The sequence below is a fragment of the Phocoena sinus genome, chromosome 2 (assembly GCF_008692025.1).
Source record: "Phocoena sinus isolate mPhoSin1 chromosome 2, mPhoSin1.pri, whole genome shotgun sequence".
NCBI lineage: Eukaryota > Metazoa > Chordata > Mammalia > Artiodactyla > Phocoenidae > Phocoena > Phocoena sinus.
The window spans coordinates 3,598,162-3,702,410 of NC_045764.1; the positions used below are offsets into that span (position 1 = coordinate 3,598,162).

A 104,249-nucleotide genomic window follows, 5' to 3' on the forward strand; every position below is an offset into this window, starting at 1 on the left:
TGATTATGAAGGCTTAATTTCTTTCTTTCTTTTGCAACATGCAAACTCTTAGTTGCGGCACGCACGTGGGATCTAGTTCCCCAACCAGGGACCAAACCTGGGCCCCCTGCCTTGGGGGCAGAGTCTTAACCACTGCACTACCATGAAGTCCCTGAAGACTTAATTTAAGATAAACAAACCTTTCAGATGTGATCTACATATATATATATTTTTGAACTCAGAGGACATTTAATTAAAAGTAGGCAACAGCTCCAGGAATTTGTGTGTTATCCTTGTGCAGGGGCAATGTTACTTAATCTTTGTTGTTTTGTTCTAATTTTTAGCATGTGTACTGCTGAAGCGAGCACCAGATGTTATAACTCTAGACCAGATTACTTGGCATCTCAGAATTACAGAACAAAAGACCTAAGAGTCACCTCGAGGTTTTCAAGTGTTTTTCTGCAAATGGGCAAGTTGAATTATAGGTTGGGTCAAGAACCGGGGACATGCTTCTGAAGCCATCCTCGGAGAGCCACCCTACCACAGGACACAAACTGAGCCCTGAAAAGTCAAACACGCTCTAGAAAACTTGTTTCAAAAACAGTGGTTCCTTCTACCCCAAACAAAACAGCGGTCCCCTGCCCCACTTCACCTCTTTCCCACTCTCCAGAAGCAGCCACTGTCATTTCATCTCCAAATCTCTGCTACTTATTGATTAGTCACGGTTAAGCGGTGCCAGTTGTCTTATTCTGTGGAAGATGAGGATTGAACCCTCTTTCACCACCATCAACACATAGACACAACCCCTCCTCCTCTCAATAAGGTCATGTTGTAAGTTTAGCTACCAATCCATGTTTCCATTACTACTACGATGAAATGTGCCAATCACAGCTGAGTCATGTAAGATACTATGGTGACTTTTCCTCTCTTGCTTATCTTAGGATTCTTTTTTTTTTGGCACTTATTTTAAAAAAAATTGTAATACAATTTTTAAATGTTACTTCTCATTTACAGTTATTACAAAATATTGGCTATATTCCCCATGTTGTACAACACATCCTTGAATCTATCTCATACCCAATGGTTTGTGCCTCCCACCCCCACAATGGTAACCACTAGTTTGTTCTCTGTATCTGTGAGTCTACTTTTTTGGGTTATATTTAGGAGTCTTTTTTTTTTCTGCTTTATCATTTAAATTTTATTTAGTTTTTTATACAGCAGGTTCTTATTAGTTATGTTTTTTGTTTGTTTGTTTTTTTACGGTACACGGGCCTCTCACTGTTGTGGCCTCTCCCGTTGCAGAGCACAGGCTCCAGATGCACAGGCTCAGCGGCCATGGCTCACGGACCCAGCCGCTCCGCGGCATGTGGGATCTTCCCGGACTGGGGCACGAACCTGTGTCCCCTGCATCGGCAGGCAGACTCTCAACCACTGCGCCACCAGGGAAGCCCTAGTTATCTGTTTTATACATATTAGTGTATATGTGTCAATCCCAATCTCCCAATTCATCACAGCACCACCACCCCCGGATTCTTTTTTGAATAAGTAATTCTTTTTTAAAAGAAAAAGATCAATTTATTTATTTATTTATGGCTGCATTGGGTCTTCGTTGCTGCGCACAGGCTTTCTCTAGTTGCAGCGAGTGGAGACTGCTCTTTGTTGTGGTGTGCGGGCTTCTCATGGCAGTGGCTTCTCCTGTTGCAGAGCACGGGCTCTAGGCGCGCGGGCTTCAGTAGTTGTGGCACGCGGGCTCAGTAGTTGTGGCGTACGGGCTTAGTTGCTCCGCGGCATGTGGGATCTTCCCGGACCGGGGCTCGAACCCGTGTCCCCTGCATTGGCAGGCGGATTCTTAACCACTGCGCCACCAGGGAAGTCCCTCAGTAATTCTTTTTTCCCTTAGTGTTTAATGTACCATCTAGTCAACCCTAAACTCATCTTCAGTTATATAAATTTTTTTCTCAAAATCTTCAAACACATCAATCACTGATTTGTCTTGGAAACGTATCTCTGGCAGTCTTCTGACTGATGGACTCCCATCTGGACAGGTTGCTTTTGATGCTGTCACCCTGGTGCTTCCCTTCTTTTGTTGGTCTCTTCTTTTGTATGTCCCACATCTTCCTCTTTCTTAGTTTAATTTCTCACTTGGTTGAGCAAGAGCTTCCCAATAAATGATACATAAGTACATTTTTTGAGAACGTGTGTGTTTGAAAACTTTATTTTACCTACCTTTATACCAATTGAGGTTTGAGATCACTTTCCCTCAGAATTTTGAGGGTACTGATCCATTTTCTTCTAATTCCCAGTGTTGTTTGATACATTCAGATTCTCAGACCTTTGTACGAAATTTTTTTTTTGTTTTTTTATGGTTTTCTTTGTACTGTGCCTTAGTGTGGTTCTATTTTTATCCACTGTTCTGGGCATTGGCAACAGATGGCCTTCAGTTACATTTTCTTATTTAACTTATTCAGACCTGAAGCCTTGTGTTGTGGTCTTCTAATTCCTTTCCTATTTTCCAAGTTTTTTTTAAAATGACCATTTATTATTTTTTAAATTAATTATTTTTGGCTGCATTTGGTCTTTCTCTAGTTGTGACGAGTGGGGGCTACTCTTCGTTGCGGTGCGCAGGCTTCTCATTGCGGTGGCTTCTCTTGTTGCGGAGCACAGGCTCTCAGTGCATGGGCTTCAGTAGTTGTGGCTCGTGGGCTCAGTAGTTGTGGCTCATGGGCTCTAGAGTGCAGGCTCAGTAGTTGTGGCTTGTGGGCTCTAGAGCACAGGCTCAGTAGTTGTGGTGCATGGGCTTAGCTGCTCCACAGCATGTGGGATCTTCCTGGACCAGGGCTCAAACCCGTATCCCCTGCATTGGCAGGCGGATTCTTAACCACTGGACCACCAGGGAAGCCCTCTGACTTTTTTTGTGTGTATGACTTTGTCGGCAACTTTCTCAACTTCATCTTCTAACCTTCCTATTGTTTCTATTTTCAAGACTTTTTTGGTTTCTCAGTATTTCTTTCTTCTGACCCCTTGGTTTTTTGTTTTGTTTAGTGGAGACAAACTCTTTTTTCACTATGTCAAAATCTTGAGGCTCTTACTATTAGGTTTTTTTTTTTTCCCCAAGTTCTAGAATTTATATACCAGTGCTATTCTCAATAGACACAAACTAAAAATCACTCATATTGCAATACACATTGGGACAAATTGTTAAATGTTTACACTATGGAATCCTATGCAACAGTGGCAATGCATGATTGTAACAGGCAAGCATCCAGGTATATTCACAGACAACATAAGGAATAAAAAAGCCCAATCCAAAAGTGGTTATACTGTGTCATAACATTTATATAAAATACAGGTAAAGTGATCTTTTTGTTAGATACCAGAACAATATTAAACCTTAAGGGGAGTCACTAGAATGGGCCCACGGGGCCTCTGAGTATCTGGTAATTTTGTGTCTTTATCTAGAAGCTATGTATAGAGTGTATTCAGATTCTGAATTTTCTGAAATTTGTCATTTCCTCACAAACCGTGCATGTTTTTAGTTGTTTTTTATACATAACAAAAAGTAAAAAAGATATACTAGGGAAGGTAATTATATTAGCACTTTAATATCCATGCTCTTCAAGGTGGAAGTGAAAGGTACTAAATTTAGTATGTTTTTAAAAATGTTTTCTTCCCCTTTCATAGTCCACTTTCCTCCATATTATTATTATTTTGTTTTGATCCTGTCACCGTAAAGGCTTTCTTCACATGCTTCGTGACCCTTGGCTGTCTGCACCTATGTAAGGTGGGGACACGATGAAGCTGACAGGAAGTAATTGGTTCACAGGAGTAGGACTGTTGACTGTGGCATTTCTGAAACTGTGCTTCTCGGGGTACTCCTTGGATCAGTTGTCAGACTTTTCACCGAAGTCCTCTCATCTCCTGGCTGGAAAGCATAAGCCTGGTTGCCAGCATTCAGGTGACCAAGCAATGGAAGAAGGCTGGGCTTCTAAGTATTCTGATTGCAAACGTTCATATTACCCTCTGTATCAGGCCAGGTCTGAGGGGATGAACTAGAAATGGGTACAGAGAACTTTCAAGAGTAGTCTAGGGCTAAGGGAGAGTACCCAGGGAAGGAACAGACTTGGAAGGGGCTCCTTCCCCATGTCTGGGGTTCAGATCTCATTGCAAAGGCATGGCTGCAGCCCAACGGATGGTGGAGAAGCTTGCTAGGTTTCCCAGGCTAGAGCTGGTCCAATCACTAGGTGAGCGGGAAGCATCCCTCTGGGGTGCGGGCAGGCCAGGTCGAGACCCTGGCTGGGACCGGTGGTGGGGAGGAAACACCTCACTGGATCCTAGTGGGCCAAGGCTGCCCTTCCCCTACCCACCCCCATAGATCAGGTGGGCAGGAAGCTCCTCTCTGAGGCTAAAGGGCAGGCTCCCAGAGGGAGGCCACCTGCTGCTGGAGAGGTGGCCATGTGGCCCGGGCTCTTCGCTCACTAAGGGACCGTGTACGCCTGGTGCCCCTCACCGGCCCCCTTCACACCACTGACAACTGGATGGTATTAACAAGACGCAAACCGAAGGAAAGAAAGGAGGAATGCTTAGAGGGCCCAGCTCGCTGCCAGTGTCGGCAATCACATTGGTCTGCTCGGGCTGATGAAAGCAAGCACCACAGACTAGGCGAGGTAGTAGAAATGGATGGTCTCACAATTCTGGAGGCTACAAGCCCCAAACCAGGGTGTTGGCAGGGTTGGCTCCGTCAGAGGGCTATGAAGGGAGGACTGTTTGTCTCTCCATGGCTTGTAGATGGCCATCTTCTCCCTGTGTCTCCCTCCATGCACCTGTCAAATTTCTCTTTTATGTCACAAGTCACACTGGCAAGAGCCACCCTGATGACCTTTAACTTGATTACGCCCGAAAAGGCCCTACCTCCAAGGAAGGTCACATTCTTGAGGACTGAGACTTTAACACAGGAAGTTTGAGGGTACACAATTCAACCCCTAGCAGCGCCAAAGGGGAGCTGTGGCAATGAGGGGAGACACTGCTAACGGGCGCACTCCTGTTTCCAGCACGTCACCCCACCCTCGACTGCCACCAGCACTTGCACCTGGAGACCCTCTGCTTCACCTTCCGAGAATACACAGGCTCACCCTGGGACGTGAGAGGGGCAGTGGGCAAGCCGTGCAGCGTTGAAGAAGGGATCTGCGGGTCAAATGGAAAGGTCTAGATAGACTTTCGACTAGTCCTATTTCAGCCTCCTTCCACTCCTACTTCCAGAGGTACGGAGGTCACATTCATGACCATTTAGGGGTGCTCTGGGGGGGATACTGAGCTGCTCCCTGGCGTTCCCCACTGCTGGCTGAGTCAGGTGTCTGCTGAGTTTTGCTTTCCTGCTTGTGGTCTCCTCTGTTGTTCTTTGTGGCTTGCTGCCTTATAAATTAGTAAATAAACCTTTTATTTCAGAATGATTTTAACTTACAGAAAAGTAGCAACGGTAATACAGGGAGTCACGCTCAGACTCTCCCTCCTAATGTACCATCTCGCATCGCCACCGCACCTCTGTCAGAACTAGGAAATGAACCGGCACACTACCGCTAAGGTTTCACCAGTTTTCCCCGATGTCCTTCTACTGTTTCAGGGTCCAACCCAGGACACCGCCCTGCGTCACTGCGTCCGGCTGCCAAGTCTCCCAAGTCTCCTCAGACTTATCTTCCTGGTTTTCCACGACCTTTACACTGCGGAAGAGTACTGGTCAGGCATTTGGTAGAACGTCCCCCCATTTGGTTAGTTTGATGTTTTTCTCATGATCAGACTGGCGTTAATAGTTTTGGGGGAAGAATAACACGGCGAAGTGTCCTCATCACGTATCAGGATACACTAATGTAAAATAACACAAGGGAGACTGATGGTTCATCTCTAGCTCTTAATTCTTCAGCCTACGATGTCCAAAGCCTATGCAATACATTAGGAGACAAAGTACACATGAATATAATGACATATTAGTCACTGTTCTGTCAAGAAAGAAGGCCACTTGGTCATGTAAAATCAACCTAATACGTCACTGAATTGAGTTTTAAGAAAGTCATGACATTTCAAAAAATTTTTTCCTCTTTATTTGAACATGGAAGACATTTACAGCATGCAGGTTAGCTATAATTATATGGCGCCTTCCCAAACCAATTATCTTTGACTGTATCTTCAAGCACTGAAAAGAAACCAACACACTCCACAGGTGGACTCAGACTCTTTTCTATCACCTCCTGTCAAACTGAGTTATGCACAGTAGTTTTCTTAAATTAGGCAAATAATTTAATGGATCACCATGAATAAATATTTTTATTTCACTGAGTTTCTCTTCTGAACCATTTATCAATACCACTCAGAAGAACATTAATATAGTCAGTCAAAAATAAAAGACACTGCAAATTGAAGTAAGTGTCAATGTTCCAGATGATCAGAGATTTTCATTTGTAAGAGTAAACGCTGTGTTTAATGACCTACCATAGCAAAAGCAGTTCAGTGAAAACAAATTTAGGAAATTCTCTGTACACTTTGTGAAAGTCTGAAATTATAAACAGAAAAGAACCATTAGGATATTTAACCCAGCACTGTATACTCTGAACCACATGCTGAACCACTGTATACTCTGAACCACATGCCAGTTACACAGAACCAACACCGTGATGTATCTTATAAGAACGAAACTACCATGTTCAGACAAAAGAGAGAAAAACAATTCTGCTTCATCTAAGAATATTGCCCAAAAAGCAAGCTTTCGTTTGAAAACAAAATACAAATGTGTATGTGAATGCAGCCAAACCTTTCTCCATTTAGAAAACTATCATCACAAATAGGTGGTAGCACTCTTTCTAAGTGAACTGCACTGCTTCAATCTCGCTGCTCTACAAGGTTTCATCTCAAGTTTTGGAGTGTCTCTTTTGATCATTCCTAAAAACAATACAATCGTTTGTAAGGTTGCAGATCGTAACAGCAAGGATTTTTGACTGTTAAAAAAATAAATTTATCTTTTAAATGAAAACTATTATAAAAGTGGAAATTGCAACAGTTAAGGAAATAGAAAAATACGCCAATTATGATCTGAGTCTTCTGACTACGGCTCCAAATTTAATACAAATATCTGTACATAAAACTTTTTTGAAAAGTTAATTCTGCCACCCAGATCCTAACAGAACTTTCCAACTTTCTCTTCTGAGTAACCTTAAATCCCCATTCTCTGCAAATTTCTGCTAACACAGCTGCAGTTACCCACCCCCAACTGATGAAGCACACATTGAAATCTCTTCCCGTTACTTTTTTTTTTTTTTTTTTTTTGCGGTACGCGGGCCTCTCACTGCCGTGGCCTCTCCCGCTGCGGGGCACAGGCTCCGGATGCGCAGGCTCAGCGGCCATGGCTCACGGGCCCAGCCGCTCCGCGGCATGTGGGATCCTCCCGGACCGGGGCACGAACCCGTGTCCCCTGCATCGGCAGGCGGACTCTCAACCACTGCGCCACCAGGGAAGCCCCTCCCCTGTTACTTTTACAGCTTCTAAAACAAACTGCTGACTCAGTTTAATCATCTGAGGAAGAAGAAGAGGTACAGTTAACGACAAAACTACCAGCTACTGCCAACAAAATAATTTATTTGAGGATTGTTAGTGACCTGCAAAAAATTTACTACTTCTAGACTAAACAAGAAATAAATTATAGTGTTATGACTTAGTGTACCAGGTAAAAAACCTCAGGGATTTCAGACCAAAATTTAACCTATATATTTATAAATTTACCATATATTTGTCTTGTCCTTCCACATTTTTTTCTCAATTTCCATAGGCTATAAATTTAGATCAAACAATACGGTACTAACAATATAAAATTATGTTTAATCCTACAATATCTTAGTTCACTTCACTATAGTAAGATGACAAATCATTATCCGTCCAATTCTTCTATTAATTAGTGGGCTCACCAAAACAAAGCAGGGTGTTTTCATTCCATAAACCTATGTGGATTAAAGCACTGGGAAGAACAGAAATAAATTCCTTTTCCAAACTCTCCTTCTTAAACAAAAGCAAAAGATTTGCTTTTGATATTGTAAAGTATTTCTATTCAAGATAATTCAACAACAGTCATTTCATGAGATAATTAAGTAGCCTTGCTCAGTCTCAAATGTCTAGTTAGGCAGTTTTAAAGGTTTCAGTGCTCAAAGAGTAGTTTTCAGAAGCAAACTTCGGAGATGATACAGATAATTTTTTTTTTTTTTTTTTTTTTTTTTTTGTTTTAAATTTATTTATTCATTTATTTATTTTTGGCTGTGTTGGGTCTTCGTTTCTGTGCGAGGGCTTTCTCTAGTTGTGGCAAGCGGGGGCCACTCTTCATCGCGGTGCGCGGGCCTCTCACTGTCGCGGCCTCTCTTGCTGCAGAGCACAGGCTCCATACGCGCAGAGCTCAGTATTTGTAGCTCACGGGCCCAGCTGCTCCGTGGCACGTGGGATCTTCCCAGACCAGGGCTTGAACCCATGTCCCCTGCATTGGCAGGCAGACTCTCAACCACTGCGCCACCAGGGAAGCCCGATACAGATAATTTTTAACTCCGAAGTCGTTTCAAGGGATTTTAATGTACAGTACTGACCTGATATAATTTGTGGGCATGTAGTGTTATAAGTGGTAAAATTTAAGACATTTAATCTAAAGGTTCCATTTCCCCTAAAATATTGTTTTAATAAGAAAAGAAGAAAAACAAGCAGTAGCAGCTAGGTAACTTAAACTGAGATTAAAAAATAAACACAAAAAAACAAGTACAAAAAGCACAGTCCTGTATGACACAGTTAGGTTGGCACAATGAAGACTAAATTTAAGACATGAAAGACAAACTGTGATAAATAGGGCCACAGTCGTAAACTGTCGTTTTTCCCTTCTAAGACACCAAAATTGCACTCTAGTTGTGTTGGGAAGCAGCAGAGTTTACGAGAAGAGAGGGCAGGAAACAGCTGTACAGGCCAGGTACAATTTATACACTAAAAAAAAGTTATAATTCTAAAGTTCCCAAGGGATACAGGCTATAGTCATTGATATAATATCCTCTTCATACTTCAGTTACTTTTAACACCTGAAGAGGAAGAAAGCACAGAGAAAAATATTTTTATTTATACAAAACTTGTGTTTGAGATAATCATGAAAAGAATTAAATAAAATATACGAATGCGTTTAAGAACATTTAGCCAACAGCTTTGACCATTTCCCCCAAAACTGAAAAGATGGCAACATTAAATGACTGAATTTTTCCTTTTATATGCCTCCTAAGCAGAGCCATTTAGGGACAGTACAATATTGAAAGGAGGTCACCCTGCATGTTTTTACTCCCCGCAAGAGCTATGAGTGAGCGGATGTGTAAGTTAGATTTTTTTTAAAAAGATGATTAATAAAATGGCAGCCAGTAGACAGTGGCAGTGACATTAAGCCAAGGACCGCGAACTAACTAGCGACGTTACATACATGGCAGCCGTAAGAAACAAAAAGGGGCCGGGTGGGGATAAGCAAGAGGTACGTGCGGTGGGGAAAGGGACAGTGAAATAAACAACCCCAGGGACTTCCCCGGCACTCCAGTGGTTAGGGCTTGGTGCTTTCACTGCTGTGCCCCGGGCTCAATCCCTGGTCTGGGAACTAAGCAGCTGCAAGGCGAGCGGGTGTGGCCAATAAAATAAAATAAAATAAACAACCCCAGCAGCAGGTGTCACCTAGAGGCATCCTGTGTTCAGCTGCCTATTTGCGGCCGTGTTTATCAGAAAACCTCCACCTGTCCAAAGCATTACGCAGTTAGAAGAACCAGCCATGTAAAACTGGGTACTGAAAGTATCAGTATCATTCATACATTGCCATCTTTTCCCAAAATAAACCCAGTGTTTTGAAATGTTTTTCTTAATAATTAAAAAATAATTTAAAAATCTCTACAAAGTATCTAATTTTTTCAACAATTTATCACTCATGTAGATCATATACTCCTCCATCATGGGTTAAGAATCATCGATGCAAGGCTTTAAATAATAGCCATTATCCTTCGGACCAGCAGTGAAACAAACCTGTAAGTGGTTATACTTTCATAGTTACTTCAAGTCTTGAAAACCTGGGTTAGCCAGGTTAGCCATCTCCCTCATGTGCTCAAGTGCTGTCATGACACTGCCATCAGCATTCTACTTTCAAGCTAAAACCCAGCTGTATTTAACAAAGGCCATGGACTGTCCTCTCTGCAAATGAGACAGGAGTTCGAAGTGCACATGTGAATTTTAATGTGAGGACAATATCCAAAACGGATAAACTTTTACCCGTATTTATAATTATCTTTTGAAAACTGCCCAGCTCCACTTCCAGAAAAGGCGGCTTGCATCTACTCAGCACCCGTGCTGTACTAGGTAATGACATCTTAACTTGCGTAATTCTCAAGAATGACTTTCATTTTATTAGTAAAGGGGCTCAACAAGTTATTAATCCAAAGGGGGAAAAACAGAGGCCATCTCTTAATTGGCAGGAAAACTCCTGTAATGTCTGCTGATGTGACACAATATTAAACACGTATCACCCACAGTGTAGTCTGTAAACATGTTTAAAAGAATCCAATAAGTGCTTCTAATAAACAGGGAATAGAGGAACAAGGCAACTACACACAGAAACAACCGAACACATCCGAGGAGGCATATGCTCAAGGACACTGGCCTAGTCTATTCAGTAAGTCAGTGTCATTAGAAAAGGGGGGGTGTTACTCTAGATTACAAGAGACTTAAGGCGAATAACCGCATGTAAACATCAGTCCTGGGTTACTCCCTGGTGTAGACAAACCAGCTGTAGAAGACTTAACCACAAATAAATCATTAGAAAAATCTGAATATGGATTGGTATAATACTAAAAATATTTTGTCAAGTGTGATAATGTTATTGTGGTATGTAGAAAAATGTTTTATTTCAGATACATTAAATGGTCAGAAATCCGTAATTTACTTTTACACTTAAGAATTTTTAAAGAATTTTAAAAGGAGTCAAAACGAGACAAATTAACTGTTTAAAAGTAACTTGCTCAAGCTCATAAAAGTAGAAAAATCAGGATGCAAACTTAGATGGGCCTCCAATATCTGTACTCTTTTCACTGTATAATCCTCTACCGTGTGGACAAAAAACTGTATTAAATTTATGGACACGTGATTCCTCCAGAATATTGCATAATTTTCCACTCAAACTGAGAGCCAACGTTATGCAAAAATGACAAAGTAAAAAGCAGGATTAAAATAAACTGACTTTAGTACTGTTAGAAACAAAGCCAGTCCCCATCTCAGAGTTACTACTGCTTTTAGTTTCCACACCACCTACACACTTGGGATTTGCTGAAGAATTTAATCTGAGTTCCTGTCATATGATAAAATATTAGGCAGCTATAGACAGTCATGCTGCCTAAGAATATGTTCAGAATATACTGCCAAGTTAAAAAAGCTGGCTACAAAGTAACATATATAGAATAGCGTAGTATGTTGGCAGTATGTTATATTAGAATGTTTATTAGACACTTCAAACTTTCTAATTTAAAAGTTATAATATGTAAAGAAAGCTCCAGAAGGATATATACAATATATTGGGTAGTGTCTCTGGATGACATTTATCTTCTTGATAATTATCTTTCTGATAATTCTTCATCCCCCTACAGGGAACAGATATTACTTGTATTTAGAAAGAAACAAACAAGAACTCATAAATCAGTTAGAAAAACCACTCACAATAGGTAAATGGGAAAGGACACAGAAATAATTCATAAAAAACATACGTATATAAGTGGGCCAATAAATATACGAAAAAATCCAAATTCATTAATAAATCAATGAGACGCTTATTTTAGCCTATTAAATTAGAAACTTAAAAACTATTAATACTCAATACTGGCAAAGATGCAACAAAATGCAGTGTCCTTGGCTAAATACAATTTGGTGCGGTCTTTCTGAAGAGCAGTATGTTAGTATGTGTCAAGAGCCTTAAAAATGTTCATTTCCTCATAATTCCACTTATGGGAATCTTCTGGAAATAATCTGAAAGTGAGGAGGTATAAAAAGATGTTTCATACTTCAGATTTCATACATGGAAATTTCAATTTTGGAAAATTTCAAGTATGGAAAAACTGACATAATTAAATGTCCAGTAAAATAGTTATAAACCATGGTATATTCATCAGACAATAGCCAGAGCTTTGAAAAATGACCCAATATTACATTAAAAACAGCAAGAGCACAAATTTGAATATACATATAGTATGATCTGAACTATGAAAAAACTAGACGAAGATGAAACTATGCTAAGTTACTTTTATAATCCCCTACATTATGAAGAAATCATAACACTACTGTGAGAATCCAAAACACTGCTTATCCACCAACGGCTGAACATCCCCACGGACAGCGGCGACTCCGAAGTCAGCCAGAGAGCACAGACCCGAGGGCGCCGCGTGAGGCCACGCCTGCTCACCTCCTCCGCCTCGCACGGCCGCCGGCGGGCCGTTCTGCACAGGTGCGCCTCCCCCACGAACTGCACTGGGATGAGCCGGAGAAGCTGCCGGATGTTGCCCAGGACGAATAGGTTTAGCTGGGATGAAAAACAAACACTGACTTCAGGACAAATAACACACAACCCCAATGACTCGTTAAGTCTCTTTTCTTATCTACAACAAATTCCCAAATGTCTTGTTTATCTTTGCCTTCTTGTTTCTCAGTGAATCCCTCTATCTCTCTTTTTCTTTTTCAGTTACATCCTTTTCTCCAGGACCTATACAATCCTTAGCCTCTTAAAAACCTTATTCCTGCATCAATGCCTAGCAATTAAAGCATGAAATACCGTGCAGGACATTTTCTTGCAAGTCTCTTCTTGCTTTCATAACATCGCTCTACACAGCTGTCCTACACCTGACCAGTCTTGCTTGTCTAGTTCTGATTTATCTCCTTGTCCTGTTAATTAAGGTGGCTATTCCTCAGTGCTCTGCATTCCCAACAATGCCACTCTGGTAAATTAGAAAATACAGACAAAAACCACCGTGACATCACATAAACAATCAATCAGATTACGTTCTCAAGTAAATAAAAACATTCAAACCAAAGCAAGGTTTAAAGGTTTTTTGTTTTTTTTTGTTTTTGGTTTAAAGGTTTTATTGTGTCCTACTAACCAATCTGTGCAGAATGCCCTCTTCTGGCCATATTCTTTGACCTGACTGCTTCCTTTATACGATCTACTTCCTGCTGATAGCGTTTGCGATCGCGAGATGCATTTTCTTTGGCCTCTTTCAGTGCCGACTCCAAAGCTTTCACTCTCTCAGCTGTAGCTCTGAGTCGCTTTTCCAGCTTAGGAAGCTCACAGCGAAGATCTGCGTTATCACGTACCAGCTAAAGGTATACAGGAAAAATAAGGATTCTGACTTTAACGATGATTTGAAAAAACAGAAACATTTCATCATTTCTCTTGAAAGAAAAACTACATTTTATACTAAGGTTTTTCTCACTTAGCTAATTTAAATAATTTAGACAGCAACAAAGAATACATATACCCATAAATATCATCCTCACATATGTTTCTCCCCAAAACATAACTTCATTCAATACTGGGGGATTGGGGAGACTGTTCTTTTTCCCTATGACAATATGCTACAACACTGTGTTAGGTCTCTTCATTAAGATACTAATCTGGTGGAAACAAATATCTTTTTAGATACAGCAAGATCCACAATTACACATAAACTTGGCAAGTCCCTTAATAAGCACTGAAAGCAAGAAAGGCTAAAATTCCCTTAACCTCACTCTACTGCAAACATCAGGTTTCTAGTAACGAAGACATACAACAATAAAGTATGCCAAGAAACTTAAAAAGTAAGTAACTGAATCACATATCAAGCCTTAATAAAAAATAAGCAAAAAACCCCACAGTAAGCATTACTTTAAAAAAAATACGAACTCCCTCATTATTGTAGTATTTCAGACTCTGGGGCATGAAGTGTATGAAGATCAAAAAAAGGGGGGGGGGGTTTAACTCAAAGACTTGTCTTCCAGAGATTTAAAAATGACCATGAAGAAATTAAGAAAACTAACAGACCTGAAACCCTACAAAGAAAACAACACGTTTTCACTGACCTCTTGCTAAAGGCTGTTAGGAATATTAACTCCCATAAAAACTGCTAGTTGTTTGTTTCTACAATTGCGTGATAAAATAATGGAATGGCTCAGGGTGTGAAAATCCTTAGGACTCTGAAGACTCAGATACATGCCACTCCTCAGACTTTATTGCAGCGAACACAAAACGTTCTCCTTGTTACCTGTTTGTGGACTTTGGTGAGCTGTTCAAGATTATTCTCGAGAAAGGAGATTTTTTGCTTCTGAGCAGCACTGCCTCCGGTGTCGTCCGAATCAACCTCGGCGCTCTAGAGAAGACGGGCAAGTGCTATGAGACCAAGTAAGGGCAACGCTTACCTCCCCACTCTTATGACAGTGTGAGGCTACTCCACTCAGAATGCAATCAGACACAGTAAACACAGTAACACCGACCCAGTATTATTTTATTACCTTTTTAACCCTGGTGGCCAGGTCCTGAACAAAGAGCTTCCGCAGGTTGTGTAAAGTCTGAAGTTCCTTCGCCTTGAATTAAGAAAGCAGTATTTTTAGAAGTAGGTCTTCAAACTGAGTAACTAGGGGAAGAACCCACTAAATATTCCCCAATCCTATTTATATCCAAGTTTTTCTTACCACCGTCTCTTCCAAACCCTTCAGGTCTTGTCTCGCTTGTTCTCGTCTATCTTGCATAACCCTAAACAGTGGAAGAATATACAAATACATTTTCAACTTTGAGTCCGTAAATTCTATATTTAGCAGAAATATTGAATCAAGTATTTTTATCTGACAGGATCAATGCTTACAAATAAGTAAAAGATTATCATAGAAAAAAAAGATCATCATAGTTTTAAAAAACAGCTTACCAATGTTGTGTCTTTCAAAGAAATTTCTATATGCCTTGTAATTTTCTAAATCTATGGTTTATTAGAAAAAAACTGTCCTAATATAGCAATGGAAGCGATGAAAGAAAACGTGGCAGAATTCAAGGAATAAGGAGTGGTTCTTTTTATATTTTAAGAATATGCATTATCATATAGCATACTGATCTTTATCCAAAATAATTCTGATTAACTGAAAATTACAGAGATTATAAATTATTGCAGACTAAAACATTTTATGCATTTTAAGTTAATGTTACTCTAAACAAAATTATGGCTGAGATTCAGCAGAATTGTTAAAAAATCAACTCTGAGCTGGTCCTGTGGGTGTGCCCATCCTAACCAACTGTTCCTTTATAAATTGTCTCTGATATATTCAACGCATGTGAAAGTTATAATCGTGAGTTTTCTACCTGCTCAGATTATAGAAAACTGTGTGTTGACTATACTTTTAGTCAGTAAATAAAAAAAATAATAAATGGCAAAAACCTCTGTTCAAAAGGCAAAGCTAAAACAATAATGGTCTTTTATTTATGCAAGATCAAATCTGACAAAAATTCCGTTTTTGTGGCAGATCCTGAAATCTTCTAAATTACCAAATGTCATGTTTTAGGTGATTACCAGTGAAATATTAAGACCTGGCTTTCACTGAAGTACAAGAAAGTATTGCAAGTTTTTAGGTATAAATCAAACCAACTCAGAGGGTTTAAGAAAAACACCCTTTAGCCTACACGAAGTGAAAACTTTATCCACTGGATATTTCTGAGAGTAATGCCAGTAACTCTCTCATTTAGCTTTAACTTTTTTTTTTTTTTTTTTTTTTTTTTTTGTGGTACACTGGCCTCTCACTGCTGTGGCCTCTCCCGTTGCGGAGCACAGGCTCCGGACGCGCAGGCTCAGAGGCCATGGCTCACGAGACCAGCAGCTCCACGGCATGTGGGATCTTCCTGGACTGGGGCACGAACCCGTGTCCCCTGCATTGGCAGGCGGACTCTCAATCACTGCGCCACCAGGGAAGCCCTTAGCTTTTACTTTTATACTTGAACTAAGGGTCTACTCACGTAAGTTCACGTAGCTTTCTGCTTTTGTCCTGCTCTGTAGCTTTCAGCTTCTCGTGCTCCGCTCTCAGGCGCCCTTGCTCTAATGCCATCTTCTGGTTCTGGCTGACAAAGTAAAAACCTCGCAGCATCAACATCCCCATCTTCTAGATGTTGCCATTAAAGCTTTCCAACTCTCCAATTCCACAGTCTCACCAAACACGGCAGGCCTCCTCTGTTAGGATGTGACCCCCAGCAGCAAAGAGGACTGGGCTACGTTCAGCCCACAGTACTTTCTATACTTTGGTTTGAAACCATAACTTGATTTTGTATCTTTCATCTCCCTGAATTCTTATCCCTAAAGCCATTAACAATAATCCCCATGTCCCAAAGTTTGCCATCGTTTTTTGTTACTCTCCTCTGGTTCCTACTCAAATCATGATTTGGTCACAGATCTCAAATTTCTATAAATTCTGTGCTATACGCATATGGTTCTGGAAGTAGGAAAATGTGTCCCAGGAAAATGGAGATGATAACTCCTATTAAAACACACACTTCTAAAATCCACAATTTCCAATAAAGTTTTTCTCAGTTAAGAATATTTTTTAAAAGTTAAGGAAATGATTCGGAGGAGACAGTAGTATCTATTTGTAATAATGGCTGAAGTTGGGAATTCTTTACTTTTTACTGAATATTTACATCAAAAGACCTAAGACGTTTTTCCAAAATTTCCTATGGAACTTAGAAGTTCCACTCATAAATGAAAAGACTCTTCATTTTCAAGTCAAAAATCGTTTCAAAGAAAAATGCAGGTTTCTAATAAGGATATACTGTCCACCAGTAGTTTCTGCTATCTCAGAGGAAAGCATACTTACTCTTGAAGGTCAGTGATAAGTTTTTCTTTTGCCTCGACTTCATCTCTCAAACTACTAATCTGTTTTTGATGTGTTTCTCTGTGGCTTTGGATCTGCTGTTCAACGGCTTGCTAAAATCATTGGGGGAAAGATATTACGTCAGATTACTCAAGATTAACAAGGATGAATGAAAACTGTGAGGATCCAATGCTACATCGAACTTGCCTTGACTTCATTTGCAGTCTGAACTTTATTCAAATGCTCCTTTTCCATTTCATGCACCTTCTCTGTTTGGGTGGGGAGAGAAAACAGAAGAGAGGAAATGGGCCTTAGAGTTCTTGATATAAACCAAGGGGCAAATGGGTTTTATGAGGCTATGTTCCTTAACAGTACTTGACTTTAAATTATCCAAATGCCAAACGGTAAATCTTGCTCTCTATGCTCAAGACATACTGACTTGTAACTTTATAGTCTTTGTGTTTCCTTTTACTTTCTTTGGTTTCCTTTACTTTCTTTGCCAAGTCCTGGAACAGATGGGTTAGCACACGGTAGGGAAATGAAACAGCTTTCCCCTATGTCAGGACACACACACACACACACACACACACACACACACACACACACACACACACACACCACTTCATAACTTTGTGGGAAATTCCTAGACTGGCCACTTGAATATTCAAACACGATTTCAAAAATATGTTTCAAAGCCACATTAAAATGTGTTATTTGTTTACTATTCCAAGTTACCTGTATTCCTACTAATCTCTTATCAGTGTGAATGTTGACTACAATTATACTAAAGTAGGTAATAACTTACAATAGAGATATAACTCATAAATAACCGGAAGTGAGTACCTTGTGCTCGAAGCTGGACTAGTTCTTCACTGAGGGAATCCACAGACTCCTCCAGCTGCCTTTTCTTTTGCTCCACATTTTGAAGGTATTCAGTCAATGACCTGATTTTGGCTTCATGCTTTTGGGAAAAATATACTGCTATGAGGTGGAATAAAATCTCTGATACATACTTTGTTGTCCAGAATATTTGAAAGTAAGCAAGTTTTATCGACATTATCTAAACATATAATACATTTACAGAATAAGATATTTAAACCTAAAATGTTCAGGGGCAAGATTTACAACGATAAAGAATTTAATCAATGAAATGGTCATGTGTACAAGTTTTTAACACTTATAAAATAAGGCACTAAAGGCTGACATATGAGATAATATTCTTACTGTTATCTCCAACTAACATTATTACCCTCATCCCTCCTGCTACAATTCCGATCTTGGTGAATGGTCTCACCCATTTAGTTGCCAAAGCCAAAATCAGCCCCGCATTTTATCCACCCCAGAATCCTTCTAGATCCTTCAATAGTCACCTCAGTCACAGCTCTTAGTAAATTCCTATACGTAACGTACACGTTACCAAATATAACCCACTTAAATCATGCATGTTACTTTAGTGCAGCTAGAGTAAGAAAAACTAACTGAATTAACCTCTTAATGTTGTTACTCAAAATAACCTATGGAAGGTCATTTTTAGTAACATGTTTACAATAGATAAACTTTACACACGGCTGTTCAGGAATGAGGACCCTGCTCTGCGGCACATATACCTGGGAGATGCGAAGCTGGCACGCCGCCAACTCCTTCTCATTTTCTTCCACTTTTCTGCTGCTCTCAGTCTGCGTGCTTTCTAGCTGTCTGCAGCGCTTCACCATGGTTTTCACTTCTGACTTCATTTTGCTAATGTAGAGCCTTGCGACAGTGAACTCTTCATCTATCATGCCAGTTCCCTCAGGCTGCTGTGAGAAAAAGGGAAACAGAAATGAAAGACAGAAATGTCTAGTTAGTGTTTACCCAATTAGACTCTAAAATCTTAAAACAAAATTAAATATTTTAATACTACTCAACATTTGTAGGAAGTCTGGAATTTTTTCTTTTATTAAATATTGTTTTTAATAAAGGGTGAGTAAAGCAGAGCTTGATTTTTGCTTTCCTTACTTTCTAAAACTTAAAGTTAATACATGCCTACAAGGAAGATGGATGTAAGCGTAAAAACAAACAAACAACACTAATGAACGCTGCCTCTTTCAATTTTTGGATTTCCTCCTCAAAGGCCCTCTACAGTAAATTCACTGTTAATCGTGTATATGTCCAGTTCAAAACTTAACAAATAATGATGTTTAGGTGGCAGGGAAATGATGACTTTTAAGCTCTCCAAGGAGGAACTGTGGTCAGTGTACATTCCTTAGTAACTTTCATTACAAAATTCCAGTACGATACTCAGTGTCAAAAATAAGGAGCTCAGGGGAATTCCCTGGTGGTCCAGTGGTTAAGACTCAGCACTTTCACTGCTGGGGCATGGGTTCAAGCCCTGTTCAGGGAACTAAGATCCTGCAAGCTGCACAGCATGGCAAAAAAATAAGAGCTTGACCTTCCTGCTACAATCTGGAACAAGACAAGACACTCTCACCAATTCTATTCAACACAGTATTGGAAGTTCTAGCCAGAGCAATCAGACAAGAAAAAGAAGTAAAAGGTATCCAGACTGGAAGGGAAGAGGTAAAACTGTCATTATATGTAGATGACATGATATACACTATATACAGAAAACCCTAAAGACTCCACACAAAAACTACTAGAATTGATAAATGGAATTCAGCAAGGTAGTTGGATACAAGATAAACATATAGAAATTGGTTGCATTTCTTTACACTAACAATAAAACATCAGAAAGGGAATGTAAAAAAACCAGTATCTTTTAAAATTGCACCAAAAAAATAAAAATACTTAGGAATAAACCTGACCAAGCAGGTAAAAGACTTAACTGCCAAAGCAATCCTGAGGAAAAAGAAAAAGGCAGGAGGCATAACCTTCCCAGACTTCAGACAATACAAAGTACAGTAATCAAAACAGCATGATACTGGCACAGAAACAGACATATGGAGCAAGGGAAAAGAACAGAGAGCCCAGAAATAAACCCACACAACTATGGTCAATCACACAGCTTTGACACATGAGGCAAGAATGTACAATGGGAAAAAGACAGTCTCTTCAGCAAGTGGTGCTGGGAAAGTTACACAGCCACATGTAAATCAATGAAGTTAGAATACTCCCTCACATCATACACAAAAATAAACTCAAAATGGCTTAAAGACTTAAACATAAGACATGACACTATAAAACTCCTAGAAGAGAACATAGGCAAAACATTCTCTGACATAAATCGTACCAATGTTTTCTTAGGTCAATCTCCCAAGGCGATAGAAATAAAAGCAAAAATAAACAAATGAGACCTAATCAAACTTAAAAGCTTTTGCACAGCAAAGGAAGCCATAAACAAAATGAAAAGACAACCTACGGACTGGGAGAAAATATTTCCAAGTGATGTGACTGACAAGGGCTTAATTTCCCCGATATACAAAACAGCTCACACAACTCAATATCAAAAAAACAAACAACCCAATCAAAAAATGGGCAGAAGACCTAAACAGACATTTCTCCAAAGAAGACATACAGATGGCCAAAAGACACATGAAAAGATGCTCAACATCATGAATTATCAGAGAAATGCAAATCCAAACTGCAATGAGGTACCACCTCACACCGGTCAGAATGGCCATCATTAAAGTCTACAAATAACAGATGCTGGAGAGGGTGTGGAGAAAAGGAACCCTCCTACACTGCTGGTGGGAATGTAAGCGGCTGCAGCCACTATGGAAAACACTATGGCAGTTTCTCAAAAAATTAAAAACAGAGTTGCCATATGATCCAGCAATCCCACTCTTAGGCATCCCCTTGTGGTTGCCAAGGCGCAGGAGGGGAGAGGAGTGGGAGTTTGGGATTAGCAGATGCAAACTATGATATGTAGAACGGAAAAACAAGATCCTACTGTAGCACAGGGATGTATATTCAATATCCTGTCATAAACCATAATGGAAAAGAATATGAAAAAGTATGTGTGTGTGTGTGTGTGTGTGTGTGTGTAAGTGAATCACTTTGGTGTACAGCAGAAATTAACACAACATTGTAAATCAACTATACTTCAATTAAAAAAAAAGAGAGGAAAAAAATAAGGAGCCTGAGAAGGAAGAAATAAACCTGTCTTTGTCTACAGATGACACAGTTGTTTAAATATAACATAGTATGTGTAAGATCCAGATGACAAAAGAAATCAAAGAAGGACTACATAAATGGGAGACGGTCCATATTCATGGACAGAAGACTCAATATTGAGATGTCAGTCTTTCCCAACTTGACCTATAGATATAATATAATCTTAATCAAAGCCCCTCCAAGTTATTTTGTAGATATTAACAAAGTGATTCTAAAGTTTAAATGGTAAGACCTTGAATAGCCAACATAATATTAAAGAACAGAGCTGGAGGACTGATGCCACCCAACTTCAAGACTTACTATAAAGCTAGTAATCAAGATGATGTGTTATTGAAAAAAGAACAGAAAAATAGGTCATTAGAAGTGAGTGGAAAGCCTAGGAATAGACATACACAAATACAGTCAATTAATCTCTGACAAAGGGAATTCAATTCAATAAACTGTGCTGGAAAAACTAGTCATCCACATGTAAATACAGAAGAATTTAATTTCAGAAAAATTAACTCCAAATGGATCATAAACCTAAATGTAAATACAAAACTAAAAAACTTCTGGAAGATAACACAGGAGAAAATCTAGGTGACCATGGGCTTGGAGATGAGTTTTTAGATATAACACCAAAACCACAATCCATGAAAGAAAAAAATTGGTAAGTTGGACTTTGTTAAAATTAAAAACTTCTGCTCTACAAAAGACACTTAAAAAAAATGAAAAGAGGGCTTCCCTGGTGGCGCGGTGGTTGAGAGTCCGCCTGCCGATGCAGGGGACGTGGGTTCGTGCCCCGGTCCGGGAAGATCCCACATGCCGCGGAGCGGCTGGGCCCGTGAGCCATGGCCGCTGAGTCTGCGCGTCCGGAGCCTGTGCTCCGCGGCGGGAGAGGCCACGGCAGTGAGAGGCCCGCGTACCAAAAAAAAAAAAAAAAAAAAAAAAAAAAATGAAAAGATAAGCCAGACTGGAAGAAATATTTGCAAAACACATACCTGATGAAGGACTATTATCCAAAACATACAAGGAGAACTCTTAAAACTGAAGGTAAGAAAACCAACAACCAAATGCAAATTAAAACAACAATGAGGACTTCCCTGGTGGTGCAGTGGTTAAGAATCCGCCTGCCAGTGCAGGGGACACAGGTTTGAGCCCTGGTCGGGGAAGATCCCACATGCCGCGGAGGAACTAAGCCCGTGCGCCACAACTACTGAGCCTACACTCTAGAGCCTGCGAGCCACAACTACCGAGCCTGAGTGCCACAACTACTGAAGCCCACGTGCCTAGAGCCCGTGCTCTGCAGCAAGAGAAGCCACCCAATGAGAAGCCCGGGAACCGCAATCAAGAGTAGCCCCCACTCGCCGCAACTAGAGAAAAGCCTGCGTGCAGCAACAAAGACACAAGGCAGCCAAAAATAAAAAATAAATTAAAACAAAAAACCCGTACAACGAGATAATATCACACATCTGTTCGAATGGCTCAAACTAAAAAAACTGATGACCTCAAATACTGGTAAGGATGTGAATTAACAGAACTTTTATTCACTGCTGGATGGAACAAAAAATGCTATATAAGCCAGTTTGGAAGAGAGTTTGGGAATTTCTTACAAAGCTAAGAACATATGATCTAGTGAACCATAATGTAAAAAACACAAAACAAGTAGAGCTCAAGCAGCACTTACTGATGTTTATTAACAGGAAAAGAACTACATGCAAAACACAAAAATATCGAGGATCCTGGTTTTTTCTTTAAAGAACCTATTTGCAAGGCTGACTTGTTTTCAAAATACTGTAATGGTTTAGTGAAAAAAGCGGTTTAGGTGTCAGGGTATCTGTACTATTATCACTCTGCCACTAGACATAAGCCAGTCTTACTCTTTATTTTCTCTATCTTTACCACTTTTCACTTAAATTAAGATTATTTGAACATGAAATGGAAGGATTTTTCTAAAAACAAGTCACAAATCTACAAAGCAAATTTTGAACAACACCTTTCTAGTGTTCAGTAATATGAAGGAAATCTACTTTTTCATCCCAGAAGATTCCCACAGAGCTCGATCAATCTCACATTGCTTCACCATAAACAGGACAGGACAGGATGTTCAGACTGATGGGGAAGAAAGAGCAAGCCATGTCATCCAGCATTTAATAACAACACTTTGCTCTGTTTCGATGAGGTGAGCCAGCATTAAAAAATGACATGATTACGAGAACGAAGGCCTGCCTCCATCAACAAACAGTAGCTCTGAATAACATCTAACAGAAGGAATGTGTGCTCCACAGTGAAAACTTTTATTTCATTTCCAACTCTTGTTAAACGGCTGCTTAGTTGGTTCTCACTATAAACCCAAGTTTAAGTTTGTTCTCTTTGTTACTATAACTAGACTTTAATCAAAAAAGGAAGTCTAAACAAATACCTACTACAACATACAAATCTTTCACGTTATGTGTATGTTTTTGCAGTTAAGAGTCTTTGGTTTTTTGGTCTAAGTTTTAAAATCTACCAGGTCACAAATTTTTTTTTTACCACAAGCTAGTGCTAATATAACCAGTATTAGCATCCTGAAAAAGCTTATTAGAAAAGAAAAAATAAGTGTGGCAAAATTTTGATTACTGATTAACTCTGAGGTTCATATTATTCTCTTTACTGTTATATGTTTGAAATTTTTCAAAATAAAGAGAGAGAGCGCATTAATTAGCAGTGCTCACCTTTCATCTTTTTAAACATTTAAAGCAATCAAATTCATTCACAGTTTACTCCTTGAGCTAATTTTCACTGTTGTTTCAATTACATACTTCCTGTGTGGTAATTTATTAACATAACTTCTAAGCACAAAATCTTTACAAAGAGGAAAAACACAAACATGGGGTCCAAATAAATGCTACTTACTGAGCATGTCTCCCCAAGCACCCCTTATTCTCCCCCTTGTTCCTCGGCTATTTAAAATTAAGTTAATACCATCTACTACAAATGGCTGTTGTGAGGAGGAGGTAATGGGTATGGAAAGAACTCTGAAAAATGAAAGTATGAATTCTGTAAAGATTATCATGCTTAATATTTGGTAATTACAGTTACCTTTACGTCGTTGTTTCCTACAGCAATCCCTATTTCTGCCAGGTCTTTCAGTAAAGATGCCATCATCTCCGCTGCTCGCTTTTTCTGGTGGTTGGTCATTTCCTTAAGTTTCTGCAGCTCAGCATCTATACTTGCTAAACTTGCCTAACAGAACCAAAACAAAAGGTACTGTTAAATCTATTAAATGAAAGATCAATTCAAATATTGACAGGTATTTCAAGTTTTCACCTAGTACTCACAAAACCATTATTTTCTGCTTTCATTTTCTTGAATTCTCTACTGAGTTCTGCGAAAGCTCCCAGCTCAAACTTAAAAAATATTTTAGGCCTAAGAGACCATGTAAAGTAGCTATATTGTAATTTCATTAAGGGCAAACAGTTTGTATTATTTCACTCATTTTTGAGATTGGGTAATGTTTTCTACTTAGAAATGGAAAACTTCCAAATTAACTATATTTGCTTTTCATTTATGACCATAGTATGGTATGCTTGTGGAAACTGAGTCTGAGAAAATAAGTGTTAGAATGCAACTCACAGTCTTCTAGATGGCTGGTATGTTTTCTTCATCTGCTTTTTATATACTACTTAGTTTCTGAAAAGAATCCACCTGATAATTACTACTACTTTTGTACTATGATACAAGCAATTATCCAGGAGAGAGTGATAAAGTAGCATTACTATCTGAGTTAAATTACTATAATTATAAATTTAAAACACTAGCTGGCTTACCAGCAACAAAGTCACCACAATTTTGAAAACCCAACCGAATCTGGTTGCTGTAAAACTATTCATTATATCACAGATCAGATACTGCATTTTAAATGTAGGTTACTGACTTTTAGTCAATATCTTTTAGTATCATTTCAGCTGCTCATTTCCTTAAGTATCTGAATAGCGGTATATTGTGTGTTCACTCAGTTTGACCTGCAGTGTAACACCAGGTCTAAACTACCGGACATCTTCTCTAGCAGCGGAACAGCAACATTGTAAGCATATAAAAAGCAGCAGACACTCCAGGGCTTCTAACTCCTCACCAATACACTGCTGATATATACACTGGGACACAAACAGAACTGCCTTAAAGACCGAAATCGGTGACCAAGGACCCACTTACAGTTTACAGAGTTGTAAGAGACTCCTACTGCTCTTCCAAACAGAAATCAGGTTTGCTAATAATGCAACTCAGTTAAGAGTTATAAAGGTGTCTTGATCTCCACGGTATTAAACTGTAACTACAAGCTAACTGTAAGCTGGGAGGTTAAAAAGGGAAAAGGAACTTCTCCAGGGGCAGGAAGCCTTTTAAAAATGCCATCTCATAGTGTTGACTGCTTTCCTGTAGACACTTGACACGGACAGGGGGATAAATAGTGAGCAGTGACCCTGGTCCAACTCTAAATGTGATTCCTAAACAAGAAGTTAGCATTAACGACAAGAAAACTTTTAAGAAAAAGAGCTCATCCATGGTGATACTCAAAATACTGCAGCAGCAATCACAGCTGTATACTATTTCTGGCATCACTGTTGGGGGGCAGCAATTCCTGCCTTACAGCTATGAAAACGAAACCCTCATCCCCTGGGGAATCACAAGGAAGATCCAACTACACTGTCCTAGGAAGGCACTGGTCCGAGTGCTGGAAACGTTAACAGTGAACAAAACATAAGTTACATGAAGTTACATATCCTGCTATTTTATTTTTACGTGCACATTTTCAATTCTAGTTTGAACAATTAGCTAATAACTTTACTGAGCAACTAGAAGCCAACTTTTACTTTTTTAACAGTAGAATAATATTTGGAATAGTCAATATGTTTTAAAATAGCATTTAATTACGTATTAATAGATGTTTAGAAACTAAAAAGATAACCCTCCTCCCTCCACCTTTAAGCCTTCATATATGGGAGGAAATAAAGTTGACACTTGAGTTCCTTAAGAACTGACGCTATCAATCTTGAGCTTATATAGAAATAAGTTACTCAGGTAATTTTTCAATTAAGAATACTTGTTGTATAGTATTAGGAAAGAAAACTATATCCTACCGATTTCTGATTCAGCTCATCACTAAGTAATTCATATTCCTTAGTTTTGTCTTCAACTTCCTGAGACTTCTGATCATAGTTGACAGCAAGTTCCTCTAAGGCTTGTAAAACTTCCTTTACTTCTTCCTTAGACGCATCATTTTCTGCCTGAAGACGATTCAGCTCAGCCTGCATATTATCCTGATCCCTTCTGGTAGATGCCAGAAGCTATACAAAGGAATAAAAATATCTGTTTTACCCAGGTTTTTAAACGTACACAGGTTTTTAAAATGTATACAAACCAAAAATAACCTATTTCCGTTATCATTTGCAAATCACAAAGGGAATGAAATGTGGATGTTATTATGCATGGTAACGTTTATTCATTCAACCGATTTCCTGAATGCCTACTATGTGCAGGCTCTGTGCTAGACACTGTGGGAGATGGAAAGGAAATCAAAGATTCCTTTGAGGAATCTAGTAGAAGAAAGACAGGTACACAAATAAATGCAATACAAAATGAAATGTAAGAGCCATAAAGGAGATAGGACATGACAAAGTGCTTGGTAGTATAGGAAAAGGGGGGGATATTTCTGGACAGGTATTCATGGAGAAGGTGGCTATGACAGGAAGATTTCTGTCATGTACAAACTAACATAACAGAAAGAAAAAGGCATACAAGGCTCACGATAGTGGGCACAGAAAAAGAAAGAAATCAGTAATGTTTTAAAAGTTTAGATTTTCTTTGGGCAACAGAGGGTGGCACCTGAGCCATGCGTCAGGAAAACACGTTATCAGTAAATAAAATTTGAACTGGAAGAAGCCAAGAGACTAGTTAGGAGAATACTGTAATCACCCAGGGTCGGTGGCTTTTAAGTAGGGGCATCTGGAAATGTACAGGAGTATTTCTAATGGGGCAGAATGCCAATGGCACTTCGAAGTGGGAGCCAGGGATGCCCACTGTCCTACTATAACGTGCAGGACAGAACCATATAAATGGAGAATTATGCAATGTTACTAGTGCTCCTTTGAGAAACAATACGAGAGGTCAAACAAGAATAAAGATGATCTGACCAGGATTAATTTCACTGATGCTGGGTATCTCTCACTGAAGCTGTATAGTCTTTGCTCCCATCCCCAGAACAAACCTTAAACAAAGGACCATTTTTCAATTATCCCCCCATTCTGCCAAGTGAGATGAAATGAGGGTCCAAAGTGAAAAACTAGAGAGAAGGAACTTGAAAGAAATAAGATGAAAAGTGAAGATGACAGAAACGAACAACAGGTTAGATGAGGGTAGAAATGGTGAAGGGGTAAAAAATGATCTTATTCACTGACATTCTCATTTCCTCGATAAAAGTCATACCCTAAACTACAAATTACTAAAAACAAAGCCAATACAATTCAGAAATCAGTATTTTCTTTAATAATCCCTTTAGACATATATCTGTGTTTAACTGTTTTCTATACTCCTTCCCTCATCATCTCCATGACGAAATATGCTTCATAAAGGGAGGGGGAATCTAAGGTTCCTCCAGCTCAGTGTAGTCTTTCCCAAGGATCAGTAAGAAATGATTTGGGGGGCTTCTCTGGTGGCGCAGTGGTTTAGAATCCACCTGCCAGTGCAGGGGACACAGGTTCAAGCTCTGGTCCAGGAAGATCCCACATGGTGCGGAGCAACTAAGCCCGTGTGCCACAACTACTGAGCCTGCGCTCTAGAGCCTGCGAGCCACAACTACTGAGCCTGTGTGCCGCAACTACTGAAGCCTGTGTGCCTAGAGCCCATGCTCCGCAACAAGAAGCCCAAGCACCACAACGAAGACCCAACGCAGCCAAAAATAAATAAATAAATAAATAAATTTTTTTAAAAAGAAAAATGTTTTGGGGAAAATAAGACAAAACAGCACTGTACAAGGAAATAAGACAGAGTTAAAAAGAAAAAAGTCATTCTACCCCCTCTAGTCAGAACTCAAACTGAAAAAAAAAAAAAAAACCCAACCCCCAAAAACCTTAAGAGGAAGTCAATCTTTGCTTCAGTCTGTATGATGTACTGGTCTCATAGGATACCCACAGTGAAGCACGAACATATTCAACAATTTTTTAAAATGTACTCGAGTATATTCCGAGCTCCGTAGGTGCCTCCATCTTTTATATTTAAGTGACAATGACAGACTATAAAGCTTTCCTGGAAGCAATATGACAGGTATTCAGTTTACCTCTTCCTGATCCAACATTTGGGTCTTCAGTTTCTCTACCAATTGACTCTGTTGATTAATTTCTTCATCCTAGAATTTTTAGTAACAGGTTAACAAAGTAGCTCACAACCTGGTTCTAACTGATTCCTAACACAAATTGTGATTCCTTCCCACCCCCCAATATTTCAAAGTCATTTTCTCCAAACTCAACACAGCTTATTCCAATCTCTTATCTTAGGACGGCGTTGAAACAGATGGAATTTCAATGATCCATCATAGTAACATACTTATCACACAGTAAGAAAAAAAGGCTTACGTTTATGAAAGCTATTCATTAAAGACTTTAAATGCTAAAAAGTAATAAACATGTTGAAAGCTTTGTATTGAAAATAAAGCCAGGTAGCCACTTCAAACCTACCTACCATCTCTGTTTAAAATACAATAAAAACATCACCTAACAACAAAAACCAAAAACAAAGCCAGAACAATTTTCTTCTGGTCTCTTTACTGTTTTTCTTCCCACACTCTCTACTTGGTTCAAAATTGTGCTATTTTTCACACTACTGATATAATCAAAGCAAAAGATATTATTTCCACTCAATTCTGTTCCCTCTGTCTAATCTCTTTTATTATTAGAGCCCTCAGATCCCTGACTCTAAGAACATTTCATTAAGGCTCTCCAAGGACCCATGCCAAATTTCCTTTTGAAAGTTCTTTTAGCTTAAAGAAAAGGGAAAAAAAGATATGCCTCATATACAGCTTCTACATACAAACAGAGGTTGTGATTTTATATTTTTTGTTAATACAATGATCTTGAAAAAGTTAACAGAAATCTAGGAAGATGTATATAGGTCACAAGGACCCATAATATTGAAATTAGAACATAAAAATACCTATGTCAAAAATGTTCCAAAACAGAACTGAACATGAACAACACCTACCTTGTCATCAAGTTGTTTGTACAACTTAGCAATTTCTTCTTCACACTTCCTTCTTTCAGAATCAGTAAAGTTCCCAGTAACTCCAATAGTGGCTGCTGGTTTATCATTGGTAATAGTAATATCCTTATCCACTGCAAAAGCTTCCAAGTTGGCTTTCTCCTTGTCAAACTGTTCATCAATAGGCACTGTCTCTCCTAAAATAAGACAACAGAATGGTTAATAAAACCCACGTGTCTAAAACTAATTTCAATTTTACTCAATTTCAGCAGCTCTTACCAACTTTATCTCCTCAGTCCCTGAGATATGAAAAGTTGGAATTACCTTTTTTTTTTTTTTTTTTTTTGCAGTACACGGGCCTCTCACTGTTGTGGCCTCTCCCGCTGAGGAGCACAGGCTCCGGATGCACAGGCTCAGTGGCCATGGCTCACGCGCCCAGCCACTCCGCGGCATGTGGGATCTTCCCGGACCGGGGCACGAACCCATGTCCCCTGCATTGGCAGGTGGACCCTCAACCACTGCGCCACCAGGGAAGCCCTGGAATTACCTTTGACTCTCCCCCATCTTCTAAAGCCAGTCACCAAATCTTATCATTTTAATTGATTTCACCCTAAGCTAAGCATCTTGCCATCTTGAAACTTCTATAGCTAGCTAGTTGGCCTTTATGCCTCTATTTATTATTTCAGGTAAAATCAGAATTTAATGTAAAAGATTTTATTCATTTTTATCTGATGATCCCTAATGCCTTTTAAATTTATAAAACAGGTCTAAATCTGGATTCAGCAAACTCAAAACAACAAATTCATAAGTTATTACCATTACGCCATCGGTTGAGTTCATTTTCAAGCCACTGAATGGTGTTCCGCAGGGTCTTATTTTTTTCTTTTTCTCTTTCATACTTCTTTTTCCACTGTTCTGCAGTTAACTCTACATTGACACAAACTGTGTTCTTAATTGTTTTGGCCCTAAGAGAAGTAGTTGGGGAAAGGGGAGGGGGGAAGAATGTGACAATTACTTTCAACTGGTATCTATATTTCTGTAATATATGCGTGTGTGGCTGGTAATTTAACTTAACTATTCTTGTCCAGTTATCTTTGACTAAATCCTAAGAGCTACAATTAGTACGGTGCTTATTTACAATCCATTAAATTTGGGTCAGTCCCAACATCTGTAAATAGATTAAAAAACAACAACAAAACCTGATGAGTATAAAAAAACACGAGCCCATCATTTCTCCAATTCATTTATAAGGCTGAATTAAGAAAAGCAATTATCAATGATGTTCAGAGACAGAGTCATCATTATTGACTTTCCCAGGCTAGCCATCTCATATATGGTTATCTCACTATGTGAACAGGTCACATATGTCAACAGGCTTAACATAGGAGATTATGTGTCAGGTTTTGCTTTATTATCTGATTCAAATGTTTGTTTTCTTTAATGCTGAATTGAAGCTTCTCACATAAATTCGACTCAAGTTAACATTTGACTGTAATGCACTAAAACTTAAGCAGTAAAATTAGTACTTAATAGTACTAACTTTAGTACTAAAAGTTAAGCACTAAAACTTAACTCAAACCCAAGCAGCCTACAAGATGGACCTTGGTTATACTATCTGCCTCTCAATTAAAAAACTGTGTCTAGCACACTAACAGTACACACTGATTTGAATATCTACCTGAAACTTTCCTGGATTTAATAAACAAAAGGCCTATCTACATTTAGACTGCATTTTCTTTTCTTTTTTTGATATCCCATTCAATTTTATTTAATTCAACAAGCATTTTCTACAGAGGGTACGTAAATGTAATACTTGGTTTTCAGGTGATTCTAGTCCAGAAGAGGAGACAAAAACATAAACCAGGAAGTTAAAATATGGGTGATAATATCAATCACATAAAGACTTCTGTTGCACTTATAACAAGATAAGAAGCAATTGGGATTAACATATAGACACTATACATAAAATAAAAAACCAACAAGGACCTACTTTACAGCACAGGGAACTATACTCAATATTATGTAATAACCTATACGGGAAAAGAATCTGAAAAAGAATATATATATAAAACTGAATCACTATGCTGTATACCTTACATGATATTATAAATCAACTATACTTCAATAAAAACATTTTTAAAAAGATAAGCAGCAGAGAAGCAGGCGGTATAGACTGCATTTTCGTAACAACAAACCTCTGACCAAACAGGAGCGTAGATTTTGTTTCAGATTCATTGTATGATGATGGAGAGCAGCAAATTACAATAGTGGTTCTACAGTTCCCACCTAATGAATCTTGAAGGATTCTTGTCATTTTACTATCTCGATATGGAACATATGTCTATGTACAAAAACAAACAAACAAACAAGAAAAAAAAAACAAAGAGGACCAATGGATTTCTACGTAATAAAATTTGTTGTAGAAATATGTTACTTTACAATAAACTACAAAGTGATTTCAGTTGTTTTAAATGCTAGTTATTAAGATGGAAACTAGGATATACATACTAATACTATAAAATAAATCCCTAAAAGACAACTTATTCATACATACTGATTCAGTGAATCCCTCTCTCACTCACACATCCATGCACATGTAGGTATCTATCTGTAATTCTCCACTAACTAACGACAGGGAAATAGAAGACAAGTATACTCACACTACCCTCAGCCAAAGCAGAAATGACATTTCCAAGAGCAGAAAGGGACTTGTTGATGTTCTTAGCTTCATCCAGCACAGCACCTTCAGCTCCAGTTTTACTAACCTATACATAAGATTTTAAAAAAACAAAACAAAATTACGAGTTTAGGTGATTTTCTTTTTTTATAAACAGCTCAGAGGTCATCAGTAACTAGTAAAAAAGAAAAGGGAAAGTTTCATGATTTTATTTGCCAAGCATTTACCGTAAGTTATCATTATTTATTGAGTATGACTCTTCTGAGACCTTGGTCAAGTAACTAGCTGCATGACAAAAATGGGATTAGGAAGATACCAAATTTTATTTTTAGGTGTGCTCCTGAAATTAACCAATTTACACGTACATTTGTAGTTTACTAATTTGTTACCCCCCCCTTTTCTTGGCTGCATTGGATGCTCGCTGCTGCGCGTGGGCTTTCTCTAGTTGCGGCGAGCGGGGGCTACTCTTGGTGGCGGTGCGCGGGCTTCTCATTGCGGTGGCTTCTCTTGCTGTGGAGCACGGGCTCTAGGCACGCAGGCTTCAGTAGTTGTGGCTCACAGGCTCAGCAGTTGTGGCTCACGGGCTCTAGAGCGCAGGCTCAGTAGTTGTACCTCACAGGCTCTAGAGAGCAGGCTCAGTAGTTGTGGCGCACGGGCTTAGCTGCTCCACAGCCTGTGGGATCTTCCCAGACCAGGGCTCGAACCCATGTTCCCTGCATTGGCAGGCGGATTCTTAACCACTGTGCCACCAGGGAGGCCTGTTAACCCCCTTTAAAGAGAAACTTTAAAAAATTTACTGAAGCATAATGTTGATGTTGTAACTGTTAAAGAGAGAGACCAAATTTATATTATATAAGCAAACCTGCTTCTATTAGAAAAATATAAAATATATATTAAAGATAATAGAATAATATGTTAGCAATGATGGCTGAAAAAACAGCCTCTCAGTATTCACAAAATTAGAGACGGGCTTTGAAGTATGTGTATAAGACTTTGCGTAGAAGGGAACAGGTATGTCATTCTAATCAGAAGAAACAACAGATTAGCAGAACAGCAAAAAAGTTTCACATATAGGTCAATATTAAAACATTTGAACTTATTTTGGTTTTGACATAAACTAGAATCAGATTGTATACGACTGGAATAGTTAAATAATCGTCAGAAAGAAAGAAGTACAACAAAATCCGAAAGGACTAATGGATAGTTACCAGTTTTCAGAGAGAGCTCACTGCCAATATGAATAAAATAGATACTAAAAATTAGGAAAAGGATACCTAGTAAAATTCTTAATGACATACACTCAACACATTCTCAATAAAAGTACACACCTTAAGTCAAGGATAACACTTATTGGTTGAACTGGACTGTGGCCCAAATGACAGTAAATTTGTAATGACAAAGCATTGGCATAAATGCTTGTAACTCTCAAAAATGTTACCAAATTCAATTTGATATTCATTTTCAATATGTAACAATAAATAATGCAAAAGCCCAAATCTGAGTTAAAGTTCGTAAAAATGCTTAGATCTATCAGAATATAAAGATTTTACCTTTTCACTACCAGCTAAATCAACCAGATAAAGTTTTCCACTCAGCTTTTGTTCCGTTTGCGTGTTCTCTTGTTTTACATTAATAAGAAATATACTGTGACTCCTAGAGCTATGTTCATTCATATCTGCAAAGAAACCACACAAACAACTATCAGCAAACACGGCTCTCCCTTACTAACAGCTTCTACAGCATTATTTCACCTAAGAGAAACCTTACAGTTAATCAACTTGATAAGATATTTTAAGGCAGTTTGTACGTTAACTAGTGTTAATACATAGGCTACTTACTTGTAACCGCTACGTGTCTGTTGGATTTTCCTTCATCTATGGTGTCCATAACTTCATCTGGACTACATACGAAACGCTCTGTACACCCCTGTAAAACAAATTTTTAAAGTATGTCACTATCCTAAAAAAATGTTATTGTAGGGCTTTTCTAAATATTCTGTATTATACATACCTTTACGTAGGGAACTCGGTTTTTATCCTCATGAACTGAAAGATTGGTCTTTGAAACTGAAAAAGAAAAATAAATAACATTAACAACATTTACCTAAACCCTAACACTGGCTGTGAAATAGTCAATCAACTGTTTCTCTCCCCAAGCAGCCTAATAATAATACATAAACTTCAAAAATATGTAGATATCACTATAAAAGCAAAAGCCTATAGAAACAGTAGGAGATTTATATAGAAACCAATGCAGCAATATAGAATTTTAGGTCCAGGCCAACGTCTGCCACCCACACTTTGGAGTGGTTCAATGGTTTGCCAAGGACAGTGTCTCTGACCGACAGCCGACAGATGATGAGCGCTCAAGACTCAGGCTCCTGGACTCTAGTCCAATGTGCTAATTACTACTTACAAAGCGCCCACGATATATGCTTTCAATAAGTCCAAAGGCATTCAATTAAAACTTTTTCCTGTAATCTAAGTCAATTTCATATAGGTTACTCAGAAATGGTCTCACATTTACTACTAAAAAAAAGCAGTATGTGGTATATTGAAAAACGATCGAAGAGCAAGAATTTAACTTACCATCTAACAGGTCCCTTATCTTATCCAAATAAATTTCAAAATATGAAACCTAAAGGGCAGAGGGAATAAAGGAAAAGAAAAATCAACCATTTAAAATTACAAAGTAATTTATTCACCTATTCATTAAATATTTACTGGGGTCTGACTTCCAGGTACCATCTAGACTACAGGGACAACTCAGCCACAGCTCTTATTCTAATGAGAAGCCCTAAATCCACCAAACCCCTTATGTAACTAAAGTACATTTTCCACTCTGTATCGTCTCCTAAAATTAGACAATTAGGTGTAATTAGTCAGAACTTTTGAGCTTTGTAGCCAAACTCCCTTATCTTACAGAGAAGGCAGCTAAGGCAAGAGAGGCTCAGCTTACTTGTTTACCATGGCAGATGAGGGATCTGACCTTACTAATTCTAATAATCTTTCAGCTACACCTGCCTGTAAGATAATTTTTAAAATATTTAAGAATACTTTTTTAAAAGAAAAAGTACTGAACAGAATTATTCTAGGAATAAAATAAAATACAACCTTTCCCCAATGATTTTACCTTAATATGAAATTCCAAATTTTCATCCATGGAGTAAATATAATTAAAAATATCTTGCACTATTCTTGGAATAATTCCCATGCCTTCTGGATCATGAAGTTTACCCTAAACAGAAAACAAAACCAGTTCTTAAACAAATTGTAATATACAAATTAAAAATCAAAACTTTTAATCTATAATTTACAGTCAACAGAGGATAGGAATTCTAATTGTTGCAATTTTTTGTGAAACAAAATGTGGCTGTATAAAATACCTAAAAAAACCTAATTCAACTGTTACATATTTTCGTAAGTTGCACATAAATAATATATGCCAACCATATGGGTTACCAACTGATCTTAGCCTTTTATTTAATTGTTAGATCAGATTATACAAATTTGTAAATGAACACATTCTAGGAAAATGTTTGTTAGTTGCTCGGCATATAAATCTGCATTGTTGCATCTACTTCAAGTCAAATTCATCCAAATGCTAGGAATGTGCTTGTTCTCTGACGTTATGGAAATGAGTAACATGAGTGACACTAAAATAAGCCAGTCATTTACTTTATATGGAATGCTCAGATAAACGATAAAAGCAGATACTCTGTAGCAGTGGCAGAAAATTACAGGCTGTGTTCTAGAAGCAAAGCTTGAGCAGGTTCACATTTATTATTAACAGCAGCTCTGATAATTTTGGAGACCTTCTTATGAGAGAAGAGGGGCAAGTATTCGGCTGGGGGTGGGGAAACAGGACGGACACATGGACACGACCAAGGAGAGGAGGAAAAAATTAAGTGCTCTGAATAGAACTGAAAGTACACAAACATTAAAGATTTCCCATTATGAGGTAACAGAGAATTCTTACTTAATTCTAAAACATGCATAATTTTGTGGTTATGTGGATAAAACAAAGCTAGATATAATTTCAAATATACGGTTTCACCATTCAAACTCAGGAACTGATTAGATTGCAACAACGATGTTACTCATGTATAATGCCCATGAGACAAAGCAATAGAGTAAATAAAGCTGTTTAAGCATATGGTGAACGATGTCACAAATAACGAATGAGTGCCCTGTGCACAGCAAACTACATCTAAGTACAGACTGTGAGATGTTACCTCCATTGTGTGTGTCTTCCCGGAGGAGGTTTGTCCATATGCAAATATGGTTCCATTGTACCCCTCAAGCACATCTATGAAAAAATCAGAGATTTTATACATTAGGGATTTTTTTCCCCTTAAGCAAGGCATTAAAGGAAACAAGAATATATTAATATAATCCTCTTAGTGATGATTCACCTAAGGAATTCCTTTCTCTCCAGCCCAGATCACTTTCTGTTGTCAGCAAGAAGGAAATTTTAAATTCCACTGCTCATAATCATCTCTCCTGTCAATGTACATCTCAGACGTCATTACACCTGTATTCCAAAGCTTTACGTGACTGAAAAGAAAAACAGTGCTCTGGCAGCTTGCACACATATATGAAATAGCTTTTAGAAGTAGGACTGATTGGTGGTTAACTGGTGGTTAAGCCTCACAAACCCACACAACATACCTCCTTATACAAAGTGTAACAAGGCCAGTCCTACTTCAAAACCGATTATCAGGGAGGTCCCGTGGAATTCAAAAAAACCCAAAAAAACAGTGAAAAACTTTTCTAGCCCTTTGTGTATCCTAAGGCCTACCATTAACATTTAAGCATCTTCCTTTACTAGGCTAAAGGTGGGGTTGGGAGGGATGTGAGTGAACAAGGTGACCTTTTAATTTCCAATTTTCAGGGATTCAGTATGTTTTGTTTTGTTTTTTTTGTTTGGTTTGGTTGTTTTTGTTTGTTTTGGTAAAAAGAAAGGTACTATAAAATTACATTCTAGGATTTCCCTGGTGGCTCAGTGGTTAAGAACCGCCCTGCCAATGCAGGGGACATGGGTTCCAGCCCTGGTCCAGGAAGATCCCACATGCCGTGGAGCAACTAAGCCCATGCACCACAACTACCGAGCCTGCACTCTAGAGCCTGCGAGCCACAACTACTGAAGCCTGCACACCTAGAGCCCGTGCTCCACAACAAGAGAAGCCACCGCAATGAGAAGCCCGCGCACCGCAATGAAGAGTAGCTCCCACTTGCCACAACTAGAGAAAGCCTGTGCGCAGCAACAAAGATCCAACGCAGCCAAAAATAAATAAATAAATTTATATAAAAAATTACATTCTATTTTAGAGGAAGCCAAAGTAAAAAGAGAAACCTCAGTTGGAAACAGCAGATGTTAACAGTGGAAAGTAAACCTGTAGTAAGCAAGTCAATTCTTGTCTTTTTTTAATTGATTATTTTAAAAAGGAAGAAGAAAAAAGAAAAGAAAAGAAAATTTTAAAGGTCCCAACGTTGGGTACAGCTAACTAGATAACAGATTTGCTACAGAAATATTTAATAAGGAAAAGAAGGTATTAGTACTTACTTCCCTGGGAAGATTTTACGAGATTTCAAACATTTGAAACTTTCATTCAAAATCTTTTCAGTTTTATGAAGGGAAGCAAAATAACTTCAAGAATCACATTTAAAACAGATAAGACTGGACTTCTCTGGTGGCACAGTGGTTAAGAATCCACCTGCCAATGCAGGGGACACAGGTTCGAGCCCTAGTCCGGGAAGATCCCACATGCCGTTGAGCAGCTAAGCCCGCAAGCCACAACTGCTGAGCCTGCGCTCTAGAGCCCATACTCCGCAACAAGAGAAGCCACCGCAATGAGAAGCCCGCGCACCACAACGAACAGTAGCCCCCGCAAGCCGCAACTAGAGAAAGCCTGTGCGCAACAATAAAGACCCAACGTAGCCAAAAATAAATAAAAATATGGTACATTTGTTACAATTACCAAAGCAATATAAAAAAATTTTAAAAAGAATAAAATAGATAAGATTACAATATTTCTGTAATTCTGAAGAAGCAATCACCTGGGGAAAAAAAAAGCACCAGACCCTTTCCAATCCACTTCCTTTACATATAATTGTTCTCAGCCTGTCAGTATCATACCCTCTGCTTAAGATCTTTTAATCAATCACATAAAACCTAATTTTGTTAGATCTATACATGAAAGGTTCATTCATGATATGATCCAATTACCTAGCAACTACCACAATAAGTACTTAATACTGGTAGGTGAATGAGTAAGTGACCTTCCCAAGATCATATTAGTAGCATATGTCTATAGGATGTTACGGTAATTTTGTGTCAGGTGAAATACATCATATGAGGGCTCTAGGATAATCAAGGTATGCCACATGTCTGTATTTGGGACTGCAAGGTAGGTATGAGCCTATTGTTAAGAGGCTTCATAACTGAAGATATACAAAAGAGATAAAAATCACTAAAACAGGACTTCCCTGGTGGCGCAGTGGTTGAGAGTCCGTCTGCCGATGTATATAGGAACCCAACGAATATTTGTGCAACTATAACGCTTCATTTTCACCTGTATCACACTTCTGTAACATTCCTAATTAAAATAAATGAATACTCAGATCCTTCATAAAAATCTCTATAAGTTACCCTCTCTGCACCCATGTTTCCTGCACCATCACATCAGCCCTTCAATGATTTTCCACCATCTAATTCTGTTTGCTGTTGCAATGTAAACAGAGATTTTGGAGATTCCCAAGTGGTTTAAAACTGCGGGATTAATGGGCTTCCCTGGTGGCGCGGTGGTTGGGAGTCCGCCTGCCGATGCAGGGGACACGGGATCGTGCCCCGGTCCGGGAAGATCCCACATGCCGCCGAGCGGCTGGGCCCGTGAGCCATGGCCGCTGAGCCTGCGCGTCCGGAGTCTGTGCTCCGCAGCGGGAGAGGCCACACCAGTGAGAGGCCCGCGTACCGCAAAAAAAAAAAAAAAAAAAAATCACTAAAACAGTATGAGAAAGGTAAAAACCCAGGATAAGTGAGTCTTATAAAAACAAAACAAAAAGGCCCTAAAGAGAGCTTTTAAAATATTCAGAAGTGAGTAGACCTGCACTGCCTAGAAAAAGGTGACTATGTCAACAAACGATGTATTACCGTCTTCTACAACACCATGTGCAAAATGAACAACAGAAAAAACACTGCTGAGAGCGGCTTCGGGTCTGAGGTGGGTAGGATGGCCAAAGAATGGCTTTAAATGAGCCCAAGTTTCTAGTTGTAAGAGAATTACATCCCCTGGAAAAAATTTCACAAAAGCCACAGGGAATGGAGGTAAAAGATGACTAACTTGTAAATGCTACACTCGTTCTCAAAAAGCAAAAAGTCAATCGATTCTGGGAACCTCAGACAAATATACCAAAATTTCACTGAGGAAAAGCTATGGCTGAACTAATCTCATTTCCTGTTTGGGTCACTCAACTAGTACTTTGGGGGAACACCAGAGTCATGCACCATGATTTCACAAAAGGATGCAAGCTTTTCATTATATTCTTGTGGATATGTTGGTAAGCTAAGAACTAGACAACTGTACAGGTAAGAGAATCTGAAGTTGGTTAAATATCAAGTATGATTTAATAACTGCCAAAAAACTTACTCCATTTTTAGAAGATTAGGCTAAGAACCATGGCCCATTACGTGCTTTATAAATGATTCATAGCAATACTTTCCAAACTCCACTGTGCTTAAATGAAGACCTTAAAAAAAAGCCTTCAATATCCTTGTCACCATAACAGACTTATTAAAACATGCTGATAGCCAGCTCAGATCCCTTGTAAGACAACTGTAAAAACAAAACTCAAAATAGGATTATGAGCTAAAATGAACAAAATGGAACCTGCACTTTAAAGGCCTGTGCAGATGCCAGATGAAAAAATACGCAATGCTGGTTCTATGCCTGATGGAAAAAGCTCCAATATTGAAGTGTGGATTGGGGTCTAACGTTGGCTGCAGCGGATGTGAAAAAGATTCATACATTTAAACTGCCCATGAACTCATGAATCAACAACTTCATGTTATTAAAAAAGCAATCTTTTGCTATACTGACGACAAAAGTAAGTCAAAATCAAAGAATGTAGTATAATTGCGTTCCATGACAGATCCATTTGGAAAACTATTTGATGCTTACAACAAAAGATGACACTGCCTGTTCCTCTTTCTTGCAGTCGTTTACAGAATCAGCCAATTCTCCCTCCAGTCCACTGTCTCTCACCAATTCCATACCTGTTGTAATTCTTGGTGGTTTCATGTCCACGTAGTGGGTGATCCCACGACTAGACGTCCATGTACTAGATGATACTCTGGCCTCTAGGTCCTTGAACCTAATTTTCTCCATGATCTTATCCTTTTCTCCTTCCAATGCCAAGTCCATGGTCACACTCTAGACCTTTCATTACTAACTGCACTGCCTTCCTAACACCAAGTATCCACTTCCTTTTACTCCTTCTATTACCCTGATTCCAAAAAACCTTTGCCTCCACTGAGCCTATAACACACTAACCTTACCACCTTTTTTCACTGTCCCTTAAATCCTGCCTCCCCCACTCAGGCAGCTTAGATTCCAGGGTTCACCATTAGCAGCACTCTCGACTACATCGCTTGCCCTTCTCTCCCTCTTTTGTACTTGCCTGGCAAAATACAACTGGGTAAATTCAGCTCTCTGGCAGCTAACCACAAGTGGGCTCTTAACGTTGCCTGGCGATGCTGCCACACCTCCCTAATCCATTCACTTCCACACTGCTAGAAGACTCTGTACCTTTTCCTAGAACCTCCTCTCCCATCCTCACTCTCTGTGATGACTTCGCTCCCTACATCAGAGACAAACTGGAATTAATATGAAAAGAACATGTACATTTTCCCGCCATCACACGAATGGACCTACTTCTATCCATAAACTCTACGTTTCCTCCTGTTACTAGATGAAATGTCTGTGCTCCTACTTAATCCTAACCTTCCACTTGATACTGAATCCCAACCCATCTACGCTGGTGAACACTATAGGAAGACAGATGTTGCCTCAATCTCCTAAGTACTCTTTAACAATTAGACCTGTCAAAAAGTGCTATAAAGCATTTCACGAAGTAATGGCTATTTAATCATAAGATCCCTTTGATGTAAGATATTTCTGCGGTAACTGGATGTAAGTCCAGATAATCACTTAACACCCTCTCAGCTCTAAGGTTCTATGGTTTTAGAAAACATAAACCTGAAAAATACCTTAGTATAGGTTAATAGTATTAACTGGAATGTACACACACTATAATTCTCGTAACATTCTTAAAAACACACTGTATATAAATTAGTTCATGGAATATGAGCGATAGATTTATTAACTATATTTGACCTTTTCATTATTTAAACAACCGCTGCAATTAACTAAAGGGAAAGGGAACATAAAATGAAAAATAGAACGTTGGGTAAACAGGAGAGATCACAAACAAAATTTGACTTATTGCTGGAACAACTCAGCAGGTTAAATATATTTACCTTTAACAATCTTCTTTGCACAGTCATTATACACTTGCTCTTGAGATGTGTTTGACTGGAACACCCGGTCAAATGCATAAGGCTTGGACTGAAAAACAGAAACAAGGGTTTCAACTACACAGATTAAAGGTGAACAGACATTTCTAAGCTCCTTTAAAGATGTCATCATATATTTAACCTTCAAAATGGGATACCTACTACGCCTCACTTTATGTCACAGAATCTTTGCAGAAAGGACCTTAGGGCCCAAGAACAAATCCACTAGAATAAACTCCACAAAAACAAGCATGTCTGTTTTAGTCTTTGTTGTATTTCCAGAACCTAGCACAGAAATTAGCACTACTGTGGTGGGCACTCGTATTGCTGAGTGAATTTTTATTTAATGCATATTTTTTCTGGCAGATATTGAGACCCTATTTTCAATACTAACATCATCTTGCAGATAAGGAATTAGAATCGTGAAAGGTCCAAAAGTTGTAAATGACAAAATTAAAATTCAAACCCAAATCTCCTGTCTTTCAGTTCAGGGCTCCTTCCACTATTCCATTCAGCTTTCAGTTTACTGCAACAGCATTTCAACCGTTCATCCACTTAATAAGTATTTATGGAGTGCCGATTATGCCGGACACCACGCTAGAATGATGACCAAGACAGATTCATTCTCTGCTTTAGTGGAACCTAAGTAACAGTGGGGCAGACATCAGACAAAGGGTCAAGGGACTAGAATTCCGACGGGCACAAAGGAGTGCTAATGAAAGTGCTATGAGAGCACTTAGAGGAGAACCTGAGACTGGGGAAGGCAGAAGAATGCCAGAGACACACTCTGGAGAAGGGATGTTAAAGAACTCAAGAGTAAGTAGCACCCAGCTCACTGTCATTCTCTTCAATGTTACTCATGAGGGAGGGTGAGCATGGGGAAGTACTCCAGGCACTGGGAACAGGAGAGGCTGAAGGGAGCTTGTAGCATTCAAGAAACCAAAGGATGTTGTAAGTTTGAAGTGCAAGGATACAAAAATCAAATGCAAATGTCAACACGGTGAAAAAGGCAAGTAACATCTTAGTGTTATTTTGAAAACAGTTTTGATTTTGTGGGCCCCTCAAAGGATCTTGGGGACACATTTAGAGAACTGCTGATGTAGCCTGAGAAGGAGCCAGAGACATGAAATGAATAAAACCAAGAGTATGATGTCCACGCAAGTCAAGGAAGAATTTTCAAGGAGGAAGTGATTGTGTCAAATTCAGCTGTGAGGACAAAGCAAAACTGAAAAGTATCCAACCACCACAAAGATCAGATTGGAAAAGGTTGAAAAAAGAATAGGAGGTAACTGAACAGAAATCTGGCTGTGGCTCAAAGAAAGCTGTCTTTTAAGATAGACAAGACCTGAGCAAGTTTAAATGCTGGCAGGAACAATCTCGAAATCTAAGAGAGAAAGTGAGCGTCTAAAGATGAGAGAGGGAGCAAGGGGATTCTGGTATTGAAAGTAAGCGTATGACGGCTCTCTAGTCTCTTCTAAAGTAAAGGAAGGGAGCTGGGCCCCAAAATAAACAATCACCACCCCAGAAATAATCCTTAACATTATCGAATACTTCCTAGGTCTTAGCTGAAAAAGACCATACTTTTTAGAAACTCTACCCCACAATTCCCCTCCCTAAAGCTTGGAACAACAGTAAAGATGACACAAACAGCCCCTAAAGACCTGTCCAAAGCCATTCCCAATTCCCCGTCCCCTTCTGGCCTCCCACCAGACAAGCTGGAAGCTAACCACCTGCTAGCAGAGTCTCCTTGCAAGTAGTGTCACATGACCCAGCTCTAGATACCATGAAGTGATGGTCTGCTGGGAGGTTTCAGAGAAGGGTTTTGTTTTCCTGATAAAAAGGACCGCCTCAGCTGAAGCTACCCTTTCTCCTTTCTGGAATGAAGGTCTGGAACTGGAACATCCATCTTGCAAACACGACAAATACGACGAGGGAAAGTCAATAACTTAGGATGACAGAGGGTAACAGAGTCAGTAGAACTAAAGGCCCATCTCCAGACTTCCTATGTGAGAAAAATAACCTCTTATTTATTTAAACCACTATTAGTTTGTTTTCCCTCTGCAGCTGAAAGTATTCCTGAAGGATATACTCAGATGACCTCACTTTGGCATCAATTAAATGTAGGCATCTCAATGGCTGATTATTCTTTGGCTATGACATACATAAAAGTGTCCGTTTGCTAAGATTCTGAGACATTAACTAATCTACAGGTGTGGCTAATAAAAGATAATCTATTGTTTCACTGATTGTACAAGATGTATTCATGATAAACAACTGTGAAAACAAACACAAGTACAGTCAAAATAACAGAAATAAACCATACTAATATTTTTTCTATCAAAAAGAAAGTAATTTTCCCTATTCATTTATCCAGCAAACATTTATTTAGCACCTTACAAAGTATCAGATATTGTAAATGAGTAGCAATTTTAGAAATGATACTAATTAGTACAGAGAGTAGGGTTCAAAGAATAATAGAGGATAAGGCCAGATAGATTCTTGAATACTAAGTTAAATAGCTATATACTAGGATCGAATATAAGTGATCAAGTAATGTTAACTAAATCGAAATGGAGACCACTTCTAGGGTTAAAGAACTCATGATTAATTTTTTTTTTTTTTTTGGCGGTACGCGGGCCTCTTACTCTTGTGGCCTCTCCCGTTGCGGAGCACAGGCTCCAGACGTGCAGGCTCAATGGCCATGGCTCATGGGCCCAGCTGCTCCACAGCATGTGGGATCTTCCCGGACTGGGGCACGAACCCGTGTCCCCTGCATTGGCAGGCGGACTCCCAACCACTGCGCCACCAGGGAAGCCCTCATGATTAATTTTACTTGCAAGAAACAAGTTAACAAAAAACAGGTAATAGTGTGACAACTGCATCTCTCCAAAATAAGGCAAATAATATTTTTGGGGGGGGGATTTTGTTTGTTTAATTTTTGGCTGTGTTGGGTCTTCGTTGCTGCGCGTGGACTTTCTCTAGTTGTGGCGAGTGGGGGCTACTCTTCGTTGCGGTGCGCGGGCTTCTCATTGTGTGGCTTCTCTTGTTGCGGAGCACGGGCTCTAGGCGCGCAGGCTTCAATAGCTGTGGCACGTGGGCTCTAGAGCGCAGGCTCAGTAGTTGTGGCTGAGGCACATGCTTATTAGCTGCTCCACGGCACGTGGGATCTTCCCGGACCAGGGCTCGAACCCGTGTCCCCTGCACTGGCAGGCGGATTCTTAACCACTGTGCCACTAGGGAAGCCCTTACGTTAGATTTCTTAAGTGAAGTGGTTCCTATTTGAATCTGCACGACCAGGCTGAACACCAAATTTGGTTACAAAGGACACCCTCTGGCAGGAATATGTCTTTCTCTGGAATTCTGAATAGTGATTTTCAGATAACATGGGATTACACCATATTAGATTTCCCTTAGATTCCTTAGGTAGATTATGGGTGAACATTCCACAACTGTAAAGGTATATTATGATGGCTCCTTCTCTTTTAATTTTTGTATTTAAGGTAATCAGGATCAAACACCAAATCATCATACATTTGAAAGGGGAAATCCGTGTTGTGCTAGAGGTAAGGAACTGGGTCTAACTTCAATGAACTACAACAGCCTGTTTTGGGTTCTGTCCTCTACAGTATACCACATAAGGAATGATGATTAGTAAAGATGCTTAACGATGCAAATATGCACATTCCACTTTCACGATGCATAAATAAATGTGGGAATAACTTTTTCTATTGATTTTTTTATTTGGTGTTTTCAGCAGGCTCCTCTGAACTATATAACCCGGTGTTGCCCTGGTCCCCCAGTTTTTGTGGATAACAAGTTTGCATATCTAAAGCAAATAGTTCAAAGTTGTTCAAAAAATAATGCATTTATTTCATTCAATATGTGATATTTATAGCACCTCACTGAGCACTTAATTACAAAAAAAAAATCTGTACAAAGGCTGTAAAGCACAGAGAAACACTACAAGATTACATTGCCATGGGGTCACATTACATTAAAATCACTGATTATATGAGTAACAGGACAAAAGTTTGGACAAAATATTGGAAACTGAATTTATAGGAAAATCAGAATCCTAAAAAATTATCTTCTACGTGAGCACTGATTACACGTACAATTCAGTTAACACTGTAAACTAAAATACTTATTTTTTTAATTTTGATTTAACCAGAAAGCTGTGTACAAAACGTTGTAAAATTGTTTAAGATAATTTAATTTTAAATGCTGCACTGCAGCAATTCCTTCTTAAACTATTTACTTTGAATCAGGATCAGGATCCAGTAAAATGAACAAAACAAACCATGGGATGACTTTTACCTGGAGATTTTCTAATTCCACTCCTCCTAGCTGCCCTTATAAATGCCCAGACAACTTTTTAAAAAGATAAAATAAAGCACTTTAAAAAATTGGGGGGGAAAAAAAAGACCTCAGAGTAATTAATGACTTACTATATGCAAAACACTGGTTTCAGGAAATAATGAATTAAACATGTTGCCTTACACTTTTTAAAGCTGTATCACACTCAGTTTAATGTATTTTTGCTTATTCTTAAACAAAAACAAACGACTAAAATGCTTACCAGTTTATCTAAAGGCCAACTGTACATTACTGATTCACAACTCCAATCACTCACTCACCCATGATTTCTAATATTATCACTTAAATTTATTTAAATGCTAAGGAAACCTAAGTAAAGAAATTCAAAGGAAACAACCTAAAATAAACGTTATGCTTCCTGTGGTAATTGTTTATATTCTTTTAACTCTTTCCTCGTATCTTATGTCACATTTGGCCTGCGTTAGAAGGCTGCCTTCTAACCTAATCATAAAACATTTTGTGAATCCTAAATTCTATCATTCCAAAACATAAATCTTGATAATACTTATAGATTTGTGTAAATACACACACACAAAAATATCTGAAGTAATAAGACATTCTTACTACAAATCCGAAAGGAAGACAGCTTTGATGTTCAACCACTGTTGAGAGGCTGAATAACCATAAAAACTCTGAGAAACTAGCAGCCTACTAGTGTTTGCCAACTAACAACCCAGGCCTCGCAAGCTTCCTCTGATTCCACGCACGTACAATGTATCACCCTAAAGGAAAAGGATGACTACTTTCGTGCTTAACTTCTTGGCCTCACCACGATGTCATTTATAGCCTGAGTTTTTCTGTGGACTTGTTAACAAAGAACCAGCCTGACAGTCCTCACACAGTAGTAGCTGGCACTTGTTAGGAACCTAACGACTTGTTTGCCAAAACCCTCCTGAGCTACGTGGAGCTATGACGTTCATATTCTAGAGCTGAACTTTGGAAACGTTCACATAAAAACTCTAAAGAACTTGAGTTCTGTCTTACATGTCAATGCTTTTCATCTTCTACGTTCCATCTCCCGTGATCCCTTTGTCTGGTTTCCAAATTAACTATCCAAACATACGCCAAATGTGGAATACCACTAGAGAAAAAGTCAACGTTAACGCTGGGTAGCATGACAGCCATGTAGAAGCAAGTTCTGTCAAATGGCATCACCAAGAAAGATGACTTTCATTCCCAGTCACAGTTCACCGTTCTGTGGGCAGTATCTTGCCACCCATTTTAATCTCCTTGAGCTGGGGATGTTATTTTCAGAGACCTTTCAATACCAGAGATCAGACCTCAAAAAAAACCAAAAACGACAAAGACAGACACCAACCCCTCCTTACTTTCTGGTTATCAGAAGTTGACAATGATCCACCAAGTCTAGTCATGTCATGGTTTATACTACGAAGGACAGTATCTCACCATCCTCGGCATATTATCAAGTTCTTCAAGGTAGCTCCTCACCGTAGACGTAGGAAGCTGACACTAACTAACAAGAAACCTAGTTTACTGGTCCAATTTTACCTTTTTCTCCAATTTTACCTTTTTCTCAAAAAAACCTAGTTTACTGGCCCAATTTTACCTTTTTCTCAAAAAAACTGGTCCAAGTTTACCTTTTTCTCTTTTCCCTTTTTCTGTTATAATACTTTGATATACACACAAAAGAGTTCACACTCTTTCCCATACCGTTACCCCGTAAGACCCAATGAGAGTGAGACTCATTTATAACCCAGAGCGAATCGGCCAGATCCGATGCAAGACGAAACGAAGTCGAGCGCTCCGAGTTCAAAAGACACCTACTTCTTTTCGCAGCCCTCCCCGTTCGCCGTGTGTAACTGTAAACCCGAAGGCGGGCTGGGCGACCACCGAGGGCACGGGTCCAACTGCGCTAGGTGCAGTTTCCCTTTCCCCGTAGGGGACACGATGCAGTCTAACGCATACGGCTTTCCCCGAGACCACGCATCGTGACTATTTAAGGTACGGAGGGCAGGTCTCAGAGCTCAACGCGCCCGAATGGGAAGTCGTGGGGAGGCGGCGGCGCGATCCCCCGACAGCACCTGCACCAGGACCCGCAAGCGCACGCAAGCCGGCCCCGGTGCCCGCAACCCGCGCCCCGCACCGCCCCTCCCGCGCGCGCCCCAGGTGCGGGAGGGCCGCGGACCCAGGGCGGGTGCTTCCCGTCGCCGGCGCCGCAGACCAGGGCGGGGCGACCCAGGAGCACCCGAGGAGGCGCCGCGCCCCTCCCCGGGGCCATCAGGGCCCCCAAAGCTCGCTCCCCGCTTCCCTGAACTCCAGGAGCGGCCGGGCCCGAAAGAGGGGGCTGGGGGCACTCACCGCGATCATGATCGTGTCTTCTCCCTGAAACTTGGCGATGTACTTATCGCCGCGGTTCACCTCGGACTCGTTCAGCGGTCTGAAGCGACACATCACTTTGATGTTGCATTCGGCCGGGTCCGCCATCTTCCTGGCTGCCGGGGCCGGAGGCCGGGAGCCACTCCCCGCCGCTCAGTCTTGGAGGAAACGGGCCGAGCCGAGGGCCTGGGGTCGCGAAGGCCGAGGGCCCGCGGTCCGCGGCGTCGCGCTTCCCCGGCGGGAGCGGCCGGGACCGGGGCTGCAGCGCCCGCGCCGGCACCGTCGCCCGCAGGCTCACTTCCGACCCATCATGGCAGCCATGGCGGCGCCGGGCGGCGGCGGCTCCTCAGCTTCTCCTTCGCCGGCGGGGCAGGGTGCGGGGCTGGGGGATCCCGGAGACCGGGAACACGACCTCCTCTTTCTTCCTCGGAGAGAGCAGGCCGCGCTCAGCGTCGGCCCGCCCTACTCTCCGCTCGCCGGTTCGCCCGCTACCGCCTACTCATTCCAGACTCCGCGGACGGGCGACGGGCGGTGGGAGGGGCGGCGCGGGGCGGGAGGAGCATTGCGCACGCGCGGCGGGCCCGGCGCCCCGGCGACCAATCCGCGCCCGCGCCGCCGCTCCGCGCCGGGGTCGCAGGGCCAAGTTTCCCGACGAGCACGCGCAGAGGGACCTGTGGATCCCGCCGGAGGGTTCGCCGGAGTTTGGCTGAAGCGCTAGCTCTATTTCCTTTAGAGTACAAGGGATTCGTTACGACTGCTTGATGTTGTGGTTTAAGTAAAACACTATATTCCTCTTGGGAAGTGTTTGCTTTCTATTTGATCTGGAGATACATTGATTCCTAGCCCACCTTTTTAGAGCGCTTTGCCAGAAAAAGGAAAATTTGAATGAAGGGCGGTACCTGGCTTCTGATTCAAGCGGTCGCTCATTCCCGAGAGAGTGGGTCGGGAAGACAGGACTTAGCAAGAAAAAGGAGATTTCGTCTGAGTAATACAAGGTGCTGAAGAAATGTGGAACAGAAGGCCCTCGGGGAACTGGGGGTCTCAGTGACCCCGTAATAATCGTTATGGAACTCGTCAGTCTCGGTACCTGGAGTGTAAAGACGGAAGAACTGCAAAGACAACTAGAAACCCTTCTCCTGGTCCCCAGGATTTGTCTGTGAAGTGGAGGAGTGTACTGTGAAAGCCTCCGATGCTCTCTGTCCTCGCCCGATCGTCCCAATACCCCCAGAAATGAATCTAGAGTCCACAGATGCAGGTTTATTGATCCACAGTAATGGGGGAGAGTTCGCATCTAAGGAGCCCTGGGGCATCTCACCAAACACAGAAAAAGATGGAGTTGTTACAGGACTTTCGGGGAAGTGTGGAGTTTAGGTAAAATTTAAATGAAGTTGTGTTTTGATCGGTCCCAACAACGCAGAGCTGTGAGTGGCATCATGTCTGGACTACAAGTGGACCCAAAGTCTCGCTTCCTTGGAACTCCAAGGTTAAGATAGATGTGGAACGTTGTCTCCAGAAACCCCTTACCCACAGCTCTGCACCTGGCTTAGAAATCATTCAGGGCTGCCTCTCTGTGCCTGAGACTCTGCGGCAAGAGTGGGATGTTTTCTTCTTACTGATGTACTTTCAAGGGGCAGTTTCTGATAGTCTGTGATTTTAGAGAACAATGTTTTCAGTAAGAAAGCAACAGTCACTCAAGGAGGTTGACGTGGCAGGTGGGTCACCAGTTTTCATCCTTCGTAGCAGGGTCTCATAAAGCTTCTGTTCTCAGCCCTCTGCTCTGTTCTCTCCGAACTCCCTTCTTCAACAGTTGTTGGAATCTCTTATCTACAGCCCTGACCTTTTCACCTGTGTGACATTCCCATCTCGCCAGCTGCTTCTAGGCCACCTTGTTTAGAATGCTGTACCTTAACCTCCAATTTAGCATTCCAGAGATGAAATTAATTATCCTCTGCTCCCTGGAAATACTGAGTGCAACTACTCAGCTCTCCATTTTTGATGACCAGCATCAGCGTTCTTCCATACTCCCAGGCTTAAAAAGTCCCAAGCACCTGTCATTCCAATGTTTCCCTCATCCCCTATACGTGCAGAAGAGAAACATGGAAATCTGTGTATCTGAAGTTCCTCAACTTCCATTCCACCAGTCCCGACTGTTCCCCAACTCAGAAGAGCTGAGGAATAATTGTTCTAGAGCAGTGATTTTCAGATTCTCCATGGAGTAGAGGATCCAAAGAAATGACTCAGGAGGTTTCACGGGTCTGGTGAGGGAATGGAGGTGGATGGAAAGGCTAAGCTGTGAAGCTCTGGGAACCTCTGCTGTTCAAGGTCCTTTTGTTGCCTTTCGACTCTCGCCTTTCCCCTCTTCCGGCACGACAGATTCTGGAAGCTCAGGCTTTATGAAAACAAAATCCAGAAAGGGAAGTGTCTGCAAGAGTCTTCTGCTTTCGTGTCTGACATACACACTTCTCCTGTGTGAGGGAGCACAGAGTGCCTGACTGCAGAGAACCAGGAAGGAGAAGAAGGCTATGTGAGAAACAAAATCTTTCTTTTTCTTTTTTCTTTCTTTCTTTTTTTTTTTGGCTGCACCGCGTGGCTTGCGGGAACTTAGTTCCCTGACCAGGGATTGAACTTGGGCCCTGGCAGTGAAAGCGCCGAATCCTAATCACTGGACCACCAGGGAATTCCCAAAACCAAAGTATTTCTTTTTTTTTTTTTTTTTTTTTTTTTTTTTTTTTTTTTATGCGTTACGCGGGCCTCTCACTGTTGTGGCCTCTCCCGTTGCGGAGGACAGGCTCCGGACGCGCAAGCTCAGCGGCCATGGCTCACGGGCCCAGCCGCTCCGCGGCATGTGGGATCCTCCCAGACCGGGGCACGAACCCGTGTCCCCTGCATCGGCAGGCGGACTCTCAACCACTGCGCCACCAGGGAAGCCCCAAAGTATTTCTAAAAATTGCCATACCACACGAGTGAGGACTGTCAGGCAAAAGGGTTTAAGAAATATTTTCATAAGAAAATAAAAGAATGATTTTTTTAAATGGTTCATCTCAGTTTTTGTTCCAAATATAGAAAAGACCACCATTATTCAACATTAGCAGCGAAACAGTAGGTTTCCTTGAGGGTATAGTTTGAGACTCATCAACATAACTTTTTTCTTATGAAAATGTGAGTGGTACTTTCACCTATACAGATTTTTTTTAATTAACTAATTAATTTTTATCTGCGTTGGGTCGTTGTTGCTGTGCATGGGCTTTCTCTAATTGCAGTGAGCGGGGCAAGCAGGGGCTACTCTTCGTTGCGGTGCACAGGCTCTAGGCCCGCAGGCTCCAGTAGTTGTGGTGCATGGGCTTCAGTAGTTGTGGCTCATGGGCTCAGTAGTTGTGGCTCAAAGTCTCTAGAGCGCAGACTCAGTAGTTGTGGCCCATGGGCTTAGTTGATCTGCGGCATGTGGGATCTTCCCGGACCAGGGCTCGAACCCGTGTTCCCTGCATTGGCGGTTGGATTCTTAACCACTGCGCCACCAGGGAAACCCCACCTATACAGTTTTAGAACATTAAGTCTCCACTGTTCAAGTTAACCTCCAAAGCATGTCCTCCAGTAAACCATGCCTACTTGGATCACACTGTTGTGTAGCCTCTCTCCTTGACTCTTGGCTGGCCCTTTTATTCACTTGTAAGCAGTACAAGGTGGCAGAAGTGTGATCCTGTGGGCTATCTGAAACTGGGTGAGAAGAAGCCTGTAGCTTCCACTTAGTTCTCTCGGAACACTCCTTCAGGGGCATCTGAAATGCCACATGAGAAGACCAATTACCCTGAGAACACCATGCCGGAGTCAATAGAACCCAGCTGATCCCAGCCTTCCAGCCATCCCCACCCAAGCACCAGACTTGTGAGGGAAACCACCTTGTACAGTCCAGACCAGCACACCCACTGCTTTAGTACCAGTGAGTAATCCTAGCTGGTACCCTTGGAGCAAAAGAATCACCCAGCTGAGGCCTGCCCAGATTCCTGACCCACGGAATCATGAGATGTAATGAAATGGTTATTGTTTTAAGGCACTCAATTTTGAAAATTTGTTACATAGCAATAGATAACTGGAATAATCACCTACAACTTGGAACTTAAAATTTATCTCCTGGAAATAATCCTATAAAATGTTACTTATGTGTAATAGGTGTATTTAGGTTGGACTGTATTTTAGAGTAATTATAAATAGTTGGAGGGGGTCTGAGAACATAACCACTGTTTCATATTTAATGTAAAGTGACTTTTTAAAAAATGGGCATTTTGAATAGGAAATTAGAGTATTTCTCTTTTTCAAATGTGTTCAGGAAATACCTGTTCCTTTCCATTGCCACTACTCATTCCTGGTCCATGGCCCTACTACTTCATGCTTATATTCCTCCAACACCTCCCAGCCTCTTTCACATTTGATCATTCAGGAAATACAGGTTGAGCTCCTATGAGCACCCAATAGGTGCTGGGGATGTAATGATGAAAAAGACTAAACAATTGCCTCCCATATCCACTAGTTGCATACAATTTTCAGATTAAATTTCCAAAAATACTGCTTTTATTACATAATTTCATTTCTCAAGAATCTACAAGTCCCTTTTTTCTCAAACAAGTTCAAGTTCCTCTACTTAAATCCCAAGTCCTTCTTCCATCTGACCTCCCCTTATGTAAGCAGGATTTTCCCACTGTTCCACAACTTACTTTCTTGACTCCTGGCAACTGGCCATTTCACTGACCCCCCCCACCGCCCTTATAATGTGCTAATTTTAAGGTCATGTTGATCCCACCCTGAATGTCTCTCCCTTGTGTCATCCAAATCCTACCCATCTTTGGTCAAGTCTCCCCATCTGCAGATGGTTTTTCAGCACAGAATTATTTTACAGATCAGACAGAAAACCCCTGTACTGTATTTGCTATCATAGTTTAATTCTTTAGGACATTTAAATTTTTTTAAATTAATTAATTTATTTATTTTTGGCTGCGTTGGGTCTTTGTCGCTGCACACGGGCTCCCTCTAGTTGCAGAGAGCGGGGGCTACTCTTTGTTGCGGTGCATGGGCTTCTCATTGCGGGGGCTTCTCTTGTTGCGGAGCACGGGCTCTAGGCGCACGGGCTTCAGTAGTTGTGGCACGTGGGCTTCAGTAGTTGTGGCTCGCGGGCTTAGTTACTCCACAGCAAATGGGATCTTCCCAGACCAGGCCTCGAACCCGTGTCCCCTGCACTGGCAGGAGGATTCTTAACCACTGTGCTACCAGGGAAGTCCCTAAAATATTTTAATAAAAATAACACATGTGGGCTTCCCTGGTGGCGCAGTGGTTGAGGGTCCGCCTGCCGATGCAGGGGACGCGGGTTCGTGCCCTGGTCCGGGAAGATCCCACATGCCGCGGAGCGGCTGGGCCCGTGAGCCATGGCCGCTGTGCCTGCGCGTCCGGAGCCTGTGCTCTGCAACGGGAGAGGCCACAACAGTGAGAGGCCCGTGTACCGCAAAACAAACAAACAAATAAACAAACAAAAAACATGTTCTAGTTTAAAAGTAAAATTACAACAATGAAAAACAGAAGTTCTTCCTCCACTCAGTCCAATCCCCATTTCTATTTTTTAAAGCAATCACTTTAACTCTGAGCAATCTCTTCTGGTATTTCTCTTCATATTTGTTTTCTTTTCTTTCTTTCTCTTTTTTTTTAGATTTTGCCAAATGCTTTCATTTATTTTTTTTTTCTTTATTGAAGTATAGTTGATTTACAATATCATGTTAGTTTTAAGTTACAGCACAGTGACTCGGCTATATATGTGTGTGTGTGTGTGTGTGTGTGTGTTTGTGTGTACTTTTTCAGATTCTTTTCCCTTATAGGTTATTACTAAATATTGAGTATTTTTGTACTCAATAATATCTTGTGCTATACAGTAAATCCTTGTTGGTTATTGGTTATCTATTTTATTTATGTATTTTTAAATTTTTTATTTATTTATTTTTGGCTGTGTTGGGCCTTCACTGCTGCATGCAGGCTTTCTCCAGTTGTGGTGAGTGGGGGCTACTCTTCGTTGCGGTGCACGGGCTTCTCATTGCGGTGGCTTCTCTTGTTGCGGAGCACGGGCCCTAGGCACATGGGCTTCAGTAGTTGTGGCACGCAGGCTCAGTAGTTGTGGCTCACGGGCTCTATAGCGCAGGCTCAGCAGTTGTGGTGCACAGGCTCAGCTGCTCTGCAGCACGTGGGATCTTCCCAGAGCAGGGATCGAACCCGTGTTCCCTGCATTGGCAGGTGGATTCTTAACCACTGCACCACCAGAGAAGTCCCTTCCCAATGTATTTCTATCACCATTTTAAAATTAGTGTACAGTGTTTACATTCTAAATAATCGTTATTCACAGCTTAGCCATGTAATGTACTATGATTACATTTTCTACCTTGTACAATTTTTTTTTTCCTGGAGTTAATAATTGCCTCACTTTCCCCCAGTTGTTTGCTGCTGACACATTCCAAATCTTCATTAGAAGAATAAAGCTACTCTTGATAGTCTGAAGGCATTTGTCCACTGTCTTCTAGCTCCTATTGCAGTGGTGGAGAAGTCTGATTTCCCCTGAGTCCTGATCATTTGTGCGTGACCTGCATTTTTCTTCCAGGCAGCTTCTGGTGTCATTTTATCTATACTTCTCTTTTCTTTCCTATTTTCCATTTCCTTGGTTTTTGTTCTCCTTTTTGAGAGATTCTCTCAACTTTACTTTCAACTCTTCTGTTGTGTGTGTGTGTGTGTGTGTGTGTATATATATTTATTTATATAGATATAATTTTCTGAATTTTCTCTAAATGGATGTTTTTAGTGAAATTGGTTCTTGCTTCATATAACAATATCTTCTCTTATTCTGAGGCTCTATTTTGTTTTTTAATTTTCTAAATTTTTTCTGTGGTTTGTTTTGGTCTCTGTCACTCACGTTAGAGGATTTTCTCAAATGTGTGGTGGCCCTTGGTGTCCTAATACACTGAGTGAGAAACTGAAATACTTAGAAGCTCTGTACATGTGAGTGGGGTTTGGAGATTGATGGTTTTCACCATTGTGTGATTGGGCAGGGCCTAGCAATTTCATCAGGGAAACTCTTAAGTTGTCATTTTACATAGACATTTCTTTCGGACTGGTTAGTTTCCTGAGAGAGGAATTCTCCAGTGTCTTGGGAGGTGAACGTGAGTCTCATGGCCAGTTTTCTTTGAGGTGAGTAGGTTTGGGTGATGTCAACATTCAGTTTGTATACTTTTATTGTGTCTCCCTATTTTCAGTCAGGCAACTCACCCCTCTCTTCAGCAGAGTCTGGTATCCCAGACCCCACAGATTTTCTGGTTCGACTTCTCCACAGTGAGCTTCCTTCCCCGTGTTGTGCTGCGGAAGCTGCAATCTTCTGGCGCTTTGGTTGGGGGAATTGCATTTTAACAGCTCCCTATATAAACTTCCAACTAACTCTTCCTATTCTCAGTTCTACCCTGGACGCCTGCCTCCTGATGTCTGCAAGCTTTCTGGGTTTCTGTGTGGAGAACTGACTGACTTCTGGCTTTCCGCCCTGCAAGCTTAGGTTTTAGCAACCTCGGGGCTTTTTAGGCAGTTACACACTTCCAACGTTTTGCTGAAATCCTGTTTGCTGATGATCTTTTCTCAAGTTTTCTCTACATTTATGGCGTTAGGAGTTTTGTAATTCTGTACTGTTACTTTAGTGGAGCGTCAGGGGAAATCAAAGATAAATGTGAATATTTAGGTTATCATATTTAATTGGCCACCCTTAAATGGTCTCTAGCTGTTTAAGTGGGTTATAACCCCAGGAATATAACATGTTCCTGGAGGGTAGTAACTGTGACTCATTTTCTCAAACAATGTTTAGCTTGGTGCCCAAGATCTCATAAGTGCTAATAAATCCTCTACTGATTGAAACTGGAATTCAGTAAGGGCCTATTAATTACTATGCTCAAGAGGTAGAGGGATACAGATGTGCATAATTTCCCACTGAGGAAGGCCTAGTCTAGTGGGGGAATTAGAATAAGTATACATCACAGGGATAGGTTCTGTAAAAGCAGTGCCACGACAGCACAAAGAATGGGTATTTGGGGTAAACTTCCTGACATTTTTTTTTTTTTTTTTTTTTGCGGTTCGCGGGCCTCTCACCGTTGTGGCCTCTCCCGTTGCGGGGCACAGGCTCCGGACGCGCAGGCTCAGCGGCCATGGCTCACGGGCCCAGCCGCTCCGCGGCATGTGGGATCTTCCCGGACCGGGGCACGAACCCGTGTCCCCTGCATCGGCAGGCGGACTCTCAACCACTGCGCCACCAGGGAAGCCCCTTCCTGACATTTTGAAGTTGATATCAGGGATGACTGTCAAGATCTTTCACAAAATCTGCCAGAACATTGGACTGGATGTACCATGATTTGACCAGGTACATCTTGGTCATGTCTTCAATGCCCAAGGTCTCATTCTTTTTCAGAGAGTCACTCCATATTAACAATTAATTGTATTATAAGGAAAATACACATAATTGAGAAAGTAGAAACTAAAGTGTCTCCTATTCATTCATATATTTACTGTGATTTGACAAGCTTGTTAATTCTATTTTCTAAAAACCAGGCTTGTATATATTCTACAATTTTTTATTTTTGCAGACTCCTTTTCAAATGAACATATATACAACCAAGTCTGTACCCCTAGGATTAGGCAGAACAGATCCACAAGAGAGCCATCAGGAATTTAATTGCCGCCAGTCCATTCAGCTTAATTGAGTAATAATCTGCAATGACGTAAAGATGGTTATCTTTAATCCTACCGAAGAATTTTGCCTTATGTCTTAGCTGGGTTTGATGGGGGAAAGTCTCTGAGGCAGAAATTTATTCACAGGAGGTAAATTGGGCAGTGCTCTCGACAGCACTGCCTGCAAGGGAATGCGGGAAGCAGGTTTAAAGGGGAGTTGACCTGGGGTGCCGTTGCAGCAGAGGCCTCAGTCGATTTTATGGCAAAGCTTTGGAGCAGGGAGTTATTCTAATCGAGACAAAGGGCTGATCATTGGATGTTGGCTGCCCCTGGGGAGGGGGCCTAATCTTAGGTGAGGCAGCTCCCTCTGTGGAGGGCAGTTCCCACAGATGTCCTGAGCCACCACCGGCCTCAGGCAAGAATGGGAAATTCGGGAGTTTGGATGGCACATCACAGCATCCACTACACCAATGTTCCGGGTCACTTAGGAAGTCTCTATATTGTCCGTTTCTGTTAAAGACTTGATTTTTAACATAGTAAGGACAGTCAGTCTGTGCCCTTCCATCAACTGCTCTTTTCTTTATCAAAAACACAACAAAAACAAATGTCTGAATAAGCTGAATTACAAGGCAGACAACTCGAAATCCATTCTCAGTGAATACCTTCGCGGAGTTCAGACACCTCCAGGTTTTCTAACTGGTCAGCAGAATCAACTCCTTCCAAGTATGTTTCTTAATGTTGAAGAACCTTGGGAACCTTGAACCTTGATGTGTCACCGCTGCCCACCTGCCTTTCAATTCTGTTCATTACTGTCACTCCACAAGACTAGAAGTCAGGACAAAGCCTATTTGGAAAGGTAATGAAAACTTCTCTCTAATTTTGGAGGCCCTGAAGTATGATAATGATCAAGAATAGAGTCTGATATTTTATCGTAGGCATCTTGGTTACAGACAGGACTAAACGAGGAGAATCTTTAAGTCAAGAAGATGACGTATCTCTTACCCTAATCCTAATCATGCTGTAGCATGTCTATTCCGGTTAAACCTTTTGCAGGAGTGTCCTACCTTTGGGTTTCACCTGTACAAATACGCAAAGTCATCAAGTTAAAGTACAAAGCTGTATAAATACAATCTTTATAAGGGTTATGGTCTTTTTCAAGATCCGGGATGGTAAATATATCCTGTACGGGTGGTAATTAAATAAAGTCGCAGTAAAATAGTATTATAATAGCTTGTTGGCTGGATGAACCTATTAGGTTTCAAACCTTTTATTCAACAACACTTAAATGGATGTGATTGTTTGAAGTTTCTAAAGGTGATTTGTACTCAGCCCATTTGCAGTTGGTAGTTCTCATGCTCATGAGGATAAAGAGCTACTTTACTACGGATGAATGAGGAAACCACTAGAAGGAAAATGTGTCGTTTCATTCAAATCAACAGTAAAAACAAAGATTTTAGATAGGAGGAATCTCTGGCATTAAGCTTTTTTTTTTTTTACTGGCAACTCTTCATCTTTGATTTATTCTAAAGGTTATATAGATTTATGTATTAAAATAAAGGGAAGAGTTATTTTTTTAATAAGTTTATTTATTTATTTATTTTTGGCTGCATTGGGTCTTCGTTGCCGCGCGCGGGCTTTCTCTATTACACACGTATCTGTGATGCATACTTTATGTGCATATAATCTGTAATTTGGGGTCCATCATTTATTTCTACATTATTATTTCCTCCTTGACCCCCTCAAATCCTACTTCCCTGTCCCACTTGTAATAACCTTAGGAAGAACAAACAGCCACAAATTCTGTTCCTGCAAATCTTCAAGGGAGCTCTGTCAGCCACTGAATGAAGTCAGGATAATCTCGCATCACTCGTCACTCATCGTTGAGTTTGTTTATCTGCCGTCAGAAGTCAGCGTGACAGTTGCATTACCTCAGCTGATGAGGATCAGAAAAGAGGGTGGACTCGGGACTCAGCTCCCTGGCTCCAAACCTTGGCAACAGCACGAATCACAGAAATCCTCCGATCCACAGCGTATCTCCCAGGACTGAGGTCTTCATTCAACAAATATTTACTCACCACCTAGTAGACACCAGGCCCTGGAGTTACCACAGAGAAAAAAAAAAAAAAAGGCCTGGAGCAGTTCAGAGCAAAAGACTAGACCATGGGGATAATTGAGGTAGGGATCCATTTTTTTATGGACAACTGCTTTTCACAGCACCATTTATTAAATAGTTAATCATTCCCCACTACTTTATATTGCTAGTCATACGCTGAGTTCCCATATACTCCTGGGTACGTTTCTGGGCTCTCTATGATTAAGGATTCTATTGATCTATTTGTGTATTCCTTTGCCTTTAATTTTTAAATTTACAACAAGTTTTTTTTTTAATAAATTTATTTTATTTTATTATTTATTTTGGGCCGCATTGGGTATTCGTTTCTGCGCGCAGGCTTTCTCTAGTTGCGGCGAGCGGGGGCTACTCTTCGTTGCGGTGCACAGGCTTCTCATTGCGGTGGCTTATCTTGTTGTGGATCCCAGGCTCTAGGTGCACAGGCTTCAGTAGTTGTGGCACATGGGCTCAGTAGTTGTGGCTTGCGGGCTCTAGAGCACAGGCTCAGTAGTTGTGGCGCACGGGCTTAGTTGCTCCGCGGCATGTGGGATCTTCCCGGACCAGGGCTCAAACCCATGTCCCCTGCATTGGCAGGCAGATTCTTAACCACTGCACCACCAGAGAAGCCCTACAGCAAGTTTTAAAATATAAAAATAAAAATTTAAACTTACAGCAAAGTCAACAGAATTGTATAGTGAACACCTGCATAGCTACGATCAAGATGCTACATTTACAAACACTTTGCTGTACTTTATTATGTATCCATCCAGCTGTCCATTACTCCATCCATCCATCCATTGATCTATCTTCTTTTTGGTGTGCTTCCAAATAAATTGCAGATATCAGTACACTTTTCCCTAAATACAATACCACACTTTAAAAATTATAATTTTATAGTAAGGTTATAGTTTCACTGCTACCACAACTGAAATTTTCAATTATGTCTCAGGATTTTTGATATTTAAAGTAATTTCCTGTTAAGACTATGAAAAATGAAATAGTTGGGGCCTTGACGACTTGCTGGGTCAGGGTAAATGGAACGTATGCTCCCCTCAAGCTCTCTTGATTCTAGACCAACTGGAAGGAGGTGAGCTCAGATAACTTTACCCTGATTATCTGGGTCCCTGGGATCTTTAAAACTGCGAGATACTTGTAATTTCAAACATTCAGTTTCACATCACCAGAGGAGGAGGCTTGAACTTAACTCTGAGGGCAGACTGTTCCCTTGTTCCCCTGTTCTTGGACAAACATGTTAATGGACTTTTTGGTAAAGAAAGATCCTATTTTGTAATAAAAAGATCCAAGAAAATGAGGAGCTATACTGTTCTGAGTAATATTGATATTTCCAACATTTGTCTTCAATGTGGGCATTACATCCCTGCAAATCTGAGTCCTTCCATTCTTTTCTATAAAGAAATATGATTTCTTTAGAATAACATTTATTTATTTATTTATTTATTTATTTATTTATTTATTTATGGCTGCGTTGGGTCTTTGTTGCTGTGCGTGGGCTTTCTCTAGTTGCAGCGAGCGGGTGCTACTCTTCGTTGCAGTGTGCGGGCTTCTCATTGCGGTGGCTTCTGTTGTATCGGAGCACGGGCGCTAGGCGTGTGGGCTCAGTAGTTGCGGCACATGGGCTTAGTTGCTCCACGGCATGTGGGATCTTCCCGGACCAGGGCTCAAACCCGTGTCCCCTGCATTGGCAGGTGGATTCTTAACCACTGTGCTACCAGGGAAGTCCCTCTTTAGGGTAATTTAATGTTTACCAAAATAACCACCAAAATGAGTTTACTCAGGAATAGCAGAGAATTGTAATTTGGGACAAGAAAAGTAATGGCGAACCATAGACACGGCGGGAGAACACAGGAGAGGGGCTTGGTCATATAGGCAGAAGTGGAAATTGGGGAGGCCTGGGGTGGTTTTTCATTTGCTGCAGTTGGTGGGCAGCTGCACTGAAGGTGGGGTCCATAAGCTGCGATGAGTGAGTGCGCCCCCTTCAGGGCTTTCCCGGCTGCATTTAAAAGGAGGTCGCCTTTATCCATTTTCAGTTTCTTTCTTAAATGTGCTTTTGTTCTTTTCTGTCCTTGAAAATTACCGAGTATTCATGCAGATGTATATGTGTGTCTGTGTGTTCTTGTTTAAACTAAGATCAAAGTACCCGGCACATAATAAGTTCTCAATAAAAGTTAATTATTATTAATAATAAGAATCCTGGACTTGCACTGATGATACAGGATGGAAGCTCAGACTATTCCCATTTCGGCATAAAGGAAGTGAACTCTTACCAGGTTGAGGCATTGGGCATATCTGAGTCACAAACTATTACAGAATATTATTGCCTTATTGTCTAGTTATCATGGTTAATTTTTCAGAGAAATGAATGCTACCTATTGGGAAACTATTGGCTAGGGATTTGTGCTTGAGAGTTAGGCAGATAAACAAAGGAGAGCTTTCAGACACGGAGGGAGACAGAAAAAATTATGGGAAAAGTATGGAAGGACACAGATTTCCCAAGCTCCCACCCTCTCCTCTCCTTCCCCTTCAAAACCTCTCCTCAGTAGATTTTATTTATTTAACATATATATATATATATTTGGCTGCACTGGGTCTTAGTTGCAGCATGTGGGATCTAGTTCCCCAACCAGGGATCGAACCTGGGCCCCCTGCACTGGGAGCACGGAGTCTTAACCACTGGACCGCCAGGGAAGTCCCCAGTAGAGGATTTTAAGCTTAGCCACAATAAGGTACAAACTAATAACAGTTTGAAGTATTAGCCTCCCCAAGGGGTGTTTTCACTTTAACTGGGATTCAGTTTTAACTTAGACTCTACGGGGCTGCCTGTAACATGTAAAACAAGTGAGCAAAACAGCCTAGTCCAAGACCACAGGGTCTGGTGGAAGCTGTGTAAAAATTCAAGCTCAAGTTTTTAAAAATCACCATGCTAAACAAGACGTGTTGCTGGACCAGATTCAGTTTGTCGCCTGCTGGTTTATAACTCGTGCGTTAAAGAAAATCTAAATGTGGAGTAGGGGAGAGATAAATTGGGACACTGGGATTGACATATATACACTACTCTAAATAAAATAGGCAACTAATAAGAACCTAGCACAGGGAACTCTACTCAATGCTCTGTAATGACCTGTATGGGAAAAGAATCTAAAAAGGAGTGGATACATGTATATGTATACCTGATTCACTTTGCTGTACAGCAGAAACTAACACAACATTGTAAATCAATTATACTCCCATAAAAATTAATTTAAAAAACAACAACAAAGAAAATCTAAATGTGAAATTACAATTATCATCCAGTGGGTGGTTGAAAACAGTATGTATGTGGGTCTTCTTTTAGAGGGGGTAGAGAGGGAAGGGTAGGAAGAATAGAGGGTTTAGTAGTGTCTCCAGGCCCTTATGTGGTTCCTGGGAGGTTCCCTGCTCTTAATCAATGGAGAGAGTTCAGGCTTACAGGGCTGTGTAGCCCTGCTTTCAAACTCCTATTGGATGAAGCTAATTACTTGCTGCAGGACCTTAACTAAGTCACTGCAACCCTCTAGTTTACTCATCTGTCTAATGAGAATGATTCACGCCCTTTGGGCTATTGAGAGGGTTCAATGAAATCACACACAAAATGCCGACCTCATTATGTAGCACCAAGCACATTCTGTCAACCGCTGGTCATTGATTTCTAAACGTGCCAGGAACCACGTTAAATAAGAGACACTCTCCCCTCTAGTGAGCAGGGCAAGCTTTAAAACAAACACTTGCATAAATAGGCATCTAGTAAATGTTGGAGCCATTCCACATTCATACAAGAAGCCATCCCCTCCATCATGTGTGTGCAGACACATGTGAACGGGAATGAGTCCCATTTCCCATGAGATGTTTCATTCTTACAGAGGCATCTATAAAAAAATAACTTCTGTGGTGACTGTAAGTCTGCTCCAATTTGAGAAATGCCTTCATGGTTTTCCAAATCAAACAAATACTCTAGTCAAGTTCAACCAACCAAGAAATAATTGTACTTCAGGTAAGAATAATGCCCAGGGCTGGACACCATGGGAGACAGAGGAAAGCATGAAATCCATGGCTTTCAGGTATCAGGCGCTTTTAAAAATAAGCCATTATGAATGTCTGACTGGGGCATGTTTTGGGTTTCTTTTCCCTTCCTGTGGATGTGAGGTGTACAGTCTAGGTCGGGAGATTGATGAACAATTTGCTATTCATCTCTGAGACTTATGGTCTGTAAACGTTAACATGGAAGACTGCCTGATAGCTAATCCTGTCATATTTTATGTAACTAACTCGTTCTATGATATAAACAAGCATTATGACCAAGAAAGATCCTAATACCTGAAAATCAGTGGAGTGAATTCTAACAGGAAAAGAAGGGTCCTGATATCTGACAGCAGTCTCGTCTGGGACATCTCTCCAGGCTCCCAGGACTTTCCTAACTTCTCGGAGTCAATTCTTCTCTGCGAAGCAGGGATAATATCCTCTTCTTCTCAGGAACTGAGTGGGGGTTAAAAGAGACAATGGGTGTTCACACTGAGTGAATGAGAGCTATTTCAATCACCACCCGCTTCTCTGGTGCAGTTTGAAGTCACCCATTTCAACCCCCAGCTCCTTGTTCCAATTCTGGCCTGCGCTTGCCTGGGTTCCTGTGATAGCCTCCTTGCTGATCTCACACCAAGCCATTCCCCATCCTGCTGCTGAAATAGTGTTCCACAGACTCTTACACAGCAACTTAAGACACTTTCAACATCTTCTTTTATGAAGGTATTACTTACATGCGGTCAAATTCATGTATTTTAAGGTATTTGACGAATTTTGGTAATTGTGTGTAATTGTGTAACCGCCATCACAATAGTCCCCCCAAACGCACCAACTGCCCCTCTGTAGTTGGGTGCCTCTCCCTACCCGCTCCTCTAGGCAAACATTGGTGGACTTTCTGTCACTATAGTTTCTTAGAATTTTATATAAATGCTTCCCATTACCTTTATTTTTATTTATTTATTTATTTTTGGCTGCGTCGGGTCTTTGTTGCTGTGTGCGGGCTTTCTCTAGTTGTGGCGAGCGGGGGCTACTCTCCGTTGCTGTGTGCGGGCCCCCCACTGCAGTGGCTTTTCTTGTTGTGGAGCACGGGCTCCAGGCACATGGCCTCCAGTAGTTGCAGCACACAGGCTCAGTAGTTGCAGCACGCAGGCTCAGTAGCTGCAGCACGCAGGACCTAGAGCACGTGGGCTTCAGTAGTTGTGGCTTGGGGCCTCAGTAGTTGTGGCTCATGGGCTCTAGAGCACAGGCTCAGTAGCTGTGGCGCACGGGCTCAGCTGCTCCGCGGCATGTGGGATCTTCCTGGACCAGGGATCGAACCCTTGTCCCCCGCGTTGGCAGGCGGATTCTCAAGCACTGTGCCACCAGGGAAGCCCCAGCTTCCCATTACCTTTCAAAAATAAACTTTAAAATTTTAGATTTGCAAAAGAATTGCAAAGCTAGTACAAAGAGCTTTCATACACCCCAGACCCATTTTCCCCATCACTAACAACTTACATTAATATGGCATATCTGTTATAATTAACAAACCAATATCAATATATTATCATTAACTAAAACTCATGCTTTGTTCAGTTTCCTTAGGTTTTACCTAATACCCTTTTATTGTTCCAGGATCCCGTCCAGGACACCACATGACAGTTGTTCGTCATATTTCCTTGGGCTCCTGTTGACTGTGACGGGTTCTTAGACTTCCCTTGTTTTTGGTGATCGTGACACTTCTCCTCATTCCTTTTTAATTTTAGATACATATTCATTTTTAATTGTGGTCTTGGAGGCCCTCTGATAGCCTATCCTACCTGTATTAGATTACTAGGGCTGCTATAACAAGGTATCACAGGCTGGGTGACTGGGACATTTATTTCTCACAGTTCTGGAGGCCCAAAGTCCAAGATCAAAGTGTCAGCAGGTTGGTTTCTTTTGGGGCCTCTCTCCTTGGCTTGCAGACAGCCACCTTCTCAACGTATCTTCACAAGGCTTTTCCTCCGTGTACACATATGCCTGGGGTCCCTCTGTGTGTCCAAATTTCCTCTTCTTCTAAGGACACCAGTCAGATTGGATTTGAGCCCACTTTTCTGGCCTCATTTCAACTGAATAACTTCTTTAAAGACCCCATCTCCAAATACAGTCACACTGTGAGGTCCTGGGGGTTAGGGCTTCACCTGTGGATTTGAGAGGGACACAACTTTGCCTGCAACATTACCTGGCGGTCTGACCTTTCACTCTCCTCTAGCCCCAGCCCCACATTCCTCGTTCCTTTCTCCAGCATCCATCTCCAAGCTGCCCCAAGTTTAGCAGCGTTTCCACCAGTAAAGCTGACCTAGAGGAGAAACAGGTCACTTCTGCCCTGCGGCCACCACCAGTCAGGGTGCAGTGTCCCTTAGAACTGCCTAAGAAATGGCTTTATTTATCTGGCGGAAGGAGGTACTTCTGTATACAGAATCGCCATTCTTCTTGTTTGCCAAGCCATAAAATGCAACTACCTAGTCCTTGGAAAGTGTACTACAATTACCTTTTGTATAATTTATGTTGCTGTTTCTTTGCGAGTATCCTGAACTCGTGGTCTTTCCTGGAATCAACTTGGCCTAACTACATTAATGAGAACGTGTATTGTTCCAGAGGCTCTTTTCACGGTGGGAGATTCTTTAAAGCAAATTGCTTTGCCCTTGAGCTCTGTTTCTGGCCTCCTTAAGGGCATCCTTGTTATTTGGCAAAACTTGGTGTTCCTAAAACCTTCCTGATTTTTCTTGTCCCAAGACACGGAAGCAGGTACCCTCCAGGATTCCTTTCTCCTATTAGTAGAGAATAATATTAGGACCCAACAGTTGTGATTAAGTAAATAAATAAGCTGCCATTGCTGTGGGACCAGATTTAATTGTGACAGAGCTAGAAAATATATGTCTTTTTTAAAACCAGAGTCCATGATGATTTTTCCATCTTTACATCTGTTACTATACTTGCCTTTTCTTCTCAGAAGGGAGTTTCATCTTTGTATAGTGAAGAAAAGCCACTCCTTAGCGACCAGAAGGAAAATCTCATTCTAACTGCTGAAACTTCAATTCGCCGAAACCACTCCTGGGGAACATTGGCTCCTCCCAAAGCGTCCATTTTGACTTCTTACCCTATTTAATTAAACCAGTGCCATAACTCGAGCACGCTGAACTCTCTGGGGCCGAAGATCATCTCCAAAATCAGCGCACGAGCGCTGTCAGTGTCACCATAACCAAGCTTAAATGATTGTCCCTCTGTTTTCCAGGGACCTTGGGGGCACAAGCAATGAAAAGTTTAGCTTTGCGCAAACGTTTTGCAGACGGTTCTCAATTCTCATATAAGGGCTTTGTGTCATCTTAATTTGGGGTTTCTTAGTTATCCAAAGGCTGAACACTCTGAATCAGTCACATGTCTCTTTCATTACATTAAAAATTGAACACTTTCATTTTTAGAGCAGGTAATTTACTTCCATTGGCATTTCTTGGGAAGTCTCCCAGCCTTCAGGACAAGTGACTTACTTTAGCTCTGTTTCTGGCCTCCTTACAGGTATTCTTGTTTTTTGGCAAAACATGATGTCCCCAAACCATCCTGATTTTTCTTGCCCCAAGATGTGGAATCAGGTACTAACTGAGATCACAGCTACATTCTCACCTGTGAGCTTCCATTGCTGGGAGTTGCCTAGACAGGGGGAACTCTTCAGCCTGTCGACGCACACTTATTGAGCCTTTAGGACACTCCTGGCCCAAACACATATAGGAAATAAAGGTTGGGAGATGAAAACCATTTTTTTCTTTCCTCTAAGACACCTCCAAAAGCTAGCCTCGTCTTTCAGAGCCAAGGGTGCAGTACAACACCTCTAAGAGGACCAGTTCAACTGTTCAGTGTTCCGTGGGAACGGGGTCAGTCCTCAAGATGACTCATGGTTTGAATCTGACCTTGGATATATCAGCAGTGGCCCTGATTGTGTGTTTGTTATACAGTGGGAGGAAAAAGAAAGGGGAGATGCGGCATAAGGAGGGAAATCAGGAAGTGAAAGGACCACAGACATCCAGACAGGCCCTTCCTGGAGGGATTTGAACGCCAGATCTGGTCCCTGGAGGACCCCTTCGACCACACTGAAACAGACTCAGAACCCCAAGGCTGGAGCTCTTTTCCCATCCAGGGAAAGCTGATCGGAGGCTCATCTCATCCCATTCTATTTCACATGAGTCCAGGCAGCTGCTCACATTGGCACCGCCTCTTTCCTGGGATCAATACTGCACCTGCCGAGAGTGTGTTTCCTTGCACTCGGAGTGTTTAGGGAGCTAGCAGGAGAACTAGTATTTCAGACGTCAAAGAAATTGTGTTTGTTTCAGAAACAAGTTTCAGCATTTAATCCTTTGGTATGTCCAGATGACGATATTCTCTTCCTTGCATTTATTCCTTCACTAATTCATTGACTTAGCAAATACTTATCAAGATCTTTATGTGCACAGAGCAGTAATTAAGAAGCTACAGGTTTAACAAGAGCAAAATGTATTCTGTACATAGGTAACAGCAGGAATTATAGAGTGTGACAAACCCACAATTATGTTAGACAGTGACATTCTCTGAATTTGAAGTTAATTTGAACAAAACATAAAGTGCATAAGATTAGCCATCGATAGAAGTTACTCCACCTGGATGATACGGATGTATCAGTCTCCCCTGAAATATCCACTATAACTGTAACTTTATTTGTGACTTGGGGAAACAGAACACGAGGCTGTGTTGTAATGCCGTAATGACAGAAGCATTAGTGTCTGGGAAAAAAAGTTGGAAAAGAAAAGTATTTACCTGCCTGACTCCAGTGCTGTCCAGGGAAGAGGAAATCATACATGAATATTCGTTATCTATACGGAGATACCTCCAGAGACAAGGCTAATAACGCTTGCAGAGTGCTTTAGTCTACGACGTGGCTCCCTGTACATTATCGCTTTCAACATTCACAATTGCCCCATAAACTCAGCGCCATTACCAGGTCTGTTTTATTGAGGTGGAAATGGAGGCTGGGAGGCTAAGTGACTTTCCAAGGTCACACTGCTTGGGGGGAGCAAACTACGAGTGATCTGACTTCACAACAACACTCCTCTCCGCCACCCCTCAGCTGTCTGGCATACACCAGAAAATCCCACCACCCTAAGTTAGTGGGACACGCACAGCTTCTCGGCAGCACCCAACTTCCTATCTGACTCTAGGCTCACCAAGTCACCTTTTGATCAGTAACGTGGTCTCTTGGGAGAGGCCGACCTCCAGAACATCATCATAGCACTCAGGACATGCTTCATGGGTATGTAACCAGTATAGTTCCCCAGGGCTCTGTGCTTGGAAAGGCCTCTTGGTCTAATGCTTTGCTGCCACTGTCTTGAAATTTTTAAGGATTCTTGAACAAGGGGCCCAGTATTTCCATGTTTTCAGCAGATCCCACAGATTGGGTTGCCGGACCTGAGTGCACAAGTGATGGCTTCCATCTGGGCACGGGTCCCTGGGTCATCAACCAATGCCTTGGGAATTTAAGGGGATGTGGGACTTAGGAATGAGGACAGGAGAGGAAGCGGAGGACAGTCTTGCCGGGGGAGAAACTTTGGGAAGGCCGAGTGATAGAGCTAGCTGACAAGCCATGTTCTCAGCAGTAATTCCATGTTGCAGGCTTGCTCCCTTTGGTTCATTCCAAAATACCACTGACAGAAGAGTTCTCACAGCAGGTCTGTATGCTTACTCCTTACATGTCTCCAAAGGAACCACGATTGACATTTGACCAACACCTAGGAATGCGACCCCTGGAATCTTCTTTATGTTAGCCATTGATAATTTTCTTATATATGCTTAGAGATAATGGATCATGCTATACTGGCTGGTCAGGTTGCTTTGCACAGATCTCAAGAGTGATGATGTGCACCTGTGTTGATGAGTCTTGATTCTGGTTGTCACGGCTGGTTGTGTAGCAGAATATACTTATGTGACCTGCCCCCTATAAAGGGACAGGGACATTCCACATAATCCCAAACAGCTCTGCCAGAGAGAAAGTGGTCCTGTGTGATCTTCAGGGAGAGACATCAGAAGCCTGTGCTGAACCTCTCTGGACACACGGATGCACATCTGTTCCCTGCTGCTTCTGCTGTGTATGCTTTGCTGTAATACATTTTAGCCATGAGTGTAACCTGCCACTGAGTCTTAAGAATTCTTCTGGTGAGTCACCAAACAAAACAGTCTTCTACTAACTTCAAAAACAGTTTGTGCACCATGAAAAAATGCTCGACATCACTAATTATTAGAGACATGCAAATCAAAACCACAACGAAGTACCACCTCACACCAGTCAGAATAGCCATCATTAAAAGTCTACAAATAATAAATGCTGGAGAGGGTGTGGAGAAAAAGGAAACCCTCCTACACTGTTGGTGGGAATGTAAATTGGTGCAGCCATGGAAAACAGTATGGAGGTTCCTCAAAAAAATAAAAATAGAGTTGCCATATGATCCAGCAATCCCACTCCTGGGCATATACACAGACAAAACTATAATTTGAAAAGATACATGTGCCCCTATGTTCATAGCAGCACTATTTACAATAGCCAAGACATGGAAACAACCTAAATGTCCATGGACAGATGAATGGATAAAGAAGATGTGGTATGTATATTTAATGGAATATTACTCAGCCATTAAAAAGAATAAAATAATGCCATTTTCAGCAACATGGATGCAACTAGAGATTATCACACTAAGTGAAGTAAGTCAGAAAGAGAAAAACAAATGCCATATGATATCACTTATATGTGGAATCTAAAATATGACACAATGAACATATCTACGAAACAAAAAGAGACACCCACATAGAGAACAGACTTGTAGCTGCCAATGGGGAGGGAGGGTAGGGGAGAGGGGTGGGAGTTTGGGATTAGCAGATGCAAACTATTATATATAGGATGGATAAACAACAAGGTCCTACTGTCTAGCACAGAGAACTATATTCAATACCCTGTGATAAACCATGATGGAAAAGAATATGAAAAACAATATATATATATATATATGTATAACTGAGTCACTTTGCTGTACAGCAGAAATTAAAAACAACATTGTAAATCAACTATACATCAGTGAAGTTTTAGAAAACAGTCTGTGGGCTGTTTTCTGCTTTTTTAGTGATCAGAGACGTGTTTTATGGAATATAGTGATTTAATCATACTAAACCCAGATAATGGCAATATTTATAAGTTATAAACTGTAATCCCAATATAGCTTTTCCCTTAAACCCCTTTCTAAAATTTGAAAATTGTTTGTTTTACTGAAGATTTTTAGAGTCTGGTTAGATTTGAAATGATTTTAAAAGACTTAAAAAAAAAACCTATATGATTCAGATGCCATTTGACCACTTGGAGAGTATCTTTCATTTTGTAGACATGTGCACTTGCTAAAATAGACTTGGAACAGCTCACAGAGCACATACCTTTGTGTCCTCTTGGGTTGATTACTGCCATTCTTTCTTCTCCAACATTCCAGAGGTACTGACTCATAGATTACAAGTGTTTCAAAATTGTATCACATGCATCCCTGCCAACCATAGCTTAATTTGTCTATCTTTGCAAAAACTTGGCCTCTAATGAGGTCTTAGGTTTATTTTATAATCCCTTTAGTTAAAAATAATGAGTTAAATTTCCTCTATACAATATTTGTCTCTATACTTAGCTCTTATATCAATAGTATCGGTTAAGACTACAATTAAAAAACCTAAAGGTATATTTAGAAAAGGTCTAATGTCTAAGTCTTCAAAGTTAATTTCTTTCACTCTATCTCTCCTGGCCATCAGATATGCTCTTATTGATATTATGTATATGGCTATTTTACAATTTTAACACCTTTAATTAAAACTTCTTACTGAGGGACTTCCCTGGTGGCTCAGTGGATTAGAATCCGCCTGCCAATGCAGGGGACACGGGTTCGATCACTGGTCTGGGAAGATCCCACATGCCACGGAGCAACAAAGCCCGTGCACCACAACTACTGAGCCCGCGCACCACAACTACTGAAGCCTGCCCGTGCTCCACAACAAGAGAAGCCACCACAATGAGAAGCCCACGTACCACGACGAAGAGTAGCCCCTGCTCACCGCAACTAGAGAAAGCCCGCACACAGCAACGAAGACCCAACGCAGCCTAAACAAATAAATAAAATAAATAAATTTATTAAAAAAACCAAACTTCTTACTGAGTGTTGAAATAGAGCTTTATATATATATCCCCTGCTTTGCAGAATATATGTATTGTAATCAGTTGATGATTAAAGGCAAGTTTCTGTAAACTAAATAGAATCTTTATACTTTCATCATCACAGCTGAGGTCTGTGTAGAATGCTCACTATTTTACTTGATCTCTCAACTACCCTGGGAGTCAGGCATTATGTGAAGTGAAGGAAATTGCCACTGCCCAGTGGTCATTCACTGGAGAAGCTGAAGTTCATTTTGCTATCTCGTAATTCAGAAATCTTCAAAGGCTCTCCATTTCCAAGCAAATCAAGTTGGAACTCCTCTGCTATGATTTTTTTAAAATAAATGTATTTATGTATTTATTTTTGGCTGCGCTTGGTCTTTGTTGCTGTGCATGGGCTCTATCTAGTTGCGGTGAGCAGGGGCTACTCTGTTGAGGTGCGCGGGCTTCTCTTGTTGCGGAACATGGGCTCTAGGCATGCGGGCTTCAGTAGTTGTGGCATGCGGGCTCAGTAGTTGTGGTGCACGGGCTTAGTTGCTCCGCAGCATGTGGGATCTTCCCCGAGCAGGGCTCGAACTCGTGTCCCCTGCATTGGCAGGCGGATTCTTAACCACTGCTATGAATTTTAATATCTTCTGTAATCTGGCCCCATCCAACCTCCTTGACCTCATTGCTAACCATTTCCTGACATGGGCATTTAGCTCCTTGCTGTGCTTAGAACAATGCTGAGTACATAGTAAGTGTTCGGTAAATGCACACTTCTTGATGGATTTTTAAAGGTAAAAACAAGATATTCCCATAGGCTATCAATGAGATACAACTCTGAGGCTATTTTAAAATATATTTCTAAGACAGTTGGGACAAGTTGAACTTTGACTAAATGTTTGATATTAAGAGATTACTGTTACTATTTTTTCTTTCTTTTTTAAAAAAATTGAGGTATAGTTGATGTACGGTATTATACAACTTTTTCAGGTGTACACCATAGTGATTCACAATATTTAAAGGTTATATTCCATTTATAGTTATTATAAGATATTGGCTATATTTCCGTGTAGCTTATTTATTTTATACATAGTAGTTGGTACCTCTATTGTTACTATTTTTAGGTGTGATAATGGTATTGTGTTTACATTTTAAAAATCGTTGTATTTTGGACTGAACTGTGCTCCCCCCAAATCCCTGCCTTGAAGCCTTAACTTCCATGAGAAGATAGAGCATTTAAGGAGGTAATTACGATCAAATGAAGTCATAAGGATGGGGTCCTAGTTCAGTAGGACTGGTGTCCTTATAAGGAGAGGAAGAAACACCAGAAATGCACAGAGGAAAGGCCATGTGAAGACACAGTGAGAAGGAGGTCGTCTGCAAGCCAGGGAGAGAGGTCCCACCAGAAACCAACCTGTCGGCATCTTGATCTTAGACTTCCAGCCTCTGGGACGGTAAGAAAATGAGTTTCTGTTTAAGCCACCCAGTCTGTGGTATTCTGTTGCGGCAGGCTGAGCAGACTATATACCTGTTTTTAAGATATCTACCTATTTATCTATCTACCTACCTACCTACCTACCTATCATCTGTCTAAATGGTGTGATGTCTGGGATTTGCTTTAAAATGCTTGTTGGAGTAGATGGTGACAGATGAGACATCATTGATAACTCTTAAACCTGAGGGATGGATACTTGGGAGTTAATTATACTGTTCTTTCTACTTCTGTTTATCTTTAGAAATTTTACTTTAAAAGTTTTTAAGTTTTGGCAAAAATGAAAAGCTAGGGCTTCCCTGGTGGCACAGTGGTTGAGAGTCCGCCTGCCGATGCAGGGGATGTGGGTTCGTGCCCTGGTCCGGGAAGATCCCACATGCCGTGGAGCAGCTGGGCCCGTGAGCCATGGCCACTGAGCCTGCGCGTCTGGAGCCTGTGCTCCGCAGTGGGAGAGGCCACAGCAGTGAGAGGGCTGCATACCACAAAAAAAAAAAAAAAAAAAAAAAACAACTAAAAATAAAACTACCATATGATCCAGCAATCCCACTCCTGGGCATATACCCAGACAAAACTATAATTTGAAAAGATACATGCACCTCTATGTTCATAGCAGCACTATTCACAATAGCCAAGACATGGAAACAACTTAAATGTCCATCAGTAGATGACAGATAAAGAAGATGTGGTAAATATATACAATGGAATACTACTCAGCCATAAAAAAGAATGAAATAATGCCATTTGCAGCAACATGGATACAACTAGAGATTATCATACTAAGTGAAGTAAATCAGAAAGAGAAAGACGAATACCATATGATATCACTTATATATGGAACCTAAAATACGACACAAATGAATATATCTATGAAACAGAAACAGACTCAGAGACACAGAGAACAGACTGTGGCTGCCAAGGGGGAGGGGGGTGGGGGAGGGATGGAGTGGGAGTTTGGGATAAGCAGATGCAAACTAGTATATATAGAGAATGGATAAACAACAAGGTCCTACTGTACAGCACAGGGAACTATATTCAATGTCCTGTGATAAACCATAATGGAAAAGAATATATTAAAAATGACTGTATGTATATGTATAACTGAATCACTTTGCTGTACAGCAGAAGTTAACACATTGTAAAGCAATTATACTTCAATAAAATTTTTAAAAATGAGAACAAACAAATAAAACTTACTCTGTTTATAAATATGAAGGATATACCTACCACATCCTCCTACCTAAAGAGTGGGTTTACAGGTGATTTTGATTTTTCTTGCCTGTACTTTCTGATTTTTTTCTTTGATGAACATGTATTTCTCATGAAATAAAAAGTCAGTATAAAAGAAATTTGAAGCAAGCAGGCCTTAAAAGGAAGACAAGAGGATTCCAGGTAACCAACGAGGTCCTACTGTAGCACAGGGAACTCTACTCAATCTTCTGACATGAAAAGAATTTGTAAAAGAATAGATACATGTCTAAGTATAATTGAATCACTTCGGTGTACAACTGAAACTAACACAACATTGTCAATTAACTACACTCCAATCGAAAATAAAAATTAAAGGGACTTCCCTGGTGGTCCAGTGGTTAGGACTCCACGCTCTCACTGCCAGGTGCCCAGGCTCAATCCCTGGGATCCCAGGGAACTATGATCCCGCAAGCCGCGTCGTGGGACCATAGGTAGATAAGAAAAATTTTTTGAAAAGAGGATTCCAGAAACACAGTGTGAGTACTCTTGAGCTCTGCTTGGTAAGCAAAGGTCTCTACAAAACATATTCTCTATGCAAATAAGCTACAACCAGCCAGAAAACAAGACTGCTTGTTGGTGGAGATAGAGAATGCAGAGTCCAGCTATTAATGGTATCAAAATTCGTATTCTGAAGAGAATTCTGGGTTGCTTCTTGCCTAAAACAAAACTAAAATGAAGAATAAAAATTCAATAAACTTTCCCTAGACAACTTTACACATGGAACCTCTTTCAAGTCCCATTTCAGGTTTCATTTTTTAAAAATAGAATCTTGCTTTGCCTTTTTTCAATGCATTCTTTTCTACTCAAACCTAGTGTTTTGGCTCTAAAACTCAATCCCATGGACAATGGAAGAGAGCCCAGGCCCAGAGGTTTTTATCAGGTGGATCAGGAAACTGCTCCATTTTGTTCTTTTCTAAATACCGGAGGACTATGGTTAAACCAAAGTAACAAAACAAAAACCAAAAAGCAGAAAAACCCAAAAAAACCCACTCCACCAAATGAAAACATAAATGTCCCTTTGCTGCCGTTTTGTTTATATTGTGCTTACTTACTATCTGCAAAGCGCCATGATATTGAAAGTGTCTCAGGGATAAAACGCAATTTAACTCGAGTTGTTAGACACCAAGACAAGCCAGGATGCTCTGGGCTCGGTCGTCAGGAGCCAAGTGGTGGCTTTTGCTTCCCACCAGAGAGGCACCGCCTCCCTAGGTAAAGCATTCGGTGCCAGGGAGCCCTGAGAACTGACAGACCCAGGCCCTGGTGTGCACCCAAATGGGAGAGCGAGTCCTTTTGCACAATGCCTTTTAGTAGGGGAACCTTGGCTGAACAATGGCGATCGTAGCTAAAGTGGATGGTAACACGACCCTGGGGAGTCCTTGCCAGGGAAAGTGCCCCCCAACCCGACAAGGGGAGAGAGTATACGGCTGTCTTTTTTCATGAATCTTTTAAGCTTACGGGGCACTGGCTGACCTGCTGGAGGCTGGTGTCTGGGTGGGAGTGTATGGGAAGTGGGCCAGAAGAAAGAGGACAGACACAGCACTAGCTGTTCGGATAAGCACAGATGATGAGAGGGGATTCTTTTCTTTTCTTTTTTTTTTTTAAATTTATTTTTACCTGCGTTGGGTCTTTGTTGCTGTGTGTGGACTTTCTCTAGTTGTGGGGAGCAGGGGCCACCCCTCGTTGCGGTACGCAGGCCTCTCATTGCGGTGGCTTCTCTTGTTGAGGGGCATGGGCTCTAGGTGTGCGGGCTTCAGTAGTTGTGGCTCGCGGGTTCAGAAGTTGTGGTACATGGGCTCAGTACTTATGGCGCACAGGCTTAGCTGCTCCGCGGCATGTGGGATCCTCCCGGACCAGGGCTCGAATCCGTGTCCCCCACATTGGCAGGCGGACTCCCAACCACTGCGCCATGAGGGAAGTCCCAAGAGAGGGGATTCTGAAGGCAAAGACTGGAGCTGATTGTCTTTTTGTTTTTACTTACAAAAATAACAGCACAACACAAGGAATACATGTGAACCTGTACTGTTACTAAATGGGGGTTAAACTTTCGTTCTGTGATTGTCTTATTTGACTTACTATTTCTTACTAGAAACCCTCAGATATCACAGAAAAACAAATTTCAAAGGAAGAAATTTTGAAAAAAAAAAGATGCTTTTTCCTACATCCTACTTACTCTTTGAAGTTGGACAAAGAGGGAGGTGGCTCTTGATCAAGTTGGGATCAAACGGTACCTTAAAGTCACTAAGCTGGATATTGTGAACAGTGCTGCTATGAACATAGGGAGGTGCAAACTTTATCTAGAGGATGGATAAACAACAAGGTCCTACTGTATAGCATGGGGAACTATATTCAATATCCTGTGATAAACCATCATGGAAAAGAACATTTTAAAAAGTCGAAAACTGAGTCACTTCGCTGTACAGTAGTAATTCACACAACATTGTAAATCAACTAGACTTCAATAAAAAAAAAGTCACCAAGCTGGGAGCCAGTACAGCATTTCAAGGGCAAAACTTGGTGCTTAGATATTTAACACAGGGACAATGGGAACGTTGAAAAGAAGATGTAACACGACTTTGTCTTTTCAGTGTTCCTCTGAGTCATTACTTTACGTCTTTTTCTACCTACAAAGATGGATTTTCATGTGTCCAAGCTACCTCCTTGTTTGACTTGGGCACAAGCTCTTTGTGGCAACCCCCAGACCCGTCATTGTCGGATGATTCATGTGAGGTGTCCAGGAGGGCTGGCGGTCCACCTTGGGAAGAACGGACCTGCCGGATCAGATGTGTTGGTTTGGTTCAACGTGGTACATACTTATTAAGCCACTACTAGGGGCAAGGCTGACTGTGGAGAGAAATTTAAAAGATTAGTAACATACTTCTCAGTGTAGACAAAGGAAGGAAAGGCCAGTTTGGGGTAGAACAGTTGGGCAAGATTTTACAGGTTTCAGCTGGTCCCTGAAGGGTGATTAGGGTCCCAGCTGGCAGAGGAAGCGAATGCCCTGAGATGCCTTAGGGGTGTGGTCAGAAGCCTTGCAGGTTCCTGGGATTCCTGGTGAGAGGTAAGGTAGCAGAGATTAGGATGTAGTACACTTTATGTATCTCAAGTCTCTGGGGCAAGGTACAGAGTAGGCTCACCTCCGCAGGGGACCTCTGTGCTCCTGAGGTCGTGATTAAGGTAGGATCCAGGACCTGGCAGGCTGAGTTAAGGAAGGAAGGGGGTAGATGTTCACCAAGCAGAGCAGGATGCTGCCAGGACCTGAGAGCCTGGATCCCTTCCTCCCTGAGACCCAGCTTCGTTTCTTTCCTCGGGCTCCATGAGACACTTGTACCCTGGAATAACTTTCTCTTAGCTTTAGCTAGTTTGAGTTGGGGATCATATACTCCTGATCAATCCAGTATCACTGTTTTCTCATCATTAATCGACATTAAATCCGAGTTCTGATGACTTTTTCATTTCTTTTTTCTTTTTTCTCTGTTTAATCACATTTCAAATATATTCACCCGGCTAGAGAATCGCGTTGACCACTCATACGTCCTTGGCCATGGGAACGCAGAGTAACAAATAGCCCCAAATATGGGAAGGGTGGGCAGTACATAGAAGCTCTCAGCTTTGGGGGTCACACAGAGCCAGGGATCCTTTCTGAAAATTGTGCTTGGGTAGGGCTCCATTAATATGGGACATATCCATGGGACTCTAAACAAAAAATATTAGTTGCATTAAGAATTGTCCTGTCTTCTAACTACACACACTACTATATATAAAACATATACGCAACAAGGACCTACTGTAGTACAGGGAACTCTACTCGATACCCTGTAATAACCTATATGGAAAAGAATCTGAAAAGACAGATAAATGTATATGTATAACTGAATCACTTTGCTGTACACCTGAAATTAACACAACATTGTAATCAACTATACTCCAATGTAAATTAAAAAAAAAAATTTTAATGGAATTCCTGGTGGTGCAGTGGTTAAGAATCCACCTGCCAATGCAGGGGACACAGGTTCAACCCTGGTCCGGAAGATCCCACGGAGCAACTAAGCCTATGCACCACAACTACTGAGCCTGCGCTCTAGAGCCCGCGAGCCACAAACTACTGAGCCCCGTGTGCCTTAACTACTGAAGCCCGCACGCCTAGAGCCTGTGCTCCACAGCAAGAGAAGCCACCGCAATGAGAGTAGTCCCCAACTAGAGAAAGCCCGCACGCAGCAGTGAAGATCCAACACGGGCCAAAAAATAAATAAATAAATAATAAATAAATTAAAAAAATAATTTTAATGAAAAAAGTAAAGTCAGCTGATTAGAAACCTTAAAAAAATAACATTAAAAAAATATAGGGCTGCCCTGGTGGTGCAGTGGTTGAGATTCCGCCTGCCGATGCAGGCGGACACGGGTTTCGTGCCGTGGTCCGGGAAGATCCCACATGCCGCAGAGCGGCTGGGCCCGTGGGCCATGGCCGCTGAGGCCTGCGCATCTGGAGCCTGTGCTCCGCAAACGGGAGAGGCCACAACGGTGAGAGCCCCGCGTAACCGCAAAAATAAAAAATTAAAATCTGTTCCATAAAAAAGAAAGGATTGTCTTCTAAACTGCCCCGACTTGCTCCTCCCCATTCCCCAGGGATTCTCAACAAAGACTGAGTCTCAAGGACCCTTGAGACAAAGGCCTCTTCACCAATGCAGTGGGAGAGGCAGCACCCTAGGCATCTGCATGAGTGAAGAAAATAATTGTTTGTGTGAATTTTTAACCTTTCAAATCTGTTTGTGTTGCCATGCAGACACAGTCTCACTGGTGCCCCTTAGTTCTCAGACTTGAAGAATAAGATGTTTTTGTATCTTCTTATCTCTGCTCTTGTAGATTTCAACATGGGTCATTTTCGATTTGATCTCATTAACTTATAGCCGTGAATTTTTTAAAAAAAATTCTTAAGTGATCATAGCATTCAATATTTTCTTCTCTCGTTTATTCTCTACGGTCTCATATTTGTCAAGACCAACTCTTGTTTCTTATTCGGTCAGTTCCTGTAGCATTTCCTAAGACCTTGACTGTTCATGGGCTTTTATTTTCTGTCTTCTTCTCTTACCCTCAGCAACATGCTTTTGAGAACACACTTTATCGGAAGATGCACTCACAGTGCCAAGATACACTCCAAAAGTACTACGTAAAATCGCCATAAGTTTAGTCCAACCTTTTCCCCAAGGCTGATGGTCAAAGAGAAGTATCCTTACTTAGACCCGGCCAAACATTACCCAGCACTTGCCCTGAAAGGCAATTAATGAAACAAAAGGAACTTGCATCTTCAAATGACACAGAAGAGCTTGGATGAGATCCTGATGACCCAGCCCTGCTTGATTCTGGTCCAGGCACCAGATCCCAGGTCCCTGCATTACTCCTGAGTTTTTGATCCCTATAAGTACTTCTCTAATTCTTCTAAGCAGATGTCCAGGTTATCATTTGTAGGTCCAGGTATCACTGAAGAGCAGAACTAGCCTGCCCATACCCGACAGTGTACAATACAGGCTTTGTCAAGGGCTTTTATTCAGAAGCGCTCACATTTGTGGCCTTGTGCCCAGACTGCTTCTGCCTAAATGAGCTATTATTGCCAAATAAACTTTTAGTCTTAGAGGCTTAGCCTCTCCCAGACGCTCAGTATATTGGCCTTGTTTCCTGCAGTTACTTCCCAGCCCTTAGCCTTGCATCACGAATCCTCACGGAGATTTTTTTTCCCTTCTCCTTCTTGTGGTCAAACAATCCAGCTTTTCTATGTGAGTGGTGAGTGGTTTTCAATCACATATTTACATCTGCTCATCGCTTCGTACATGCAGGGTTGTCTCCCCAGATACAGTCTAAATTGCCTGTGGGAAGGGATCCTGGGTGTGTTGTTTATATCTCTCTGTCACATCTTGCGTGGGTACATCTGACGGCCAGTTAAGGGGAGACATCTTTCCAGTGGAAGAAAATATTGGATAGACAAAGAAATAAAGAAAACCTTTCTAACAGCTGAAGAAGAGATAGCTAGAAAGGGAAATTAAGGATAGGGGAGGCAATAAAAAGAGAAAAGAAAAGAGAAAAATGCACCTTTATTCCTCGGACCACTAGAATTCTTCCTCATCTGAGAGTTAATCTAGTAGGTGCTCTGTCATAATAAATAAAATGTTCAAGCTTCTTATATTTTATAGTCCGTTTCTAAGGCATTTTAATGTTTAATCCCACTGTAATTTCTATGTGATGTTGATTGTAAAGGTCCCCCTTTCACTATTCACTACAGCAGGAAACTCAGTTTTGTTCTTGAATAAGAATCAAATCGGGGCTTCCCTGGTGGTGCATTGGTTAAGAATCTGCCTGCCAATGCAGGGGACATGGGTTCAATCCCTGGTCCGGGAAGATCCCACACGCCGTGGAGCAACTAAGCCCGTGTGCCACAACTACTGAGCCTGCCTTCCAGAACCCACGTGCCACAACTACTGAAGCCCATGTGCCTATACCCCATGCTCTGCAACAAGAGAAGCCACCGCAGTGAGAAGCCCACGGACCGCAGTGAAGACCCAACACAGCCAAAAATAAATAAATAGAATAAATTTATAAAAAAAAAGAATCATTCTTATTCAACACACATATCTTGGTAGCATAGTATGAGGGCATATATTGGATAGTCTCTCAATATATCTCATTCCTATAACATGTTTAATAAAAGCAATGCAGGTATAGAGAGTACTTCCTAGTATCATAAAATAAAAGATAATAAACCATAATGGAAAATGATATAAAAAAGAATGTCTACATGTGTCTAACTGAGTCACTTTGCTGTACAGCAGAAATTAACACAATATTGTAAATCAACTATACTTCAATAAAAAAAAAAATTTAAGGTAAGCATTAAAGACCTAGTTGTTATTAAATTCAATTTTGTATTCTTTTTTGCAGTAGGGATTTCTCATAATTGTGGTTATATATAACATATAACTATAGCTAATACAATAGCTCTTTACTTTGACCTATGTATAAAGTGTTGCCTACAGTTCCAAATATTCACATGCTAAAAATGCAAAGTGTCAAAAAAATGCCATGTCATTTCTAAAATCAGTACTGTAACTCAGAGACAATTGAAATTGATCTCTTACATGTCACATCCAAGGCAGGTGAGAGCATGGGCACATTTCTCATAAAGATGCATTGAAACACAGAGCTGCCTTTCTTTTCATATCCATTTTAAAGCATCTATTCAGAATCCAGCTCCGTGCTCTGGATCAGAGTCAGTTTTTGTCACCGATATGGGTGAAAGTCTCATCACTATTTATCCAGGATGTTTGACAAGTGAACCACATCCAAGAAAGTGCTGGCAGGAATCAAAGATTATTTGGAACACCCTGGAAGAAAGCTAAAGACTTGGATGTAATTTTTAACCAGAAGAAAATTCCTCTTCACTAAACAGTCCAAGTTCTTACATTATTATTTATCAATATAGTCAGAGAAAGATCTTTTCACCTATTTAATTTCATTCAACTTTCCATTTTTTAAGTTCAGAGAATGTCTATTTCTATTATGTGTGTGGATATCAAGGGCACCCACTGAAGACATGCAGGAAAAACAACTAAGGATTTAAAATTATGGAGCTGAGGTTATCACTGATTCAATGTTAATTAAGTACCTTCTTTTTATTTTTTCTTTACCAACACAAAGATGATAAACAGTGGTTCTAGCCCCAGGTCCAGAGGTGAAGGAAGGGAGTTGATCAGACAGCTCTGCCAGGAAGTTTGTCTGCAAATAGGAAGGTTATTTTTACCAACAATTACAGACGCCAGAGCATATATTTTGACTGTATTTTCTGGGTGTGTAGGTGTGAGATCGAGCAGGACACAGTGGGGGCCCTCCCGGGTACAAAAGCCCCTCTGTGTCCCCCATTTCTTGTTTGTAGAAAAAGGCTTTAGTCTCCTAGGCCTTCCCTGAGTTCCAAAGAGCAGACTCAAGCAGTTACTAATTAGGGAGGTGAGGCTGACAGAAACAAAGGAAAAGGAGGTGAGCAAAAAAAGTAATGATACCTAAAACAGAGTTCCTCCTCAAGAGATCTATTTATCAGTCTTATGCATCTCTTTGAGTTGTTCTTCAGAAACTAAGACTCCCACCCATGTGGAGGATGCTGACTACATGCTGACAGCAAGCACACAGACCCCAGACTGGTTGGAACCAGAAGGTTGATGGTTAAGATTCCTGAAACATTGCCCTGTTACCTCACCACCAGCCAATCAGAAGAAAGTCAACAAGCTGCAACCCTCACCCCAAATGCTGCCTTTAAAAACCCTTCCCCAGGGACTTCACTGGTGGCACAATGGTTAAGAATCCACCTGCCAATGCAGGGTACATGGGTTCAACCCCTGGTCTGGGAAAACCCCCATGCTGCAGAGCAACTAAGCCCCTGCACCACAACTACGGAGCCTGTGCTCTAGAGCCTGCGAGCCACAACTACTGAGCCCGCAAGCCACAACTACTGAAGCCCGCGTGCCTAGAGCCCGTGCTCCGCAACAAGAGAAACCACCGCAATGAGAAGCCCATGCACCGCAACAAAGAGTAGCCCCTGCTTGCTGCAACTAGAGAAAGCCTGTGCACAGCAACAAAGACCCAACGCAGCCAAAAAAAACCCAAAAACCAAAAAACCCTTCCCTGAAAGCCATTGGGGATTCGGGGTCTTTTAAGCATTAGCTGCCCATTCTCCTTGCTTGGCACCCTGCAATAAACTCTGAACGTTCCTTCACCACAACCCAGTGTCAGTAGATTGGCGTTGCCAGGCAGCAGGTGAGCGGACCCCAGTTTGGTTCAGTAACAGACAGTCTGGGTAGAGCTATTTTCCTCTTTTGCTCAGTTCCCACTGTCATCCAATACATAATATGTGGTCCTGAACACAGTCTTGTCTGTGACTCTAACGAGGATCCAACTCATGACCCTGACCTCCTGGACACAAGGGTCTAGAGCTGTGCTGATCCCTACCGCAGTCACTAACCACTTGTGGTTATTTACACTTCAGTTAAATTTAAAACTTCAGTTTCCAATATCACATTTCAAGTGCCCCACAGGCAAATATGATTATGGCTCACGGCTACCGTATTGAACAGTGCAGATATTGAAGATTTCCACCATCACAGGAAGTTCTGTTGGACTGTGCTAGCTAGATCCTGGGGACTCAAAGTCTGTGAAGCAGCAGCAGTGGCCTCACTCAGGGGCTTGTTAGAAATGCAGAATCTCAGTTACCCCCAAATCTACTGAGTCATAATCTGTTTACAAAGACTGCCAGGTGATTTATGCACCATTCAAGTTTGAGATGCATTGCTCTAGACAATGAAGGAAGCACAGCCTCGGGTTTAGAACAAGGAGAGAACTGTATCCAGGTTGGGTTTACCAGGTGCAGGGTCACCTCCTGCAGCAAGGTGTGTTACCGTGGCTTATTAACACCAGGAAGAACATAAGGTTACTTCCAGCCATAATTTAACAATCAACATCCCTACCAATTGCTGGTGTTGACCCATGCCTTCCTTCCTCTTGATCCCCTCAAAAGAGCCAAACATTGATTAATCCCTTACTCTGAGCTATACCTTGTTCTAGGTGTCTCATACGTTTTGATTCATTAACCCTCACAAACAACCCAACAGGTGGCTTATGTTATTAACCTCATTTTACAGATGAGGATTTTCGAGATGCAGAGAATGGAAGTAAGCTAAGGTCACCATGGCCAAGCCAAGGTTCCATGGAACTCACACAAGAGGGTCTCTCCAGGCTGCTGGCAGTTCCTGGAAAACTACAGCTTTGGGGGTTCTTACCAGGTGCTCTGAGCTCCAAAGCCAGAGGGGTGGAAAGGGTTACTTGTTTGTCCTGTGCTTCTCTTGGTTCCACTTATCTCCCTGAGAGGCTCCACAGTTCAGATTTGCTGTCACCTACTTTAAGGTGATGGCTGGCAAAACCCCACGTTTCCTTCCTGTTTGTCTAGCTTAGCACATCCTAATGCTCGACTCTCTTTCCCCAAATTCCCAGGAAGAACCCAGGAAAGATGGAGAGCTGCAGTTAAGCTCCTGCCAAGATCCTAATGCAACCTGTCCACCGGGGGATGCAGGCCCCGACTAGAATCAGCTGTTTCCTGCCCTGCCTAATGGCTCAGGGTGAGTCATCACTCTCCCCAGCCCCACTAGGGCGTGGCTCCTCTGATCCCTTACCAGTAAGGGATCAGTAAGGCCGCCCAGTAAGGCTGGAGAGCCAGCTATTTCTCCTTTGCCTCTCATGAATTTTAAATGACTGCACTTAAAGCCCCAAAGTGCCCACAGACCTGAAATTAACTCTGTCGGCCTTTGGCAGACACCAAACGGCCTGCATGCATTAAAGCCCAATGAGGGGTAACTGGGGGCTTGCCAGGGCCTTGCCTCTCACATGGCTAAAGAGGGACCTGCCTCAGCATCAGCCTTGTGTGTTTATTCACAGTGTCAAGTTTTGTGGAACCAACAGGACACGCCACCCAGGACCTTAGTTTCCTCCCCTCCTGTACTCTGCTTGGCTTGCTTTCAGCAGGAAATGGTATGTTCTGGAAGGATTGTGTCTCTGTACCCCGTGGGTATCCAGCAGAGGGCCCTGCATGCAGTGGGCACTCAATAGATGTTTATGAAGGAAGGAATGCAAATGAATGGGGACTCCAATGATTGCTGTTACTACTCTATAGCCAATAAGAGCAGCACGACACTCTGTAGCCCTCTAGGAGCCTTCTGCAATAAACAAAGTACTCTATAAAATTTCAGGCGATAAATGCACGTACTAGTCTTATCTGATAACCGGGAAGGCTGGTGTTAAGTGAGGTTATGATGTGGCTACCATCGAACCTGGCAGAATAAAATTCAGTCTTTTTCGTTTGTACCTTGAACCTCTATAGTCAGGAGGAACTGAGATCTAAGAGGAAAAAGGGTCACAGTCACTGCGGCCAACTGATTTATGTCCGTCTGACGGTGACCTGAGACAAGACCACTGGATTTGCTAAGAAAAAGGGTACAAATGAACTTATCTACAAAACAGAAATAGAGTCACAGATGTAGAAAACAATCTTATGGTTACCAGGGGATAAGGGCGGGGGGATAAATTGGGAGATTGGGATCGACATATACACACTACTATATATAAAATAGATAACTAATAAGGACATGCTGTATAGCATGGGGACCTCTACTCAATATTCTTTGATGACCTATATGGGAAAAGAATCTGAAAAAGACTGGATATATGCATATGTATAACTGATTCACTTTGCTGTACACCTGAAACTAACAACACTGTAAATCAACTATACTCCAATAAAAAAAAAAAGAACATTGGATTTGCTCTGTGGCTGCAGTATGCTTCAGGGGCAGAAACAAAGCCAAGGGGCAAGGCCTCCAGAGTTGGTGTGAACTGCTGCATTTTTCAGCCTGGAAGGGAAGAAGGGTGAGAGGTCGGGGTGGAGTAAACCAGTGAGATTCCGACGCCACCTTTGGAGGGCACAGGCCAGGGCTGGGCCCCATGGCATCCGTCTCTGCCGGAACACGCTCTAGAGCACCAGTGAATGGATCCTGACGATAGCACTTATCTGAAATATTTGCCAACAACTTCACCCTCATTGGAAACTGAGAGGAAATGCTCTAGGGAGGAGGTGATTACATCATGCTGGCTTCTGCCCTCCTCCTGGCTCTGAGGGCTGCGCCCTGTATTGTCACCCTGCATTCTGCCAACACCCATGTTTTGCTTTTCCCTTCAAGCTGGTGAGATGGGTTAAATGGATTCTTTTATGTCCAGAGAGGAGTCTGATCCTTAAAGGACCTCATTAAAGAGAGGACCTCATTAAAGAGAAAGCGTTTTTTGAGAGTCATTGAGTTTAATGGGTCTTTATGTAAAGACGGACTTTCCAAAATCCCTCCTGAAGAAGGCCATTTGCACCACTGTCTTGAATATTTGTGTCCTCAGTACAGCCTCTGAGGAACTGACTGTGGATGAGGTCAGTGGGTGACAGAGACCGCAGGGAACTTTCCACTGTAAGGAGGACGCAGGTCTTTGCATGATGGCTTACAGATGACTTGGACCTTTTATTTTATCTTACTTATTAAAAGTACTAAAAGTAACATGGTTAATCATTAGAGAAATATAAATCAGAACTACAATGAGGTATCACCTCACACCAGTCAGAATGGCCATCATCAAAAAGTCTACAAACAGTAAGTGCTGGAGAGGGTGTAGAGAAAAGTGAACCCTCTTGCACTCTTGGTGGGAATGTAAATTGGTACAACCACTATGGAGAACAGTATGGAGGGCCCTTAAGAAAACTGAAAATAGAGCTACCATATGATCCAGCAATCCCACTCCTGGGCATGTATCCTGAAAAGACAAAAACTCTAATATGAATATTATATCACTTATATGTGGAATCTAAAAAAAATCATACAAATAACTTATTTAAAAAATAGAAATAGACTCACAGACATAGAAAACAAACTTATGGTTGGTTACCAAAGGGGAAAGGGGAGGGGAAGGATAAATTAGGAGTTTGGGATTAACAGATACACACTACTATATATAAAATAGATAAACAACAAGGACCTACTGTACAGCACAGGGAACTATACTCAATATCTTGTAATAACCTATAAGGGAAAAGAATCTGAAAAAGAATATATATATATATATATATATATATATATATAAAACTGTATCACTGTTCTGTATACCTGAAACTAACACAACATTGTAAATCAACTATACTTTTAAAAAAGAAGTGCTAAGAGTGTAAATTGTGATGACGATGTAGCAGCAACCATCATACGTAGCACTTTATTTTTTCAAAGTCCTGAGGTATTATAGCATTCCTCTCCTTCTTTAACCCCAAGAAGAATCAGCCCCGTCTTATGTGTCCTAAGAGGACATATCTCTAGCTGGGATGAAGGAGAGGGCACTGAAGTTAAATGAGGTCCTGAGTTTGTATCCTGACTGTCACTGAGCAGTTGTGGGGCCCTGAGCAAAATATTTCATCCTCTGAGCCTTGGTTTAATTATTCGTAAAGATAATCATAAAATTTATCTGAACAGAGTCTCCTGAGGACTATATGAGATCTCAAGTGAGAAGTTAAGCTTTCAGCAAATACTTGATGGGAGAATTAACTACACTGTCATAATTCATGGGTCACATGTCCCAACAGCTGCGTAACCTTCCTGTCAGTGATGGAACAGATCTCACTCATCTGTGTACACCCGGCACCCAGCCAGAGCCCCACCCATTACAGTGCTGAAGAAATGAATGAATGAGTCACGTAGCTCATGTTGCTTCTAGGACCACTGGGCTGACCAGTGTTGTCAAGAGCTCTGCTGGGCTGGAGGGGCTCTCTTCACTGGTGGTCCAGTGGTTAGGATTCCAGGCTTCCACTGCAGCGAGCTCAGGGTCCATCCCTGGTCTGGGAACTAAGATCCCGCATGAGAGAGCTCTGCTGAGCTGGAGAGAGCTGGACTGCCAGGTGTCTTTTGGAGCAACCGATTAGGACTGAAAGTAACAGTGAAAGTCACAGTCAAGGCTTTGATTAACCACTGCCATAGTAGAAGCAGGAGGCTGGGTTGGAGAGCGAGCTGGGGGCCAGCCTGTTCCATCTCCCCCTGAACAGCAACCAAGCGAGGGTCAAGAGTAGCAGCACAGGGCTTCCCTGGTGGCGCAGTGGTTGAGAGTCCGCCTGCCGATGCAGGGGACACGGGTTCGTGCCCCGGTCCGGGAAGACCCCACATGCCGCGGAGCGGCTGGGCCCGTGAAGCCATGGCCGCTGAGCCTGCCGCGTCTGGAGCCTGTGCTCTTGCAGGCGGGAGAGGCCACAACAGTGAGAGGCCCGCGTACCGCAAAAAAAAATAAATAAATAAAAATAAAAAAGCGCAGACTGTGAGGACCCATCTTGCCCCCTCCTCCTCATGCCCGCAGGCTACCACCTGGTAACCACTCCCTTGGTCAGTAGGTCTGGGGACCCTGGGACAGGCTGTTGCCAAGCCCAGTGTACACGTTCATGAGTGTAGCTCAAAGTTCATTTTAAGCTTGTGGGTTAGGAAGGCACTGGGACTCTTTCTCTGATGTCAGACGCTTTGTGATGGTATCTTTATCCCTTCTGTCTGTGTGATCTCAGTGGAAAGCTTTCAGGTCCAAGAACTAGGGTTGCCAGGTAAAATACAGGCTACCCTGTTAAACTTAAGTTCAGATTAAAGAACAAGTAATTTTTAGTATGCCCCAAATACTGCATACTAAAAAAATAATAGATATTTTAAAGTCTAGCCACCCTATAAGTGGCAGACGTTAAAATTAGAGTTTTCCAGAGCAAGTAGCACTGACCAGGAAAGTATGAAGTGGTGATAGAAGATTTGATCTGGCCTCCCTTTTCTGGGACCAAGTGCCACTTTTGATACCAAATCTGGTATCAGGAAAGGACCTCATATCAGGTATTCACACTTCAGTGGGAATTGTCAGCAGCGTGTCTGCCTCTTTAATGTTCTAACGTGGAGCGGAGGACACTGCCTCCTGTTAAAAGTGAAGTGGGGCATCACTGAGCAGGGGGTGATAGATCTTTCGGTCTGAGTTCCTTCCAAGGCAGGAGGTAGGGGGAAGACGTGGACTTTCAGAGTTAGATGGTCTTCAGATCCTGGCCTGTTGCTTCCTGTATCAGCGATTTGCAGTCAATTACTTCTCAGTGGCATTTATTCTCACTATAGTACATTTACCTTCAGGGTTATCGTGAGGATTGGTTGAGTCCTATACATGTGAAGTATCTGGCACATAGTAGATGCTCAGTAAATATTATTTATCTTTTTTTCCCCCATGTGCTTATTCCATGTACTGGCAAAGATGACCATGTCTATCTGAAGGCCATCTGTAGGTACCTATCTAAAATGCTAACCTGGAATGTTACTCAGCCATAAAAAAAGAAACAAAATAATGCCATTGACAGCAACCTGGAAGGACCTAGAGATTGTCGTACTGAGTGAAGTAAGTCAGACAGAGGAAAGGACAAGTATCATATGATATCATTTATATGTGGAATCTTAAAAAATGGTACAAATGAACTTATTTACAAGACAGAAATAGAGTCACAGATGTAGAAAACATACTTACGGTTTACCGAGGGATGGGGGGGAGGGATAAATTGGGAGATTGGGATTGACATATACACAGCTTCTCTATATAAAATACATAACTAATAAGGATCTACTGTATAGCACAGGGAACTCTTACTCAATACTCTGCAATGCTGTATATGGGAGAAAGAATCTAAAAAAGAGTGGATATATGTATACCGGATTCACTTTGTTGTACAGCAGAAATTAACACAACATTGTATATCAACTATACTCCAATAAAAATTTTAAAAAATAATAAAAAGCTAACGGTGGGGGGCTTCCCTGGTGGCGCAGTGGTTAAAAGTCCGCCTGCTGATGCAGGGGACACGGGTTCGTGCCCCGGCCCGAGAAAGATCCCACATGCCGCGGAGCAACTAAGCCCACGTGCCACAACTACTGAAGCTGGCGCACCTAGAGCCCGTGCTCCGCAACAAAAGAAGCCACCGCAATGAGAAGCCCACGCAGGGCAACAAAGAGTAGCCCCCGCTCGCCGCAACGAAAGCCTGCGTGTAGCAATGAAGACCCAACGCAGCCATAAATAAATAAATAAATAAATAAATAAATAAATAAATAAATTTTTAAAAAAGAAACATTATCTTTTTCAAAAATAAATGCTAACCTGTAGGGTTAAAGACCACGTATAGAATTACATAAAAGGGACCACTCTTCCCCAAATAATACATTTCTACAAACCATCTATTGGACACTTACTATAAGAACGGTAGAAAACACTTATAAAGGACATATTACGTGCTTAGGATGGTTCTAGATGCTTCACACACATTAACTCATTGGATACCCAAAACAGCTCTGTGAGGAGATGCTACTGTCATCATTTCCACCCCATTTTGGATGAGGAAACTGAAAGGTCGAGTCACTAACTCTACTCACCTGCCTAGTAAATGGTAGAAACAGATTTTTGATGCAGGCAATTGGAACGAGCGTTCCCACCATGAGCTACCTCTTTCTACGGCTTTCTGTGGGCCAGATCTCTGATCCACGTCCCTTCTCTCGTTTAAAACCCATGAAGTAGAGATTCTTAAAATCTTTCCCAATCTATAGTTTGACCAGCGGCTGGTTAGTGGCAGAGCCCATCTCTGAGAACAATCAAGAAGATGGTATGTATGTATTCAGAACACTTTGAATCTTAATATTGTTATGTCTGATACTGTTGAATTGTGGATGTTTCATCCTAGAGATGGTGAACCTCCCAGAACTGACACAGTTAGGTGCTCTCATGTGTCAGGACATCGTCTGTTCAAGAACGTTCCCCTGGGGCCTCAGAAAACCTCCATCCAACCCCTGGGAAGGGCAGTCTTTCTGGGCTTTTCTCTGACGCCTTCTCCTCAGCACACAGGGTGATCAGCTGTGTGCTCAGAAATAGGATCCCGGGACGGAGGTTTTGTCCAAATCCTCTGATGCAGCACTCTGGTTTTTTTTTTTGGTGACAAGTGAATCAGGTTTCCATTAAAAACACTGATGCCGAAAGAGAGAAAAAAAAAAACCTCCGACATCATTTTGGAGGGTGATTCTTTGTCTGAATTCTGGAACCCGGAATGGAAAATTGGCAGCTCGGCCTGAAAGATGAGAGTGTGTCAAGCAGCTGCAAGGCTAGGAGATAAAAACCACAAAACGGGGAGCAACTCGCTTAATCTGAACTTGGATGGATGGGTGGGTGGAGGAGGGGTGGCAAGAAGTAAGCGCCATGTTAGAATCCAGGTCTCAGCCTCCCAGGGTGGTAATCGTGTTGCCTAATCATGACATCACTCAAGTCATTCTCACGCCTTTGGCCCACTTTTGAAATTACTTAGCAATGGGCGCTGAAGCCAAGTTGGAAAGAAATTACCGTCTGACTCAGACTGTTCATCTCTGTTTTGATAACAACAGCAAATCATTGGGACTTAGCTTCCATTTGTTATGAAAATATCCTAAAGCATTGCAAAGTGTTCCTTAATTTACCCCCTGCCTCAAGAAAGTGCCCGTTGTGTACAGGTGAAAAAGCAGATTCACGTGCATTGGGGGTAAATAGCTAGGATGCCTCTTCAGCAGAAAGCCTTGGGGAAGAAGCTGAGAAGGCAGCCTCTGGCATCAGATCCGCATTTGAATACGGGCTCTCCACCCCAGTGCCCTCCTCTGCAGGTGGCAATAATCACATGACCCCCTTCGAAGGGCTGCTGGGGTGATCCAACGAGATGAAAATGTCTGGCGCGGTAGGCAGGTAATTGTTATTTATACTTCTGTTTGTAAACACATAGTTCAGAGCAAAAAAAAACAACAACCCCAAAAAAACAAAAAAGAAGAGGAAGTCGTTGATCCTGCCGGTTATAATTTCATGCAGGTGGGGGGTTTTATAGCTACCTCTTCACAATGAAGCCCTGAACACCTGGGAGTTTCTGGAAAGCGTGTCGAACCCTCCAGCCAAGTCATTTAATAGGAGTATTGTATACCCGGCCTCCCCTTAGAGGCTGTGGGATCTACGGTCCAGGGGCATCTTCTTTCTCTGATACAAGTAACTGTGAGATACAAGAATTAAAACTCACACCAGGTGGCCTTCACCGTGTTTCCTCCAGTGACACAAGGCTCACATCACTCCACCCTCTCCCCTCTGCTTTCTTCCTTTTATTGTTGTTATTTCTCTGCCTGTTTATCCATCTGATTTGGCTCTCAGCTTTGTGTTTACTGAAGACTGGTCCGTGAAGCAAAAAACAGTTTCCTATGGTTTTCACCTTGTCTTTCCTCTAACCAGAAATTAAATCATTAGCATTTATTGTCTGCCTACAACTTGCTTGGGTTTCTGAATTCCAAAAGAGAATTCACAAAAATTCTTCAAAGTTCCAAGGAACTCTTTTGACTCTTATCTCAAATACCTCCCTGAAAGCTGGATGGGTTCCCGTCCTGGGCCTGAAGGACCTTTGACCTGGAGCCGTTTGCCAGCCCTGCTGCTTCCTTTCCCATTTCTGATATTTACCCTCCTACCTCTTTTGTGCCCTGTTTTATGTCTTTTGCGGTCTTTCTCTCTGCGATACTATGATTTATAAAAAAATATATATTTGGTCATTCAGAGGACAAAAATATGTTTTTCATCTATGTTTGGTCTTCGGCCACATTTCCAAGTTTACAGCTCCTCAAACCCTTGGAATTTCCTGTGTTGAGAGTGATAAACGTGTCATGTGAATGAGGTGATGTTTAGAAGCATCTAAGTGGGGACTTGTTGCCAGGAGAACCAACCCTGTGATTAGACGGTTGGAACTTCCCCTGATTTCCAGGGAGGGGAGAGGGGCTGGAGGTTGAATCAATCACCAGTGGCCAATGATTTAGTCAACTATGACTAATGTAATTATGCCTCCATTAAAAAAAAAAACACAACAAAACCCAAAGACAGTTTTCTGGCTCTTTTTTTTGGAGAGCTTCCACATGGGGAAATCAGAGCACCTCCACGTGCCACCGTGCTGGCCTCACACTCCACCAGGACAGGAGCTCTTTTGTTCAGGACCTCACCCTATGGATCTCTTCATCTGGCTGTTGACTAGTATCCTTCAACATCCTTTTATAATAAATCAGTAATCTAGGCAGTAAATGGGTTTTCCTGAGTTCCGTGAGCCATTCTAGCAAATTAATTGAACCCAAAGAGGGGGTCGGGGGAACCTCTGATTTATAACCAGTGGGTTAGAAGTACAGGTAACAACCCAAGCTTGCGACAGCATCTGTAATAGAGGGTGGTCCTGTGGGACTGAGCCCCTTACCTGTGAAATCCGATTCTATCCCAGGGTAGATGGTGTCAGAATTGAGTTGCATTCTCAGACAAGCTGCTGGCATCCACGAATTGCTTGCTCGTGTGGGTAAGCCTCCAGACACACGGAATTAGGTCCAGGAACCCTATTTACTCTCCTTTCAAAACCTTACCATCCCCTCACTTCTATAATCCCTGTAAGACAACTGGATACTCTGTAGTGGACATCTAATATATTTGCCACCCAGCATTTCTCCCTCCTGCTAACAGCATTTCCCTCCCATTTGGTGGGTGGGGAAGGGGAGGGGCAGGCTGTCAGTCACAATAAGCCCACCTCCTGACCACACTAATGGGCCCAGGATGGGCATGTGACAGGACAGGTCAGTCAGGGTCCTTTCCTGGGGTGTTGCATTTATGTTGATAAATAGATAGGTAGATGGGTAGGTAGATAGACAGGTAGGTAGGTAGATAGATAGATTAGATAGATAGATAGATAGAGATGGCTAGCTAGATAGGTAGATAGATAGAGATAGATAGAGACAGATGATAGATAGGTATAGATAGGTAGATAGAGATAGATGATAGATAGATATAGATAGGTAGATAGATAGGTATAGATGGCTAGCTAGATAGAGATAGAGATAGATGATAGATAGAGATAGATGATAGATAGATATAGATAGGTAGATAGATAGATATAGATGATAGATAGAGATAAATGATAGAGATAGATGATAGATATATAGATAGAGATAGGTAGATAGATAGTTAAAGATAATAGAGAGAGAGAGAGAGAGAGAGAGAGAGAGAGAGATAGACAGACAACCCCTTGTCTCTTGGATCTACAGTTCTAAGATGGTTACTCTTTAGTCATGTCCCTTGAAGGAAGGCTGGCTACTACAGGATAAAATGAGACCACTTCACAGAGAGAAGAAAAACTAAGAGATGAAGTTATGTGAGCTAGTAAATTTCTGGTTTGCTTAAACTGGCTGGATTCAGATTTCTGTCACTTACAGCCCCAAAAGTCCTGATTAAGATATAACCTTCTCAAGAATTTGAGCCATTTGTAGTGAGGTGGATAGACCTAGAGTCTGTCATACAGAGTGAAGTAAGTCAGAAAGAGAAAAACAAATACCGTATGCTAACACATATATATTGGAATCTAAAAAAGAAAAAAAAAGGTTCTGATGAACCTAAGGGCAGGACAGGAATAAAGATGCAGACATAGAGAATGGACTTGAGGACACGGGGAAGGAGAAGGGTAAGCTGGGATGAAATGAGAGAGTAGCACTGACATATATACACTACCAAATGTAAAATAGATAGCTAGTGAAAGCAGCTGCATAGCACACAGAGATGAGTTCGGTGCTTTGTGACCACCTAGAGAGGTGGGATGGGGAGGGTGGGAGGGAGACACAGAGGGAGGGGATATGGGGATATATGTATACATATAGCCGATTCACTTTGTTATACCAGCAGAAACTAACACAACATTGTAAAGCAATTATACTCCAATAAAGATGTTTAAAAAAGATATAACCTTCTCATTTTTAAGAATGTCTGCTTGCCTTCCATTCATATGTTATCATGATGTCCTATATTCACTTTGTAAAAAAACTTTTAATTTCGAAATACAGTCTGTCCTTGAACAACATGGGTTTGAACTGCACAGCTCCAATGATATGCAGTTTTTTTCAATAGTAGGTACAGTACTACCCTTTCCACAGTTAGTTGCATCTGAGGATGTGGAACCCCAAATATTGAGGGCCAATGATTGGATTGGATTATCCATGGATTTTGGTGTCTGCAGCGGGTACTGGAACCAATCTCCCATAGATACCGAAGGGCAACTATAATTATACATTCACGGGAAGTTGTAAGATAGTACAAGGAAGTCTGTGTACCCTTCACCCAGTTTTCCTCAATGGTTACATCTTCTGTAGCTATAGTGCAACACAATACAATATCAAACCCAGAATATTTACGTTATTGTTATGTGCATGTGTGTAGTCCTATGTCATTTTACCACATGTGTAGACTCATATCATCACTGCAATCAAGATATAGAAGTATTTAATCACTACAAAAGTCTCTCTTGTGCTACTCCTTTATATGCATAACTTATCACAGTCTACTGATATCAAGATTTAACCAGTTTGAGTGAAGTGTACAAACTTCACCTCCCTTTACTTCCCTTTACTCTTCTCCATTATAGAATTGTCTTGAATATTTCCACTACATACACTGAGAACCATATCAGACAGTGTTACATTTCTTGCTTCAATTGTCAACAAATTTAGAAAATTCCAGAGGAGAAGGAAAGTCTATGATATGTACCCATATTTTTACTCTTTCTGTTCTCTTTTCTTTCCTGATGTTCCAATATTCTATCACTTCTGTTTAGAGAACTTTCTTTAGCCCTGCTTTTGAGCAGTTCTGCTAGTTTAAAATTTTCTTAGTTTTCTTTTCAGTTGAGAATGTCTTGATTTCCCTTTCATTCCTGAAGGGACTTTTCACTGGATATAGATTTCTGGGTTGACTGTTCTTTTCTGTCAGCACCTGAAAAATGTGGTGCCACTTCTCCTGGCTTCCATGGTTTCTGGTGAGAAATCTGCTGTACTCCATTTGTTTCTCTCTTATAGGTAAGGTGTTTCTCTCTCTCCTTGCTCTCACATTTTTCCCCTTGTCTTTAGTTTTCAGAAGTTTGACTGTAATGTGTCTTGGTGTGGATTTCTTTGAGTTTTTCCTGTTTGGGATCTCTCAGATTCTTGAATCTGTCAGTTTATGTCTTTTGCCAAATTTGAGGATATTTCAGCCATTATTTCTATAAATATTTTTCTAGCCTCATTCTTTTCCTCCTCTCCTGGTGTTTTCCCACAGGTCCTTGAGGCTCTGTTCATTTTTTCTCTCTCTGGTGTTCAGATTGGGTAAATTCCATTGTTTTACCTTCTGGTTCACTGATTCTTACCTCTGTCCCTGAATTCTTCTGTTGAGCCCATTCAATGAGGTTTTCATTTTGGTAATTGTGGCTTTGGTTCTAAAATTTCCAGTTTGTTCTTCATTATAGCTTCTATTTCTTTACTCAGACTATTTTTCATTTATTTGGGGCATGTTTGTAATTGCTCTTTGAAGAATATTTATGATGGCTGTTTTAAAATCTTTGTCAGATAATTCTAACGTCTGTGTAAAGCTGGTATTGGCCTGTTGATTGTCTTTTCTCATCCAAGTCAAGATATTCCTGGTATTTGGTATGACGAGTGATTCTCCACTGAAGCCTGGACATTTTAGGTATTATGATGGGAAACTCTGGGTCTTATTTATTTGTGTGTGTGTGTATATATTTTTTTCTAAGATTCCACACATAAGTGATATCATATGATATTTGTCTTTCTCTTTCTGACTTACTTCACTTAGTATGACAATCTCTAGGTCCATCCATGTTGCTGCAAATGGCATTATTTCATTCTTTTCTTTTTTTATGGCTGAGTAATATTGGATCTTATTTAAATCTTCTGTTTTAGCAGGCCCCTCTGACACTGCCCTGGGGTTGAAGTTCAGGTTTTCCACTGTTTCTCCCCTGACACCTGGGGGAGAGGGGATCCCTGTTACTGTAGAGCAGGAGTGGGAGTTTAGGCCCCCACTAGTCCTCCCTGATACCTCCCTGGGTGGGAGGCACAGGGATGCCTTTTTACTCTCCCTGTGTGTCCCCTAATGAGACCAGGACGGGTGACCTCATTACCTCTGGGCAGGGGTGAAAGTTTTGACTCTCTGATGGGCTTCCTCTGACACCACCCCAGGAGGTGTCTCATTACCCCAAACCCGGGAAGGGTAGTAGTCTAGGCTCCCCACTCAGCCTTTGCTGGTGGGAGTGAAGGTGAAACCACAGTTTCCTCTGTGGTGTTTGGCTGGAACTGAGTGGTCACGTTCTGCAAGCTTTCTGTCTTGCCAGGCTGCCCCCTTTTCTGTTTCACTTCTACTGATTGATCTGTTCAAGTTACCTATTTCTTCTTGATTTGGTTTTGGTGAGCCCTATGATTCTAGAAAGTTGTCCATTTCTTCTAGGTTGTCGAATTGGTTAGCTCTAGCCTCCTCTTTTCATTCATGACTCCTCGGTGAGCAGGGACTATCTCCCCCAGGCTCCTTTTTCAGGACATTTCCCCCATCAGCTTCCCATGAGCCATTGCAGCAGATGGTTAAGGCCCCAAGCTCTACCTTTTCAAAGGCCCCTAGAGCTTTCCACATCTTAATGTGTAGTCATTCTGGGGACACTTGGAGAGACGGCAGGTCAGCTGACCGAGTGATGAGGGTCATGCAGGCAGCCAGCTACCTTATGGGGCACAAGACTGAGCCCAGATGTGACCTTCATTCTCTGATTTTGTGGCTAGTTCTTTTAATTGGTAGCTAAATGTAAGCAGTGCCTTTTTTTTTTTTTCTGATTTGGATAGCACAGAAAGCATTTGGGATAAACAGCAAGGTCCTACTGTATAGCACAGGGAACTATATTCAATATCCTATGATAAACCATAATGAAAAGAATATGAAAAAGAATGTATATATGTGTACAACCAAGTCACTTTGCTGTACAGCAGTAATTAACACATTGTAATTCAACTATACTTCAATAAAACAAATTTTCAACAAAAGGCATTTGAAGGGCTGTAAGCTGTTATACGGTCTGTAATTTACTTTTAAGTACTTCAGCAAAGGTGGTGTGTGTGTGTGTGTGTGAATTTTGATCTTCACCATTCTTTTTTTTTCTTAAAGATTTTTTTTTTTTGCGGTATGCGGGCCTCTCACTGTTGTGGCCTCTCCTGTTGCGGAGCACAGGCTCCGGACGCGCAGGCCCAGCGACCCTGGCTCACGGGCCCAGCCGCTTTGCGGCACGTGGGATCTTCCCGGACCGGGGCACGAACCCACGTCCCCTGCATCGGCAGGCGGACTCTCAACCACTGCACCACCAGGGAAGCCCTCTTAAAGATTTTTTTGATGTGGACTATTTTTAAAGTCTTAATTGCATTTATTACAATATTGCTTCTGTTTTTTTTTTTTTTTAATGTTTTGTTCTTTTGGCCACGAGGCATGTGGGATCTTAGCTCCCCAACCAGGGATCAAACCCGCACCCCCTGCATTGGAAGGCAAAGTCCTAACCACTGGACCACCGGGGAAGTCCCTGATCTTCACCATTCTTAACTGGGGTTTCAATTGAGGGGTCTTTACTTAGCTTGAACGACTAATCAGGAGCCCATATTCCAGTGAGGAAATCTCTAGGCCTTTCAGTTAGCTTTCTCTCTGATCACTGTGGGGCTTTGATAATTAGCATAATAGGTTTTATAACTGACTTGAATTTGGTGAAATGACTGGGGTGAAGCCACGAGGAATGGCTTCCAACATCGTGGCCTTGCTGGGACCCTCCTGCCCCTGCAAGCCTGTTGCTGCGTACTTTGGAACAGAGCCCAAGGTTCCAGACGCAGTCCTGTGTCCAGGCTTCCAGACACCCGGTCCTGACCACGTCTGCCGAATCCTCCTGCTAGGATATCATGGAGCCCACCTTAGGCAAACTTCTCATGCAAGGTCCTGGATGGTATGTCTCAGAAAACAGAGCTGCCGTTTCATGGAACTTACAGAACAGGCTCCACGACCAGGATTTGCCAGCTCGCTAGTAAATATTTGTAGGTGTGACAGTTCTCTGAGACTTACCTGTGTTGTAACCACCTGCTTGATAGATGATGTTGTTATGGAACAAACTCACCTACCTCTGTCTTTGTGTGATGACCCACAGCCATGAATCCTTACAAGGGCCTGATGATTATGAATGGCTAATTTGTCTCAGGTAGGTCACAACGTAAACAATTTCAAAAATGTTTCTTCTTCTTTTTCTTTTTTTTTTTTGGCCACACAAGCAGCTTGTAGGATCTTAGTTCCCCGACCAGGGATTGAACCCCGGCCCTCAGCAGTGAAAGCGCAGAGTCCTAAGCACAGGACCACCAGGGAATTCCCAAAAATGTTTCTTCTAGACTTGCCCACCCTCCAACAGAGCTGGATCAGCCCTGAGGGAACCTCCTGGAAAAGAGGAGATGCTACAGCCAGCATCAGCTGCCCAGAGGTGCCCAACCCCACCTTACCCCAGAGAACCTAAACCTGTAACTGCAACACTGGCCCATGGGCTTCCTGGGAAAGAACACAAGGCCACCTGTGTGTGGTCATCTATCCCGATGACCAGAAAAAGCAGAAACTGGAACAAAATTTCAAAAGAGTTCTGCACCACACTTTTGGGAACATACAGGACGTCAAGGACCTTAACTGGGTTCAAAAGCAATTCCCAGGAGTTTGGGGTTGGTAGACGCAAACTATTAAATTTAGAATGGATAAACAACAAGGTCCTACTGTAGAACACAGGGAACTATACCCAATCTCCTGGGATAAACTATAATGGAAAAGAATATTAAAAAAAGAATGCCTAGGGCTTCCCTGGTGGCGCAGTGGTTGAGAGTCTGCCTGCCGATGCAGGGGACACGGGTTCGTGCCCCGGTCCGGGAGGATCCCACATGCCGCGGAGCGGCTGGGCCCGTGAGCCATGGCCGCTGAGCCTGCGCGTCCGGAGCCTGTGCTCCGCAACGGGAGAGGCCACAACAGTGAGAGGCCCGTGTACCACACACACAAAAAAAAGAATGTCTATATATGTACAACTGAGTCACTTTGCTGTACAGCAGAAATTGACACAACACTGTAAATCAACTACACTTCAATTCAAGAAAAAACAAACAACAATTCCTGGGTTTGCTCGGTGGGGCCCGGGCTTGGGTAGGTGGAGGGATGGTAGAATGAATATGGTTTAATGAAATTTGAAGAAAAATGTGGGTCAACCTACTTCTCTAAATAATATAATAAGGAAGATACTTTGTGTGCTTCTCGTGTGCCAGGAATTGTGCCGAGAGCCTGAAATGGATTATTTAATTCAATCCTCCCAACAAACAAAGGAGGTATGTGCCATTTTCTTCTCTCTTGATAGAGGATAAAACTGAGTGGGTTCGTCCGTTGCCTAGTCACAGAGACGGCAAGTGCAAGAATCAGGACTCAGACTCAGGAGCGTCTGATCCCGGAGCCCAGGCTCCCAGTTCCGGCTTCTGAAAGAATTGAAGCCACGGGTATTCAGAGGGCGGAGTAAGCTGAGTCCTTGGAGACGTTCACCAGCAAAACCACACAGAATCTTGTCTAAAACCTGCGACTGTGCTGTTCCATCAAGTATCTGAGTCATAGGGAATGAGGGTGTGATGAGGGTCCCAGCTGTTGGTGAATCGACGACGTCTGTGTGGCCTCTTCTCTTTCCTCTGTGTGTTTCAGGGGTGGGCTGGGGCAGGGTGTGGAGCCTCTTGAAAACCGGGCGGCTGGGGATGGCGGTGCTCCAGGAGCATCTGCTCACCCTTCTCAGGCGAGAGTAGGAGCAATGTCCGGCCCGAAGCCAATTCCCAAGAGAGAAGCAGAGAAGGAGGAAGATCAGAGAGAGAGACCCTGAGTGGCAGGGACAGCCGGGAATGGAAGGGTGTTAAGGAAGGACAGCTTTGCCCCCAAGGTGAAGCTTGAATGGCCTTGCTTCAACGGTCAGGAGTTAACACCTGGCAGTATTTTGGTCCTCCCCAAGCTGGTCTCTGAAGCACTTTGACCACTTCTCCTTCAGTTGCACCCTTGCTTAGCACGGCCATGAAACATGACATATGTTGCTCTCAACAAGGTCAGCAAAGACTGGATGGGGTACCCCAGACTCTTTGCCCATCTCTTGCCTGCACTCAGTAGTTAGCACTATAGTGTTAGTTTAAACCTGTGGCTTGATACGGTCCAGCAATCCCATTCCTGGGCATATACCTGGAGAAAACTCTAATTTGAAAAGATAATGCCCCCCAATGTTCAAAGCAGCACTATTTACAGTAGCCAAGACATGGAAGCAACTTAAGTGTCCATCAACAGATGAATGGATAAAGAAGATGTGGTACATGTATACAATGGAATATTACTCAGCCCTAAAAAAGAATGAAATAATGCCATTTGCAGCAACATGGATGGACCTAGAGATGATCATACTAAGTGAAGTGAGTCAGACAAATACCAAATGATATCACCGATATGTGGAATCTAAAGTGTGATACAAATGACCTTATTTACAAAACAGAAGTAGACTCACGGACATAGAAAACAAACTTATGGTTACCAAAGGGGAAAGCGGGGGAGGGATAAATTAGGAGTTTGGGATTAGCAGATAAAAACTGCTATATATAAAATAGATAAATAGCAAGGTCATACCACAGGGGAACTATAGTATGTACAGGGAACTATATTCAATATCCTGTAATAAACCATAATGGAAAAGAACATGAAAAGAATCACTTCGCCGTACACCAGAAACTAACACAACATTGTAAATCAACTGTACTTCAATTAGGAAAACCCATGTGGCTTGGATGGCTTTGCTGGTATTTGCAATGTCATCTCCAATTATGGAATGAAATAACTTAAGTTTTTATTGTCAGTGGAGTGGATGGAAGAGCGACACATGGGGAGAGGAGACGGGGATTCCTTCCCAGGTTAGAGACAGTCTAGGTCATGAAGCAGGGGGCAGCCCATTGGTCGAGGCAGGGGTGTGTTCAGCAGGCATACACGGTAGGCACAAGAACCACAGGGAACACTGAGGCAAACACAGGGCTGAAGAACGTCTCCTTGGAGGCCACATCTTGTCTCTGAGCATCAACACAGCCCCAAGCCCCAGAGCCTCTCCCGTGATGTGCGCACATTGAACAGTCTCCCGGCCACAGCTTGCGTGCACCTCCCGCCCCAGGGGAGCGGGAGGGGCCAGAGACTGGTGCGGAAAAAGAACGTGATCTGTACTTAACTACAGAGCTGCTGACTGACAGTCCTCATAGAAACCAACCAGAGCCACCCAACGATAGGGAGGCTTCACACGTCAATGTTAGTATAAGCTGCTGATCACAGCAGAGAAGGGACAAAAAGAAAACCTGAGATGTGGTCACACTGACAAGTGTTAGTCTCCGGGCTTTGGTGTTGGTGATAGATCTTCTTAGAGTAGCTCTATCTCTGGGCAATCGGGCGTTTTGTTCCAGGGAAATTTACTGAGTTTCTTGTTTGCATTAAGTTAGTATGTGGGATGCAAAGTTACCAACAAAGTCTTTGACCCCAAGGAACATACCGTCTAGTCGGGGAGACAAAACACATGCCTACTGTGTAAGGTAGAATTTAAGACTTGGAGCATTTAAGGATTAAGAAGAGAAAAGAAGGTAGTCAGGAAAGGCTTCAGGGAAAAGGTGAGGTTTCCACTGAGCCTTGAAGATGAACACGCTTTTAACAGAAAGAGGTGGGCGAAGCCAAAGGAGTAGGCTGAGAAAATATGTGGAAGAAGGTAAAGTGAGCAGTTTAGTCTGATTCACAGAAAGAAGGAGAAACCCTGAAAAGGAAGCTGGGGGGCAGGTCACAAAGAGGCTGAAAGCCAAGCAGTGGAATCGGTGCTTTGTTCTACAGGCTTTCTCAGGGACCCCACAGTCGACCCTCAGTGGGGAGATCGAAGAGGAAGAGAGAAGCAGGGGTTGGGCGGCCCAGTAGGGAAGCCATGGTCAAAGTCTACCTGTGGACCCTGGACTCACCTGGCTCTACTGAGAGGAAATGATGGATGTGAGGGAACCGTCGCAGAGCCAGTAGGTCTTGGGCAGCAAGGAGTGAGCCCCAAATCATTCAAATTTGAGAGCTTTTGGAACGGCTGTTGGAATTGACGCCTGGGTAAAAGCATACGTGTGGCAGAGGCGCTCTCGTGTGGGGGTTTTGAGAAGAAGGGAAAGAAGTGTCCGGATGGGCTGTAAACCCAGGGGCTGCTTAGGCCTCTAATGACAACCCTCCAAGGCTGGTTCTGGGGAGCAACTCAGAGGTGACCCTGGGGATGGAAGTCCCACCCACACTCCACCACTGTCCCCAGAGAGGAAGCCCCCCAGGTCAGGCCCCTGGACCCCCCCAACTGAAGGGGGGAAGCCAAGACCAGGCTTGTGTAATCACAGCCCCTCAGCGGAGACCCCCGCCTACCCAGGGTGGGGAGCCCGAGGGCAGTTGGACCACCGTCCCAGCTCTGCCCAATGACCTTGCCTGCTGCTCCCAAAGCGCTGGGGACAGGGTCCCACAGAGCACAGGGGCGTACGCTCCCTGCAGGGAGATGCAGACAGAGGGATGGGTTCCAGAGAGAGCCCGGCACCAGACAAGCCTCACCGAACTGGGCGTCGCCCCTTGAAAGACGACAGTTGAAGGAAGAGACCGCAGAGGGGACCGTCCACAGGAAACGAGGAAGGAGGGTTAGGGAGAGGCCTGCGGGACACAGCTGGAGAAAAACAGAAGGAAGAACTCGAGGATGCAGGAAAGGAGAGGGGGATGGAGAGAGATCAGAGTGGGGAGAGCCGGCCGAGAAGGGAGAGCCTGTAAGAAAAGTGGGAGCATCGGCTCTCTTTTTAAAAAAATTTTTAAGATTTTTTTTTGATGTGGACCACTTTTTTTTTTTTAGTATTTTATTGAATTTGTTACAATATTGCTTCTGTTTTGTGTTTTGGTTTTTTGGCCACGAGGCATGTGGGATCTTAGCTCCCCAACCAGGGATCCAACCTGCATCCCCTGCACTGGAAGGCGAAGGCTTAACCACTGGACCGCCAGGGACGTCCCGGGAGCGTCAACCTTTGAAAGAATGTGGAGAAATCAAGGGGAAATATGACCCAGAGGGAGGATTTGGGTGACCCCAAGGTCTCCTTCAAGGGAACAGCTTCCAGGAAGCGGGAAGGGAGATGGGTTTTAGAAGATTTAGGAAGCGAGCCGGTGAGGATGCAGTACAGCAGTAAGTCCGGATGGAGCCAGCACACCAAGTGGTTGGAGCTGACAGACAGACAGCACCCGTGTGGAGACGGTCTTGTGGGCCTGTTAGCCGGGTGCTGAGGGACAAGAGCCCCTCGGAGGAGACCTGAGGGTTCAGGATGGAGGGGACACTCCCGCCGGGTCTCGAGAGGGGACAGCACATGACCGTGGCCAGATTCTGCCTCATGTGAGGCGCAGGCGGGAGGGACGGGACTGGGCGATGTCTGGGGAGGAGCGGGGAGGCCCACTGTGGTTTGAGTTTCCCCCCAAACAGGCCCTGAGACGAGGATCCGGGTGCAGTGACTGGCCGGAGGGCCGCTGTGGGCAACGTGGTCGCCCTACTGCTGGGGACGCTGCAGAGGCTGTGGACCACGCCTGAGAACTGACCTCCCACCCCCAGGGCTGGGGGACATGGTGTGTTTATCCGCCATCCCCCCTCCCCCACGCCATGCGCTGAGGGTCGCTGCTGGGCTTTAATTCTGAGGCAAGGCTCGCAGGGAAGCCCTGTCGTAGGGAA

The 104,249-nt window shown here is 42.0% G+C and overlaps 1 protein-coding gene and 1 pseudogene across 1 annotated transcript; both read right to left on the reverse strand.

Moving 5' to 3' along the window:
• Positions 1 to 234: 234 nt before the first annotated feature.
• On the reverse strand, positions 235 to 347 carry LOC116750083 (annotated as a pseudogene).
• Positions 348 to 6,048: 5,701 nt separating this feature from the next.
• KIF5B (kinesin family member 5B) lies at positions 6,049 to 48,649 on the reverse strand. Its single transcript, XM_032621851.1, has 27 exons — positions 48,454 to 48,649; positions 48,131 to 48,264; positions 41,399 to 41,486; positions 36,096 to 36,169; positions 34,994 to 35,098; positions 34,450 to 34,498; positions 33,872 to 33,927; positions 33,700 to 33,787; positions 33,412 to 33,536; positions 31,845 to 31,949; positions 31,380 to 31,525; positions 30,001 to 30,149; positions 29,188 to 29,381; positions 28,268 to 28,336; positions 26,073 to 26,279; positions 24,037 to 24,180; positions 18,474 to 18,662; positions 17,710 to 17,827; positions 17,074 to 17,135; positions 16,870 to 16,979; positions 16,019 to 16,120; positions 14,713 to 14,773; positions 14,533 to 14,604; positions 14,286 to 14,390; positions 13,146 to 13,362; positions 12,455 to 12,571; positions 6,049 to 9,065 (listed from the first exon to the last, which is right to left on the reverse strand). The coding sequence occupies exons 1-27, from the start codon at positions 48,467 to 48,469 to the stop codon at positions 9,049 to 9,051; spliced, it is 2,919 nt and encodes a 972-aa protein (XP_032477742.1). The 5' UTR covers positions 48,470 to 48,649; the 3' UTR covers positions 6,049 to 9,048.
• Positions 48,650 to 104,249: the final 55,600 nt, after the last annotated feature.

Excerpts from the sequence above, each read along its gene's own strand:
- KIF5B (XM_032621851.1), bottom strand. Across the intron at positions 36,170-41,398 it reads TGCAAAGAAGATTGTTAAAG|ATGTGCTTGAGGGGTACAAT; the intron begins GTAAATATATTT and ends ATTTTTTCATAG. Across the intron at positions 35,099-36,095 it reads GGAAGACACACACAATGGAG|GGTAAACTTCATGATCCAGA; the intron begins GTAACATCTCAC and ends TTTTCTGTTTAG.